General features: G+C 43.9%; 2 protein-coding genes and 2 pseudogenes across 4 annotated transcripts; 1 reads left to right on the top strand and 3 right to left on the bottom strand.

Annotated features, from left to right (window-relative positions):
* Positions 1-42,154: 42,154 nt before the first annotated feature.
* LOC148047129 (uncharacterized) lies at positions 42,155-64,224 on the bottom strand. Of its 3 annotated transcripts, XM_087708302.1 has the most exons (5): positions 64,143-64,224; positions 56,564-60,161; positions 44,567-44,655; positions 43,312-43,475; positions 42,155-42,483 (listed from the first exon to the last, which is right to left on the bottom strand). In XM_087708302.1, exons 2-4 carry the CDS (start codon positions 58,985-58,987, stop codon positions 43,313-43,315), a joined length of 2,676 nt encoding a protein of 891 aa, XP_087564428.1. In that variant the 5' UTR covers positions 58,988-60,161; positions 64,143-64,224; the 3' UTR covers positions 42,155-42,483; position 43,312. The 3 variants fall into 3 exon arrangements, 2 of the variants coding, with proteins under 2 accessions (XP_087564428.1, XP_087564429.1); XR_015695837.1 differs by lacking the exon at positions 42,155-42,483 and having other exon boundaries at positions 43,338-43,475; positions 56,803-60,161; XM_087708303.1 differs by lacking the exons at positions 42,155-42,483; positions 43,312-43,475; positions 44,567-44,655 and having other exon boundaries at positions 56,378-60,161.
* Positions 64,225-71,032: 6,808 nt separating this feature from the next.
* LOC148047128 (uncharacterized) lies at positions 71,033-73,752 on the top strand (annotated as a pseudogene).
* A 23,474-nt stretch (positions 73,753-97,226) lies between these two features.
* LOC148047127 (uncharacterized) lies at positions 97,227-100,664 on the bottom strand (annotated as a pseudogene).
* Positions 100,665-108,215: 7,551 nt separating this feature from the next.
* On the bottom strand, positions 108,216-114,614 carry LOC148047126 (uncharacterized). The gene is given in 4 exon segments (XM_087708301.1): positions 108,216-108,801; positions 108,803-109,938; positions 109,940-112,665; positions 114,429-114,614. Coding segments are annotated over 3 exon segments (2,913 nt in total). The 5' UTR covers positions 111,476-112,665; positions 114,429-114,614; the 3' UTR covers positions 108,216-108,560.
* Between the last annotated feature and the right edge of the window lie 1,492 nt (positions 114,615-116,106).

The raw sequence follows: 116,106 nt of genomic DNA, 5'->3' as shown, positions 1-116,106 counted from the left end.
GGACACCTGGACAGTTAGCTAGGGAATTATTTGCTATCTGGCCAGATAATCATTTGAACTGGGATGAGGCAGCTTCACATCACTAAGGAGGTGTCTTTTCCAGCAGGTCTCCATGGGAAACATTATGAGGGGTCCACCACCATTGCTTTACAGTGGCAGTCACAGCGCCAGCAGACACTCAGATTTCTAGTTTCTATGCCACTGCATCATGTTATGATTGATATGTAGAAGAACTATATAAATAGGCCTGAAAAGTTGGACCGTGGGTCTGGCTCTTATGTGCAATGTGCTCACAGCAGACACATGGTAATAAAACATGCATTTACTCCTAGGAGAATGCATGCACCTGCCTCCTTACAACTCGTTGAAAGGTGGCCTAGAGCAGTGTTTCTCAACCTTGGCAACTTGAAGATGTCTGGACTTCAAGTCCCAGAATTCCCCAGCCAGCGAATGCTGGCTGGGGAATTCTAGGAGTTGAAGTCCAGACATCTTCAAGTTGCCAAGGTTGAGAAACACTGGCCTAGAGAGTGCTTCACATTTGATTTGCCCAGGTCACCCATCTGAAATGGGTTAAGAGCAAGATCAATCAGAACAGAGATGAAAGGGACTCCCGGAGGTCTTCTAGTCCAACCCCTTGCTCAATGCCGTAGCAGACGGTGCCGTAGCCTCTTGCGCCCTGAGGTAATTCTAGCGGAGGCTTAGAGGTGGTGTGGGATGGGGGCACTAAGGAATAGCCTATTCTGAGTAGTAAGGATAGCACCTATGGTAATTTTAATTCTTAAAAGTCCATTCATAGGAGTAAAAATACTCTTAGGAGTAAAATGCCAGGAATGGCTGAGGTAATATCTCTGCATCTTATTTAAAGGACTCCAAAGTACCACAGTTACCTCACTGGGTCCCAGGAAAAGTGCTTTTCCTTCAGGGAAATGAGGCAAACTTCTGGGTGCTGAATTCTTTTTTTTAGCCAAGTTTTTAAGGAGTCCAATAAAATATTTGGTGGAGCCTGAGGTAATTTCAGCTGTGCCTTGTTAAAAATTAGGACCAAATCATCCACAGGTGGGGAAGAGTAAAAGAATTAGTTCAGGAGGCACAAAGCTGAGGCAGTTTTTGTAGGCAGTTAAAAAGGGCTAAACCACAGCAGGTGAATTAAGTGTTAAAATCAGCTTAAAAAGGCAAAATTGCTTCAGTCTCTGGAATAACAGCTCACTCTCTTGGGCAAAGTGAAGTTGTTGGCCCTTGAGGTAACTTTAGCCAAGGTTCAAATTTCTTCTAACAGATTAGCAGAGTTGGAAGGGACCTTGCAGGTCATCTAGTCCAACCCCCTGCTCAAGCAGGAGACCCTACATCTGCCTCTACCTAGGGTTGAACTCACAACCTCTTGATTGTGAGGCGAAAAAGAAGCAAAGCATGTAGAGGACCAGCTAAACTTCAAGTAACTAAAGGTAAAATTACTTCATGTCTATGAGTTGACCTTACTTTCTGGAAATAAAGTTAAAGGAGGGTAATTTTAGCCAAAGCTGAAGTTTTTGGAGTAAAATATTGATGGAACTGGGGTAATCACAAGCCAGGTCCTCTTAAAAGGACCAAACTACCACTAGCAAGAATTAAAAATAACTTTTAAGGGTAAAAATCCCCCAGGAGGTGACCTTGCTCTCTGGAATTAATGAATTCTTGGGACTTGAGGTATATTTTTAGTCAAGGCTCAAGTTCTTAAACTCCTGGGCCAAATAAAGTATTCTACTCTAAAGAACTGCAATTAACTACAATTACTTCAGGTCCAGGAATTGATCTTGGTTTGTGGAATAAAGTCAATTCTTGCGAATTGAGGCAATTCTAAGCCAAGACTCAAGTTCTTAAAAAAGCAGAATATTTGGGGGACTAGCATCTTCAATGAACTAAAGGCAAAAGTTAACTAAAATTGCTTGAGGTCCAGGAACTGACCCACCTTTCTTGCAGGAAGGTAAACTCCCAGGGCCTGGGGCAATTTTGGGGATGTCTTCCTGTTCTTGGAGAGAAAGAGGATCTCCAGGGCTGGAGGCCATATCTTTGGGAACAGGAGAAAAATCTGCTCTGAGGTTTATTCTCAAGGGCCCAACATTCCTATTCTTTGTATCTTGCTTTTTTCACTGATAGGATAAAAGCTCCTTTGTGAAATTGTTGAATTACTTTTCTAGTCTTTGAGCACCAGGTGGACATTTGGTGATGTTGAGTTTTTATTTATTTCAGAGGCACTCAATGAGTAAAATCAGTCAAAACTGAAGACATCAAAGGTAGGACATTGGTTTCCTTAATTATCCAGTGCTGCATTTAGCCAAGAAGCCTGGCAGGTACTATTGGCAACATGAGGTTTATTATGGCAAAAACCATATATGAATAATGCGATAAATGTCTCTAAAACGTACATTTCTAACTGACCCCCTGCCCTGACCCCCTGGAGGCCATTCAGTCCCTGAGTTTCCAGCGTCCGGCGTCCAGACTGAATGAGCCTGGTAGTGGGCCTCTGCCTGTCTCATTCAACCCCCCCTGCACACACACACTGGAGACTCACACTGAATGGCCTTCCGGGGGTCCCACTGGGTGACCTTTCCCAGTCACTGAGTGAGCAGTGAGGGCGAATCAGCCTGGAGGAGTCAAGAGCGCTCAGCTGCATTGCCTTCTCCAGTCCCTGAGGACCCCCCAGTACTCCGACTGGAAGGGAATCCTTTCGGACCACCTTCACTCCCTTAGGAAGAACGCCAGTACCAGCCAGACTTCTTAGCCCTGAAAGTAAACCTGGTGATGCATTTTAATGCGATGCCGTATACAATGCAGGACAGGATTTGTGGCTGAGGTTTGAAAGGAGTTGTCTCTGGTGCTCTCTCAGGTTGGTCTCCTTGCAGATGTTTCATTGAAGGACAAGTGAAGAGTTTGCTCTCCACTTGCATTTTAGTGGCTTGTTGTTTCAGTGTTGGTGGAAGTAGCCTTGGAGGTTCTTTGGTTGAGCTATTTATTTACTGCATGTTGATCTGACGTGGATCTTGGATCAATTTGTTTACTTTTGGACTTGTTGATTGTCTCTTGTGGAAAGATTATAGACAGTATTGCGTGATGGCTAATTTGAAAGAGTTGCTGGACTTTTAGAATTTTCCTAATGTCTTGGTATGCTGTGAGTCTCCAGACTGAAACTAGGGTTAAGTCTGTCAATATCTGGTGAAACTAGGGAGATTTCATGAGTTATTTGGATTGCTAGTTGGTCTTATCGCATATATCTTTCTACATTTCATCCTAGGTTTAATGTTATCCGTGGTTCTTAGAACCAGAAAACAGCTCAACGGCCCATTTTAAGGCTAGGCGTGGCTGTTGGCTGTTAGTAGATTTTAGAGATTTCTTGCCTGGCGTAATTTTGGCCATGGCATGGTTCTTAGAACCAGAAAACAGCTCAATAGCCCATTTTAAGGCTAGGCACGGCTGTTGGCTGATAGTAGATTTTATAGTTTACTTGCCTGGTGTAACTTTGGCCATGGCATGGTTCTTAGAACCAGAAAACAGCTCAATGGCCCATTTTAAGGCTAGGCGTGGCTGTTGGCTGTGAGTAGATTTTATAGTTTACTTGCCTGGTGTAATTTTGGCCATGACATGGTTCTTAGAACCAGAAAACAGCTCAATTGCCCATTTTAAGGCTAGGCACGGCTGTTGGCTGTGAGTAGATTTTATAGTTTACTAGCCTGGCATAATTTTGGCCATGGCATGGTTCTTAGAACCAGAAAACAGCTCAATGGCCCATTTTAAGGCTAGGTGTGGCTGTTGGCTATGAGTAGATTTTATAGTTTACTTGTCTGGTGTAACTTTGGCCATGGCATGGTTCTTAGAACCAGAAAACAGCTCAACAGCCAATTTTAAGGCTAGGTGTGGCTGTTGGCTGTGAGTAGATTTTATAGTTTACTTGCCTGGCGTAACTTTGGCCATGGCATGGTTCTTAGAACCAGAATACAGATCAATGGCCCATTTTAATGCTAGGCACGGCTGTTGGCTGTGAGTAGATTTTATAGTTTACTAGCCTGGCATAATTTTGGCCATGGCATGGTTCTTAGAACCAGGAAACAGCTCAATGGCCCATTTTAAGGTTAGGCATGGCTGTTGGCTCTGAGTAGATTTTATAATTTACTTCCTGGCATAACTTTGGCCATGGCATGGTTCTTAGAACCAGAAAACAGCTCAACAGCTCATTTTAAGGCTAGGCACGGCTGTTGGCTCTGAGTAGATTTTATAGTTTATTTGCCTGGTGTAACTTTGGCCATGGCATGGTTCTTAGAACCAGAAAACAGCTCAATGGCCCATTTTAAGGCTAGGTGTGGCTGTTGGCTGTGAGTAGATTTTATAGTTTACTTGCCTGGTGTAACTTTGGCCATGGCATGGTTCTTAGAACCAGAAAACAGCTCAACGGCCCATTTTAAGGCTACGAGTGGCTGTTGGCTCTGAGTAGATTTTATAATTTACTTCCTGGCATAACTTTGGCCATGGCATGGTTCTTAGAACCAGAAAACAGCTCAACAGCTCATTTTAAGGCTAGGCACGGCTGTTGGCTGTTAGTAGATTTTATAATTTATTTGCCTGGTGTAACTTTGGCCATGGCATGGTTCTTAGAACCAGAAAACAGCTCAACGGCCCATTTTAAGGCTAGGCATGGCTGTTGGCTGTGAGTAGATTTTAGAATTTACTAGCCTGGTGTAACTTTGGCCATGGCATGGTTCTTAGAACCAGAAAACAGCTCAACGGCCCATTTTAAGGCTAGGCACGGCTGTTGACTGTGAGTAGATTTTATAGTTTACATGCCTGGCGTAATTTTGGCCATGGCATGGTTCTTAGAACCAGAAAACAGCTCAACAGCCAATTTTAAGGCTACGAGTGGCTGTTGGCTCTGAGTAGATTTCATAGTTTATTTGCCTGGCGTAACTTTGGCCATGGCATGGTTCTTAGAACCAGAAAACAGCTCAACGGCCCATTTTAAGGCTAGGCATGGCTGTTGGCTGTGAGTAGATTTTAGAATTTACTAGCCTGGTGTAACTTTGGCCATGGCATGGTTCTTAGAACCAGAAAACAGCTCAATGGCCCATTTTAAGGCTAGGTGTGGCTGTTGGCTGTGAGTAGATTTTATAGTTTACTTGCCTGGTGTAACTTTGGCCATGGCATGGTTCTTAGAACCAGAAAACAGCTCAACGGCCCATTTTAAGGCTACGAGTGGCTGTTGGCTCTGAGTAGATTTTATAATTTACTTCCTGGCATAACTTTGGCCATGGCATGGTTCTTAGAACCAGAAAACAGCTCAACAGCTCATTTTAAGGCTAGGCACGGCTGTTGGCTGTTAGTAGATTTTATAATTTATTTGCCTGGTGTAACTTTGGCCATGGCATGGTTCTTAGAACCAGAAAACAGCTCAATGGCCCATTTTAAGGCTAGGCACGGCTGTTGGCTCTGAGTAGATTTCATAGTTTATTTGCCTGGCGTAATTTTGGCCATGGCATGGTTCTTAGAACCAGAAAACAGCTCAACGGCCCATTTTAAGGCTAGGCATGGCTGTTGGCTGTGAGTAGATTTTAGAATTTACTAGCCTGGTGTAACTTTGGCCATGGCATGGTTCTTAGAACCAGAAAACAGCTCAACGGCCCATTTTAAGGCTAGGCACGGCTGTTTTTTTTTTTTTTTTTTTTTTTAAGAGAGCTTTTTTATTTTTCTTTAAAAAAAAAACACAAACATGTCATCATTTGTCAATCATTAAGACATTGAAGTACAATTTTTTTTTGTTGTGTATACCCCTCCCTCCCTCCACCCCCCCATCCCCCCTCCTCCTTCCCCCCCCCCGACTTCCCAGAACCCGTACACGGTATGGATTTTTAACTAGCACAGTCTAAAATCTATTGAAATCTATTTCTTAGAACCAGAAAACAGCTCAACGGCCCATTTTAAGGCTAGGCATGGCTGTTGGCTGTGAGTAGATTTTAGAGATTTCGTGCCTGGTGTAATTTTGGCCATGGCATGGTTCTTAGAACCAGAAAATAGCTCAATGGCCCATTTTAAGGCTAGGCATGGCTGTTGGCTGTGAGTAGATTTTATTGTTTACTTGCCTGGCATAACTTTGGCCATGGCATGGGACCCAACCCTGACCTGGGTGACCGAGACTCTCCAGAGATGCTGCGTCTCTTGTGCCTTCGAAAGAGACGCCGCTGCAAGTGCGCAGGAGAGGGGGGGGAGCCCCTCTCCCATCTGCGCTTCCACAGCTGAAGACTTCATTCCTTGACGGAACGGACGGCCTCTCGCATCCTAAGGTAATTCCAGCGGTGACTTAGAAGTTGTATGAGGTGGGATGCTAATGAATACACTTAATTTAGCGTAGTAAGCATAGCACCAGTGGTAGTTTTAATTCTCAAATGTTTATTTTTAGGAGTAAAACTATGCTTAGTAGTAAAAAAAAAAAAAGCAGAATATTTGGGAGACTAGCATCTTCAATGAACTAAAGGCAAAAGTTAACTAAAATTGCTTCAGGTCCAGGAACTGACCCACCTTTCTTGCAGGAAGGTAAACTCCCAGGGCCTGAGGCAATTTTGGGGATATCTTCCTGTTCTTGGAGAGAAAGAGGGACTCCAGGGCTGGAGGCCATGTCTTTGGGAACAGGAGAAAAATCTGCTCTGAGGTTTATTCTCAAGGGCCCAACATTCCTATTCTTTGTATCTTGGTTTTTTCACTGATGGGAAAAAAGCTCCTTTGTGAAATTGTTGAATTACTTTTCTAGTCTTTGAGCACCAGGTGGACATTTGGTGATGTTGAGTTTTTATTTATTTCAGAGGCACTCACTGAGTAAAATCAGTCAAAACTGAAGACATCAAAGGTAGGACATTGGTTTCCTTAATTATCCAGTGCTGCATTTAGCCAAGAAGCCTGGCAGGTACTATTGGCAACATGAGGTTTGTTATGGCAAAAACCACATATGAATAATGCGATGTCTCTAAAACTTACATTTCTAACTGACCCCCTGCCCTGACCCCCTGGAGGCCATTCAGTCCCTGAGTTTCCAGCGTCCGGCGTCCAGACTGAATGAGCCTGGTAGTGGGCCTCTGCCTGTCTCATTCAACCCCCCCTGCACACACACACTGGAGACTCACACTGAATGGCCTTCCGGGGGTCCCACTGGGTGACCTTTCCCAGTCACTGAGTGAGCAGTGAGGGCGAATCAGCCTGGAGGAGTCAAGAGCGCTCAGCTGCATTGCCTCCTCCAGTCCCTGAGGACCCCCCAGTACTCCGACTGGAAGGGAATCCTTTCGGACCACCTTCACTCCCTTAGGAAGAACGCCAGTACCAGCCAGACTTCTTAGCCCTGAAAGTAAACCTGGTGATGCATTTAATGCGATGCCGTATACAATGCAGGACAGGATTTGTGGCTGAGGTTTGAAATGAGTTGTCTCTGGTGCTCTCTCAGGTTGGTCTCCTTGCAGATGTTTCATTGAAGGACAAGTGAAGTGCTAGGAGGGAAAGAGTTTGCTCTCCACTTGCATTTTAGTGGCTTGTTGTTTCAGTGTTGGTGGAAGTAGTCTTGGAGGTTCTTTGGTTGAGCTATTTATTTACTGCATGTTGATCTGATGTGAATCTTCGATCAATTTGTTTGCTTTTGGACTTGTTGATTGTCTCTTGTGGAAAGATTATAGACAGTGTTGCGTGATGGCTAATTTGAAAGAGTTGCTGGACTTTTAGATTTTAAATAATCTCTTGGCATGCTGTGAGTCTCCAGACTGAAACTATTGTTAAGTCTGTCAATATCTGGTGAAACTAGGGAGATTTCATGAGTAATTTGGATTGCTAGTTGCTCTTATCGCATATATCTTTCTACATTTCATTCCATGGTTCTTAGAAGCAGAAAACAGCTCAACGGCCCATTTTAAGGCTAGGTGTGGCTGTTGGCTGTGAGTAGATTTTATAGTTTACTTGCCTGGCGTAACTTTGGCCATGGCATGGTTCTTAGAACCAGAATACAGATCAATGGCCCATTTTAATGCTAGGCACGGCTGTTGGCTGTGAGTAGATTTTATAGTTTACTAGCCTGGCATAATTTTGGCCATGGCATGGTTCTTAGAACCAGGAAACAGCTCAATGGCCCATTTTAAGGTTAGGCATGGCTGTTGGCTGTGAGTAGATTCTATAGTTTACTAGCCTGGCATAATTTTGGCCATGGCATGGTTCTTAGAACCAGGAAACAGCTCAATGGCCGATTTTAAGGTTAGGCACGGCTGTTTGCTGTGAGTAGATTTTATAGTTTACTTGCCTGGCATAATTTTGGCCATGGCATGGTTCTTAGAACCAGAAAACAGCTCAATGGCCCATTTTAAGGCTAGGTGTGGCTGTTGGCTGTGAGTAGATTTTATAGTTTACTTGCCTGGTGTAACTTTGGCCATGGCATGGTTTTTAGAACCAGAAAACAGCTCAATGGCCCATTTTAAGGCTAGGTGTGGCTGTTGGCTGTGAGTAGATTTTATAGTATACTTGCCTGGTGTAACTTTGGCCATGGCATGGTTTTTAGAACCAGAAAACAGCTCAATGGCCCATTTTAAGGCTAGGTGTGGCTGTTGGCTGTGAGTAGATTTTATAGTTTACTTGCCTGGTGTAACTTTGGCCATGGCATGGTTTTTAGAACCAGAAAACAGCTCAATGGCCCATTTTAAGGCTAGGTGTGGCTGTCGGCTGTGAGTAGATTTTATAGTTTACTTGCCTGGTGTAACTTTGGCCATGGCATGGTTTTTAGAACCAGAAAACAGCTCAATGGCCCATTTTAAGGCTAGGTGTGGCTGTTGGCTGTGAGTAGATTTTATAGTATACTTGCCTGGTGTAACTTTGGCCATGGCATGGTTTTTAGAACCAGAAAACAGCTCAATGGCCCATTTTAAGGCTAGGTGTGGCTGTTGGCTGTGAGTAGATTTTATAGTTTACTTGCCTGGTGTAACTTTGGCCATGGCATGGTTTTTAGAACCAGAAAACAGCTCAATGGCCCATTTTAAGGCTAGGTGTGGCTGTCGGCTGTGAGTAGATTTTATAGTTTACTTGCCTGGTGTAACTTTGGCCATGGCATGGTTCTTAGAACCAGGAAACAGCTCAATGGCCCATTTTAAGGCTAGGTGTGGCTGTTGGCTGTGAGTAGATTTTATAGTTTACTTGCCTGGTGTAACTTTGGCCATGGCATGGTTCTTAGAACCAGAAAACAGCTCAATAGCCCATTTTAAGGCTAGGCACGGCTGTTGGCTGTGAGTAGATTTTATAGTTTACTTGCCTGGTGTAACTTTGGCCATGGCATGGTTCTTAGAACCAGAAAACAGCTCAATAGCCCATTTTAAGGCTAGGTGTGGCTGTTGGCTGTGTGTAGATTTTATAGGTTTCTTGCCTGGTGTAACTTTGGCCATGGCATGGTTCTTAGAACCAGAAAACAGCTCAACAGCCAATTTTAAGGCTACGAGTGGCTGTTGGCTGTGAGTAGATTTTATAGTTTACTTGCCTGGTTTAACTTTGGCCATGGCATGGTTTTTAGAACCAGAAAACAGCTCAATCACCCATTTTAAGGCTAGGTGTGGCTGTTAGCTGTTAGTAGATTTTATAGTTTATTTGCCTGGTGTAACTTTGGCCATGGCATGGTTTTTAGAACCAGAAAACAGCTCAATAGCCCATTTTAAGGCTAGGCGTGGCTGTTGGCTGTGAGTAGATTTTATAGTTTATTTGCCTGGTGTAACTTTGGCCATGGCATGGTTTTTAGAACCAGAAAACAGCTCAATAGCCCATTTTAAGGCTAGGTGTGGCTGTTGGCTGTTAGTAGATTTTATAGTTTATTTGCCTGGTGTAACTTTGGCCATGGCATGGTTTTTAGAACCAGAAAACAGCTCAATAGCCCATTTTAAGGCTAGGCGTGGCTGTTGGCTGTGAGTAGATTTTATAGTTTATTTGCCTGGTGTAACTTTGGCCATGGCATGGTTTTTAGAACCAGAAAACAGCTCAATGGTCCATTTTAAGGCTAGGCGTGGCTGTTGTCTGTGAGTAAATTTTTATAGTTTACTTGCCTGGTGTAAATTTGGCCATGGCATGGTTCTTAGAACCAGAAAACAGCTCAATAGCCCATTTTAAGGCTAGGCGTGGCTGTTGGCTGTGAGTAGATTTTATAGTTTACTTGCCTGGTGTAACTTTGGCCATGGCATGGTTCTTAGAACCAGAAAACAGCTCAATAGCCCATTTTAAGGCTAGGCGTGGCTGTTGGCTGTGAGTAGATTTTATAGTTTATTTGCCTGGTGTAACTTTGGCCATGGCATGGTTTTTAGAACCAGAAAACAGCTCAATAGCCCATTTTAAGGCTAGGTGTGGCTGTTGGCTGTTAGTAGATTTTATAGTTTATTTGCCTGGTGTAACTTTGGCCATGGCATGGTTTTTAGAACCAGAAAACAGCTCAATAGCCCATTTTAAGGCTAGGCGTGGCTGTTGGCTGTGAGTAGATTTTATAGTTTATTTGCCTGGTGTAACTTTGGCCATGGCATGGTTTTTAGAACCAGAAAACAGCTCAATGGTCCATTTTAAGGCTAGGCGTGGCTGTTGTCTGTGAGTAAATTTTTATAGTTTACTTGCCTGGTGTAAATTTGGCCATGGCATGGTTCTTAGAACCAAAAACAGCTCAATGGCCCATTTTAAGGCTAGGCGTGGCTGTTGGCTGTGAGTAGATTTTATAGTTTACTTGCCTGGTGTAACTTTGGCCATGGCATGGTTCTTAGAACCAGAAAACAGCTCAATAGCCCATTTTAAGGCTAGGTGTGGCTGTTGGCTGTGAGTAGATTTTATAGTTTACTTGCCTGGTGTAACTTTGGCCATGGCATGGTTCTTAGAACCAGAAAAAAGCTCAATAGCCCATTTTAAGGCTAGGTGTGGCTGTTGGCTGTGCGTAGATTTTATAGTTTACTTGCCTGGTGTAACTTTGGCCATGGCATGGTTTTTAGAACCAGAAAACAGCTCAATGGCCCATTTTAAGGCTAGGTGTGGCTGTTGGCTGTGAGTAGATTTTATAGTTTATTTGCCTGGTGTAACTTTGGCCATGGCATGGTTCTTAGAACCAGAAAACAGCTCAATGGCCCATTTTAAGGCTAGGCGTGGCTGTTGGCTGTGAGTAGATTTTATAGTTTATTTGCCTGGTGTAACTTTGGCCATGGCATGGTTTTTAGAACCAGAAAACAGCTCAATGGCCCATTTTAAGGCTAGGCGTGGCTGTTGGCTGTGAGTAGATTTTTATAGTTTACTTGCCTGGTGTAACTTTGGCCATGGCATGGTTCTTAGAACCAGAAAACAGCTCAATGGCCCATTTTAAGGCTAGGTGTGGCTGTTGGCTGTGAGTAGATTTTATAGTTTATTTGCCTGGTGTAACTTTGGCCATGGCATGGTTTTTAGAACCAGAAAACAGCTCAACAGCCCATTTTAAGGCTAGGTGTGGCTGTTGGCTGTGAGTAGATTTTATAGTTTATTTGCCTGGTGTAACTTTGGCCATGGCATGGTTCTTAGAACCAGAAAACAGCTCAATGGCCCATTTTAAGGCTAGGCGTGGCTGTTGGCTGTTAGTAGATTTTAGAATTTACTAGCCTGGCATAATTTTGGCCATGGCATGGTTCTTAGAACCAGAAAACAGCTCAATGGCCCATTTTAAGGCTAGGCATGGCTGTTGGCTGTGAGTAGATTTTAGAGATTTCGTGCCTGGCGTAATTTTGGCCATGGCATGGTTCTTAGAACCAGAAAACAGCTCAATGGCCCATTCTAAGGCTAGGCACGGCTGTTGGCTGTGAGTAGATTTTGTAGTTTACTTGCCTGGCGTAACTTTGGCCATGGCATGGTTCTTAGAACCATAAAACAGCTCAATGGCCCATTTTAAGGTTAGGCACGGCTGTTGGCTGTGAGTAGATTTTATAGTTTACTTGCCTGGCGTAACTTTGGCCATGGCATGGTTCTTAGAACCAAAAACAGCTCAATGGCCCATTTTAAGGCTAGGCACAGCTGTTGGCTGTGAGTAGATTTTATAGTTTACTTGCCTGGCGTAACTTTGGCCATGGCATGGGACCCAACCCTGACCTGGGTGACCGAGAGTCTCCAGAGATGCTGCGTCTCTTGTGCCTTCGAAAGAGACACCGCTGCAAGTGCGCAGGAGAGGGGGGGGAGCCCCTCTCCCATCTGCGCTTCCACAGCTGAAGACTTCATTCCTTGACGGGACGGACGGCCTCTTGCATCCTAAGGTAATTCCAGCGGTGACTTAGAAGATGTGTGAGGTGGGATGCTAATGAATACACTTAATTTAGCGTAGTAAGCATAGCACAAGTGGTAGTTTTAATTCTTAAATGTTTATTTTTAGGAGTAAAACTATGCTTAGAAGTAAAAAATAAGCAAAATATGTGGGGGAGTAGAATTTTCAATGAACTAAAGGCAAAAGTTAACTAAAATTGCTTCAGGTCCAGGAACTGACCCACCTTTCTTGCAGGAAGGTAAACTCCCAGGGCCTGGGGCAATTTTGGGGATGTCTTCCTGTTCTTGGAGAGAAAGAGGGACTCCAGGGCTGGAGGCCATGTCTTTGGGAACAGGAGAAAAATCTGCTCTGAGGTTTATTCTCAAGGGCCCAACATTCCTATTCTTTGTATCTTGCTTTTTTCACTGATAGAATAAAAGCTCCTTTGTGAAATTGTTGAATTACTTTTCTAGTCTTTGAGCACCAGGTGGACATTTGGTGATGTTGAGTTTTTATTTATTTCAGAGGCACTCAATGAGTAAAATCAGTCAAAACTGAAGACATCAAAGGTAGGACATTGGTTTCCTTAACTATCCAGTGCTGCATTTAGCCAAAAAGCCTGGCAGGTACTATTGGCAACATGAGGTTTGTTATGGCAAAAACCACCTGTGAATAATGCGATAAATGTCTCTAAAACGTACATTTCTAACTGACCCCCTGCCCTGACCCCCTGGAGGCCATTCAGTCCCTGAGTTTCCAGCGTCCGGCGTCCAGACTGAATGAGCCTGGTAGTGGGCCTCTGCCTGTCTCATTCAACCCCCCCTGCACACACACACTGGAGACTCACACTGAATGGCCTTCCGGGGGTCCCACTGGGTGACCCTTCCCAGTCCCTGAGCGAGCAGTGAGGGCGAATCAGCCTGGAGGAGTCAAGAGCGCTCAGCTGCATTGCCTCCTCCAGTCCCTGAGGACCCCCCCAGTACTCCGACTGGAAGGGAATCCTTTCGGACCACCTTCACTCCCTTAGGAAGAACGCCAGTACCAGCCAGACTTCTTAGCCCTGAAAGTAAACCTGGTGATGCATTTTAATGCGATGCCGTATGCAATGCAGGACAGGATTTGTGGCTGAGGTTTGAAAGGAGTTGTCTCTGGTGCTCTCTCAGGTTGGTCTCCTTGCAGATGTTTCATTGTAGGACAAGTGAAGAGTTTGCTCTCCACTTGCATTTTAGTGGCTTGTTGTTTCAGTGTTGGTGGAAGTAGCCTTGGAGGTTCTTTGGTTGAGCTATTTATTTACTGCATGTTGATCTGACGTGGATCTTGGATCAATTTGTTTACTTTTGGACTTGTTGATTGTCTCTTGTGGAAAGATTATAGACAGTGTTGCCTGATGGCTAATTTGAAAGAGTTGCTGGACTTTTAGAATTTTCCTAATGTCTTGGTATGCTGTGAGTCTCCAGACTGAAACTAGGGTTAAGTCTGTCAATATCTGGTGAAACTAGGGAGATTTCATGAGTTATTTGGATTGCTAGTTGGTCTTATCGCATATATCTTTCTACATTTCATCCTAGGTTTAATGTTATCCGTGGTTCTTAGAACCAGAAAACAGCTCAACGGCCCATTTTAAGGCTAGGCGTGGCTGTTGGCTGTTAGTAGATTTTAGAGATTTCTTGCCTGGCGTAACTTTGGCCATGGCATGGTTCTTAGAACCAGAAAACAGTTCAAGGGCCCATTTTAGGGCTAGGCGTGGCTGTTGGCTATTAGTAGATTTTAGAGATTTCTTGCCTGGCATAATTTTGGCCATGGCATGGTTCTTAGAACCAGAAAACAGCTCAACGGCCCATTTTAAGGCTAGGCACGGCTGTTGGCTGATAGTAGATTTTATAGTTTACTTGCCTGGTGTAACTTTGGCCATGGCATGGTTCTTAGAACAATAAAACAGCTCAATGGCCCATTTTAAGGCTAGCCATGGCTGTTGGCTGTGAGTAGATTTTAGAGATTTCTTGCCTGGTGTAACTTTGGCCATGGCATGGTTCTTAGAACCAGAAAACAGTTCCAGGGCCCATTTTAAGGCTAGGCGTGGCTGTTGACTGTGAGTAGATTTTAGAGATTTCTTGCCTGGCGTAATTTTGGCCATGGCATGGTTCTTAGAACCAGAAAACAGCTCAATGGCCCATTTTAAGGCTAGGCGTGGCTGTTGGCTGTGAGTAGATTTTATAGTTTACTTGCCTGGTGTAATTTTGGCCATGACATGGTTCTTAGAACCAGAAAACAGCTCAATTGCCCATTTTAAGGCTAGGCACGGCTGTTGGCTGTGAGTAGATTTTATAGTTTACTTCCTGGCATAACTTTGGCCATGGCATGGTTCTTAGAACCAGAAAACAGCTCAATGGCCCATTTTAGGGCTAGGTGTAGCTGTTGGCTGTGAGTAGATTTTATAGTTTACTAGCCTGGCATAATTTTGGCCATGGCATGGTTCTTAGAACCAGGAAACAGCTCAATGGCCCATTTTAAGGCTAGGCGTGGCTGTTGGCTGTGAGTAGATTTTATAGTTTACTAGCCTGGCATAATTTTGGCCATGGCATGGTTCTTAGAACCAGGAAACAGCTCAACAGCCAATTTTAAGGCTACGAGTGGCTGTTGGCTCTGAGTAGATTTTATAGTTTATTTGCCTGGCGTAACTTTGGCCATGGCATGGTTCTTAGAACCAGAAAACAGCTCAATGGCCCATTTTAAGGCTAGGTGTGGCTGTTGGCTGTGAGTAGATTTTATAGTTTACTTGCCTGGTGTAATTTTGGCCATGGCATGGTTCTTAGAACCAGAAAACAGCTCAACGGCCCATTTTAAGGCTACGAGTGGCTGTTGGCTCTGAGTAGATTTTATAATTTACTTCCTGGCATAACTTTGGCCATGGCATGGTTCTTAGAACCAGAAAACAGCTCAACAGCTCATTTTAAGGCTAGCCACGGCTGTTGGCTGTTAGTAGATTTTATAATTTATTTGCCTGGTGTAACTTTGGCCATGGCATGGTTCTTAGAACCAGAAAACAGCTCAACGGCCCATTTTAAGGCTAGGCACGGCTGTTGACTGTGAGTAGATTTTACAGTTTACATGCCTGGCGTAACTTTGGCCATGGCATGGTTCTTAGAACCAGAAAACAGCTCAATGGCCCATTTTAAGGCTAGGCATGGCTGTTGGCTGTGAGTAGATTTTATTGTTTACTTGCCTGGCATAACTTTGGCCATGGCATGGGACCCAACCCTGACCTGGGTGACCGAGACTCTCCAGAGATGCTGCGTCTCTTGTGCCTTCGAAAGAGACGCCGCTGCAAGTGCGCAGGGGAGGGGGGGAGCCCCTCTCCCATCTGCGCTTCCGCAGCTGAAGACTTCATTCCTTGACGGAACGGACGGCCTCTCGCATCCTAAGGTAATTCTAGCGGTGACTTAGAAGTTGTGTGAGGTGGGATGCTAATGAATACACTTAATTTAGCGTAGTAAGCATAGCACCAGTGGTAGTTTTAATTCTCAAATGTTTATTTTTAGGAGTAAAACTATGCTTAGTAGTAAAAAAAAAAAAAAGCAGAATATTTCGGAGACTAGCATCTTCAATGAACTAAAGGCAAAAGTTAACTAAAATTGCTTCAGGTCCAGGAACTGACCCACCTTTCTTGCAGGAAGGTAAACTCCCAGGGCCTGAGGCAATTTTGGGGATGTCTTCCTGTTCTTGGAGAGAAAGAGGATCTCCAGGGCTGGAGGCCATATCTTTGGGAACAGGAGAAAAATCTGCTCTGAGGTTTATTCTCAAGGGCCCAACATTCCTATTCTTTGTATCTTGGTTTTTTCACTGATGGGAAAAAAGCTCCTTTGTGAAATTGTTGAATTACTTTTCTAGTCTTTGAGCACCAGGTGGACATTTGGTGATGTTGAGTTTTTATTTATTTCAGAGGCACTCACTGAGTAAAATCAGTCAAAACTGAAGACATCAAAGGTAGGACATTGGTTTCCTTAATTATCCAGTGCTGCATTTAGCCAAGAAGCCTGGCAGGTACTATTGGCAACATGAGGTTTGTTATGGCAAAAACCACATATGAATAATGCGATGTCTCTAAAACTTACATTTCTAACTGACCCCCTGCCCTGACCCCCTGGAGGCCATTCAGTCCCTGAGTTTCCAGCGTCCGGCGTCCAGACTGAATGAGCCTGGTAGTGGGCCTCTGCCTGTCTCATTCAACCCCCCCTGCACACACACACTGGAGACTCACACTGAATGGCCTTCCGGGGGTCCCACTGGGTGACCTTTCCCAGTCACTGAGTGAGCAGTGAGGGCGAATCAGCCTGGAGGAGTCAAGAGCGCTCAGCTGCATTGCCTCCTCCAGTCCCTGAGGACCCCCCAGTACTCCGACTGGAAGGGAATCCTTTCGGACCACCTTCACTCCCTTAGGAAGAACGCCAGTACCAGCCAGACTTCTTAGCCCTGAAAGTAAACCTGGTGATGCATTTAATGCGATGCCGTATACAATGCAGGACAGGATTTGTGGCTGAGGTTTGAAATGAGTTGTCTCTGGTGCTCTCTCAGGTTGGTCTCCTTGCAGATGTTTCATTGAAGGACAAGTGAAGTGCTAGGAGGGAAAGAGTTTGCTCTCCACTTGCATTTTAGTGGCTTGTTGTTTCAGTGTTGGTGGAAGTAGTCTTGGAGGTTCTTTGGTTGAGCTATTTATTTACTGCATGTTGATCTGATGTGAATCTTCGATCAATTTGTTTGCTTTTGGACTTGTTGATTGTCTCTTGTGGAAAGATTATAGACAGTGTTGCGTGATGGCTAATTTGAAAGAGTTGCTGGACTTTTAGATTTTAAATAATCTCTTGGCATGCTGTGAGTCTCCAGACTGAAACTATTGTTAAGTCTGTCAATATCTGGTGAAACTAGGGAGATTTCATGAGTAATTTGGATTGCTAGTTGCTCTTATCGCATATATCTTTCTACATTTCATTCCATGGTTCTTAGAAGCAGAAAACAGCTCAACGGCCCATTTTAAGGCTAGGTGTGGCTGTTGGCTGTGAGTAGATTTTATAGTTTACTTGCCTGGCGTAACTTTGGCCATGGCATGGTTCTTAGAACCAGAATACAGATCAATGGCCCATTTTAATGCTAGGCACGGCTGTTGGCTGTGAGTAGATTTTATAGTTTACTAGCCTGGCATAATTTTGGCCATGGCATGGTTCTTAGAACCAGGAAACAGCTCAATGGCCCATTTTAAGGTTAGGCATGGCTGTTGGCTGTGAGTAGATTCTATAGTTTACTAGCCTGGCATAATTTTGGCCATGGCATGGTTCTTAGAACCAGGAAACAGCTCAATGGCCGATTTTAAGGTTAGGCACGGCTGTTGGCTGTGAGTAGATTTTATAGTTTACTTGCCTGGCATAATTTTGGCCATGGCATGGTTCTTAGAACCAGAAAACAGCTCAATGGCCCATTTTAAGGCTAGGTGTGGCTGTTGGCTGTGAGTAGATTTTATAGTTTACTTGCCTGGTGTAACTTTGGCCATGGCATGGTTTTTAGAACCAGAAAACAGCTCAATGGCCCATTTTAAGGCTAGGTGTGGCTGTTGGCTGTGAGTAGATTTTATAGTATACTTGCCTGGTGTAACTTTGGCCATGGCATGGTTTTTAGAACCAGAAAACAGCTCAATGGCCCATTTTAAGGCTAGGTGTGGCTGTTGGCTGTGAGTAGATTTTATAGTTTACTTGCCTGGTGTAACTTTGGCCATGGCATGGTTTTTAGAACCAGAAAACAGCTCAATGGCCCATTTTAAGGCTAGGTGTGGCTGTCGGCTGTGAGTAGATTTTATAGTTTACTTGCCTGGTGTAACTTTGGCCATGGCATGGTTCTTAGAACCAGGAAACAGCTCAATGGCCCATTTTAAGGCTAGGTGTGGCTGTTGGCTGTGAGTAGATTTTATAGTTTACTTGCCTGGTGTAACTTTGGCCATGGCATGGTTCTTAGAACCAGAAAACAGCTCAATAGCCCATTTTAAGGCTAGGCACGGCTGTTGGCTGTGAGTAGATTTTATAGTTTACTTGCCTGGTGTAACTTTGGCCATGGCATGGTTCTTAGAACCAGAAAACAGCTCAATAGCCCATTTTAAGGCTAGGTGTGGCTGTTGGCTGTGAGTAGATTTTATAGTTTACTTGCCTGGTTTAACTTTGGCCATGGCATGGTTTTTAGAACCAGAAAACAGCTCAATCACCCATTTTAAGGCTAGGTGTGGCTGTTAGCTGTTAGTAGATTTTATAGTTTATTTGCCTGGTGTAACTTTGGCCATGGCATGGTTTTTAGAACCAGAAAACAGCTCAATAGCCCATTTTAAGGCTAGGCGTGGCTGTTGGCTGTGAGTAGATTTTATAGTTTATTTGCCTGGTGTAACTTTGGCCATGGCATGGTTTTTAGAACCAGAAAACAGCTCAATAGCCCATTTTAAGGCTAGGTGTGGCTGTTGGCTGTTAGTAGATTTTATAGTTTATTTGCCTGGTGTAACTTTGGCCATGGCATGGTTTTTAGAACCAGAAAACAGCTCAATAGCCCATTTTAAGGCTAGGCGTGGCTGTTGGCTGTGAGTAGATTTTATAGTTTATTTGCCTGGCGTAACTTTGGCCATGGCATGGTTTTTAGAACCAGAAAATAGCTCAATGGTCCATTTTAAGGCTAGGCGTGGCTGTTGTCTGTGAGTAAATTTTTATAGTTTACTTGCCTGGTGTAAATTTGGCCATGGCATGGTTCTTAGAACCAGAAAACAGCTCAATAGCCCATTTTAAGGCTAGGCGTGGCTGTTGGCTGTGAGTAGATTTTATAGTTTACTTGCCTGGTGTAACTTTGGCCATGGCATGGTTCTTAGAACCAGAAAACAGCTCAATAGCCCATTTTAAGGCTAGGCGTGGCTGTTGGCTGTGAGTAGATTTTATAGTTTATTTGCCTGGTGTAACTTTGGCCATGGCATGGTTTTTAGAACCAGAAAACAGCTCAATAGCCCATTTTAAGGCTAGGTGTGGCTGTTGGCTGTTAGTAGATTTTATAGTTTATTTGCCTGGTGTAACTTTGGCCATGGCATGGTTTTTAGAACCAGAAAACAGCTCAATAGCCCATTTTAAGGCTAGGCGTGGCTGTTGGCTGTGAGTAGATTTTATAGTTTATTTGCCTGGTGTAACTTTGGCCATGGCATGGTTTTTAGAACCAGAAAACAGCTCAATGGTCCATTTTAAGGCTAGGCGTGGCTGTTGTCTGTGAGTAAATTTTTATAGTTTACTTGCCTGGTGTAAATTTGGCCATGGCATGGTTCTTAGAACCAAAAACAGCTCAATGGCCCATTTTAAGGCTAGGCGTGGCTGTTGGCTGTGAGTAGATTTTATAGTTTACTTGCCTGGTGTAACTTTGGCCATGGCATGGTTCTTAGAACCAGAAAACAGCTCAATAGCCCATTTTAAGGCTAGGTGTGGCTGTTGGCTGTGAGTAGATTTTATAGTTTACTTGCCTGGTGTAACTTTGGCCATGGCATGGTTCTTAGAACCAGAAAAAAGCTCAATAGCCCATTTTAAGGCTAGGTGTGGCTGTTGGCTGTGCGTAGATTTTATAGTTTACTTGCCTGGTGTAACTTTGGCCATGGCATGGTTTTTAGAACCAGAAAACAGCTCAATGGCCCATTTTAAGGCTAGGTGTGGCTGTTGGCTGTGAGTAGATTTTATAGTTTACTTGCCTGGTGTAACTTTGGCCATGGCATGGTTCTTAGAACCAGAAAACAGCTCAATAGCCCATTTTAAGGCTAGGTGTGGCTGTTGGCTGTGAGTAGATTTTATAGTTTACTTGCCTGGTGTAACTTTGGCCATGGCATGGTTCTTAGAACCAGAAAACAGCTCAATAGCCCATTTTAAGGCTAGGTGTGGCTGTTGGCTGTGCGTAGATTTTATAGTTTACTTGCCTGGTGTAACTTTGGCCATGGCATGGTTCTTAGAACCAGAAAACAGCTCAATGGCCCATTTTAAGGCTAGGTGTGGCTGTTGGCTGTGAGTAGATTTTATAGTTTACTTGCCTGGTGTAACTTTGGCCATGGCATGGTTTTTAGAACCAGAAAACAGCTCAATGGTCCATTTTAAGGCTAGGCGTGGCTGTTGTCTGTGAGTAGATTTTTATAGTTTACTTGCCTGGTGTAAATTTGGCCATGGCATGGTTCTTAGAACCAGAAAACAGCTCAATGGCCCATTTTAAGGCTAGGCGTGGCTGTTGGCTGTGAGTAGATTTTATAGTTTACTTGCCTGGCGTAACTTTGGCCATGGCATGGTTCTTAGAACCAGAAAACAGCTCACTGGCCCATTTTAAGGCTAGGCACGGCTGTTGGCTGTGAGTAGATTTTATAGTTTATTTGCCTGGTGTAACTTTGGCCATGGCATGGTTCTTAGAACCAGAAAACAGCTCAATGGCCCATTTTAAGGCTAGGCACGGCTGTTGGCTGTTAGTAGATTTTAGAATTTACTAGCCTGGCGTAATTTTGGCCATGGCATGGTTCTTAGAACCAGAAAACAGCCCAACGGCCCATTTTAAGGCTAGGCATGGCTGTTGGCTGTGAGTAGATTTTAGAGATTTCGTGCCTGACGTAATTTTGGCCATGGCATGGTTCTTAGAACCAGAAAACAGCTCACTGGCCCATTTTAAGGCTAGGCACGGCTGTTGGCTGTGAGTAGATTTTATAGTTTATTTGCCTGGTGTAACTTTGGCCATGGCATGGTTCTTAGAACCAGAAAACAGCTCAATGGCCCATTTTAAGGCTAGGCGTGGCTGTTGGCTGTGAGTAGATTTTATAGTTTATTTGCCTGGTGTAACTTTGGCCATGGCATGGTTTTTAGAACCAGAAAACAGCTCAATGGCCCATTTTAAGGCTAGGCGTGGCTGTTGGCTGTGAGTAGATTTTTATAGTTTACTTGCCTGGTGTAACTTTGGCCATGGCATGGTTCTTAGAACCAGAAAACAGCTCAATGGCCCATTTTAAGGCTAGGTGTGGCTGTTGGCTGTGAGTAGATTTTATAGTTTATTTGCCTGGTGTAACTTTGGCCATGGCATGGTTTTTAGAACCAGAAAACAGCTCAACAGCCCATTTTAAGGCTAGGTGTGGCTGTTGGCTGTGAGTAGATTTTATAGTTTATTTGCCTGGTGTAACTTTGGCCATGGCATGGTTCTTAGAACCAGAAAACAGCTCAATGGCCCATTTTAAGGCTAGGCGTGGCTGTTGGCTGTTAGTAGATTTTAGAATTTACTAGCCTGGCATAATTTTGGCCATGGCATGGTTCTTAGAACCAGAAAACAGCTCAATGGCCCATTTTAAGGCTAGGCATGGCTGTTGGCTGTGAGTAGATTTTAGAGATTTCGTGCCTGGCGTAATTTTGGCCATGGCATGGTTCTTAGAACCAGAAAACAGCTCAATGGCCCATTCTAAGGCTAGGCACGGCTGTTGGCTGTGAGTAGATTTTGTAGTTTACTTGCCTGGCGTAACTTTGGCCATGGCATGGTTCTTAGAACCATAAAACAGCTCAATGGCCCATTTTAAGGTTAGGCACGGCTGTTGGCTGTGAGTAGATTTTATAGTTTACTTGCCTGGCGTAACTTTGGCCATGGCATGGTTCTTAGAACCAAAAACAGCTCAATGGCCCATTTTAAGGCTAGGCACAGCTGTTGGCTGTGAGTAGATTTTATAGTTTACTTGCCTGGCGTAACTTTGGCCATGGCATGGGACCCAACCCTGACCTGGGTGACCGAGAGTCTCCAGAGATGCTGCGTCTCTTGTGCCTTCGAAAGAGACACCGCTGCAAGTGCGCAGGAGAGGGGGGGGAGCCCCTCTCCCATCTGCGCTTCCACAGCTGAAGACTTCATTCCTTGACGGGACGGACGGCCTCTTGCATCCTAAGGTAATTCCAGCGGTGACTTAGAAGATGTGTGAGGTGGGATGCTAATGAATACACTTAATTTAGCGTAGTAAGCATAGCACAAGTGGTAGTTTTAATTCTTAAATGTTTATTTTTAGGAGTAAAACTATGCTTAGAAGTAAAAAATAAGCAAAATATGTGGGGGAGTAGAATTTTCAATGAACTAAAGGCAAAAGTTAACTAAAATTGCTTCAGGTCCAGGAACTGACCCACCTTTCTTGCAGGAAGGTAAACTCCCAGGGCCTGGGGCAATTTTGGGGATGGCTTCCTGTTCTTGGAGAGAAAGAGGGACTCCAGGGCTGGAGGCCATGTCTTTGGGAACAGGAGAAAAATCTGCTCTGAGGTTTATTCTCAAGGGCCCAACATTCCTATTCTTTGTATCTTGCTTTTTTCACTGATAGAATAAAAGCTCCTTTGTGAAATTGTTGAATTACTTTTCTAGTCTTTGAGCACCAGGTGGACATTTGGTGATGTTGAGTTTTTATTTATTTCAGAGGCACTCAATGAGTAAAATCAGTCAAAACTGAAGACATCAAAGGTAGGACATTGGTTTCCTTAACTATCCAGTGCTGCATTTAGCCAAAAAGCCTGGCAGGTACTATTGGCAACATGAGGTTTGTTATGGCAAAAACCACCTGTGAATAATGCGATAAATGTCTCTAAAACGTACATTTCTAACTGACCCCCTGCCCTGACCCCCTGGAGGCCATTCAGTCCCTGAGTTTCCAGCGTCCGGCGTCCAGACTGAATGAGCCTGGTAGTGGGCCTCTGCCTGTCTCATTCAACCCCCCCTGCACACACACACTGGAGACTCACACTGAATGGCCTTCCGGGGGTCCCACTGGGTGACCCTTCCCAGTCCCTGAGCGAGCAGTGAGGGCGAATCAGCCTGGAGGAGTCAAGAGCGCTCAGCTGCATTGCCTCCTCCAGTCCCTGAGGACCCCCCAGTACTCCGACTGGAAGGGAATCCTTTCGGACCACCTTCACTCCCTTAGGAAGAACGCCAGTACCAGCCAGACTTCTTAGCCCTGAAAGTAAACCTGGTGATGCATTTTAATGCGATGCCGTATGCAATGCAGGACAGGATTTGTGGCTGAGGTTTGAAAGGAGTTGTCTCTGGTGCTCTCTCAGGTTGGTCTCCTTGCAGATGTTTCATTGTAGGACAAGTGAAGAGTTTGCTCTCCACTTGCATTTTAGTGGCTTGTTGTTTCAGTGTTGGTGGAAGTAGCCTTGGAGGTTCTTTGGTTGAGCTATTTATTTACTGCATGTTGATCTGACGTGGATCTTGGATCAATTTGTTTACTTTTGGACTTGTTGATTGTCTCTTGTGGAAAGATTATAGACAGTGTTGCGTGATGGCTAATTTGAAAGAGTTGCTGGACTTTTAGAATTTTCCTAATGTCTTGGTATGCTGTGAGTCTCCAGACTGAAACTAGGGTTAAGTCTGTCAATATCTGGTGAAACTAGGGAGATTTCATGAGTTATTTGGATTGCTAGTTGGTCTTATCGCATATATCTTTCTACATTTCATCCTAGGTTTAATGTTATCCGTGGTTCTTAGAACCAGAAAACAGCTCAACGGCCCATTTTAAGGCTAGGCGTGGCTGTTGGCTGTTAGTAGATTTTAGAGATTTCTTGCCTGGCGTAACTTTGGCCATGGCATGGTTCTTAGAACCAGAAAACAGTTCAAGGGCCCATTTTAGGGCTAGGCGTGGCTGTTGGCTATTAGTAGATTTTAGAGATTTCTTGCCTGGCGTAATTTTGGCCATGGCATGGTTCTTAGAACCAGAAAACAGATCAATGGCCCATTTTAAGGCTAGGTGTGGCTGTTGGCTCTGAGTAGATTTTTTTAGTTTACTTGCCTGGCATAATTTTGGCCATGGCATGGTTCTTAGAACCAGAAAACAGCTCAACGGCCCATTTTAAGGCTAGGCACGGCTGTTGGCTGATAGTAGATTTTATAGTTTACTTGCCTGGTGTAACTTTGGCCATGGCATGGTTCTTAGAACAATAAAACAGCTCAATGGCCCATTTTAAGGCTAGCCATGGCTGTTGGCTGTGAGTAGATTTTAGAGATTTCTTGCCTGGTGTAACTTTGGCCATGGCATGGTTCTTAGAACCAGAAAACAGTTCCAGGGCCCATTTTAAGGCTAGGCGTGGCTGTTGACTGTGAGTAGATTTTAGAGATTTCTTGCCTGGCGTAATTTTGGCCATGGCATGGTTCTTAGAACCAGAAAACAGCTCAATGGCCCATTTTAAGGCTAGGCACGGCTGTTGGCTGTGAGTAGATTTTATAGTTTACTTCCTGGCATAACTTTGGCCATGGCATGGTTCTTAGAACCAGAAAACAGCTCAATGGCCCATTTTAGGGCTAGGTGTAGCTGTTGGCTGTGAGTAGATTTTATAGTTTACTAGCCTGGCATAATTTTGGCCATGGCATGGTTCTTAGAACCAGGAAACAGCTCAATGGCCCATTTTAAGGCTAGGCGTGGCTGTTGGCTGTGAGTAGATTTTATAGTTTACTAGCCTGGCATAATTTTGGCCATGGCATGGTTCTTAGAACCAGGAAACAGCTCAACAGCCAATTTTAAGGCTACGAGTGGCTGTTGGCTCTGAGTAGATTTTATAGTTTATTTGCCTGGCGTAACTTTGGCCATGGCATGGTTCTTAGAACCAGAAAACAGCTCAATGGCCCATTTTAAGGCTAGGTGTGGCTGTTGGCTGTGAGTAGATTTTATAGTTTACTTGCCTGGTGTAATTTTGGCCATGGCATGGTTCTTAGAACCAGAAAACAGCTCAACGGCCCATTTTAAGGCTACGAGTGGCTGTTGGCTCTGAGTAGATTTTATAATTTACTTCCTGGCATAACTTTGGCCATGGCATGGTTCTTAGAACCAGAAAACAGCTCAACAGCTCATTTTAAGGCTAGCCACGGCTGTTGGCTGTTAGTAGATTTTATAATTTATTTGCCTGGTGTAACTTTGGCCATGGCATGGTTCTTAGAACCAGAAAACAGCTCAACGGCCCATTTTAAGGCTAGGCACGGCTGTTGACTGTGAGTAGATTTTATAGTTTACATGCCTGGCGTAACTTTGGCCATGGCATGGTTCTTAGAACCAGAAAACAGCTCAATGGCCCATTTTAAGGCTAGGCATGGCTGTTGGCTGTGAGTAGATTTTATTGTTTACTTGCCTGGCATAACTTTGGCCATGGCATGGGACCCAACCCTGACCTGGGTGACCGAGACTCTCCAGAGATGCTGCGTCTCTTGTGCCTTCGAAAGAGACGCCGCTGCAAGTGCGCAGGGGAGGGGGGGAGCCCCTCTCCCATCTGCGCTTCCGCAGCTGAAGACTTCATTCCTTGACGGAACGGACGGCCTCTCGCATCCTAAGGTAATTCTAGCGGTGACTTAGAAGTTGTGTGAGGTGGGATGCTAATGAATACACTTAATTTAGCGTAGTAAGCATAGCACCAGTGGTAGTTTTAATTCTCAAATGTTTATTTTTAGGAGTAAAACTATGCTTAGTAGTAAAAAAAAAAAAAAGCAGAATATTTCGGAGACTAGCATCTTCAATGAACTAAAGGCAAAAGTTAACTAAAATTGCTTCAGGTCCAGGAACTGACCCACCTTTCTTGCAGGAAGGTAAACTCCCAGGGCCTGAGGCAATTTTGGGGATGTCTTCCTGTTCTTGGAGAGAAAGAGGATCTCCAGGGCTGGAGGCCATATCTTTGGGAACAGGAGAAAAATCTGCTCTGAGGTTTATTCTCAAGGGCCCAACATTCCTATTCTTTGTATCTTGGTTTTTTCACTGATGGGAAAAAAGCTCCTTTGTGAAATTGTTGAATTACTTTTCTAGTCTTTGAGCACCAGGTGGACATTTGGTGATGTTGAGTTTTTATTTATTTCAGAGGCACTCACTGAGTAAAATCAGTCAAAACTGAAGACATCAAAGGTAGGACATTGGTTTCCTTAACTATCCAGTGCTGCATTTAGCCAAAAAGCCTGGCAGGTACTATTGGCAACATGAGGTTTGTTATGGCAAAAACCACATATGAATAATGCGATGTCTCTAAAACTTACATTTCTAATTGACCCCCTGCCCTGACCCCCTGGAGGCCATTCAGTCCCTGAGTTTCCAGCGTCCGGCGTCCAGACTGAATGAGCCTGGTAGTGGGCCTCTGCCTGTCTCATTCAACCCCCCCTGCACACACACACTGGAGACTCACACTGAATGGCCTTCCGGGGGTCCCACTGGGTGACCTTTCCCAGTCACTGAGCGAGCAGTGAGGGCGAATCAGCCTGGAGGAGTCAAGAGCGCTCAGCTGCATTGCCTCCTCCAGTCCCTGAGGACCCCCCAGTACTCCGACTGGAAGGGAATCCTTTCGGACCACCTTCACTCCCTTAGGAAGAACGCCAGTACCAGCCAGACTTCTTAGCCCTGAAAGTAAACCTGGTGATGCATTTAATGCGATGCCGTATACAATGCAGGACAGGATTTGTGGCTGAGGTTTGAAATGAGTTGTCTCTGGTGCTCTCTCAGGTTGGTCTCCTTGCAGATGTTTCATTGAAGGACAAGTGAAGTGCTAGGAGGGAAAGAGTTTGCTCTCCACTTGCATTTTAGTGGCTTGTTGTTTCAGTGTTGGTGGAAGTAGTCTTGGAGGTTCTTTGGTTGAGCTATTTATTTACTGCATGTTGATCTGATGTGAATCTTCGATCAATTTGTTTGCTTTTGGACTTGTTGATTGTCTCTTGTGGAAAGATTATAGACAGTGTTGCGTGATGGCTAATTTGAAAGAGTTGCTGGACTTTTAGATTTTAAATAATCTCTTGGCATGCTGTGAGTCTCCAGACTGAAACTATTGTTAAGTCTGTCAATATCTGGTGAAACTAGGGAGATTTCATGAGTAATTTGGATTGCTAGTTGCTCTTATCGCATATATCTTTCTACATTTCATTCCATGGTTCTTAGAAGCAGAAAACAGCTCAACGGCCCATTTTAAGGCTAGGTGTGGCTGTTGGCTGTGAGTAGATTTTATAGTTTACTTGCCTGGCGTAACTTTGGCCATGGCATGGTTCTTAGAACCAGAATACAGATCAATGGCCCATTTTAATGCTAGGCACGGCTGTTGGCTGTGAGTAGATTTTATAGTTTACTAGCCTGGCATAATTTTGGCCATGGCATGGTTCTTAGAACCAGGAAACAGCTCAATGGCCCATTTTAAGGTTAGGCATGGCTGTTGGCTGTGAGTAGATTCTATAGTTTACTAGCCTGGCATAATTTTGGCCATGGCATGGTTCTTAGAACCAGGAAACAGCTCAATGGCCGATTTTAAGGTTAGGCACGGCTGTTGGCTGTGAGTAGATTTTATAGTTTACTTGCCTGGCATAATTTTGGCCATGGCATGGTTCTTAGAACTAGAAAACAGCTCAATGGCCCATTTTAAGGCTAGGTGTGGCTGTTGGCTGTGAGTAGATTTTATAGTTTACTTGCCTGGTGTAACTTTGGCCATGGCATGGTTTTTAGAACCAGAAAACAGCTCAATGGCCCATTTTAAGGCTAGGTGTGGCTGTTGGCTGTGAGTAGATTTTATAGTATACTTGCCTGGTGTAACTTTGGCCATGGCATGGTTTTTAGAACCAGAAAACAGCTCAATGGCCCATTTTAAGGCTAGGTGTGGCTGTTGGCTGTGAGTAGATTTTATAGTTTACTTGCCTGGTGTAACTTTGGCCATGGCATGGTTTTTAGAACCAGAAAACAGCTCAATGGCCCATTTTAAGGCTAGGTGTGGCTGTCGGCTGTGAGTAGATTTTATAGTTTACTTGCCTGGTGTAACTTTGGCCATGGCATGGTTCTTAGAACCAGGAAACAGCTCAATGGCCCATTTTAAGGCTAGGCATGGCTGTTGGCTGTGAGTAGATTTTAGAGATTTCGTGCCTGGCGTAATTTTGGCCATGGCATGGTTCTTATAACCAGAAAACAGCTCAACGGCCCGTTTTAAGGCTAGGCATGGCTGTTGGCTGTGAGTAGATTTTAGAGATTTCGTGCCTGGCGTAATTTTGGCCATGGCATGGTTCTTAGAACCAGAAAACAGCTCAATGGCCCATTTTAAGGCTAGGCACGGCTGTTGGCTGTGAGTAGATTTTATAGTTTACTTGCCTGGTGTAACTTTGGCCATGGCATGGTTCTTAGAACAAGAAAAAAGCTCAATAGCCCATTTTAAGGCTAGGCGTGGCTGTTGGCTGTGAGTCGATTTTATAGTTTATTTGCCTGGTGTAACTTTGGCCATGGCATGGTTTTTAGAACCAGAAAACAGCTCAATGGCCCATTTTAAGGCTAGGCGTGGCTGTTGGCTGTGCGTAGATTTTATAGTTTACTTGCCTGGTGTAACTTTGGCCATGGCATGGTTCTTAGAAACAGGAAACAGCTCAATGGCCCATTTTAAGGCTAGGCGTGGCTGTTGGCTGTGAGTAGATTTTATAGTTTACTTGCCTGGTGTAACTTTGGCCATGGCATGGTTCTTAGAACCAGAAAAAAGCTCAATAGCCCATTTTAAGGCTAGGTATGGCTGTTGGCTGTGAGTAGATTTTATAGTTTACTTGCCTGGTGTAACTTTGGCCATGGCATGGTTTTTAGAACCAGAAAACAGCTCAATGGCCCATTTTAAGGCTAGGTGTGGCTGTTGGCTGTGCGTAGATTTTATAGTTTACTTGCCTGGTGTAACTTTGGCCATGGCATGGTTTTTAGAACCAGAAAACAGCTCAATGGCCCATTTTAAGGCTAGGTGTGGCTGTTGGCTGTGAGTAGATTTTATAGTTTATTTGCCTGGTGTAACTTTGGCCATGGCATGGTTTTTAGAACCAGAAAACAGCTCAATGGCCCATTTTAAGGCTAGGCGTGGCTGTTGGCTGTGAGTAGATTTTATAGTTTACTTGCCTGGTGTAACTTTGGCCATGGCATGGTTCTTAGAACAAGAAAAAAGCTCAATAGCCCATTTTAAGGCTAGGCGTGGCTGTTGGCTGTGAGTCGATTTTATAGTTTATTTGCCTGGTGTAACTTTGGCCATGGCATGGTTTTTAGAACCAGAAAACAGCTCAATGGCCCATTTTAAGGCTAGGTGTGGCTGTTGGCTGTGAGTAGATTTTATAGTTTACTTGCCTGGTGTAACTTTGCCCATGGCATGGTTTTTAGAACCAGAAAACAGCTCAATAGCCCATTTTAAGGCTAGGTGTGGCTGTTGGCTATGAGTAGATTTTATAGTTTACTTGCCTGGTGTAACTTTGGCCATGGCATGGTTCTTAGAACCAGAAAACAGCTCAATGGCCCATTTTAAGGCTAGGCACGGCTGTTGGCTGTGAGTAGATTTTATAGTTTACTTGCCTGGTGTAACTTTGGCCATGGCATGGTTTTTAGAACCAGAAAACAGCTCAATGGCCCATTTTAAGGCTAGGCATGGCTGTTGGCTGTGAGTAGATTTTATAGTTTACTTGCCTGGTGTAACTTTGGCCATGGCATGGTTCTTAGAACCAGAAAACAGCTCAATGGCCCATTTTAAGGCTAGGCACGGCTGTTGGCTGTGAGTAGATTTTATAGTTTACTTGCCTGGTGTAACTTTGGCCATGGCATGGTTCTTAGAACCAGAAAACAGCTCAATGGCCCATTTTAAGGCTAGGCACGGCTGTTGGCTGTGAGTAGATTTTATAGTTTACTTGCCTGGTGTAACTTTGGCTATGGCATGGTTTTTAGAACCAGAAAACAGCTCAATGGCCCATTTTAAGGCTAGGCACGGCTGTTGGCTGTGAGTAGATTTTATAGTTTACTTGCCTGGCGTAACTTTGGCCATGGCATGGGACCCAACCCTGACCTGGGTGACCGAGAGTCTCCAGAGATGCTGCGTCTCTTGTGCCTTCGAAAGAGACACCGCTGCAAGTGCGCAGGAGAGGGGGGGGAGCCCCTCTCCTATCTGCGCTTCCGCAGCTGAAGACTTCATTCCTTGACGGGACGGACGGCCTCTTGCATCCTAAGGTAATTCCAGCGGTGACTTAGAAGACGTGTGAAGTGGGATGCTAATGAATACACTTAATTTAACGTAGTAAGCATAGCACAAGTGGTAGTTTTAATTCTTAAATGTTTATTTTTAGGAGTAAAACTATGCTTAGAAGTAAAAAATAAGCAAAATATGTGGGGGAGTAGAATTTTCAATGAACTAAAGGCAAAAGTTAACTAAAATTGCTTCAGGTCCAGGAACTGACCCACCTTTCTTGCAGGAAGGTAAACTCCCAGGGCCTGGGGCAATTTTGGGGATGGCTTCCTGTTCTTGGAGAGAAAGAGGGACTCCAGGGCTGGAGGCCATGTCTTTGGGAACAGGAGAAAAATCTGCTCTGAGGTTTATTCTCAAGGGCCCAACATTCCTATTCTTTGTATCTTGCTTTTTTCACTGATAGAATAAAAGCTCCTTTGTGAAATTGTTGAATTACTTTTCTAGTCTTTGAGCACCAGGTGGACATTTGGTGATGTTGAGTTTTTATTTATTTCAGAGGCACTCAATGAGTAAAATCAGTCAAAACTGAAGACATCAAAGGTAGGACATTGGTTTCCTTAACTATCCAGTGCTGCATTTAGCCAAAAAGCCTGGCAGGTACTATTGGCAACATGAGGTTTGTTATGGCAAAAACCACCTGTGAATAATGCGATAAATGTCTCTAAAATGTACATTTCTAACTGACCCCCTGCCCTGACCCCCTGGAGGCCATTCAGTCCCTGAGTTTCCAGCGTCCGGCGTCCAGACTGAATGAGCCTGGTAGTGGGCCTCTGCCTGTCTCATTCAACCCCCCCTGCACACACACACTGGAGACTCACACTGAATGGCCTTCCGGGGGTCCCACTGGGTGACCCTTCCCAGTCCCTGAGCGAGCAGTGAGGGCGAATCAGCCTGGAGGAGTCAAGAGCGCTCAGCTGCATTGCCTCCTCCAGTCCCTGAGGACCCCCCAGTACTCCGACTGGAAGGGAATCCTTTCGGACCTCCTTCACTCCCTTAGGAAGAACGCCAGTACCAGCCAGACTTCTTAGCCCTGAAAGTAAACCTGGTGATGCATTTTAATGCGATGCCGTATGCAATGCAGGACAGGATTTGTGGCTGAGGTTTGAAAGGAGTTGTCTCTGGTGCTCTCTCAGCTTGGTCGCCTTGCAGATGTTTCATTGAAGGACAAGTGAAGTGCTAGGAGGGAAAGAGTTTGCTCTCCACTTGCATTTTAGTGGCTTGTTGTTTCAGTGTTGGTGGAAGTAGCCTTGGAGGTTCTTTGGTTGAGCTATTTATTTACTGCATGTTGATCTGACGTGAATCTTGGATCAATTTGTTTACTTTTGGACTTGTTGATTGTCTCTTGTGGAAAGATTATAGACAGTATTGCCTGATGGCTAATTTGAAAGAGTTGCTGGACTTTTAGAATTTTCCTAATCTCTTGGCATGCTGTGAGTCTCCAGACTGAAACTAGGGTTAAGTTTGTCAATATCTGGTGAAACTAGGGAGATTTCATGAGTTATTTGGATGGCTAGTTTTTCTTATCGCATATATCTTTCTACATTCCATCCTAGGTTTAATGTTATCCGTGGTTCTTAGAACCAGAAAACAGCTCAATGGCCCATTTTAAGGCTAGGCACGGCTGTTGACTGTTAGTAGATTTTAGAGATTTCTTGCCTGGTGTAACTTTGGCCATGGCATGGTTCTTAGAACCAGAAAACAGATCAACGGCCCATTTTAAGGCTAGGCGTGGCTGTTGACTGTGAGTAGATTTTAGAGATTTCTTGCCTGGTGTAACTTTGCCCATGGCATGGTTCTTAGAACCAGAAAACAGCTCAATGGCCCATTTTAAGGCTAGGCGTGGCTTTTGGCTGTGAGTAGATTTTATAGTTTACTTGCCTGGTGTAACTTTGGCCATGGCATGGTTCTTAGAACCAGAAAACAGCTCAATGGCCCACTTTAAGGCTAGGCGTGGCTGTTGACTGTTAGTAGATTTTAGAGTATTCTTGCCTGGCGTAACTTTGGCCATGGCATGGTTCTTAGAACCAGAAAACAGATCAATTGCCCACTTTAAGGCTAGGCGTGGCTGTTGACTGTTAGTAGATTTTAGAGATTTCTTGCCTGGTGTAACTTTAGCCATGGCATGGTTCTTAGAACCAGAAAACAGCTCAACGGTCCATTTTAAGGCTAGGCGTGGCTGTTGACTGTTAGTAGATTTTAGAGATTTCTTGCCTGGTGTAACTTGGCCATGGCATGGTTCTTAGAACCAGAAAACAGCTCAACGGTCCATTTTAAGGCTAGGCGTGGCTGTTGACTGTTAGTAGATTTTAGAGATTTCTTGCCTGGTGTAACTTTGGCCATGGCATGGTTCTTAGAACCAGAAAACAGATCAATTGCCCCTTTTAAGGCTAGGCGTGGCTGTTGACTGTGAGTAGATTTTAGAGATTTCTTGCCTGGTGTAACTTGGCCATGGCATGGTTCTTAGAACCAGAAAACAGCTCAACGGTCCATTTTAAGGCTAGGCGTGGCTGTTGACTGTTAGTAGATTTTAGAGATTTCTTGCCTGGTGTAACTTTGGCCATGGCATGGTTCTTAGAACCAGAAAACAGATCAATTGCCCCTTTTAAGGCTAGGCGTGGCTGTTGACTGTTAGTAGATTTTAGAGATTTCTTGCCTGGTGTAACTTGGCCATGGCATGGTTCTTAGAACCAGAAAACAGCTCAACGGTCCATTTTAAGGCTAGGCGTGGCTGTTGACTGTTAGTAGATTTTAGAGATTTCTTGCCTGGTGTAACTTTGCCCATGGCATGGTTCTTAGAACCAGAAAACAGCTCAATGGCCCATTTTAAGGCTAGGCGTGGCTTTTGGCTGTGAGTAGATTTTATAGTTTACTTGCCTGGTGTAACTTTGGCCATGGCATGGTTCTTAGAACCAGAAAACAGCTCAATGGCCCACTTTAAGGCTAGGCGTGGCTGTTGACTGTTAGTAGATTTTAGAGTATTCTTGCCTGGCGTAACTTTGGCCATGGCATGGTTCTTAGAACCAGAAAACAGATCAATTGCCCACTTTAAGGCTAGGCGTGGCTGTTGACTGTTAGTAGATTTTAGAGATTTCTTGCCTGGTGTAACTTTAGCCATGGCATGGTTCTTAGAACCAGAAAACAGCTCAACGGTCCATTTTAAGGCTAGGCGTGGCTGTTGACTGTTAGTAGATTTTAGAGATTTCTTGCCTGGTGTAACTTGGCCATGGCATGGTTCTTAGAACCAGAAAACAGCTCAACGGTCCATTTTAAGGCTAGGCGTGGCTGTTGACTGTTAGTAGATTTTAGAGATTTCTTGCCTGGTGTAACTTTGGCCATGGCATGGTTCTTAGAACCAGAAAACAGATCAATTGCCCCTTTTAAGGCTAGGCGTGGCTGTTGACTGTGAGTAGATTTTAGAGATTTCTTGCCTGGTGTAACTTGGCCATGGCATGGTTCTTAGAACCAGAAAACAGCTCAACGGTCCATTTTAAGGCTAGGCGTGGCTGTTGACTGTTAGTAGATTTTAGAGATTTCTTGCCTGGTGTAACTTTGGCCATGGCATGGTTCTTAGAACCAGAAAACAGATCAATTGCCCCTTTTAAGGCTAGGCGTGGCTGTTGACTGTTAGTAGATTTTAGAGATTTCTTGCCTGGTGTAACTTGGCCATGGCATGGTTCTTAGAACCAGAAAACAGCTCAACGGTCCATTTTAAGGCTAGGCGTGGCTGTTGACTGTTAGTAGATTTTAGAGATTTCTTGCCTGGTGTAACTTGGCCATGGCATGGTTCTTAGAACCAGAAAACAGACCAACGGCCCATTTTATGGCTAGGCGTGGCTGTTGGCTGATAATTAAGGGGTGTATGGGGTGTTCAGGGAGGGGTAGCACCTCTGGTGTAGGGGCATGTCGTGCCCTTTTAGGGCAGCTCTTCCACCTTTGGTCCCCACCTGTCACTCAGCTCTCACCTGTGGCTCCTAGTAGCTGTAGCATGCGCAGCGGCCACACCCCGGGCAACAGCTTCGACAGGCTGGCTAAACCAGGTTGAGAGTAGCCGCTGGGTCATTGACCTTCGGTGAAATAGGGACTTGTCTCTCCTGAAGACAGATTCTGGCAGACTGTGCGGATGAAACCTACTAGACTTGGACGAGAGTCATGAAGGCAGTCTCTGCAAGTGATGGGGTAGACTATGGTAAGACACAAAGATGCTCTGGTCAGTCCCTGCGCCCAGCCCATCTCCAAGTGTCTCTTGTCCTGCTATTGGAGCAAGATGGAATCTGGGAAGAGAGAGTGAGGCTGACTAGGCGCACCCCTCCCTCAATCTAATCCAATTCACGCTTGTCTTGAGATCCCCCCAATTCCCATGAGTAGATTTTAGAGTTTTCTTTCCAGCCCCTTGAAGGCGTGTCTCTTTTTCAAACCCCACCCCTCTGACCCTGGCACCTGGGGCTGCTGCCATCCACTGAAAAGACCGAGGAGCCATCCCTCATTGTGGGGATTGGCTGGTGTTTAGTTGACCCACACCACAAATTGGCGAAGAATATGTTTCCTTGGGTGAATTCGTCATAATCATGCGAAGGTAGGGGGGGCAGGGCACCAGTGTGTGGGGGGGTATGGAGTGCTGGCGGAGGGCCAGCTGAAAATGCCTAAGCTAGGTCAGAAGGAGCCGAGGTGGTGCAGTGGTTAGGGTGCAGTACTGCAGGCCACTTCAGCTGACTGTTATCTGCAGTTCAGCGGTTCTTATCTCACCAGCTCAAGGTCGACTCAGCCTTCCATCCTTCCGAGGTGGATGAAATGAGGACCCAGACTGTGGGGGGCGATATGCTGACTCTGTAAACCGCTTAGAGAGGGCTGAAAGCCCTATGAAGCGGTATATAAGTCTAACTGCTATTGCTACTGCTATAGCTGTGATAGGGGCTCGGCTGAAGTGAGCTCGAAAAACTGCTGCGATTAATTCTCCCATTCCACTTGCTGTATATGATGTCAAACTGAACATTAATCTGCACATTATTAGATGAGCAACTAGGAGGAGCATCTGGATGATGAATGCAAACCTACCTGAGCTGTGCAACACCCCCACCCCAATGATTCCTGAAATTGTATCGCCTGTCTTTGAGCCCACTAGAATATTCAAGCAGGGAATACTGTTGAGAAACTAATGCTGGCTCTCCCAGCGGATCCTTAGTTATCTTTTGGATGGACACTTCATAAACTATTGGCAGTGGGTCTCTGCATTTACCAATAATGATAAAATAGTCTGTCAGTAAGAATGAGGCTCTAATGGAGTTTCAGGGTAAGAAAGGTGAGGCACGCCTGATTTAGTCATCTGGGGGAGCCAGATGAAAAGCAGAGCCCAAAAAATACGATATAAAAGTGTGTGATTTTATCAAAGAAAGAACAGGCACCCGAGTTTCCTTATCTCCAGGGCAGAGTCTGGAACTGCTGAATGGAATGATTCCGGAGACCAAATTGTCAAGAAAAATTGGAATTTTTTTAAGAACCTTGACCCTATCAATGCATTGGCTAAGAGAATTGTTCTGTGCAGGTAGAAGCAGGATAATATTCCCTCTCTGAGGGGATTTTTTTGTCATTTTTTTTGTGATGTAGAGGTGCTCTTTGACAACCATAGTGGAACCTGCCCATCGTGGTCATAAGTCATAGTAGTCGTAAAACAAATCTCCCCCTTATGACTGATGATTTTACGTCTCTTTTTGCAGCAGTCATTAAGTGTAAAGTATAATTAATTTAGACACTGGATCTGAAAGTCCATTTTTGCTTCTTTGCCCCGAAAATAAGCTGATTTATTTATTCATTCATTTTTTTATACGCAGACCCAAAAGCCACAAACTGGAAGTGAGCACACCCTCAATGCTATAAAGCATATAGCTGAGATTAGCACATGCGTAGACCCCCCCCCTTCCCACAAAAGGAGGCATCAGCAGTATAGCATTTCTAGGCATCTGGTTTATTTATCGATTGGTTTTACTGCTTCTAATATACAAAGAAGGGATAAGAAAAGACAATAACCAAACATAAATTGAAGTGATAACACAAAAGCAAAACAAAACCAGAAAGAGACAGGAATTTTTTTTAAAAAAAATAGCAAAGAGCAAGTAATACCCATCAGAGCAAAAATCTCCATAGAGCAAAATTCAGGGCCATTTTTGCTATGCTTGCTGGCATTTTGCCATAAACAGGGCCAGGGGGAGGGATAGAGAGAACTGGGGAAGCTGTGCAGGTGGAGAGAAGACAGGTGTTGAGGGGGGACAGAGTGGATAATGATGCCCTGGAGCTGTGCAACTTCAACTTTTACGGCAGTGCTCCAGAAGAGATTGGAAGATCCCCCCATTGATCCTAAAACCAGAATGCAAATAAAGATCGCCAGCCAGAGCCAGAGACCTGTGGCTGCCCACGCCCAAGAATTGATAAAACCAAGTGCTGCATGAACACCTGTATAAAGGAGCCCCCGTTTGATCCCTGGTGGCGCACTGGTTAGAATGCAATGCTGCAGGTTACGTCTGCTGACTGCTGGATTGCTGGCAGTTTGGCAGTTCGAATCTCACCAGGCTCAAGGTGGACTTGGCCTTCCATCCTTCCAAGGTGGGTAAAATGGGGGGACCCAGATTGTTGGGGGCTGACTCTGTAAAACACTTAGAGAGGGCTGTAAAGCACTCTGAAGTGGTATATAAGTCTAAATGCTATTGCTAGTTTACCTGTATGATATTTTAAGCGACATTGAAACGCCTGGCTGTTCAACTGTACGCTAAACACTCCAAGTGCGAATTCCGCCAGAGCAAAATTGACCGTCTTTGGTTTTGTATCTCCCACAATGGGATAAAAATGGACCCTGAGACGGTCCAGGCAGTCCTAGAGTGGGCTCCTCCCTGCACCAAGAAACAACTCCAAAGTTTCTTGGGATTTGCAAACTTTTACTGTCAATTAGTCCCGTGATCCTTTGTTCAGGTAGCACTGTGTTATCACTAGCTTACAGAAAACAGAAGGGGAGGGAGAAGCCCAAACCCAATCAGCCACTGAAATGGACAATGGATTGCCAGGAGGCATTTGAAAAACCCAAACGCCTCTTTGTGGTGGAGCTGGTACTAAAGCGTTGAACCCTAACATCTTCTTCGTCATCCAAGCAGACACCGGGGAGATGACTCTGGACGCAGAGCTGCTGCATAAGGGACCTTGCAGTCGTGTGCCCACACTTCCAAAAAACTGAGCGAAACAGCACAGGTGGGTAGTATGAGACAAGGAACCTATGCAGTGAGTTGGGCACTACTGGCATGGAGGCATTTTCTAGAGGAGAACAAAATTCCTTTCGAGGTCTGGACACGGCATAAAGACCTAAAACTGCTTAAAAAAAGAAAAATCCCAGACAATTGTCCCCCAAGCAAGTGTGGTGGGCTCAGTACTTTAATTATTTGAATTTCACTTTACGGTACCTCCCAGGCAGTTAGAACCTCTTGGAGGATGCCCTTTCATGGCTACCCCAATAAAACAGCTCTAAAGCTGAGATTGTTGCCCATCCAAGCCATTGGCAGCACCACTCCCTACTAGAACTCAAGGACAATGCTTCCCCAAAGGTGCCAGATGATCTTGAAAATAGAGTTGAAGGAGGACAAGTGGTTCAGGGACCACCAAACAGACTATACGGTACATGAGGACTTAGCCTGGGTGGGGTGGGGTGGGCAAATTGTACGTGCCTGAAAGCCAACAAATTGTAGTGCTGGAGAAACGCCACAATTCAAAAACTGCAGGGTGATTTGGCTTTGTGAAAATCTTACATTTCATAAAGCGCCAATTCTGGGGTGGCTGTCACTAAAGAAGGACACTTATAAGGACACAGCCTTTCCCCTCATCTAGGTGGACGCTCGGCATGTTAAGGCCTCGAAGCTCCTTCATACAAGCCATAGAGAGTAACCAGGTAAACCCCAATGAACCCAATCTAATTGTTCTTTCCTTGTTTCTCTGTTTTTTTTCCCAGGACTAACGTCCATGTCAAGGGGGACCAAATGTCAGCACTGCCGTCTTCGCTAACGCTTGCTCGGGGAAGCTGTGCAGGTGGAGAGAAGACAGATGTTAGGGGGAAGGGTGAACCCTGACAGGAACCAGAGGTGCTAAGCAGCTGCCTTCCACTGCTCCAAGGATACCTGGCTTGGGAAAGAATGTGAAACCGCCTAGAATCAAAGTGGTTCTGAAAACTGCAAGCCAGGATGCTATTGGACACTGGTGTTCTGGTCAAGGGGGGAGGGCCACGAACAGGGGGGAAATCTGTAACTTTGTGCGGAAATACTCAGACTTTGCCTGACTTTTAATGCAACCTCTAATCCTTAATAAAAGAGCCCATTGCTTGATCCAAATGGAGTCAAAGATCTTTCTTTCTTAGGGACTTACCTTGGGCAGATTTGGCCATAACCCCAAATGGCAAAATATATTTTTGTAAAATAAAAAAAAAGAAGTGGGGGGGCTGTAGTGCCAGCTCTGTGAGGCAGGCCAGGCAGGGACACCAATGTCTGTCCATTAATGCCACTTTCATGATGGTTGCAACTTCAGGATCATGAAAGTCTGGCTGGGCTCCAATGTTCCCTCTAATTTTTTTTCCGTGTGAGCGGAAAAGTATAGTGTTTGAGCAGCACATTTTCATACCTGAGCACCTGGATTTTTTCCATAGATGTCACCCAAGACAACGAACTTAGTGTTATTTGAAACTCAATTCTACCATGTAAATATCCATTAAGTAACGAAATCTCCCTATACAGGTAGTCCTCAATCTACGACCATCATTGAGCCCAAAGTTTCTATTGCTAAGGGAGACATTTGTTAAGTGAGTTTTGCCCCATTTTACAACCTTTCTTGCTACAGTTAAGTGAATCACTGCGGTTAAATCAGTAACCTGGTTGTTAAGTCAGTCTGACTTTCCTACTGACTTTCCTTGGCAGATGGTTGCAAAAGGTGACCCCAGGACACTGCAACCATCATAAATATGAGGCAGTTGCCAAAGATCCAAATTTTGATCATATGACCATGGGGATGCTGCAATGATCATGTGTGAAGAACAGCTGTAATTCACTTTTTTCAGTGCTGATGTAGTTTTAGTCATTAAGTGAACTGTTGTAAGTTGAGGACTATACTTTCCCCCTTACTATCCAATAGTCTGCAGTGATATTAGCAAGTTATGAATAAATTACCAACTGATATAGATTAGCAATTGGAGCACTTAAAGAAGCAAACAAAGAGGGGAGAGGAAGGGAGGGAGGAAGGAAAGAAGGGAGAGGGAGACAGAGGGAGAGGGAGAGACAAAAAAGGAAAGAGGAGAAAGAGAAAAAGAAAGGGGAGAGGAGGGTGGGAGGATAAGAAAAAGAGGCAGAAAAAAGAAAGAGAGAGAAAGAGGAAAGGAAGAAAGAAGGAAGGAAGGAAAGAAAAAAGGAAGAAAGAAAAGAGGAGAGGAGAGAAGAGAAGGAATAGAGGCCAATAAAGCAAACAAGGAAAAGTAAGGAAAAAACTTTCACTGGAAAACACTATTTTTCCATCAGTGCAAAACTTTCCTAAACAAGGTTAATTTTCTGGATTTTGACTTTCCGGTCCAGGTGGACCAAGAAGCCTTTATTTTCTTTTTCTAAAATCAAAATCTGCAGAGCACCAGCTCAACTCCCCCTTCCTGCGAAAAAAAAGTGGCTGTGTCTTGAGGGTAGTTTTGAACCAGGTCTCTTAAATCCTAGTCCAGCGCCTTAACTATTAAGCCCCTCAAGGAATGTGTAAAATAGCCCTTCCTAGGGCTTCGTCCTGTTTTTTGTCAGAAGTAAACTCTGGTAACAAATGGGGAATTATAATAACCCCAATCAATTTTGCTTTCTGTAAACTGTGACTCAAATTATTAAAATGTCACTGCCTGTTTTATAATTTCAATAAAATTGTTAGAGACACATGATTCTTTCTAGCATGATTTCATACAAAAGCATTTTAAAGGTTTTAATGTGTTATTGAGAATAAATAAAGATTAACATTAGGCATAGAATTATAAAGTGTGAGTGGATTAAAATAGAATTTAACTATTATCACAGTCCCTTCCTACCACTGTATGGCTCCAAGGTGCTAAGGCACTCTCATGTGTAGATCCAAAATGAAAGTCTCTAAGAATATGGGTTATTGTGAGGGGTATTTTTTTCTCTTAAGTTTTTTAAAATTAAAATTTCCTAATTGGTGCATAAAATATGTTGCAAAGCAAGTCTCCAGCTTCTTCATTTCTGCATTCTGAAATATTTTTTCCTGTGTGAAAGCTATTCATAAGGTTGGTTTTATTCCTGAATATCTAGTAAATAAGCTTATATTTCTCCTATATTCTGAAGTTATACCAATCTTCTTGTGTTTTAATTTCAGACATAACATTTTTGTCTCTGATTGCATTGAAAAACAGAAGAAACAGATAATGTTAGAAAACTTGGGAGTCCCTATTCGGGCGGGGGGGGGAGACAGACGATGCCGCTGCGCCCGGGACCCCTCCTGTCCCTCGGGGCGGCGCTGATGTCTCTCTTGTGGGGCGGGGGGTTGCGGGGAGTTCCTGGAAGCAAGGAGGTGGTGGGGGGAGATAGCCAGGGTCCGCGTTTGGATCTTTCTCCCGGCCTCCAGCTCTTTCCCCAGAAGGAAACGCCTTCCTCCCTCCGCGTTACGCTGAGCCTCGTTTAAAGGCTGCGGTTTTGAGCTCAGGCAAGATGGGAACAAAGGGGGGGGGGGTTGCACAGAGCTTCTTCAGCTCTGACAGGATTGTGGGGAATGGGAGGATTTCTATGCCTTGCGGACAGCTGGGCATTTGCATCCCCCACTTCCTAACTCCTCACTGTTGCAGCCATTGCTGGTCCAACACGATTTTCCTCCCCTGGGATGGCAGCGGAGCCCCGGGCTGCTTCTTCTGCGTCCGCTGGACTGGGGCTGGGAAGGGGGCGGGAAGAGCGGCGGGGCTGGCTGTGGCCCGTGGTGGCAGGCTGGTTCACCACCTCCTCCTCCTCCAACAGGCAACAACACTGCCGGATCCAGTTGTAGCCGCCTGCAAAACGTTTCCTTTACAGAGTTTCTCTGCGCGGCAGATAGAAACTCTGCGCGGGGCTTTCTTGCAAGGTGCACGGCCGCGCAGGCGCGCACCTTAGAGGGAACAGTGCTGGGCTCCCTCCCGCCTTCCTCTTCAGCCTGGTCTGAGTCACTCTGGCTGGATTGCCCGGGCAGCAGTTCTTAATCTTCCTTCTGCCCCTTTCAGGGCAGGGCTGGAGGGCAGGACTGTTTGTGAATGGGGCCGAATCCCCCGAAAGAGCCATGGGGGGGGGGGGGAACGACCCTTCCCTGCTTGCCATTTTGGGTGCTCTCTAGGACCTCCCCCCCAATCAATCCAAAGCATCTCTGGGGCAGGAAACGGGTGCAAGACCATTCTAATTGGGGGCACATGATGCCTTTCCCTACACTTTCCCTACAGAGACTACCTGGGTTGGGTTCACAACACATTTAATCGGCTACTGCATTCCCACATTTGGGGGAATGGATGGTAAATTTGCCATAGGGGTTGAGTTCACTCTAACCAAGGTTCAAACAAGATGTGTGAATATGGACTGCTGGTCTTTAACTGATCCAGTTATAGGCATCCTAGGCTTTAGGGAATTTGGGGATTCCTTTGTCCTTTTGAAACAGTTCCATTCTCAATCCATCCACCCTGCAATTTGGGAATTATATCAAGCCATAAAAATGGGTCAGTATCCAGTATGACATGGGGATATCTTCAGGTTAAAACCCACACATCTTAAATTTGACAAGTTTGAGAAAGATTGTTCCCACACATCTGGAGGACACCAACTTAAAAAAAAAATATTTGTATCATCTACAGATCAAATTCGGAAGGCAGAAAAGTAAGCCTGCTGCATTCCTTGATCAAATGCTTTATTGAAAATGTTGCTTAATATTCTAAATTATTCTTGAGTGTCTGATTGACTGAGTGATTGATTAAAACTGGCAGACCACTCAAATTCAACAGAATTCTAAATCTACTGGCAGACTAAGAGAGATAGAAGAGGGGGATCTATGCTACTATTGATCTCTCCCCCCTTAGTATTTAATGTAAGAAAGGGTCACGTCTCCATCAATCTCCAGGGTGCGGATTTGTTTGATAGGGACATAGTGATGGGTGTAGTCGAAGAAGGGCTGGTCGTTGGCATAAAACTTGAATTCACGGTTGTCACAGTGGATTGAGAGCTGGGAAGAGAGGAAGGATGTTAACATGGCTGAACTAGCACATCTGGATCACCTACGGCCCTCCACGCAGGGGGGCACGCAATCCACACCATCCATAGCTTGCATCAAAACCAAAAAGCACCCCCTATATATAAGGGATGGGAACTTTAAGAGCGGGGTTCAGAACTGCCATACTGTTTTCTACACAACACACAAACACACGCATGCACACACACCAGCCTTCCAACTGTTCAGATTTTAAAATTGTGCTAGCTGGGAATTATGGAAGATGGAGTAGTCTGTTTTACGTAATTTGAAATCACCAGCTGGATCTTTTTCCCTACTTCTTGCTGGCAACCAGACAAGCTCTTTGCTGGAATCCAGGGGTGTCTGCATAACAGTGGTGGGTCCCAGATCTCATTGTAATCGGTACGGTGCAACAGGGCTGGGCGTTCACCACATGAATGCGTGCAAATGCGCACAACACGCACGTGCATACTTACCACCTGCAATGCTCCACAACGCCCCCGCGATGTTCCAGCTGCTCAGCAGAGCACTGCGCAGGCGCCATATGCTTCCTGCACATGTACGTAAGCCCCGAACCGCTCAAATACCGGTAAGGAGCGCAGGCAGGCGGGTGGGCCCTCCAGAGCACCGTACCGGAATGGTACCTGGTGCTCCCGGCAGGCACCGGTAAGCCCATCTCGGGGCATACCAGTCATAACCCACCCCTGCCGCATAAGGTAAAATATGGCCAATATATCGATTTCGTAGCAGTGGCAGCGATATTGACTTTTTTGACCTCATCCCTGTGGATCCCCCTCTCTGCTGGAATCAAAGCCAACTCACCTTAAAAGTCCTGTCCAGGCTGGAAAGGGTAAAAGGTCAATTTCCGTTCCTCATTTTCCCAGTCGCCATTCAAAAAACTATTACGTACTACAGCTCTCCACGGTTTCATGCGAAGTTCAACATGCAGAGCAATATCTTGGCCAGCCATAAAATTGATTTCAAACCTTGGAAAGAGAGAAAAAAGCAGGCATATTAGGCTAGGTCTTTGAAGTAAATAACAGGAAATCCGATTCCCCCCCCTGCCCCTTAATCCAACAGCAGCCTGCCAGATCCTTCCATGGATGAAGGCTAAAGCAAAAAACAACAACTCTTGTTCCTTTTTCCAAATATTATTTATTGGTGGGCTGCTGCTGAATGTGTAAGTTCCAGTTAGCATTTTAGATATTTATTTGTTCATTGCATTTACATCCTGCCACGGTTTAACCAACTCTCAGTGAGTTATAAATTAGACAAACACATATTAAGGAACCCTGATGGTGAGGTCAGAATGCAGTATTGCCCACAGCCTAGAGTTCGACTGCTCCGGGTTGACTCAGCCTTCCATCCTTCCAAGGTCAGTAAAATAAGGTCCCAGATTATTGGAGGCAATATGCTGACATTGTAAACCCCTCAGAGAATGCTGTAAATCACTATAGGGTATTGTATAAGTTTAAATGCTATTGATATTGCTAAAATAAATATATATATTCAGCAGCAGTCTAGCAGTGACTAGAATTCTTCTGATGAAGAACAGCTGATCACTGCTATATGACAATTTGGCTCCAAATCTTTCTTCAAATCCACCTCCTAACCCAGAATTCCCCAAACTCTTTCCTTGCCAAACCTTTTATCAAATTTCTGATTCCCCCACTTTGGGGGACCCTGCCTTAAGCTAACGGCCCTTGCTTCTTCTTGTGGCACTGAGTTCCACAGACTGTGTTTATACTGTGCAGAATTGTGCTTCCACTCCCCTTAATCTCCTTGTCCTCTGGGTCAAATCTGTGGATGTGTAGAGACAGGAGAGTCGGAGAAAGGAGATGAACCGGGAAAGGACTACGAGGGGTTCTAACACTGGTGCTTTGCTGTGCCAACCAGAGTCCCAGTGTCTAACTCTTGGGCAAGGTGGCAAGTTGGGCCGAAATGTGTGATGCCAGGGAGATGCCAGCAGGGTGGGACCTGTGGCTCTGACTGCAGAAAGGCAACAATGCACAATGGTTACGATTCCATTCCTCTGCCTGAATCCCCAAACGCATGTCAGAAAAATGAGTTTTGAGACCTTTTGCCGTTCTTTGGAATAGAGCCTCGCACTGTGATGGTCCTCTCAGCTCCCAGACCTCCAGGGATGTCACCTGTGTAGGGCACCGGCTGAAATAGGCAAGAATACAGGTTACACTTAACACTCTCCAATCCAACCCTGTGGCTCTCGTCCCTGCTAGTTAAAGGTCAAGGAAGTTGCAGTCCACTAGGTCTTGGGGTGCCAAAGGGGAGGCCCACCACATGGGTGGGAGGCAGCTTGCAGGATCTTGTGTCAGGTGGTTACAAGCATCTCTTCCTTTAACCAGGCAACTCAGCCATTGGCTGCGTTCAAGGGGTTTGTTTGCTCAGTAAAGCTGCCTGCAGTGGGTGGTCAAAATATTCAAGGTGGAAGCCTGGATGGAACCAACAAAGCCCAGGATATTGTCCCATGTGCAATGGACACAGAAAACAGGTGGGCTGGTGATGTTGCTGGTGGGGCTGTTGTGTTGACTTTTTGAATCACAGGCTGTGAAAGACCCTGCATCACAGAAGACTGAGTTTACAGATAAAATCATCAACCTTGGTTCTACCAGCTGGTTTCCTGGTGCAACATATAGGTCTTTCTACTCTGCCCCACGTTGACCCAACAGTAAGGTGACCAGATTTTCAGATTGCAAAAGAGGGACACCCTTGACCGGGGGGGGGGGGGGGGGGGGGCTTGATTAAAAAAATTTTTTTTGTCAAAAGGTCACCCCAGGACACTGAAACCAGCATAAATACGAATCTGTTGCCAAACAAAATTTTGATCACGTGATCATGAGGATGCTGCAACGGTCGCTAAGTGTGAAAATGGTCGCTAAGTGTGAAAATGGTCGCTAAGTGTGAAAAATGGTCATCATATTGCATCACAAAGATTTGCAAAGATCACATTTGCAAAAAGGAACATTTCTTGTAGTAAATACATTTTATAAACAATTTAAAAGTAAAATTCCCCCCAAAATAATAAAAAAGGTATTCTATAAATAAAAGAAATCCTTAAAAACCATTGTTAAGTATTACACCAGCAATAATTTATACTGTCACCATTTCAAACTATCATCAGAAATACGAATCTGTTGCCAAACATCAACATTTTGATCGCGTAACCATGAGGATGCCACAACGGTCGCTAAGTGTGAAAATGGTCGCTAAGTGTGAAAAATGGTCATCAGTCACTTTTTTCAATGCCATTGTAACTTTGGTCACTAAACAGCCATGTTCCTGACTTAACAACCACCATGATTCACTTAACGTGGCAATAAAAGGTCGCAAAATGAGGCAAAAATCATTTAACAAACGTCTCCCTTAGCAACAGAAATTGGGGGATCAATCCTGGTCGTAAGTCGAGGATTACCGGTAGCCAATTGCAAAAGGCAACTTTACTTGGAACAGGTGAGATTGTGCCCGGATCCCTTTCATGCCAACATCCCATCCTGTCCATGGGGAGAACTCCACAGGCGGACAAAAGCCCCAATCCCCTCTCAACCTCCAGCTGACTCTGCCATCCGCCATAACCACACATGCCCCTCAAAGGCAAAACTCAGGGGGCTGAATTCTACAGGGGGAGGAGTAAAGGGGGGATTTGAGGGGCAGCCCAAAGCACCATCTGTCTAAATTTGCATCAGGCAGGCAGTAACATTTTCATAGACCATGATCAGAGGAGCAGCTGATCCTATGGAGAGACTCCTCCTGCATTCAGTCCCAGGCCTACAAGTGGAAGTACCCTTCCTTCCTTCCTCCTTTCACCTTCCTTCCCTCCCTCCCTCCCTCCCTCCCTCCCTCCCTCTTTCTTCCTTCTAGCCTTCCTTCCTTTCCATTCTTTCTCCTTCCTTCCTCTTGCCTATCTGCCTTCTGTCTTTCTGCACTTTAGATCTCTCTTCCTCCTTCCTTCCTCTTTCCATCCTTTCACCCAAAATCAGGATGTTTTATTAGCATCAGCATCATTCTGCTGAAAATGCCAGATTCTGTGGTACTTCTGGATGAGATTTAGAAAATTACAGAGACATGAGGAACCATTATATAATTTCACTTGGCAAAACTCTGATTAAAATAATAGCAACAAAATGTAAGGTTTTTTAATTTTAAAACTCTAGCAAAACATAGATTTATTTCTAGTTTAGTTAATTAATGCCATTATAAACAGGAATGCAATTGATTAAATAAAAATGACTTTTTCTTTTATTAAGAATACTTATTCTACACTAAACTAGAAAATATTTCATAGGCCCTTCAACAAGTTTGTTACAAATTTTCAGGATTGCATGCATTCTTGAAACTGATACCATGTAATGTTAAAAAGCAGATCACTAACTAAGTACACTAAAAACCATGTTTAATTATTTGCTAGAGGCCAATAGCAATGATGAAGAAATTTCTCTCATCCTCAGTGACAATATTTTTAGGGCCAAAAAATAAAACTCTGTATATTGGATCTGTTGAATGGAGAAAGGCCTGCCCCCCCCTCCCCCAAATGAGACACCTTCCACGATAATAGGAGAGGAGAGCCTGGAGACAGCAATCACAAGGCAGAACGTAGCTAAGAGAACGGGGCAGCTAAGAGAACGGGGCGGGGGTTGGGAGAAGGCATGGGACTGGCTGGGGAAGGAGGGAGGGAGGGAGGGGGAGAACATGAGTGTGTGTATCCCTCCTTCCTTCAGCCCAACACTCTTGCTGGCATTCTGGCCAGACGAGAGGGACTGCAGAGGGTCTAGGGCAGCGAGTCATTCAATCAATGGGAAACTTGCCTCTTGGAAGGAATGACCCGGTTTGGCTCCCACTTTCAACAATCAAACAGAGAAGCGAAGAGGCAGGAGAGACGAAGCGAGAGCCAAGCCGAGCTAGAGTGTTGGGCTGAAGGAAGGAGGGATACACACACTCGCGTTCTCCCCCTCCCTCCCTCCCTCTCTCTCTCTCTCTCTCAAATGGCAAATCGCTGCTGGGAGCCCGGTCTCATTTGGGGGAGGGAGAGGAAGCAAGCCTTTTTCCATTTCAAGGAGCTGCCGCTCCTCCCCCCCCACCTCTTAGAAGTCCAGCCAGCTGCCCGCCAAGCTCTCCACGGAGACTCACCCAGAGTTTTCACCGCCACAGGCTCTGCTTGGGAGGACCAGGCTATGGAGGGCATAGCATGGTCATCTCAAGCGAAGCTCCACTCCCCCGCATAGCTGCATTGCCCACACGCGCGGGGATTCAAAGTATCCAGCCGGATTTCTTGAATCCCCGCGTGTCTGGGCAACGCAGCTAGGCAGGCTCTGCTTGGGAGGACCAGGCTATGGAGGGCATAGCATGGTCATCTCAAGCGAAGTTCCCCTCCCCCGCATAGCTGCATTGCCCACACGCGCGGGGATTCAAAGTATCCAGCCGGATTTCTTGAATCCCCGCGTGTGTGCGCAACGCAGCTAGGCAGGTTCTGCTTGGGAGGACCAGGCTATGGAGGGCATAGCATAGCATGGTAATCTCAAGCGAAGCTCCCCTCCCCCGCCTAGCTGCGTTGCCCACACGCGCGGGGATTCAAAGTATCCAGCCGGATTTCTTGAATCCCCGCGTGTGTGCGCAACGCAGCTAGGCAGGTTCTGCTTGGGAGGACCAGGCTATGGAGGGCATAGCATGGTCATCTCAAGCGAAGCTCCCCTCCCCCGCCTAGCTGCGTTGCCCACACGCGCGGGGATTCAAAGTATCCAGCCGGATTTCTTGAATCCCCGCGTGTGTGGGCAACGCAGCTAGGCGGGCTCTGCTTGGGAGGACCAGGCTATGGAAGGCATAGCATGGTCATCTCAAGCGAAGCTCCCCTCCCCCGCATAGCTGCATTGCCCACACGGGCGGGGATTCAAAGTATCCAGCCGGATTTCTTGAATCCCCGCGTGTGTGCGCAACGCAGCTAGGCAGGTTCTGCTTGGGAGGACCAGGCTATGGAGGGCATAGCATGGTCATCTCAAGCGAAGCTCCCCTCCCCCGCCTAGCTGCGTTGCCCACACGCGCGGGGATTCAAAGTATCCAGCCAGATTTCTTGAATCCCCGCGTGTGTGGGCAACGCAGCTAGGCGGGCTCTGCTTGGGAGGACCAGGCTATGGAAGGCATAGCATGGTCATCTCAAGCGAAGCTCCCCTCCCCCGCATAGCTGCATTGCCCACACGCGCGGGGATTCAAAGTATCCAGCCGGATTTCTTGAATCCCCGCGTGTGTGCGCAACGCAGCTAGGCAGGTTCTGCTTGGGAGGACCAGGCTATGGAGGGCATAGCACGGTCATCTCAAGCGAAGCTCCCCTCCCCCGCATAGCTGCATTGCCCACACGCGCGGGGATTCAAAGTATCCAGCCGGATTTCTTGAATCCCCGCGTGTGTGGGCAACGCAGCTAGGCGGGCTCTGCTTGGGAGGACCAGGCTATGGAAGGCATAGCATGGTCATCTCAAGCGAAGCTCCCCTCCCACACCATCCGCTCGCGGCTCTTAATACTCACCAGTCAGCGCAGCTGCAACCTCTTTCGTCTTTTGGTGAAAGGAAATGGAGACTCGCGCAGGCGTGCTGAAAATTTCCCATCCCAGCCAGCTCACTGATTGGCTGGAGTCCAGGCCAATCCAATCAGTGAGCGGGCAGGCTGGGCTGGCTTAAATTTGTAGGTAGGTAAAAAAGCACACTTTTTTTGGCGCTCGCAGCTCCCGCCCATCAGCTGCTAGCTTGCTGGGCTGGCTCATCGGTAGGATAGAGAACAAAACGATGAGCCAGCCCAGCAAGCTAGCAGCTGATGGGCGGGAGCTGCGAGCGCCAAAAAAAGCGTGCCTTTTAAAAAGGCGGGCGGGACGCGGGAAAACGCATTGAAAGGCGGGGGTGTCCCGCCAAAAGCGGGACGTCTGGTCACCTTAGGTATGCAGGAAGGCTAAGATGTAAAACAGGCAGGAATTACTTTAAGCAGTGGTTCCCAAACTTTTTCAGTCCACCGCCCCCTTGGTGCTACAAACTGATCCTCAGTGCCTCCCACCCAGTGGTGGAATTCAATTTTTTTTACTACCGGTTCTGTGGCCGTGGCTTGGTGGGCATGGCTGGGGATCATGTGACCGGGCGGTTTGTAGGACGGAAGGAAGATAGTAACAGTAAAATTCAAAACTGTAACAATTAATTGCACATTTATTCAAAATCCAATTTAAAAACCTTTTTAGTTAATGTTAATTCAACACAATTGTTGAACATGATCCAGTGATACCAAGTTCTCAAAGTCTGATAGTCATTTTTCAAGAACCTTAGTAACGTAGTAAACTCAGTAAAATTTAGTAACTACTTCACTGTTCAGTAAATTCTGTGTAATGCAGTGCATGCCTGATAATTCACATACACACTGCTGCCTTTCCCCCCCCAAAATAACAGGGTGGGGTGGGGGTAGAGAAGGAAGAAGACTTTGTTCTGTGGTATCTGCCATTTCAGAAATGCTCATTAGACTGCCCCACATGATCAGTCTTTCCGTATTCCTCAATATATTGGTGCCCAGCAGCTGGTCAAAATCCTAGTAGTACTTATGGAACTGTAGATGATACTATGGCAAGATATAAGCCTTGCAGCTCATGTATACTCACACAACATAAGAGTGATTCCATTATCCAGGTTTATCTGTGACAAAGGTCTCACTGTGCATAAATATCAAGATAGGAAGGGCACTTTATTAAAAAAAAAAACTGCAGTGTTTTGACTCCATTTGGTTATAAAACATCTTGTTTGGAATACTGGAACATTTGGACAGCATTTTCTTCTAATATGGAACGTTGTTCTATCATAATTTTGTTTTGCTTTGTTTTTTTCCTGTATATGACAATATCCAACTTTAGACAGTAATTAGACCACTTTTTAATTTACTTTTTAAATATGTTGGAAATGCTTATCCCTTTTCCACAATCTTCCCTATATTTCAGTGTTCAATTAGATTACTTTGTAACTCAAAGTTTGAGAAACCACCCCAAGTACCCTTCCTCCCGCTCCTCGCTTTTTAAGGCCACTTCTATCCTCTTTCCCCCCCTCCCTGCATGTTTACCTGTGTTGCATTTCTAAGGTGGGAGGGGTAGAGGCAGGCAAGAGTGGCGCATCCGTGTGGAGCGGGGGCAAGAGGGATTGGGGGGGTGGCTCTGTTGCACACGCACGCTGCTGCGATGCAATCCTCGCGGAGGCAGCTCACAGCACAGTCCCGGAAAGGGAGTCAGAAGTAAAGCCATTTATAAAAGCGCGAGAGAGGCAGGCGAGCGCTCTTGCGTAATGACATCGTACTCTGCTGCGTAATGCAGCACCAATTCCCAATCCCTGAAATGCAGGCCCAAGGACAGCCCTGTTCAGTCCCACACCTCTTCTCCATGCACAGCACACGTATCAGAGGAGAAATGCAGGCAAAAGGCTCTTCTCTTTCTTCTCTGCCTCACTTCCCCCCCCCCCTTGCAGCCTGACATGCTTGTATGCCTCCTGAGCGAGCGAGCGAAAAATCCTTCCAGTCTTTGGGACGTTAGACTGAATTTCACCCCTGCTGGAAGTGCTCAGATGACTGGCGGCCAACAGAGCCCTAGGCAGAATTGCGTCCTGCGAGGGGACCATCTCACGTACTCCTCTGCCACCTCCTTTGCCTCTTAGCGCCTCCCTGCTGCCCCCTTGCCTCTTAGCGCCCCCCTAAGTCATCCCACCGCCCACTTTGGGAACCATTGCTCTAAAGGGAGATGAGAAAATTCTTTCTGACTCTTGACTTGTAAACTGTGTGGCAAATGCTGTGTAAAAGCCCTTCAGTGGACGTTAGTGGGGATAAAGGCTTTGAGAGAGATTTGTTGTTGCTTACAATCCCAATGTGTTCAATTGGAAGCGTGGGCACGTCTGGTAAGGCGGCTGCAGCAGGAAAGGTAAGGAAAAACCAAAAGTGCCTTTGAGTCCAGAAGGATCTCCTTCCTTCTTTCAACCAGATGGCAAGAGAAATTCTTGAGGAGGAAATGGGGAAAACGCCAGGAACCTTCTCTCTGCAGACTTCAAGCATGCTCTGTTAGGCTTGGAGCTGTTTTACTATAGGAGAAATAGTTTGTACAGGTAGTCCTCGACTTACAACAATTGATGCCAAAATTTTTGTTAAATCAGTCACGTTTAGTGCAATTTGCTCCATTTTGTGACCTTGCCACAGTTGTTAAGTGAATAACCACAGTTGTTAAATTAGGAACACGGATGTTAAGTGAATCTAGTTTTTCCCGTTGACGTTACTTGTCAGAAGGTTGCAAGAGGTGATCACATGACCCCAGCACACAACGGTCATAAATGTGAGTCAGTTCCCAAGTGTCTGAATTTTGATCACGTGACCATGGGGATACTTGAACGGTCGTAAGTGCAAAAAAACAGTTGGAGCTCACTTTTTGTAAATTGCAGTTGTAACTGAACGGTCACTACATGAAATGTTGTAAGTCAAAGACTATCTGTACTGTGTAGAAGTAGTTTTTCTTCTGAACTTCATATATGTGTACTTTTAAATGGAGGGATTAAATATTTCCCCGCTCAGACCTTTTAAATAGTTAAATATTAGATATTTCCTAGTTCAGAAGTTTTCTTCTGCTTCAAAGTGGTATGGTTAATGGGGCTCTGTTATGGAGAAAATAAATGGTTCTGCATTTATTGGGGATAGTATTAGAATAGAATAGCATAGCATAGAATAACAGTTGGAAAGGACCCTGAAGGTCTTCTAGTCGAGCCCCCTGCTTAGGCAGGAAACCCTACACCAGATAAATGGTTATCCAACATTTTTTTTAAAGCTTCAAGTGTTGGAGCATTCACAGCTTCTAGAGGCAAGTTATTCCATTAATTGTTCATTGTTAGGAAATTTCTCCTTAGTTTTAAGTTGCTTCTCTCCTTGATGAGTTTCCACTCATTGCTTCTTGTCCTGCCCTCTGGTGCTTTGGAGAATAGCTTCACTCCCTCTTCTTAGTGGCAACCCCTGGGATATTGGAACACTGAAAAAAGCAGAAAAAATCCCCCTTTCATCTTTATTCTCTTTTGGGGCAAGAAATTTTGGATTGAATTGCGGTTGTCTAATACATCTCAAAGTTGTATTGCTTTCAGACGTGTCCCTTGACACTTCAAATACAGGTAGTCCTCGACATATGACCATATGCAGGACAGCAAAAAGAACATATATTGCCACTTGGTTGCGTCCGCTGAGTCCTGCCCAGCTTAGGATAACCCACTCCCTCCTAAATAGGAGGGATACGGGGGACCCCCTGCAGGGTAAGGCTGAGGATTATGTCCAGTTCTTAGCGGACAAAGTTGCTCGGTTTCGGTCGGACTTGGACTCCACCTTCGCAGATCCAGCCGAGACACAGGGGGATAACTTGGCAGACCATCTCTGGGTTGAGTTTCAGGATGTTGCCTCTGGGGATGTGGACAAGGCCATACGAGCTGTGAGTGCCTCCACCTGTATTCTGGACCTGTGTCCCTCCTGGCTGGTTGCCAACAGCAGTGAGGTGACACGAGGCTGGATCCAGGCGGTCGTTACCGCCTCCCTTCGGGAGGGGCACTTCCCCGCCACACTTAAAGCGGCGGTAGTGAGACCCCTCCTGAAGAAACCATCCTTGGATCCAGCCGTTTTCAACAATTACCGTCCAGTCTCCAACCTCCCCTTTGTTGGGAAGGTTGCTGAGAAGGTGGTGGCCTTCCAGCTTCAACGGTCCTTGGAGGAAGCTAGTTACCTTGACCCCTTCCAGTCCGGCTTCAGACCTGGTTACAGCACAGAAACCGCTTTGGTCGCATTGACCAATGATCTCTGGAGAGCCAGGGATGGAGGCCATGCGTCCATCCTGGTTGTCCTTGACCTCTCGGCGGCTTTCGATACCATCGACCATGGTATCCTTCTGCGACGACTGCGGGAGGTGGGGGTGGGAGGCACTGTTTTGCAGTGGTTCTCCTCCTACCTCTCGGACAGGTCACAGTCGGTGTTGGTTGGGGGGCAGAGATCGACCCCGAGGCCCCTAACATATGGGGTGCCGCAGGGTTCGGTCTTATCCCCCCTACTATTTAACATCTACATGAAACCGCTGGGCGAGATCATTCGGAGGCACGGGATAAAATACCACCAATACGCGGACGACACCCAGTTGTATCTGTCCGCCCCGTGCCAACTCAATGAAGCGGTGGACGTGATGAACCAGGGTCTGGAGGCCGTTAAGAACTGGACGAGAGCTAACAAACTGGTACTCAACCCGGACAAGACCGAGTGGCTGTTGTGCTTCCCTCCCAATAATTTGGCCAGTGTTCCATCGCTCAGGCTGGGGGGTCAAATTTTACACCCCTCATATAGGGTTCGCAACTTGGGAGTCCTCCTGGACCCACAGCTGACTTTTGACCATCACTTGTCAGCTGTGACCAGGGGGGCGTTTGCCCAGGTTTGCCTGGTGCGCCAGTTGCGACCCTACTTGAACCGGGAGGCCCTCACAACAGTCACTCGAGCCCTTGTGATCTCTAGGCTGGAATACTGCAATGTGCTCTACATGGGGCTGCCCTTAAAGAGCATCCGGCGACTTCAGCTACTCCAGAATGCGGCCGCGCGAGTGATTGTGGGCGCACCGCGGTTCGCCCACATAACACCTATCCTCCGCGAGCTGCGCTGGCTACCTGTTGATCTCCGGGTGCGCTTCAAGGTGCTACTTACCATCCATAAATCCCTCCATGGTAGTGGATCTGAGTACTTGAGAGACCGCCTCCTGCCGATTACCTCCCTTCGACCGATTAGATCGCACGGATTAGGTCTCCTCCGAGTTCCATCCGCCAGTCAGTGCCGACTGGCGACTACGCGGAGGAGAGCCTTCTCAGTAGCAGCTCTGACCCTTTGGAACGATCTCCCTGTGGAGATTCGCACCCTCACCACCGTCCAGACCTTCCGCACAGCCCTTAAGAACTGGCTATCCCGTCAGGCCTGGGGATAAGATTCTAATCCGCCCCACCCGAATGCTGAATGAAAGTTGCGTTTTATTTTTTATTTTTTATTTACACACTGTCTTATGTTTTATCTTGCACTCCCCTTCCCATGAACTGTAAGCCGCCCTGAGTCCCCTCAGGGAAAAGGGCGGCCTATAAATAACAAATAAAATTCTAAAAATTCTAAAAAATAATTCTGTCCAAAATTTCTGTTGCTAAGTGTGACTTTTGGTAAGTTGACTTTTGTGCCATTTTAGCATAGTTCTTGCTGTGGTTGCTTGAATCGCAATAGTTGTTAAGTTGGTAATAGAGTTGCTAAGCAAATCTGGCTCCCCCATTTCTTGTCCGAAGGTCACAAAAGGTGATCACATGACCCGGGGACACTGCAACCGTCATAAATATGAGTCAGTTGTCAAGGGATTGTTAATTTTGATCACGTCACCATGGGGATGCTGCAGCTCTCTTTAAGTGTGAACAATAATTCTAAATCACTTTTTTCACTGCCGTTTGTAACTTCGAACTAAACAAACGGTTGGAAGTCGAGCACTGCTTCTGAAGCAGCAATGGATTATTTGTTATTAAGGGACAATCACGACTGTTAATCATTTTATGGAAATACGTTGTAAGTTGAGGACTACCCTGTTAGAATAGGTAGACATGACAGACTCCTTTTCCTTATGGAAACCTTACAGAGAAATTTCCTGACAGGACAATTAATCAGTGGAACAACTTACCTCCAGAAGTTGTAAATGCTCCAACACTGGAAGTTTTGAAGAAGAGATTAGACAACCAGTTGTCTGAAATGGTACAGGGTTTTCAACCCGAGCAGGGGGTTGGCTCCGGAGGGTGAAAAAAGGCCCTACGACCAAACTGGAAGTCATAGTTCCTGAACTTCCAGGTTGCCCATAGGGCCGGTTTTCGCCCTCTGGAGGCTTCAGGGAAGATCCTCAAGCTTCTGGAGGGCCTCTAGGGGGTGGGGAGCCTGTTTTCACCCTCCCTAGGCTCCTAGAAAGCCTCTGGAGCCTGGGGATGGCAAAAAAACAGCACCAAAAGTGTGGGGGGGAGAGCGCTGTTCGCACACACATGCATGCTGGGGTCACATGCATAGCATGGGTGTGGGGAAGCCCATGCATGACCCCACTGCCCTCCTCCCACTTTTGATACGCAATCCAAAAAACGTTAGCCATCATTGATATATGTCCTTCCCTCGCTCCCCAATATGAGGTTCAGAGATCTTCAAAAGGTAAGGAGGAGGGTGCGAGGTCGGGTGGGGTGGGACCCTGGGGGAGAGAGTGAAGGGCCAAGGAGACCCAAGGGTTAGGAAACAAAGCAAAAGGATGTCTTGGAGGGTGGGGGGGGCTAGAGATGCCTATGGCAGGCAGGCCTAGCCCTGCGCTAGGCCTCCAAGGAGTTTTTCCCAGCTCTGAGTAGATAGTGTTCTGCTTAGCGACTCACATATTTGATTAATGGCTGCATCAGGGAGAGCAGGGGGATTCGGGTAGTTAAGGAAAGCAATTTCACTTCAGAGCCATTGCAACCTGCATCCTTAATTCAAAGCCCATAATAGTTATATCTTGAGAACTACTTATATGCGGAATTCTGGGGCTGAAAATCGGGTGAAATCAAGGTACAGTTGCGAGAAAACATGTACTGTTCGTGTAGTATTATTTTCAGCAGACTCTGTTTGTCTATTGTTGTGACTTAGGTGAAGTTCAGAGCACATTTTATGACCAATTCATGCAAAACTCCATGTAATCCCAAAGGGTTCACATACTTTTTCTTGCAACTATAGAAGACTGAAACTCCACATGTGGGAATTCCATGATCAACAGACAAAAGCTCCACCCAAAATTCCTTTTTGAGGAATTCCTCTACTTTTGGAAAAGGAAATATCCAGACGTTTTGCTGATAACCAGAAACTAGTAGTTAGTCATTTTCCTTTTCACTCCACTTACAAATTTAATCATGAGAAATGTTTGAGCAAAATGAATCAGGACAAAAGTTAAACAATCAATTTCTCACATATACTGGGAGATCACAAATGAAATTCAAGCATTCTCTAAATTCATCTAGCTTTCCTCATATGGATTACCTTGTGTGCAATAAGGGATGATTTATGCTTGAAGTAATGACCACAGACTCGACAATTCAAAGATTTCTCCACGGTGTGAGTCCTCTGGTGTGCCACCAGATTGGAATTCTGACTGAAACCTCTCCCACAATCAGGACATTCAAAGGGTTTCTCTCCTGTGTGAGTCCTCTGGTGTGTTGCCAGATTAGAATTATCACTAAAACTTTTCCCACAGATATGACATTCAAATGGTTTCTCACCTGTGTGAGTCCTCTGGTGTTTCACCAGGCTGGAATGATCACAGAAACCTTTCCTACAGGAAAGACATTCAAAGGGTTTCTCTCCTGTGTGAGTCCTCTGGTGTGTCACCAGATTAGAATTCTGACTAAAGGTTTTCCCACAAATAGGACATTCAAAGGGTTTCTCTCCTGTGTGAGTCCTCTGGTGTATCACCAGATTGGAATTTTTACTAAAGCTTTTCTCACAGAAAGGACATTCAAAGGGTTTCTCTCCTGTGTGAGTCCTCTGGTGTATCCGTAGGCTGGAACTCAGACTAAAACCTTTCCCACAATCAGGACATTCGAAGGGTTTATCTCCTGTGTGAGTCCTCTGGTGTCTCACCAGATTAGAATTATCACTAAAGCTTTTCCCACAGATATGACATTCAAATGGTTTCTCACCTGTGTGAGTCCTCTGGTGTTTCACCAGGCTGGAATGATCACAGAAACCTTTCCTACAGGAAAAACATTCAAAGGGTTTCTCTCCTGTGTGAGTCCTCTGGTGTGTCACCAGATTGGAATTCTGATTAAAGGTTTTCCCACAAATAGGACATTCAAAGGGTTTCTCTCCTGTGTGAGTCCTCTGGTGTGTCACCAGATTGGAATTTTTACTAAAGCTTTTCCCACAGATAGTACATTCAAAGGGTTTCTCTCCTGTGTGAGTCTTCTGGTGCTTCACCAGGGTGGAATTATCACTAAAGCTTTTCCCACAATCAGGACATTCGAAGGGTTTCTCTCCTGTGTGAGTCCTCTGGTGTCTCACCAGACTGGAATTCTGATTAAAGCTTTTCCCACAATCAGGACATTCAAATGTTTTCTCACCTGTGTGAGTCCTCTGGTGTTTCACCAGGCTGGAATGATCACAGAAACCTTTCCTACAGGAAAGACATTCAAAGGGTTTCTCCCCCGTGTGAGTCCTCTGGTGTGTCACCAGATTGGAATTCTGATTAAAGGTTTTCCCACAAATAGGACATTCAAAGGGTTTCTCTCCTGTGTGAGTCCTCTGGTGTGTCACCAGATTGGAATTTTTACTAAAGCTTTTCTCACAGATAGGACATTCAAAGGGTTTCTCTCCTGTGTGAGTCCTCTGGTGTGTTCGTAGGCTGGAACTCAGACTAAAACCTTTCCCACAATCAGGACATTTGAAGGGTTTCTCTCCTGTGTGAGTCCTCTGGTGTCTCACCAGATTGGAATTCTGACTAAAGCTTTTCCCACAGATAAGACATTCAATGGGTTTCTCTCCCATGTGAGTCCTCTGGTGTGTCACCAGGCAGTAATTGTCACTAAAACGTTTCCAACAAATCAGACATTCAAAGAGTTTCTCTCCTGTATGAGTCCTCTGGTGTGTCCGTAGGCTGGAACTCAGACTAAAACCTTTCCCACAATCAGGACATTCAAAGGGTTTCTCTCCTGTATGAGTCCTCTGGTGTGTCACCAGATTGGAATTCTGACTAAAGCTTTTCCCACAAATAGGACATTCAAAGGGTTTCTCTCCTGTGTGAGTCCTCTGGTGTGTCACCAGATTGGAATTATCACTAAAGCTTTTCCCACAGATAGGACATTCAAAGGGTTTCTCTCCTGTGTGAGTCATCTGGTGTGTCCGTAGGCTGGAACTCAGACTAAAACCTCTCCCACAATCAGGACATTCGAAGGGTTTCTCTCCTGTGTGAGTCCTCTGATGTCTCACCAGATTGGAATTCTGACTAAAGCTTTTCCCACAGATAGAACATTCAATGGGTTCCTCTCCCATGTGAGTCCTTTGGTGTGTCACCAGGCTGTAATTATCACTAAAACTTTTCCCACAAAGCGGACATTCAAAGGGTTTCTCTCCTGTATGAGTCCTCTGGTGTCTCACCAGATTGGAATTCCAACTGAAACGTTTCCCACAGTCAGGACATTCAAAGGGTTTCTCTCCTGTGTGAGTCCTCTGGTGTGTCACCAGATTGAAATTTTTGCTAAAGCTTTTCCCACAGATAGTACATTCAAAAGGTTTCTCTCCTGTGTGAGTCTTCTGGTGTTTCACCAGGCTGCAATTATCACTAAAGCTTTTCCCACAGTCCGGACATTCAAAGGCTTTCTCTTTTGTGTGTGTGGTCTTGTGTCTCAGGAGGTGGGAATATCTAATGAAACTTTTCCCACAATCTCCACACTTATAAGGTTTCTCCATGGAGTGAATCCTCTGATGTATTACCAGGTGGGTATTACGATTGAATCTTCTCCCACACGCAGGATATTGAATGGGTTTTTCTCCTTTATGGTTCCTCTAGTGTTTCACAAATTGGAATCATAACTGAAAGTTTCCCAACAATCAGGACATTCAAAGCATTTATCTCCTATGTGAATCTTCTGATGTATCACCAGGCTGGATTTGTGACTTTCCCATAATCAGGACATTCAAAGGGTTTTTCTTCTGTGTGAGTTGTGTCTCTTCAGATGGAAATGTCTAATGATGTTTTTCCCGCAATCTGGATACTCATACAGTTTCTCCCTGGAGTCAATCTACTGAAGTGTCACCAGACTAAAATTGTGACTAAATTTTTTTCCCAGTCATGACATTCAAAGGGTTTCACTTTTGTGGGAGTCCTTGGGTGCTTCACCAGGGTGGAATTCTCACTGAAACTTTTCCCACAGAAAGGATGTCCAAATGGTTTTATTCCTGTGTGTGCATCCTTTAGTGTCTCACATTAGAATTTCTAATGTAACTTTCTCACAATCTGCAGTCATACGTTTTCTCCCTCCTGTGAGTTATCTGATGTAGCACCATGTTGCCATGCTCACTAAAGCATTTACATTGGGAGCACTTCCCTCTTGTGTGGTGATACTTCCATGAACCACAAGGGAGCTGTTGTGACCATAGTTTTTGCCACTTTCAGGTAATTTGTATGGATTTTATCCTTTCTGCCCCCTCTAGTACATAATCAGTTGTGATTTGCAATCTGTGCTTTTCCCACAATAGGCAAATCTATGGAGCTTTCCCACAGCTGATATACTTGAGGAGGTCAAAATTATGGACAATGTCTTGTTTAGTGGTGCTTTCATTTAAGTCGTCTTCTTCCTCACAGAGAGAGGCCTTCCTCCCCACGGACTTCCACATATATCCCTCTTTTGCTGAATGATGTAAAATCTCCGTTCACCTCTCATTCAATTTATCCTTGAGTTCTCCATATTCTGCTTATTCTTTCTCAATTTTCTCTCTTTTGTCAGCTGCTGGAGGAGAAGATTTGTATGGTTTTCTGCAGGAAATGGAAAATATTTTGATTTCTGCCTTGATTTTCTTCCCTTTTCACAACTGATTGTTATTTTGCAGTTGTCCAGAGTGCTCTTATTGCCATCCTGGTCATCTGTAAGATGCAAAGAAAAGTGTAACTTTAATTGTTTATAAAATGGTTAGAGATGAGGTGAAAAAAGAAGAAGTATACACCACTTTTGTTCATGGAAGTCCTCAGCTGCAAATAAGGGCAGAAAATACTGTCTACAACCCCTCCGGTGACATCCTTGTTGTCCTCACTTAACCTCCCACAATTGGAAATGATATTTGCATCACTAAGCAGCTCAATCATTAAGCATCGTGTCACATGACAGTGCCAACTTATATCTGTTCCTCTGTAGTTGCTAAGCTAATTACTATGGGTTGTTAAAGGCAATTTCATATGACCGTGACTTGCAATTTTCTGCCAGTATATCCAGTGATTTTGCTTGTTGGAAGCTAGCTGGGAAGGTCACAATTGGGGATCATGAGTGTGGGATGCCGCCACCATCATAAATGTGCAACTATCGGCAGAACCCAAATTGGTGCAATTCCTTTTCCTGCACCTTCAAAACCAGTCACTACTTTAGTGCGGTCACGGAACAAGTGCTAGGATTACCACAAATTTTGTGGACCAGGTGCACATCTGCTTCTAGTGTGCCATAGTAACTTTGAAGGCTCAGGAAGGAAGTGGTAAGTGAGGACTACCTGTGCAACGAAGATGCCAATAGCTATTTTTTAGAAAGTGCTGGATTAAGCACAATTGAATCCGATTAATACATGGATGGGATAGGAAATACCATACTTATTGGCAAGACATGGAAGTAAAAAAACTTGTAAATTTCATTCATCTGTCATTTTCAGTACACATGTGGATTACAAACTATATCAAGAGGGGAACATCAAGATATAATGGGAGACTTGAAGAAGGCGGGGCTTAGCAGTGAGAAGACGGAGTTTCAGGCTATTCCTGAAATTCCCCTATTCCGAAGGAAATTGGACGGTCTGTTTCGGACCCAAGCTGTCCCGGAGAGACAGTGAAAGGTTGGAGGAGATCCAGTGACCCCAGAGACGTTCGCAAAGTCTCTGGGGGGCTTGGAATTTAACCTCCTTTGCCAGTTCCTTCTGGATTAGCTGTAAGCTAACCGAAACTGCAGGTTGCCCCTAAGAACGGTGTGAGTGTTTTCAACTGGTAAGCTGATTTTATTACTCAAAGAGATACGGTCCGCATAAAAATTTAAGCTAATTGAAACCAAAGAACAGAAGAATCTAGGGGCGAATTGTTTTTTTTTTTTTATGGGTTTATGGCCGGTGGTTACCCTATTTCTTTAATGTTTTAAATGCTACTTACATGGATAAAGGAAAGATTACTTCAACATCTCCTCTGACTCTCTTTAAGTGGGCTGTAAACCAATTTACTATAATTTGGCTCCTTACAATTTGACACTTTTATTGCTTGGCTGTGTTGGTCTAAGATCAGATAAGATTGCACAGCTCCCAGCTTGTTTTTACTTGCAAATACCTTAAAGCCTCTAAAGGAAGAAATATTAGCTGCGTCATAAACATGGCGTCTATGCAAGTTTCAAATGATTCATTTAAAATGATTTTCTCCGCGTTTCAAAAGTTGTCTGACACGTATGATAGATTTGAAAAAAAGCTGGACTATTTGTTGTTTTTAACATCAAAATATGAAGAAAAAAATGAGAACGTTGAATGTTTGAATGTTCCTGAAATACAAATGAAGAATGTCAGAAATGAAGTTTCTCAATTTGCTGACACGCCGGGCATCTGGTTTACTTCGGAGGGAGAAAGAGATGCAACGTTTGAAAGGGGGGCAGCCATACAGAAGATTTATTTCAAAAGACAGAGCGCAGGAGGAATGAGAAGCATTAAAGAATTTATACTTTATGAAATATCATTTGCAGAATTTCTGATACCACCACTGAGAATTAAAGACAAGCTGAAAAGTGCAACAAGCGTAGGACAACGATATTATATCAGAGGCATCTTAAGCAAAAAGGTGCGAAGATATTCCTGTTTGGACTTGCTTATAAAGACGTTTGGTGAACTTGTTCCATGAACGGCAATAGGATTAAGGAGGTTTTGTTATTGGAGAGACACAGGCTGATAGATGGAAGAATACAATTCAAAATTAGCTAAACCTAATTACTCTTATTTGTAATAGACATCGCTGAATAATTGATATTGATAGTAATGTATATAATGTGGAGTTGATATGATAAATAATAATTGGATATGAGAAGGGAAGGTTGGAAATATTTTTGGACCATATACAAAGGTTATTAATCACAATAATTATCACTATTAAAAAATAAAATAAAACTATATATACAGTTAAATGTTAACTAATATGGGGGAAATGTTACGATATACGATATAATTACATAAAGAAGGGAGAATGATTATAAACTATATGCATGGAAGATGGAATTTTTGGTATTAAATATTATGGATGTTCAGCTAAAACAGGATATGAGGATTTGATGTTAATAGAGGATTTTACAAACAAGTAAATGAAATGCTAGCATGTGGTTATGGATTAAATCTTTGGCATAGTTAAGGATGAAGGATGTTTAAATAACTGTAGTCAACTAAAAGTGGAGGTATAATGATGTCAATATGGTAAACATTTGAGTTAAGATATTTGAATTAATATGAATTAATGGAAGAGATGCACCAAAACATGTTGTACCAGCTGATATACTTTTTTATAATATATACCTGTGTTTTTCCCCCCTCTTTTTTCTTCTTTTGTTTTTCCTTTTTTTCCCCTGCCTTGTTTTTTGTTCTTTTTGTCTTCTCTATGTTTTGATTTTTTCTTTTCCCACTGGTGTGGGCATGTGGTGTTTAAGGAACAAAATAAAAACTTTTTTTTTTAATAAGAATAAAATGACAATTGTTAGTACTAGTATTATGAGAATGACTATGTTTAATGTTACTATTGTATTTTTATTAGAAGATATATTAAGAAGGAAATGTAGAGCTTTACAATGTTTTAAATGTTCGATGTATTATAACATATGGAAGAATGCTGCACAGAAATATTTGTACCCAGATGACAAACTGCTTATGGAAAGATGGAATGTTTATATTTTTTAAAATTGAAAATAAATACATAAAAATTTTAAAAAAGAGATAATAGGAGACTTTAGCTACCCTGATATCAACTGGGAGACAAAGTGTACAGCAAGCAGAAGATTGAATAGATCGTAACCAACTTAGCTGACAACTTTGTCATCCCAAAGATAGAGGAGTGAACTAGTGGAAAAACTATACTCGACCTAATTCTTACTAATAGGGAAGCGATAGAAGGAGTTGAAGTTGTCGGAATCTTGGGCGAGTGACCACGTCTTACTGGAATTCAATATAATGCAAACACAAGTAATAGAATATAACCCAACAAGTGTCTTAAACTTTAGAAGAGCTGATTTTAACAAATTCAGAGCCTAAGCAAAATTTCATGGATAAAAAAGAGAAAACAATGCAGGGAGTGTGGGAAACTAGGGGTGACATGATAGCCATCTTCCAATACTTGAGGAGTTGCCACAAAAGAGGGAGGGGTGTCATCCTATTCTCCAAAGCCCCTGGAGGCAGGACAAGGACCTGCATGGACACTCATCAAGGAGAGAAGCAGCCTAGAACTAAGGAGAAATTTCCGGACACTTCAGAAGTTGTGGATGCTCTATCACTGGTGGCTTTTAAACAGAGACGTTTGTCTGAAATGATATTGGGCCTCCTGCTTGATCAGGGCGTCGGAATAGAAGACCCGCAAGGTCCCTCCCAGCTCTGTCACAAACCCTCCAGTGATGGGACCACCCACAACCTCTGGGGGGAAACCATTCCCGAAGAATCAACCTTCACTGGAAGGAGACTTTTTCAATCTTCCCATCAGAAGGAAAATTGCAGCCACTAGTTTCACAGCGTGCAGCACCAGTGGACTTAAATTTGGGGAGGGAGGGAACCTGCAGCAGCTGCTGAGATGCTTCAGCCCAGTTGCTTCTTTGCTTCCAGGCCGTGGAGGAAACCAAACAGCCCGATTTACTCCCGGACTCACCTTCCAGCTGCTGCTTCGATCATGAGAAGAGCAAAAAAACCGCTCTTCACACCACCCTCCTCCCATGAGTGATCCGGAAGAGGAAGTTCAAAGATTTTTTTTTCAAAAGGCAACTGGACTTTCTTTCTTCCCATCGCTTTCCAACCTTTCTAGCAACACAGTACTCGATGATTTTAACTCCTTTAAGCTCAACCACAGGTATTATCCGCTTCCTAGGCTTAGGTGTTGCCTGTTTGAGCACCATCTCCAGATAGGAGGCAGAAAAAAATCATTCTCCAGTTTCTACCTAAGGCGTTTGCAACAAGTTTCCACTGATTAAATGCTATCAAGTCATTTTTTACTTCTAGCAACCGACTAATCGAGGAGAAAAGCAACCTAGAACTGAGGAGAAATTTCCTGACACTGAGAACAATGAAACAGAGGAAGGACTTGCCTCCAGAAGTTGTGTCTGCTCCACCACTGGAGGTTTTTAAGAAGAGATTGGACAACCATTTGTCTGAAATGGTATAGAAAACTGGCAGCCAATGGGACAGATGTGTCACACGTAGGCCACACCCAACGCAGCTCCGTGAAGGGGAAAAATGTGAAAGGTCATGTGACACTGCGAGTTTGATACCGGTGGTATAGAGGTTAGAAGACCTCTGTTATTCTGTATTCTGAAATAACTGAAATAAAGGACACGTGTGGGAAAGAGTGATATGGAAACCATAGCAAGCTTGCTAAAAATACATTGCAACAGGATGTAGGCATGGCTACTTTGGTACTTTCCTTACTGTGCCATATACTGTCAAACAACCAGTTCTGTGGTACTTTAATGTGTAAATTCATGGCTGAGATCATCTGCCTCTGAATCCAATCCCTAGTCCTTCCACCCTTTTCAGTTTTCCTCTCACCCAATGTTAGCAGCTTCTATGTATTGTTGCTGTGGCTGCAAAGTACTGGTACTTAAATGAACTGATTATTATCTGTTATTTTGTTACATTATCGGGTTAAAAAGCACACCCAGAGAGCTCAGTTAATTCAATGCACAGTTCCCCATACTTCTTACGGAATATTAGTTTAACCTGTGCAGACCTTCAGTAAAATGGGAAAAAGTTGCAAAAGATGAGCAAATTCTAAAATGTACAATTGTGTGCAAAACCTTCTGGTCCACATTAGGTGGTGGTTGTAGCAAGAGTGGGATGACCATGTACAGTTATATCTGACTCTCTCTCATTGGAATACAACCAGAAAATTCAGTTGCCTGCAGTATTCAAAAATTCAGAAACAGCTTTCTGAGGGTAACGTGGCAAATATTTAGTGTGACCTCCCTCCACTTTGCTCCTCTAAAACTAAATAGACTGGAACCCTGCATGCTGTCATTGCTACCACCTGTATGTGCCCTACTATTTCATGCAAAAATGGCTGTTGTCTATCTTTTATACCAGGTTTGTGCAAGACACACTTGAGCACTCAACAGTGATTGGTATTTCACTCTGCTTATTCCTTCAGTGTGATTTGCATCATTTGAATGATTGGCCTGGGACTCCTAGATAGTCTCATTAAATAACCACAACTGAGTGCAAAATGCCTGTTGCTAAAAGCGAGATTTGTTAAATGGGTTTTGCTTCATTTTAAGACTTTTCTTGCCGCAGTTATTAAATGAATCACCATAGTTGTTAAAGTTAGTAATGTGGTTATTATGCAAAAATGGCTTCCCCCGTTGACTTTGTTTGTCAGAAGATATCAAAAAGGGATTCCCATAGACCCGGGACACTGCAACCGTCATGAATATGATTCAGTGGACAAGTGGTTGAATTTTGGTCTCGTAGTGGATGCTGCAACGGTCATAAATGTGAAAAACAGCCACAAGGAACTTTTTTCAGTGCCGTTGTGGCTTCAAACAGTTACGAAACTACTGCAAAATCCTTCGGAGGACTGCTTCCCTGAGGTCGTCTCATGGTAATGTGTTTTAAGACAGGGGATCACAAGGATTATTTAGCTGCCATTGTGAAATAATTATCAACTCTGTGTTGTGGCTCAGGGACTCCTGAGTGTAGGATTCCTGCACTCTTTTGGGCGGGGGGGCTTCTTCCTTGTCTCCTATGCTTGAGCTTGACATTTTGTACAGAGACATGTTGTATGAATGTAATTCATTGACAGCTTCCCAATAAGACCAACGTTCCATATCATTCCAGTCAAAATGCCAAAGGACACAGAAATTGACAGACATAAAATCTTACTTTTGTATCACTGGCATTCTCAAAGGGAAAACAACAAACAAACATTGGATATTCAAGACATGGTATTCAAGATTGAAAATTATGGAATGGTTGTGAAAGCTTTGCTAAAACAACAAGGGGGAGGTGACCTAAGACTTTTGCACCGTACTGTGGCTTTATGGGATAAAAGAACTTGCTGAAGGTGTGCTCAATGTGGATTTTGAGCCAATCAATCAATCAATCAATCAATCAAACCAATCAGAATAGAATTAGAAGCCACATTGGAGGTCCTCTAGTCTAACCCCCTGTTCAAGCAGGAGATCCTATAACATTTCAGGCAATTGGCTATCCAGTCTTTTCTTAAAAAACTCCAGTGATGGAGGAGCACCCACAATTTCTGAAGGCTACCCATTCCATTAGTTCAAGGGTGTCAAACTGGTGGCCTGCATGTGTCACATTGAGTCCACGCCCACTCCTGCTCCATGAAGTGAAAATGCATCATCAAACGTTATGTGTTAGCAACGGAACACCACGAGTTTGATACCCGTGCACTAGGTTAGTTGTTCTCACTGTCAGGAAGTCTCTCCTTAATTCCAGGTTACTCTCTCCTTGATCAGCTTCTATTCATTGTTTCTTCTTCCGGTGCCTTCTAGGTTGACCTCCTCTATTGTTGCAACGTTCAAATACTGAAACTCGGCTATCATGTCACCCCTAGTCCTTCTTTTCTCTAGACTGGCCATACCCAATTCCTGCAACCGTTCTTCATGTTTTACTCTCCAGGTTTTTAATTATCTTAGTTTCTCATCTCTGCACTTTTTCCAAAATCTCCACATCTTTTTGTAACATGGTGACCAAAACTGCATGCAGTACTCCAGGTGTGGCCTTAATAAGGCTTTATAAAGCACTACTAATACTTCACATGAAACCCCAAAATCAAAAGTAAAACCCAAGGTTTACTTTTATACAGGAATGAAATGTTGAATCCCACTTTCCTTGACTTGGCACGATTCTTTGGCTCGTTGCATTGGGTAAAATTAACTCAAAGTTAGATTGGCCCAACACATTCAAGTTCTATCTCATCAGCAGAAAACAAAGGAATATGGGGTTACTGCTCCTGTGGAATTGGCCAAACCAATAATGCATTACCTAGAGATGTATCTCTAGCCAAAGAGGCTCTTTGCACTTTATGTTTTTGAAAAGTTTCTCCAGAAATGATGCAAATTTGCCCTGCCTGGAAACTCTGCAGGTGGAATATGGTCATCAAGAAGAGGAGTTTCAAGTAGTTCATTGAAGTGTTCATTGTTAGGAATATTGAATGAGTATGTTGTGTTTTTTCCCCTCTCCCTGTGTCAGAAAGGGAGTCAGAAGTAAAGCCATTTATAAAAGCCCGAGAGAGGCAGGCGAGTGCTCTTGTGCAGTGACATCGGACTCCAATTCCCAATCCCTGCAATGCAGGCCCAAGGACAGCCCCGTTCACTCCCGCATCTCTTCTCCATGCACAGCACACATCAGAGGAGAAATGCAGGCAAAAGGCTCTTTGCTTCTTTCTCTGCCCCCTTTGTCCCCCCCGCCCAGCCGGACATGCTCGTATGCCTCCTGACCAAGCAAGCAAGCGAAAAATCATTCCAGTCTTTGGGACGTTAGACTGAATTTCACCCTGCTGGAAGTGCTCAGATGACTGGCGGCTAACAGAGCTCCAGGCAGAATTGCGCCCTGCAAGGGGGCCATCTCCAGTACTCCTCTGCCACCTCCTTTGCCTCTTAGCGCCCCCCTGCAGCCCCCCCTTGCATCTTAGCGCCTCCCTAAGTCATCCCACCGCCCCTCAGGGGGCGGTTCTGCCCACTTTGGGAACCACTGCTCTAAAGGGAGATGAGAAAATTGAAAATGTTGAGGTGGAGATTGTAGCCCCCACTTGTGTCAATGGGCCATTAAAATGCCCAAGCTTGTCTATTCTACATAACAAAGTTCTCCCCTCTTCCGCTCCAGAATGGTGAGATTAAGGCATGATAGTATTAGCCCTTTACCCATCTCACCATAGGGCACCTGGGAAGTGGTAATGCTCAACCAAACTTGGACCTGTATGGCCCCATGGCACCAATCAGCCTGACAACCAATCAGAATACAAGCACAGATTTAAAGCTCAAAGGGGGTCTTTCACGCAACATCTTGAAGCATGTGATCACCTTTTTCTTCGTCATCTCAAGCCATGTGACCCTGTTCACCACTAAACCATCTTTCCAAGCAGCCTCCATGTTTCCAGTGTTTCTTCCCTACTTGGAACTGAACCCAGAAGGACATTTCTTCCAACAATTCTTAGTCATTTTAGGAGATATGCTGGAAGTTGAATACTGCCCTGTTAGGATCAGTGAATAAGGCAGCCACCTTCCCTTCTCCAATAACTGGGGTTCATCCCCTCTCTTTCTTCCGTTTCTCTGGCTGACTCGGGGTTGGACTTGAAGACCTCCAAGGTCCTCCCAACTCTGTTTTAAAGGGCGATCCCCTCCCCACTTCCCCTCCCTGGGCTTCGTCCCCTCCCTCTCCCCCCCCCCCCGTTTCTCTGGCTGCCTCAGGCAAAGAAGCAATGGATTCGCTGCCCAGCTCACCATCCCAGGCCGGGGGCTGGGAGGAGCAAGCAGGGGGATCCTGCTTGGATGGATGAAGGACTGGATGAAGCCCTTTAGAGAATAAGAGGAGCTGGACGGAGAGAGGAGGAGGTATAAGCGTTTCCAGGTTAGACTCTGGAAACTTTTGGCTGGGATGGTTTCGGGGATCCACGTGAGTGGCCGGGAAGGAAGGAAGCTTAGCCCGCGGGGCTGCGAGGAAAGCGGATCTTTTCCTGCGCGCATCTCTTGGAACGAGGAACAGAGCCGCGCTTCCCTGAGGGCGCCAGTTAAGAAGCTCCCTCCCTCCCTCCTTCCTTCTTCACATCTGTGGAAATGCTTGGACAGGAGACCTTCAATGCAGCTTCTTGGCTGCTGCTCAAATCGCTCCTGCAGTCACCAACTTTCTCCTTGGGGAGATTAATAAACAACAACAATAATGGATGAGCTATAAGAGCTTGCAGCTTGGGATCTGCCAATTCCTGCCTGAGGTCGTTCCGGGGAGAGAGATCCACGTGCCTGGCCGGGAAGGAAGGAAGTGTGGCTGGCGGCGATCGCGGATCCTTTCCTGTGTGCATCTCTTGGGAAGCGGAATTCGGGCGAGGAAGAGAGCCAGGTAAAAAGCTCCTTCCTTCCTTCTTTCCTTTCTTCCTTCCTGAGAAATGCTAGGACAGGAGACCCTTCAATGCAGCTCATTGGGGCGCTGCTACGATCGCTCCTGCAGTCCCCATTTTCTCCTTGGGGAGATGATGGTGATGATGATTTATTTGACTGGCCCTTCCTGATCGTTTCCCGTCACTTTTCTCTTGGACTGTTTCAGATCCAGGAGGCTTGGTGTTCAATGGCTGGGAAATCGGCGGGGAGAAAAGGGCGCGATCCTTCCCAGGAGCTGTTGTTTCGGGGAGTTGCTCTGGACGAGCCTCCTCCGGAGAGAGCATCGGGTAAAGGCTCCTTCTGATACCTTTTAATCTCTTTGTCCTCGTTTCTTTCATCCCTGAATTCGTTTTCATTGTTCAATTCATGGCTGAGAGAGCTGCCTCTGAATCCAATCCTTCCTCACCTTTCCATTTTCCCCTCCTCACCCAGGGTGAGCTTCTGTGTATTGTTGCTGTGGCTGCAAGGGACTCACATAAAGGGGTTCCCTAGTTAGCCTAGAAATAGGCTAAAATCAGCCTTCTGCACTTCATGCTCAAGAATATCCTTAGGATGCTTGATAGCAAATTATTCCTTTGCTGTTTTTTTCACTCCTAGACATTCCCATGGCCTTGTCTTCATCTCCCAGAACCTCAGGTCTTTGTAGTGGAGATTAGTCTCCAGTCCCCTAATCATCTTTGTTGCTCTTCTCTGCACTCTTTCTAGAGTCTCCACATCTTTTCTACATCGTGGTGACCAAAACTGAATGCAGTATTCCAAGTGTGGCCTTACCAAGGCCTTACAGAGTGGTATTAACACTTCACGTGATCTTGATTCTATCCCTCTGTTTATGCAGCCTAGAACTTCGTTGGCTTTTTGGCAGCTGCTGCATATTGCTGGCTCGTATTTAAATGGTAGTCCACTAGGATTCCAAGATCCCTCTCACAGTTACTACTATTGAGCAAGGTACCACGTATACTGTACCTGTGCCTTTTGTTTTTCTTGCCCAAATGTAAAACCTTACTTTTTTCACCATTGAATTTCATTTTATTACATAGTGTCCAATGTTCAAGTTTGTCAAAATCCTTCTGTATCTTAAGCCTATCTTCTGGAGTGTTGGCTATTCCTGCCAGCTTGGTGTCATCTGCAAATTTGATGAGTTCCCTATTTATCCCCTCATCCAGATCATTAATGAAGATGTTGAAGAGTACTGGGCCTAAAACAGAGCCTTGGGGTACTCCACTGCATACCTCCCTCCACATAGATGCAGTTCCATTGAGGACTACACGTTGAGTGTGGTTGGTCAGCCAGTTATGAATCTATCTGGTGGTGATGCTGTCTAACCCACATTTTTCTACTTTGTCTAGTAGTAGGTTATGGTCTACTTTATCAAACGCCTTGCTGAAGTCCAAGTAGATTAATCGACGGCATTCCTCTGGTCCACTAATTTTGTCACTTTGTCAAAGAACGCAATAAGATTAGTCTGGTATGATCTGTTTTTGACAAACCCATGTTGGCTTTTGGCTATTACTTTATTTACTTCTAGGTGTTTGCTAATTCGTTGCATGATTATCTTTTCCAAAATCTTTCCTGGTATTGATGTCAGGCTGATAGGTCTGTAGTTTCCTGGATCTATTTTTTTTTTCCTTTTTTGAAGATGGGAACCACTTGCATGTAATTCATTGAAGTGTTCATTGTTAGGAATATTCATGGAATACGTGGTATTTTTTCCTTCTCCCTGTGTCAGGAATTGGTAGCGCTTGAGGGTGTAGCTGTGTTTTTCTCCGTGGAAGAGTGGGCCTTGCTGGATTCTAAGCAAAAAGCCTTATACCAAGAGGTCATGCTGGAAACAAGAGGAACATGGCCTCCTTAGGTAAGGGATTCTCTTAAGATATTTATATTTACAGTAGTAGCCAAAGGTCAAATCTTATATCAACTTAATAACAAGCATAGGGCAATGTTTTGGGCAAATGGGAGTTTGGAAGAATATTGATAAATATTCAAATAGAGCAATGGTGCTTGATCCCCTTTACACCTAAGTTTGTCTTCACCTTTTTTTCTTTTTTCTGTTGCAAGCAGGTGATGGATGGCAGATGGCGGATTCTGGCCAAGAGGCAGTAGTAGCTTTCCCAAAAGAGAAAAAGGAAGTTGCAGAAAAGATGGATGGAAAGCAAAGTTGTGAGGAAAACCTGTTAATGGTTGAGCTGGAGAATTGCTCTGGTTTACCTTGTGCAGATACCAATGTCTTATTGAACACAGATGATTGCCAAGAAAAAGAAGTGTGTCCAAGGTGTGGGAAAACACTTCGACATGGATCGGAATTATGTGACTGTTGTGAAAGCCTTTCTGGAGAGAAACAAGATGAAAGCAGGCAGCACTCCAGAAGGAGCCTTCCTCCTCCTTTACATGAAAGAATACAAGAAGGAAGAGAAATGTACAAATGTACAGAGTGTGCAGAAGGTTTCGGTACAAGCCGCTCTCTTACATTGCATAAAAAGACTCACAAAGCAGAGGATCCACACAAATGTCTGGATTGTGGAAGGACCTTCAGGCAGAAAAATCATCTGAGTTCACACAAGAGGGTCCACGAAGAGACGAAGCAGCATCAATGGATTAATAGGGGAAAGTCCTTCGAAAGCAGAGCCTCCCTTACTTCCCACCAAAGCATCCACAAAGAGGAGAAGTTGCACAAACGCAGGGAGGGTAGAATGATGTTTACTTGGAGCAGAAAATTCCCAGAAAAAGAGCCCCACTGGGAATAAGTCATGTAAATGCCTGGAATGTGGGGAAAGCTTCCGCTCTGCAAGTGACCTCACTTACCATAATAGGATCCATACAGGGGGAAAGCCATATCATTGCACAGTGTGCGGAAAGAGCTTTGCACAAAAAGGCAACTTCAATTTACATAAGAGGATCCATACCAGAGAGAAGCTGTATAAATGCACAGAATGTGGGAAATGCTTCAGGACCTCCAGTGCCCTTACTCACCATAAGAGGATTCACACAGGGGAGAAACCATACAAATGCCTGGAGTGTGGAAAGAGCTTCAGTAAATCCAGCCACTTAACTTTCCATAGAAATATCCACAGTGGAGAGAAATCGCATCAATGTACTGAGTGTGGGAAGCGCTTCAGTCAAAGAAGTCACCGTAATAGCAATAGTTAGGCTTATATACCGCTTCATAGGGCTTTCAGCCCTCTCTAAGCGGTTTACAGAGTCAGCATATTGCCCCCAACAACAATCTGGGTCCTCATTTTACCCACCTCGGAAGGATGGAAGGCTGAGTCAACCTTGAGCCTGGTGGGATTTGAACAGCCAGACTGCTGAACTGCAGTGCTGCATTTAACCACTGCGCCACCTCGGCTCTTAATATCCATAAAAGGACCCACATGGGTGAAAAGCCTTATAAGTGCACCGAATGTGACAAATGCTTCACCAGTTTGAGGTCCCTCACTTCCCACAAAAGGCTCCACACTGGGAAGAAACCATATGAATGCCGCATGTGTGGAAAGAGCTTCAATGCAAAAAAAAGCTGTATCCTACACAGCAGAACCCACACTGAGGAGAAACCATATCAGTGCCAACAGTGTGGAAAATGCTTCAGTGATTCTGGAGAACTGACGATCCATAAAAGGATTCACACAGGGGAGAAACCCTTTAAGTGCACAGAATGCAGCATGAGTTTCAGAAGAAGTGGTTACATTTATAGCCACAAGAGGATCCACACTGGAAAGAAACCATATACATGTCACGAGTGCGGATAAAGCTTTAGACACAATAATTCACTCAGGAGCCATAGAAGGCTTCACTCGGGGAAGAAATCCTATAAATGCCTGGAGTGTGGAAAATGTTTCAGTGAGAGTGCCCAGCTTACCTCCCACAATAGGATCCACACAGGAGAGAAGCCGTTTAAATGCATCGACTGTGGAAAGAGTTTCAAAGACGGGAGAAATCTTATGCTGCATAAAGAATCCACACAGGGGAGAAGCCATATCAGTATGTAGCGTGTGGAAAGAAACTCAGAATCGGGAGTGTCTTTAAGAAGACCCACAGCATGAAAAGATGATGTAAGGCGTAAAAATCAAGCTAGGGTAGGGCAGGGGAATGTGCCTCACACGTCCCGCACCCGTTCACCTGAAAAAAGCACCTTTGGGATAAGACATTCAGACAACCTTAGGGTGCAGAAAGCTGGCTTAGACATTGTACAGGGAAGATGGTGAAATATTTCAGGAGGAAACATTGCAACTTAAGTGGTGAGGTGCAGAACTGGTGTTGACAACCATCCATATTTCCCTAATGTTGGAAGGAATCAACAGTGGATCTACAACTACACCCATGTGGAGAAAGTCACGCCAGAACAAAGAGAAATGGGATCTTCGGTAAGCACTTCGCTGGGACAAAGTGACGGAAGAGAATGAACTATTGAACCAATACAAGGCTCGAGAGTTTTGTCATAAGTAATAAGTGGAGGGATGCCACTGTGTCTGCACCACCTAACATCGGTTGTGTTTCACTGATTTCTAGTCTGAGATATGATATTATGTTTTTTTTAATTAATACCCAATGTTACACAGTAGTTAAAAGGCTACGTTTATACAGTTCAGATATAGGCTGTTTTTTGTCAGTAAATTGGACAAATTAGGGAACCAGCATTAGAATATACAGGCAACCCTTGACTTTAACTAATTCTGTTTCCGAATCCATCTGTATTAGTACATTATATATCCTCTATATGCATTAAACTTTGATCTCTTATTTGTTTAAACAAATTATCCTCAACTTGGATAAAACCAATTTTTTGATCTATTTTCCTCCTGGCCTGTAATTGCCCATACTGGAACCATGTTTGAACTACCTTCTCCTCTTTTAATACCTCTAAAGATTTTAGTTGTAGGACCCCAGTTTCCAAAATGAGAAGCTGTCTGTAGGTAGTCCTATCCTGTTTTTGTGCTATATTCATATTTTCAATTGCATGTCTAGGAATTGCCCACATGGGTATCTTTTTTTTTTTTAATTACACAGACAACAATGGGAAAAGGAGAAGAGGAAAAAAAAGGGGGGGGAACCCATCTTCACATACAATATGTCATTTGATCACAGGTGCATCCCTACTAAGTTTATACATCCCATATCTCTCTGTTGTATATTTAATAAACACCACAATAAGCTAGGGTTTTAAAAAAAGGGGGGGAGGAGGGGGAGGCCTCAAAAGACAAAAAGGACAAAAAAAAAAACCATCATCACATGCAACATGTCGTTTGGTTACGGTTGTTTTAACATCTACATCTTCAAATAGTATTTACCATCTCAGATATTTCATCTAGTGTAACTAAAGGCCTCATTTTCATTCTACAATATATATTCAGTTAACATTAGCATTATTTCCCCCCAGAAAGTATACTTCTATTCATTGTTAACCTTGCATTTCATACCTTCAAAGAGAGATCTTATTCCTTCATTGTTCAACAAAGCATCGCGTGTAGCGTGTAGCGAGAGCTCAGGGAAGGGGTGGGGGTGTGGCTATTGTTATTCGGGAGTCTTTTGTTCCTCGTAGGATCCCTGCTCCGGAGCTTGTCGGGTGTGAGTCCCTGCTGCTGAAGTTGGATCTCAAGGGTCAAGTGGGTCTGCTGTTAACGTACCTGCCTCCCAACTGCGTTGCAGCAGCCCTCCCCTCGCTCCTCGAGTCGGTAGCTGAGCTGGCAGTTGAGTTCCCCAGGCTTATGGTTCTGGGGGACTTCAACTTGCCTACACTCGGTGAACACTCTGATGGGGCGCGGGAGTTCATGGCTTCCATGACAGCCATGGGCTTGACCCAGATAATTCGGGGCCCTACCCACTCAGCGGGTCACACGCTCGACCTCGTATTTCTCTCGGAGCAGTGGAGTTGTGATCTTGGTCTGAGGGGTAATGAGATCATACCCCTGTCGTGGTCAGACCACTGTCTACTGAGGCTTGACTTCCGGAGACCAAACCCCCACTGTAGGGAGAAGGAACCGACCAAGTGGTTCCGCCCCAAGCGACTTATGGACCCCTTGAGGTTCCAGACGGAGCTTGGGGTTATTCCTGACACTCTCGCCCACAATCCGGTAGAAACTCTGGTTGCTGCCTGGCACTCGGCAGCATCGGAGTCCCTTGACCGGATTGCGCCACTACGGCCACTCCAAGGTGGTGGATCCCGGAGGCCTCCTTGGTTCACCGAGGAGCTCCGGGAGAAGAAACGCCGAAGGAGACGCCTAGAGCACCTGTGGAGGTCCGATAGATCCGAATCGAACCAAGCACTTTTAACAACCTGCACCAAGGAATACATCAGGGCACTTAGGGCAACAAAAAGAGCATACATTGCCTCCTTGGTTGCGTCCGCCGAGTCCCGTCCAGCTGCCCTGTTTAGGATAAACGGGGGACCCCTTGCAGGGTAGGGCTGAAGACTATGCCCAGTTCTTGGCGGACAAAGTTGCTCGGTTTCGGTCGGATCTGGACTCCACCCTTGCAGACCCAGCCGAGGCACGAGTGGACGACTTGGTAGACCAGCGCTGGGTTGAGTTTCAGGACGTTACCCCCGGGGACGTGGACAAGGCCATGAGGGCTGTGAGTGCCTCCACCTGTGTACTGGACCCGTGTCCCTCCTGGCTGGTAGCTAACAGCAGGGAGGTGACACGGAGCTGGATCCAAGCGGTTATTACCGCCTCGCTTCGGGAGGGGCACTTCCCCACCGCACTTAAAATGGCGGTGGTGAGACCCCTCCTGAAGAAACCATCTCTGGATCCAGCTGTACTTAACAACTATCGTCCAGTCTCCAACCTCCCCTTTATTGGGAAGGTTGTTGAGAAGGTGGTGGCCTACCAGCTTCAGCGGTCCTTGGAGGAAGCCGATTACCTGGACCCCTTCCAGTCCGGCTTCAGACCTGGTTACAGCACAGAAACCGCTTTGGTCGCATTGACCGATGATCTCTGGAGAGCCAGGGATGGAGGTCATCCCTCCATCTTGGTTCTTCTTGACCTCTCAGTGGCTTTCGATACCATCGACCATGGTATCCTTCTGCGACGACTGCGGGAGGTGGGGGTGGGAGGCACTGTTCTGCAGTGGTTCTCCTCCTACCTCTCGGACAGGTCGCAGTCGGTGTTGGTCGGGGGACAGAGATCGACCATGAGGCCCCTAACATATGGGGTGCCTCAGGGGTCGGTCCTGTCCCCCGTACTATTTAACATCTAAATGAAACCGCTGGGCGAGATCATTCGGAGGCACGGGATAAGATACCATCAATATGCGGACGATACACAGCTGTATCTGTCCGCCCCGTGCCAACTCAATGAAGCGGTGGACGTGATGAACCACGGTCTTGAGGCCGTTAGAGACTGGATGCGGGCTAACAAGCTTGTACTCAACCCAGAAAAGACCGAGTGGCTGTTGTGTTTCCCTCCCAATAATTTGGCTAGCATTCCATCACTCAGGCTGGGGGGCCAAATTTTACACCCCTCAGACAGGGTTCGCAACTTGGGAGTCCTCCTGGATCCACAGCTGACCTTTGATCACCACCTGTCGGCTGTGACCAGGGGGGCATTCGCCCAGGTTCGCCTGGTGCACCAGTTGCGACCCTACCTGAATCGGGAGGCACTCACAACAGTCACTCGCGCCCTCGTGACCTCTAAGCTGGAATACTGCAACGTGCTCTACATGAGGCTGCCCTTGAAGAGCATCCGGCGACTTCAGCTAGTCCAGAATGCGGCCGCGCGAGTGATTGTGGGTGCACCTCGGTTCACCCACATAACACCTATCCTCCGCGAGCTGCACTGGCTACCTGTTGATCTCCGTGTGCGCTTCAAGGTGCTTCTTACCACCTATAAAGCTCTCCATGGTAGTGGATCTGGGTACTTGGGAGACCGCCTCCTGCCGATTACCTCCTCGAGACCGATTAGATCTCATAGATTGGGCCTCCTCCGATGCCATCTGCCAGCCAGTGCTGGCTGGCCACTACGCGGAGGAGAGCCTTTTCAGTGGCAGCTCCGACCCTCTGGAACGAGCTCCCCATGGGGATCCGTACCCTCACCACCCTTCAGACCTTCCGCGCAGCCCTCAAGAACTGGCTATCCTGCCAGGCCTGGGGGTAGAGATTGATCTGCCCCCACCCGAATGTTGGATGAATGTTGTTTACTTTTTAATTATATGTAATGTTATATGTTATTGTCTGTATCCCCCTCCCTATGAGTTGTTAGCCGCCCTGAGTCCCCTCAGGGAAAAGGGCGGCCTATAAATAAACCAATTCAAATTCAAATTCAAATTCAAATCGCTGTCTATATATACCAGTTTTCATTTGTTCCCCTATTAGAATTACCGTATCAGCAGCGAAATATCATTATAGTAAGTTCTTAACCTTATACATTATGTCACCAGACCTTATATTAATACTTCCTTATATCATTATTGAATTATTTCACAGCATAATTATATCATCATTTACTTTTTCCAATTAAGGCATAAGTGTATCATTTTTCATTTCCAAAGTTTTTTTTTTCCCTTAGCCATTGATAAAACAAGTCCCATATCTTATAAAATTGTTCATCCTCTTGCTCTCTAATTTCAAATGTCAATTTACTCATTTCAGCACAGTCCATTATTTTTCGGATAACTTCTTCCTCTTTTGGTATTGTTTCATTTTTCCAGTTTATTGCAAATACAATTCTGGCTGCTGTTAACACATTTACAATCAGATATTTTAAGTCTTTGTTGTAGGTTTCTGGTAAGATTCCCAATAAAAAGACCTCTGGTTTAAAGTCTATTTGTTTGTGTATCATTTTCTCCAACCACATGTGGATTTGAGTCCAGTATCTTTTGGCTTCAGTGCAAGTCCACCACATGTGGTAGTATGAGCCAGGTATCTGGTGACATTTCCAACACTTTTCTGATTTATTCTTGAACATTCTTGCGATTCTGGTCGGGGGTAGGTGCCACCTGTAAAACATCTTATACAAGTTTTCTCTATATGCAGTAGACATTGTCATTTTGTAATTTTGAGACCACAATTTCTGTCAATTCTCTAAATCAATCCCATACCTAAAAAATTTTCCCCAAGCAATCATAGTTTCTTTAACTTGTTCTTCATGCAATTTAAACTCCAATAAATATCCATATAGTTTTTTAATTACTTTTTCATCAGAACCTGTTAGAATTTTGTCTAACTCAGTCATTTTGTTATAAAGACCTTTAGTTTTTCTATCTTCATAGAAGATTGTATCTGTACATATGAATACCTAGATTGTATCTGTACATATGAATACCAGTTCATTTCCATCCCTTCTTGCTTCAACTCTTGACTAGATTTGAGCTCACCCCCTGTATTCAATAATTCTGTATATCTAACTGTTTGTTCCTTTTGATATATTATCGGATACGAAAATGCTTCAATTGTTGATGTCCAGACTGGAATTTTTAAATAATGTAATCTTTTAACCTTTTCCCAATTTAACAACAACGCCTCCCTTATATAATGTCTTCTAAAATAACCATGTGGTTTAGTTCCCTTATACCATAAGAAAGCATGCCATCCCAACAGCAAATCGTGACCTTCTACGTTCAATAATCTAGAGTTTTTTAATGATATCCACTCCTTAATCCACATCAGGTTTGCTGCCTGATAGTATAGCTCCCAATCGGGTAACCCAAAACCTCCTCTTGATCTAACATCTTGTAGTAATTTAAGTTTTATTCTAGCTTTTTTCCCTTGCCAAATAAATTTCAAAACTATTTTATTTAAATCTAGAAAAAAATCCTTACCCAGTCTAATTGGGATTGTCTGAAACAGATATAGAATTCTAGGTAAAATGTTCATTTTAATTGTAGAGATTCTTCCCATCATTGATAAATGCAAGTTTTCCCATTTCTCCAAATCGATTGCTATTTGTCGTTTTAATCTGGTATAATTATCCTCTTTAAGAGTGCTACATCTAGGTGATAAATATATCCCCAAATATTTAACCTTACTTGTGTTTTGAATCTGCAACATTTCTGACAACTCTTCCTTTTGTGTAGCTGGGATATTCTTTGTCATGATCTTTGTTTTATCTTTGTTTATTTTCAAGCCTGCTACTTCTCCATATTCCTCTATTCTTTCTAAGAATTTGAGTGCGGTTTCTAATGGATCTTCAAGAATAAACACTAAGTCATCTGCGAACGCTTGCAATTTATACTCTTCTCTCTTAATTTTCATTCCTCTTATTTCTTCTTCTTCTCTAATCTTTCTATTTAAGACCTCTAGTGTTAGGACAAAGAGTAGCGGTGATAGTGGGCAGCCTTGTCTTGTACCTCTCTTTATTTCAATCGGTTCTGTTAGTTCTCCATTTACCATTATCTTTGCTGCTTGTTTCTGGTACATCGTTCGTATAGTTTGAGTGAATTTCTTGCCAAAATTCATCTGCTCCAGTTGCAAAAACATAAATTGCCAATTCACATTATCAAAGGCCTTCTGCGCATCGAGGAACATCAGTGCCAGTTGTTTTTCTGGGTGGGCCTCATAGTATTCCAAGGTATTCAAAATCATTCTCATATTGTCTTTAATTTGTCTTTTAGGTAAAAAGCCATTTTGATCTGGATGGATGAAGCCATTTAAGTATTTTTTAAGTCTCTCAGCTAGTATAGATGCAAATAGCTGGTAGTCTGAATTTAATAAGGAAATTGGTCTATAATTCTTGATTTGTGTTAAATCCGTCTCTTCCTTGGGTAGTAGTGTGATATACGCTTCTGACCATGACTTCGGCTCTCAGACATCACTTCATTCATGACTTGTAGGAGTGGGAGGGTCAATATTTCTTCAAATGTTCTGTAGAATTCCACAGGTAGGCCATCTGGTCCTGGAGCTTTCCCATTATTTTGTTTTTTAAGTGCCTCTGTTAGCTCCATCATTGTTATTTTACTTTCTAACATTGTTCTAGTTTCATCTGGTACCTGGGGGAGATTGGCATCTTGTAGATACTTTTTGACTCGTCCCTCCTCCACCTTCTCTTGTTCATAGAGTTTAACGTAGTAGTCTTGTATAATATATTTTTTTCCGGTATTTCCATACTGAATTTCTCCTTGTTTATCTCTTAGTTGAAGTATTTTCTTTGTTTCTCTCTCTTTTTTCATCTTATATGCCAACCACCTGCCTGGCTTGTTCGCATTTTCAAAATAATTCTGTTTGGCACCTCTAATTTTTTGTGCCAGTTCTTCCTTTTCTAATAGGTCCATTTTGTGTTTAATTATGCCCATTTTTATTTTAACATCTTTTTTTTGTGGTGCTCTCTGTAGATCTCTTTCAAGTATTTTATAGTCATTGTCTAGAGCTTTATGCATTTGTCTTTTCTTTGAGTTTCTCTTCCTTGTGTAGTCTATTGTCAAACCTCTGATAACAGCCTTCATTGTATCCCAGAGATTCTGCAACGACGTATCTTCTTTCCTATTTTCTTTAAGGAAAAGGACTAGCTCTTTTTCCATTTTTTGTACAAACTCTTTTTCTTTCAATATAGTGTTATTTAGTGTCCATCTAGATCTTGCCCTTTGGCCTTTCCATTTAGTTAAAATTGGATTGTGGTCCGCCCAGGTACTTGCTCCAATCTCAATTTCTTTTATGTTGGAGCTCAACTCCGCTGAGACCCATGTCATATCTATTCTAGAGAATGAAGAATGTCTATTTGAGTAGAAGGTATATTGTTCTTTTTTAGCATTTCTTTCTCTCCATATATCTTTTAGATTTAGTTCATCTGTCATCCTAAAAAAAGATTTCGGCAGAGGCTTCCTATTTAATTTTTTTGTTTTATGTGTTTTATAGTCCATATTTTGATTCACAATGCCATTAAAGTCTCCCATCATACAAATATCAGCATAGTCTAGTTCCAAAACTTTTTTGTGTGTTTTTTGTAAAATTCATCTTGTTTTTCATTGGGGGCGTAAATTCCAATTAGGAGTGTCTTTTTGGTATCCATAATTTCCACCATCAAAATTCTTCCCTCTTCCTCTGCATAGACTACTTTTGTTGGGATGTTGCCTTTAATATAAAAGACCACTCCTCTTTTCTTGCAATTTGCCAATGCTGAAAACATTTTCCCAAGCTTTGGTTGAGTTAATAAATGTTCATATTTCTTTTTAATATGTACTTCTTGCAGACAGATTATGTCAAGTTGTAATTTCTCTAATTTATGGAATACTTTCTTCCTTTTAATTGCCGAATTAAGTCCATTAATGTTAATTGTAATCATTTTTCTTTCTTCCATGTTTATACTTTATATACGGGATTTATCGCTCTAGTAGATCTAGGTTCTCGTTTTTCTTTGCGGCTTCCATTCCCTTTCTCCCCTTCTTTCTCACTTCCACCTACTGCTCCTTCTATTTTTTCGGTCGCGGTTGCAGGTGGTTCCAGTATTTGTACCACTGAATCGTCTTTCCCAGCTTTCTCAGCCATTTCTCTAAAGTATTCTTCGTAGAAAGCTTCTGCCTTCTCAGTTGTATCTATCCTGTGTCTTTGTCCTTGCCAAGTACATAGTAAACCTTCCGGTATGAGCCATCTGTAGTTAACACCTTTTTTTATCAATACTTTAGTCAGAAATTGATATTCTCTTCTCCTCTCTCTCACCTCTCTTGGAATTTGTTTGAGTACTACAATCTCCTTACCTTTATATTCTAATTTTCTATCTCTCAATTTCTGTAAGATTTGTGATTTAATTGTTTTCTTAGTAAATCTTACATGCACTTCCCTTGGAAGAGCATTTCTCATTGCATATCTTGTGTATACTCTAAAAGTCTCATCAATTGTTTCTATTATTTGGTCCTGGGACATCCCCAGAACATCTATCAAAATATTTGAAATTATCTGAACTAAGTCCTCTCCTTTTTCTTCTTCTATGTTTTGAAATCTTAAGAAAAATTCAGACCTGTCCATCTCCCATCTTAATATTCCACTGCTCTCTCTTTCTACATCACTTAGTCTGATCTCTAGCTTTTCAGTTTTCTTCTCTCCTTCTTGAATCTTATTTTCAATTTTTTGAATCCTATTTTCGTATTTCAGCATCCAGTTGTGTATACTTTCTACTTTTCCTTCCATATTATCGACTTTTTGCACTATGCTTTGGTTTTGTTGTTCCATTACTTCCATTTTTTTACAAGGGTGTCGTTTCCTGCTTGCATTTTCTGCATCATTTGTATAAGTGTTTCAAAATTGGCTTCCTTCTCTTTTTCCTGATGGGACATCGTCTGTGTTGTCCTCTGGCCTCCCGCAGGTGAGGGGGTAGGGGTTGATGTAGAGCCAGAGGCAGCTGCTTTTCTACTCATAGCCAATTAGTATTGGAGGGTGGAGGGTTATAAGTATGATGGATTAAGTACGTAAAGTACACAAAGGAGAGGGGGGAGTGATAAGAAAAGAGGGGAAAAAAGAAAGGGGAAAAAAAGGAGAAGGGAGAGAAAAGGAAAGGAAGAAAAAGGAACTTTTTTTGTTTCAGAAAAGAAAGGAATGCAGTAAGAATACAATAGAAGATATATATATAAATAAGAAAATATAGAATAGTAAAAAAGAAAAAGAGGACACCCCCCCTCCAAAAAGGGAAGAAGAGGTGCTTCAGCTACAAGTGGGAAAAAGAAAAAGCAGAAAAAATGTAAATAGTCAAGGGGTGATCCAAAGGTTAAAAAGAATAATCAAAACAGAAAAGAAAAAAAATGTAAAAGATCAAAAGGTCAATGGTGATGATCAAAAAAGAAAAAATCAATGTCGATGTCTCCACAGCAGATAGTGTGAAAATGGTGTTGGGAGATGAAAGAAAGCCAACAAGCTAAAACAAATGATTTTTTTCGGACTCTTTTTCCCCCCCCTAAAATAAGAGTCTCTCCAAGGTCACTCTCAGCTTTGCTGTTTTATCTAGCAAGTTCCCAGCTGCGTAAATACGTAAATCGAATGCATTACAGGGAGGATTTTAATAACAAAGTTCAAGTCCACAAGATGGCAGTGTTGGCTTGTAATTTGTAGTTTACAGCTTGCTTTAGTCCGTTCCGTGGCGTTTGTTAATTACTAATTGTTAAAAAAAACATCAAAAAGGCTAAAAGGCAACAAAGAAAAAAAAAACCCAGATCTTCAAAGCACTTTAAGTTTAAAATTTAGTGCCCCATTAGATTCAAAGTTAAAGGTATCGACAACAAAAAGGAAGAACACAAGGAGCCGATTTAAATTACAAGAAAATCCAGCCCGGCTTCCAAAGATTAAAAAAAAAGAACAAAAAAATAAACTTCCAAATGGCAAACATTTATCGCCGCCGCTTTTCTCACTAATCAGCCTTATTTTAAACTAAGTTTCCAAATTTAGAATGTTCTTTCCAACAAGAAAAAAGGATTTAAAACTCACACCAAACGACATGTTCATATCCACTCGCTCTCTCTGGGCTTTTGCAGTTGTAGTCAGCATCGAGCTGATCCGGAAGTCACTGGATTAGGAAGGCTTTCCTTAGGTTCCCAGAGATTTTGCGAACATCTCTGGGACCACTGGAGTTCCCCCCACGTCACTGTCTCTACGGGACAGCTTAGATTCAAACGAATCGTCCAAAAAAACCCCCGGTATAGATGGTCTTTCAGGAACTGCCTGAAAGTCCGTCTTCTCACTGCTAAGCCCCGCCTTCTTCCCCCCGCCCACATGGGTATCTTGTCATTTATATTGGTATTTTTTCCAGACCCGCAGTAAAGCATTTCTTAAAATATGACTTTTAAAATTCTTATCCAATTTTTTGTTGAATAACAGATAAGCATGCCAACCATATACCAGATCATGTCCCTCGATATTCAGTATTCTATCATTAGTTAAATGAGTCCAATCACTAATTACAGATAGCGCCACTGCATCATAATATAGTTTTAGGTTAGGTAATTTCAAGCCTCCTCTCTCGCGTACATCTTGCATTATTTTCATCTTTACCCTCGGCTTCTTTCTTGCCCATACAAATTTGTTGATACCTTTCTGCCATTCTAAAAGATTCGCATCTTTTTTAAGTATATGTAACATTTGGAAGAGAAATAAAATTTTTGGTAAGATGTTCATTTTCACTGCCGCTATCCTACCCAGCAAAGATAAGTGCAATTTCGCCCATTTTTTCATCTCTATCTGTATACTATGCCAAAGTGGTTCATAATTATGCTTATATAATTTCCCATTTGAGGTTAAAATATTAACCCCAAGATATTTGACTTTTTTGACTACCTCACATCCTAGCATCCCTCCTAGTTCTTCCTTTTGTTTAGTATTCATATTTATAGTTAATATTTTTGTTTTTCCTAAATTTATTTTAAAACCAGACACTTGACTAATCGTATTCATTAAAACCATACTGGATTCCTGCGGTTGTTCCAATATTATGACCAAATCATCCGCAAAAGCGCGGACTCTGTATTCTTGCTGCCTAATCTTGATCCCTTTTAGACCACCCAAGCCCCGTATTTTATTCAACAATACTTCCAAAATTATAATAAACAATAGTGGGGACAAAGGACAGCCCTGTCTTGTACCTTTTCCAATTTGAAAAGGGTCTGTCAAGCTTCCATTGACTATGATTTGTGCTGTTTGCTGTTGGTATATTGCTTTAATTGACTGTAAAAAATTATCTCCTATCTGCATTTTTTGCAATATCTTCAGCAGAAATTGCCAGTTAACTCGATCAAAGGCCTTCTCAGCATCCAAAAATATGAACGCAGCAGGAATTTGGTTTCTTTCCCAAATATTCTAATGCATTAATAATTAATCTAATATTACTTTTCATCTGTCTCCCCTGTATAAAACCTGTTTGGTCGGTGTATCAATTGTTGAATAACCAGCATTAACCTATTTAATATTTAAATATACTAATATTACTAATATTTACTAATATTTTAGTAAAAAATTTATAATCTACATTAAGTAATGAGATAAGTCTATACTTTTTTGGTTGGGTAGTATCTTGATCTTCTTTGGGTATCAAAGATATAAACTCCGTCTTCCAAGATGGAGGCACCTTATCTTCCGTTTGAATCTCGTTAAATAATTCTCTAAGAGGTTCTACCATTTCTAACTGTAAGTTTTTATAGTAAACCGCTGTCAAACCATCTGTACCTGGTGCTTTCCCTAACTTTAGTTGCTTAATTACCTGCAAAATTTCCCCTGAGGTTATTGGTTGGTTCAATTTTTGCCTGTGCTTTTCTCTAACTGAGGGTATTTTCTCTTTATCTAAGTATTTGTCTATATCTAAACCATTAATTTTATCCCTTTTATACAATTCTGTAAAAAATTCCTGAAATGCCTTTTGAATCTCCTGTTGAAACACCTCCTTCCCTCTATAAATCAGTTTAGTTACATTTCGAGTTTTCCTTTTTTTCCTAATCTGATACGCTAATCATCTGCCAGGTTTGTTTGCGTTACAGAAAGTATTGTGTTTTGCATATAATAAACTAGTGGCTACGTGGTCAGAGATCACATGTCAAATTGAGATTTTAATATGGTAATTGCTTCCTTAACCTTTGTATCGCCTGGATTCATTGTTAACTCCAACTCTTTCCTCTTAATTTCCTCTTCCAATTCTGTTCGTTTTAGCCCTTGTTTATGTCTATGTATTTTATTTATATTCATCAGCACTCCTCTCATATACGCTTTGCTTGCATCCCATACAAATTCCATAGGTGTACCCTTATTCATATTCAAAACAAAATATTCAGATAACAATTTTTTACAATCATTAATGTACTTTTCATATCTGAATAAGTTTTTATTCAATCTCCAAGACCTTCTTGCCTGCACTGCCCTTCCCAATTCCATCCAAACTGGGTTATGATCCGAAAGGACCTTAGCTGCAATCTTTGTCCTCTTCACCCTAGAAAGCAAATCATTAGTGATTAGTATAAAATCAATCCTTGAAAAGGATTGATGTCTATCAGAAAAGAAGGTGAAGTCGTATTCCTCTGCGTTTCTTTCTCACCAAATATCTCTCAATTCAAAGTCGTCCATCATGTCAAAAAAAGGTTTGGGTAGCTTAGCTCGCATTTTAATATTTGGGAAAGATGTCTTCTTATTTCTTTTAGTGTCTATCACACCGTTCCAATCACCCAGTAGTATACAAGAGCTATAGTCCCACTGTACTAATTTAGCATGAAGATTTCTATAGAATCCGTCTTGCTGTTGATTAGGAGCATAAATTCCCAAGAGTAATGTCTTTTTCCCTTCAAAGATTAGATCTAGCGCGATATATCTTCCAAAGGGATCTGCTTCAATTAGTTCAGCTTTGATGTCTTTTCTTAAGTATACAACTATGCCATTTTTATTTTCCATAGCAGCTTCTGCAGCCTCCTCCATTTTAGTCCTTTCCCCGGTTACTCCATGGGATAGTCATGCATATTTTCATCAGAATAAAAAAGCTCTTATGAAACAATTTTCCCTTTCAGCTCAGGAGGCATCAGCCATTATTCAACAATGTCCTTACCTGTAGCCTCCAAGCACATGCAGTTCCCCAAGGTGTCAACCCTCGGGGGACACAAAGTTGTCAATTGTGGCAAATGGACATGCCTCAATATTTGCCATTTGCCCCTTGGAAATATTTACATGTTTCCATTGACACCCATTCAGTCTTTATTATGGCCACCCCCCCAACAGAGTGAGGCCACCAAACATGTTATTAATCATTGTATTTGGACTTTCTGTATTTTGGGTAACCCAACAGAGTTGAAAACTGATAATGGCCCGGCTTACACTAGTTCCGCCTTTGCGGCGTTTTTCCATCGCTGGTCCATTATCCATAAATTTGGTATTCCTTATAACTCCACTGGTCAAGCCATTGTGGAACGAGCTAATCAAACTTTGAAAACTGCTCTTGCTGCACACTCCAAAAATAAAGCGGAAAATAACCCCGGCTTACCTGGAATACAAAATGTTTTAAATCTTACTCTTTACACTCTCAACTTTCTTAATGTTACCGGCACCCCAGGTCTCACGGCCGCCAGCAGGCATTTTTCTGCTTCTCCCGCAGACTCTCCACGTCCACAAGTGTACTACTGGCATCTGCCGGACCCGTCCTGGAAAGGCCCTGCCTCCCTCATTACTTGGGGCCATGGTTACGCCGCAGTTGAAGACCATGGTGAAATTATCTGGACACCTGCTCGCTGTGTTCAGCCTTACATGGTGCCTGCTGATGCTCCCTTGGTGTAGTACACATGACTTGGGGCCTTGGGGTCCCAATTCTTATTTACAGGACTTGAAGAAGGTTTCACACCTTTTTAATTTAACTAATTGTTGGATTTGCTTACATATCCCAGCTGATAGCAAAGGTGGCATGGTGTTACACGCTATTCCGTTTAATGAAACAGGATGGAAACAAGTTACCTGGCCTAGAACGCAAAGTTTGCTCGACATCACATATGCTGTAGCCACCCGCGTGCAGGAACCTGCTCATTACTGTTTTTCCAGCACAGGCCGATGGACGAATGCAACATATCTTGGCCCCTACACTAATTGTCAGACTCTGATTCCATGGAATGGATTGGCTACTTGTTGTAATGCCATTAATACAACAGCGCCAGATGGAGTCAATAAATACTGGGCTTGCAATCAAATGCAGGCCATGGTACACTTTGCCAACTCCTCGAAAAAAGAAACATAAGACATACCTAATATGTGGCTTATATGTGGTAGAAGGGCTTACCGACAGACTCCAAGAAATTGGTAAGGCGTATGTACGTTGGGATTGTTGGCCCTGGCTATATATGCTATGAAAGAATTACCTAGTGGAAGAATTTGAAATAAACGAGACACCTTCTCCGAATCCCCCCTGAAGTTGGGAGGCTCATCCTGGACTCAATTTTCTAGAGGTGTTCTCCCTCCACTAGGTGTTGCAATGAATTATAGAGATTTGCATTTGTTAAATAATTGGACTGTTGTTATGTTTAATGAAACTATTACTGCTCTAAAATTAGTTAATCAGGAACTGGGGAAATACGTAGTGTAACATTGCAGAATCGTTTTGCTTTGGATATTATTTTGGCTGCAAAAGGTGGTGTTTGTGCTTTGATTCATTCACATTGTTGCATGTACATTCATGATAATCAACCTAATATTTCTGCCACAGTGGAAGAAATTGAGTCCTTGATACGTAACAACCCCCTGCATAGTGATGGTTCTGGTACCATCAACTTATGGGGGGCTCTGTGGTCATGGCTACCGGCTCCTGGCTGAGGTCACTGATTCCTGTGATAATAACCATCATTGTATTGCTGGTGTTACTTTGTTGTTGTATTCAATGCCTCCCATCCCTGCTACAAACATGCAAAACTCTCCTTCCCTCTAATAGGGCGGACGCTCTGGCCATGGAAACTGAGGTCCGTCTGAACATAGAGGAGGTCTCTGTTGATAATATAAAAAAGGAGATGTGAGAATAATTGCAGAGAAATGCTCCCACAGGATGTGCCATAGTGTACATGAAACAATGAAAGCGCATGGGAATGTGGAAAACAGGATAAATGACTCATAAAAGTAACTGGTCACAGGCAAGCTCTGGCCCTAAGTGATAACATTGTATGCTAATGAGTGTAATAAGAATAAAAGGGAGTTTCGGACTCTGTTCTGAGCTCTCATCCCGAGACATCTTGCCTGCGTGTCTTATTCCTCATGAGACCACCACACCCAAAATTATCGGTCGAGGCCTAGTTTATGGGTCTCCAAACCTGGGAAATTCTGGACTTCAATTCCCAGAATTCCTCTTACCATGCTGGCTAGGGGATTCCAGGAATTGAAGTCTACAAGTCTTAAAGTTGCCAAGTTTGAAGTGTCCTGGCTTAGACATGTGGAATTATAGTTTGTAGTTGTTTCTAGTGCTTTCCTACTGTAAAGTCTTTTAATGTTCAACACCGTGGAAATGGAGAAAGAATTATGGTGAATAGTTCCTTGCTTTAAAATCTCAAAAGGGGGAAGTTGGCGAAGAGGCCTAAGATTCCTTGGAAAAGGCCAGATGCACAATAGATCTTTGTAATGTAATGTTTGTAATGTTTAACATTTATAGGCCGCCCTTTTCCCTGAGGGGACTCAGGGCGGCTTACATAAAATAAGGAAGGGGGAGTACAAACAATAAACATGAAACAATACATAAGAATAAAATGGTACACAACATTCATTCATCATTCGGGTGGGGACAGATTGTGGTCTTTATCCCCAGGCCTGACGGGATAGCCAGGTCTTAAGGGCTGTGCGGAAGGTCTGGACGGTGGTGAGGGTACGAATCTCCACGGGGAGCTCGTTCCAAAGGGTCGGAGCTACTACTGAAAAGGCTCTCCTCCGTGTAGTTGCCAGTCGACACTGACTGGCAGTTGGAATTCGGAGGAGGCCTAATCTATGCGATCTTATTGGTCGCAAGGAGGTAATTGGCAGGAGGCGGTCTCTCAAGTACGCAGATCCACTACCATGGAGGGCTTTATGAGTGGTAAGTAGCACCTTGAAGCGCACCCGGAGATCAACAGGTAGCCAGCGCAGCTCGCGGAGGATAGGTGTTATGTGGGCGAACCGAGGTGCACCCACAATCACTCGCGCGGCCGCATTCTGGACTAGCTGAAGTCGCCGGATGCTCTTCAAGGGCAGCCCCATGTAGAGCACGTTGCAGTATTCCAGCCTAGAGGTCACAAGGGCTCGAGTGACTGTTGTGAGAGCCTCCCGGTTCAGGTAGGGTCGCAACTGGCGTACCAGGCAAACCTGGGCAAATGCCCCCCTGGTCACAGCCGTCAGATGCTGGTCGAAAGTCAGCTGTGAATCCAGGAGGACTCCCAAGTTGCGAACCCTCTCTGAGGGGTATAAAATTTGACCCCCCAGCCTGAGCGATGGAACACTGATCGAATTATTAGGAGGAAAACACAACAGCCACTCGGTCTTCTCCGGGTTGAGTACAAGCTTGTTAGCCCTCATCCAGTCCCTAACGGCTTCAAGACCCCGGTTCATCACGTCCACCGCGTCATTGAGTTGGCACGGGGCGGACAGATACAACTGAGTATCGTCCGCGTATTGATGGTATCTTATCCCGTGCCTCCGAATGATCTCGCCCAGCGGTTTCATGTAGATATTAAATAGTAGGGGGGATAAGACCGAACCCTGCGGCACCCCATATGTTAGGGGCCTAGGGGTCGATCTCTGCCCCCCAACTAACACCAACTGTGACCTGTCCGAGAGGTAGGAGGAGAACCACCGCAAAACAGTGCCTCCCACCCCCACCTCCTGCAGTCGTCGCAGAAGGATACCATGGTCGATGGTATCGAAAGCCGCCGAGAGGTCAAGGAGAACCAGGATGGAGGCATGGCCTCCATCTCTGGCTCTCCAGAGATCATCGGTCAATGCGACCAAAGCGGTTTCTGTGCTGTAACCAGGTCTGAAGCCCGACTGGAAGGGGTCAAGATAACTGGCTTCCTCCAAGGACCGTTGAAGCTGGAAGGCCACCACGTTCTCGACAACCTCCCCCACAAAGGGGAGTTTGGAGACTGGACAATAATTGTTAAGAACAGCTGGATCCAAAGATGGCTTCTTCAGGAGGGGTCTCACCACCGCCGCTTTGAGTGCGGCGGGGAAGTGCCCCTCCCGAAGAGAAGTGGTAGCAACCGCCTGGATCCAGCCTCGTGTCACCTCACTGCTGTTGGCAACCAGCCAGGAGGGACACGGGTCCAGTACACAGGTGGAGGCACTCACAGCTCTCATGGCCTTGTCCACGTCCCCAGGGGCAACGTCCTGAAACTCAACCCAGGAATGGTCTACTAATTCGTCCTCTGCGCCTCGGCTGGAACTGCAGAGGTGGAGTCCAAATCCGACCGAAACCGAGCAACTTTGTCCGTTAAGAATTGGGCATAATCCTCAGCTCTATCCTGCAAGGGTTCCCCCGTATCCCTCCTATTTAGGAGGGAACGGGTTATCCTAAACAGGGCGGCTGGGCGGGACTCAGCGGACGCAACCAAGGTGGCAATATGAGATCTTTTTGCTGCCCTAAGTGCCCTGATGTACTCCTTGGTGCAAGTTGTTAGGAGTGCTCGGTTCGATTCGGATTTATCGGACCTCCATAGGTGCTCTAGGCGTCTCCTCCGGCGCTTCTTCTCCCGGAGCTTCTCGGTGAACCAAGGAGGCCTCCGGGATCCGCCACCTCGGAGGGGCCGTAGTGGCGCAATCCGGTCAAGGGTCTCCGATGCTGCCGAGTGCCAGGCAGCAACCAGAGTCTCCACTGGACTGTGGCCGAGAGTATCAGGAATAACCCCAAGCTCCGTCTGGAACCTCAGGGGGTCCATAAGTCGCCTGGGGCGGAAACACTTGGTCGGTTCCTCCTCCCTACAGTGGGGGTTTGGTCTCCGAAAGTCAAGCCTCAGTAGGCAGTGGTCTGACTACGACAGGGGTATGATCTCATTACCCCTCAGACCAAGATCATAAGTCCACTGCTCCGAGAGGAATACGAGGTCGAGCATGTGACCCGCTGAGTGTGTTGGGCCCCGGATTACCTGGGTCAAGCCCATGGCCGTCATGGAGGCCATGAACTCCTGCGCCCCATCAGAGTGTTCACCGAGCGAAGGCAGATTGAAGTCCCCCAAGACCATGAGCCTGGGGAACTCAATTGCTAGCTCGGCTACTGACTCGAGGAGCGAGGGGAGGGCTGCTGCAACGCTGTTGGGAGGCAGGTACGTTAACAGCAGACCCACTTGACCCTTGAGGTCCAACTTCACCAGTAGGGACTCACACCCGACAAGCTCCGGAGCAGGGATCCTACGAGGTGCTAGAGACTCCCGGATAACAATAGCCACACCCCCACCCCTTCCCTGGGCTCTCGGCTGATGCAGCACCTGAAATCCTTCTGGGCACATCTCTACGAGGGGGACTCCTCCCTCCGGGCCCAGCCAGGTTTCAGTAATACATGCCAGGTCTGCCCTCTCGTCTAAAATTAAGTCCCGGACGAGGGGAGCCTTGTGAACTACAGACCTGGCATTTAGCAACAACAGCCTGAGACCAGGGTCCTGATTACTCGCGCCATCTGGCCTCGGAGTGGGACTCATAGGGCCGGAAGGAGGGATCTCTGTGACGTAGCGAACCCTCCTTCCCCGGTAATGGCCAGCCCTAAAGTCCCCGCCATATCTGCCCCTCCCTGTTACGACCGTGATGCTCCGACCCACTCCTGTGGCCATGGCTCCCTCAACCACCCCTATTGCTCCCGCATCCCCCAACAGGCCCTCCAAATCAAACATACTCATTCATCCACTCAAGCAGTCCCCACGTAATATTTAAAACACATAAAAAATACAATGATAATAGAATAATAAAAAGTGGGCTCATTCATTCAGCACAGGCAAGCTTCATAACTCATCATACCAGGTAAAAATTGCGCAATTGTGCGAGTTAGTGAAGGCTTATATGAAGGATCTTAAAATCTTGGCCTTCTCGTTTACAAAGTCCAAAAGGAGTCCAATAAAAAGTGTATATGGACCAAAAATGTATATGGTCCAGAAAGAAAGAAATCTTTGACAATTGGAAGGCCAGAGTCTAAACAGGAGCAGTGAATCTTGGTCCTTTTTTGACTTGTGCTCTTCAACCCCCAGAATTCCTTAGCTCGCCATGCTTAAAAACCAGGTTCCTTTACTTGGAGAATTCTGGGAGTTGAAGTCCACGTGTCTTAAAGTTGCCAAGTTTGGCGGTCCTTGGCCTAAATTTATGGAATTATGGTCTGTTGTTATTTATAGTGCCTTCCTGCTGCAAAGTCTTTAGGTGTCCAATAAATTGAAAAGGGAGAAAGAATTATGGTCAATATTTCCTTGGTCTTCAAGAAAAGCATTATAAGCGTTACGAGACCCCTGAATCTTCTAAATAAAAAGTTAAAAACTCAAAATGTACTATGGGAGAAGGCAAAAGGCACAAATAGGAGAGTTTTGAAGACCTCAAAAAAGAAGTAGTATGCTGGAAATAGGAAGTATATTGAAAGCTATGCTATATTACTGCTGAAGTTACATTTAGAAAAATTTAGAAAACTGATGAGGTTTCTCTGTGTACACGTTAGGATAAATAGCTTGGCTGAGTGTGGGAATCAAGGCTGTCGCCTTAAAGCTAGGCAGCATAGCTAAGGAAATAAAGGATAATAAAATTGTCTGAATTATAACCTTAGTGAAAAGTTGCCATAGCCATGTTGAAGACAGCCCTGAGATAATCAAGATAATATTTGGAATTCATCCTGAGTGTCTACATGAAAAAACAGTTCTGTCTTCTGAACCGTTAAGATAAACACGCAGAATTAAAAAGCCTTGCACCAAAGATATCCTTTTGCCCTCACGATCATAAAATGCAGTCTAGCGTAGCAAGATCCAGTTACTCCCAACATGCTTGTGCTGAGTTATAACTTTTTGTTACTCCCTGCTGTGAACCACTTCTTATCTCCTGTCCAAGGCCAGTCAACTGAAAACCTTTGTTTTCCTTCCTGCCTCCCTTAGTCAGGATGTTAATTTATAGAATACTGTGAACTCTTCTTTTTGATTGATTGTGCCAAATGTTGATTACATATGTGCCTTTGATGTGATAACGATGTAATTAGCTTTGCCTAATAAAAAGGCTCTCTGAAAGAGCAGAGTTAAGCCATTTTCACCCAAGATCAGCCTCGTGTCATCCTTTAGTGTGATCTTTAGCATTAAGTCATGAAAGTGCTTCATTTAGTTGGGGAGACCTCTGCTTTTCAGCAGACGCTGTCTCTTCAGCTGAGCTCTATATATACTGGTATGCAGGAAGGCCAAGATGTTAGTGTAAAACAGGCAGGATTTACTCTAAAGCAGTGGTTCTCAAACTTTTTCAGTCCACCGCCCCCTTGGTGCTACAAACTGATCCTCAGTGCCTCCCACACAGTGGTGGAATTCAATCTTTTTTTACTACCGGTTCTGTGGGCGTGGCTTGGTGGGCATAGCTGGGGATCATGTGACCGGGTGGTTTGCATGACGGAAGGAAGATAGTAACAGTAAAATTCAAAACTGTAACAATTAATTGCACATTTATTCAAAATCCAATTTAAAAACCTTTTTAGTTAATGTTAATTCAACACAATTGTTGAACATGATCCAGTGATACCAGGTTCTCAAAGTCTGATAGTCATTTTTCAAGAACCTTAGTAACGTAGTAAACTCAGTAAAATTTAGTAACTACTTCACTGTTTAGTCAATTCTGTGTAATACAGTGCATGCCTGATCATTCACACACACACTGCTGCCTTTTGTTCCCCCCCCCCCAAATAACAGGGTGGGGTGGGGGTAGAGAAGGAAGAAGACTTTGTTCTGTGGTATCTGCCATTTCAGAAATGCTCATTAGACTGCCCCACGTGATCAGTCTTTCCGTATTCCTCAATATATTGGTGCCCAGCAGCTGGTCAAAATCCTAGTAGTACTTATGGAGCTGTAGATGATACTATGGCAAAATACAAGTCTTGCAGCTCATGTATACTTACACAACATAAGAGTGATGCCATTGTTCAGCCGTGATACAAGATGGCGATTTTATAGCGTTTGTGACTGATATGTGACTACTTAACTGGCTCCACTCTCCTGAAGACCTCTCATCATTAACTATTAAAAGCCTATAAATAACCCTTTGAAATTTGAGGGGAGCGAAAACCCTGTTTATTTGTTTATTTCCAATTTTTATTTATAATGGCGCCCAGATCAAAACAGGCAAAGCGCTCTCTTACGAAGGAGTTTAAAGAATCTGCTATAAAATCGCTGCCCTTGCCTCCTACGCCATCTGTTGGAGATTTGTTAACACAGGAATCTCTTTTTCAAACACTTAAGGATTTCAGACAGGAAATTAAGGAATTTGTACTGGATTTATATGACAAACTTGAGGCCAAAATTGCCCAAATAAAGGTGGATATGACTGGAGTTATGTTGGTTATGACAGATTATATTGCTGAAATGGAGGACAAATTGGAAATTTTGGAAGAGGCTAACCTTAATCTGACTTCTAATATCCAGACGCTACAAGAAATTGGAAATGTTCAAAAACAACTTGTTATGATAAATTATAATAGGAAAGCGTTTGCAATAAGAGTTAGAGGACTGCGCGAAAAGGAACAAGAGAATTTAAAACAGACTTTTGCTGAAGCTTTTAGTCGTTCGGTGGGAAGTCCGGGACTTAATTTTGATTGGCAGATTCAAAAAATTTATCGCCAGAATTTGCGTGTAGCAGAACAGCGACAGCTCCCGAGGGACATAATTATATACTTTTCCACAAAAGAATCCAGAAATGCGATTATACAAAAGTTTTACAATAATAGGCTACGAATCGATGGACAGGATTTGACTGTTTTTAAAGAAATTCCATTTCAGATGTTGAAAGCAAGGAGAGACTATACTTTTTTAACTCAAGAACTTAGAAGCTCCCAGATACAGTATAAATGGGAAGCGCCAGAAGGTATTACAGTTACATTTGAGAATCAAAGATATTGTCTCAATTCTGTTCCGGAAGCTCGAGATTTTTATTATAAGACTCTGAAGGTGGGACTTCCTGATTCACCCGGAAACGTGGAAAGACAAGGAGGAGAGGACAAGCAGCGGACCATCTAACTACAAGACGGAGGGCGTTGTTCTCCCCCTCTCGGAGAGGCAGAAGAACTTTGCGATCTTTGTTTGGTATAGAGGGGTGGAGCTGGATATTGATGAAATATTGGGACTGAACGAGGCGGTTTGGATTCTGGACACACATTTTATGGGACCTATATGCTTGAACTCTAATCTAAATTGCCCAGGACTTTAAAGTGAAGAGAGTTGTGCCAGGTCCCCGGGTGTGGGACCTGGGAAGTCGGAGGGGATTAGGGAGGGGGGTTCATTGGGGTGGGGGGTGGAAATACAATTTCAATATATAGAATAAGAAGAATGCACTTGTATACTGTTGTTCCTTATCTTTTCTTTTTATTTTTCTCTTTTTTTTCCTTTTCTTTCCTTTTTTCTTTTTAGCTCAATTTTAGTAGTTAAGAATTGAATAGATTAATGAATAGAGAAATGCACCAAAGTGAGAAGTAGAGGGAAAGAAGAGGGAGAAGTAAGGAGGGAGGAAGAGGGGAATGTAAGGAGAGTGAGAGGGGAAGGTAAGGAGGGTGAGGAAGGGGAGAAAGGAAGGTAGGAGGGGAAAAGGAAGTAGGTGGGGTGATAGTTAGAGGGGAGAAATGAAAGTTGGAGGGGGAGAAGAAGGGGTGTATGGAGGATGAAAGTGCCAGGTTGGTTTTATACGCTGGACGATGAGTTGTGTTTAAGGTTTTTTTTTATGTCTTTTTTATTGCAAATACTCAGTATATAGGTGATTGTATAAAATTGAAAAATGAAAATGAATAAAATATTTGAAATGAAAAAAAAAAGAGTGATGCCATTATCCACGTTTATCTGTGACAAAGGTCTCACTGTGCATAAATATCAAGATAGGAAGGGCACTTTATTAAAAAAAAACTGCAGTGTTTTGACTCCATTTGGTTATAAAACATCTTGTTTGGCATACTGGAACATTTGGACAGCATTTTCTTCTAATATGGGATGTTCTATCATAATTTTGTTTTGCTTTGTTTTTTACTGTATGTGACAATAACCAACTTTAGACCACTTTTTTATTTACTTTTTTTTAAACTGTATATGTTGGAAATGCTTATTTCTCTTCCACAATCTCCCCTATATTTCAGCATTCAATTAGATTACTTTGCAACTGAAAGTTTGAGAAACCATCCCAAGTACCCTTCCTCCCGCTCCAGAAACTAGTAGTTAGCCATTTTTCATTTTCCTTTTCACGCCACTTACAAATGTAATCATGAGAAATGTTTGAGCAAAATTAATCAGGCCAAAATTCAAACAATCAATTTCTCATGTATACTGGGAGATCACAAATGAAATTCAAGCATTCTCTAAACTCATCTATCTTTCCTCATATGAATTACCTTGTGTGTAATAAGGGATGATTTATGCTTCAAGTAATGATCGCAGACTCGACAATTCAAAGATTTCTACATGGTGTGAGTCCTCTGGTGTGCCACCAGGTTGAAATTCTGACTGAAACCTCCCCCACAATTAGGACATTCAAATGGTTTCTAACCTGTGTGAGTCCTCTGGTGTGTCTATAGGCTGGAACTCAGACTAAAACCTTTCCCACAATCAGGACATTTGAAGGGTTTCTCTCCTGTGTGAGTCCTGGTGTCTAACTAGATTAGAATTATCACTAAAGCTTTTCCCACAGATATGACATTCAAATGGTTTCTCACCTTTGTGAGTCCTCTGGTGTTTCACCAGGCTGGAATGATCACAGAAACCTTTCCTACAGGAAAGACATTCAAAGGGTTTCTAACCTGTGTGAGTCCTTTGGTGTGCCACCAGATTGGAATTCTGACTAAAACTTTTCCCACAAATAGGACATTCAAAGGGTTTCTCTCCTGTGTGAGTCCTCTGGTGTGTCACCAGATTGGAATTCTGACTAAAGCTTTTCCCACAGATAGTACATTCAAAGGGTTTCTCTCCTGTGTGAGTCCTCTGGTGTTTCCGTAGGCTGATACTCTGACTAAAACCTTTTCCACAATCAGGACATTTGAAGGGTTTCTCTCCGGTGTGAGTCCTCTGGTGTTTCACAAGACTGGAATTATCACTAAAGCTTTTCCCACAGATAGGAGATTCAATGAGTTTCTCTCCTGTGTGAGTCCTCTGGTGTCTCACCAGGTTGGAATGAACACAGAAACATTTCCTACAGGAAAGACATTCAAAGGGTTTCTCTCCTGTGTGAGTCCTCTGGTGTGTCCGTAGGCTGGAACTGTGACTAAAACCTTTTCCACAATCAGGACATTTGAAGGGTTTCTCTCCGGTGTGAGTCCTCTGGTGTATCACCAGATTGGAATTGTGATTAAAGGTTTTCCCACAGATAGGACATTCAAAGGGTTTCTCTCCTGTGTGAGTCCTCTGGTGTATCACCAGATTGGAATTCTGATTAAAGGTTTTCCCACAGATAGGACATTCAAAGGGTTTCTCTCCTGTGTGAGTCCTCTGGTGTATCACCAGATTGGAATTCTGATTAAAGGTTTTCCCACAGATAGGACATTCAAAGGGCTTCTCTCCTGTGTGAGTAATCTGGTGTGTCCGTAGGCTGAAACTCTCACTAAAACCTTTTCCACAATCAGGACATTTGAAGGGTTTCTCTCCTGTGTGAGTCCTCTGGTGTCTCACCAGACCCAAATTTTTAATAAAGCTTTTCCCACAGATAGGACATTCAAAGGGTTTCTCTCCTGTGTGAGTCCTCTGGTGTATCACCAGATTGGAATTCCGATTAAAGGTTTTCCCACAGATAGGACATTCAAAGGGCTTCTCTCCTGTGTGAGTCCTCTGATGTGTCACCAGATTGCCATTCTGATTAAAGGTTTTCCCACAGATAGGACATTCAAAGGGTTTCTCTCCTGTGTGAGTCCTCTGGTGTGTTCGTAGGCTGAAACTCAGACTAAAACCTTTTCCACAATCAGGACATTTGAAGGGTTTCTCTCCTGTGTGAGTAATCTGGTGTGTCACCAGATGGGAATTCTGACTAAAGCTTTTCCCACAGATAAGACATTTAACGGGTTTCTCTCCTGTGTGAGTCCTCTGGTGTTTCCGTAGGCTGGAACTCTGACTAAAACCTTTTCCACAATCAGGACATTTGAAGGGTTTCTCTCCGGTGTGAGTCCTCTGGTGCGTAACAAGACTGGAATTATCACTAAAGCTTTTCCCACAGATAGGACATTCAAAGGGTTTCTCTGCTGTGTGAGTCCTCTGGTGTCTCACCAGAAGGGAATTCTGTTTAAAGGTTTTCCCACAAATAGGACATTCAAAGGGTTTCTCTCCTGTATGAGTCCTCTGGTGTCTCACCAGAATGGAATTCTGTTTAAAGGTTTTCCCACAAATAGGACATTCAAAGGGTTTCTCTCTTGTATGAGTCCTCTGGTGTCTCACCAGGTTACAATTATCACTAAAGTTTTTCCCACAGATATGACATTCAAATGGTTTCTCTCCTGTGTGAGTAACCTGGTGTCTCACCAGATGGGAATTCCAACTGAAACGTTTCCCACAGTCAGAACATTCAAAGGGTTTCCTACCTGTGTGAGTCCTCTGATGTGTCACCAGATTGGAATTCTGATTAAAGGTTTTCCCACAGATAAGACATTCAAAGGGCTTCTCTCCTGTGTGAGTCATCTGGTGTTTCCGTAGGCTGAAACTCTCACTAAAGCTTTTCCCACAGTCCGGACATTCAAAGAGTTTCTCTTCTGTGTGTGTGGTCTTGTGTCTCAGGAGGTGGGAATTTCTAATGAAACTTTTCCCACAATCTCCACACTTATAAGGTTTCTCCATGGAGTGAATCCTCTGATGTATTTTCAAGTACGATTGAAATTTCTCCCAGAGTCAGGACATTGAATGGGTTTTTCTCCTTTATGGTTCCTCTAGTATTTCACAAATTGGAATCATAACTGAAAGTTTTCCAACAATCAGGACATTCAAAGCATTTATCTCCTATGTGAGTCTTCTGATGTATCACCAGGCTGGAATTGTGACTTTCCCATAATCAGGACATTCAAAGGGTTTTTCTTCTGTGAGAGTTGTCTGGTGTCTCTTCAGATGGAAATTTCTAATGTTGTTTTTCCCACAATCTGGATACTCATACAGTTTCTCCCTGGAGTCAATCTACTGATGTGTCACCAGACTAAAATTGTGACTAAATTTTTCCCCACAATCATGACATTCAAATGGTTTCACTTTTGTGGTCTTGGGTGCTTCACTAGGGTGGAATTCTCACTGAAACTTTTCCCACAGAAAGGATGTCCAAATGGTTTTATTCCTGTGTGTGTATCCTTTAGTGTCTCAAGACCTGAGAATTTCTAATGTAACTTTCTCACAATCTGCAGTCATACGTTTTCTCCCTCCTGTGAGTTATCTAATGTAGCACCATGTTGCCATGCTCACTAAAACATTTACATTGGGAGCACTTCCCTCTTGTGTGGTGATACTTCCATGAACCACAAAGGAGCTGTTGTGACCATAGTTTTTGCCACATTCAGGTAATTTGTATGGATTTTCTCCTTTCTGGCCCCACTAGTACATAATCAGTTGTGATTTGCAATCTGTACTTTTCCCACAATAGGCAAATATATGGAGCTTTTTCACAGCTGATATACTTGGGGAGGTCAAAATTATGGACAATGTCTTGTTTAGTGGTGCTTTCATTTAAGTCGTCTTCTTCCTCACAGAGAGAGGCCTGCATTACTGTCTCTCTTCCTCCCCACGGACTTCCACATATATGCCTCTTTTGCTGAATGATATAAAATCTACGTTCACCTCTCATTCAATTTATCCTTGAGTTCTCCATAATCTGCTTATTCTTTCTCAATTTTCTCTCTTTTGTCAGCTGCTGGAGGAAGAGCAGATTTGTATGGTTTTCTGCAGGAAATGGAAAATATTTTGATTTCTGCCTTGATTTTCTTCCCTTTTCACCACTGATTGTTATTTACAGTTGTCCAGAGTGCTCTTATTGCCATCCTGGTCATCTGTAAGATGCAAAGAAAAGTGTAACTTTACTTGTTTATAAAATGGTTAGAGATGAGGTGAAAAAAGAAGTATACACCACTTTTGTTCATGGAAGTCCTCAGCTGCAAATAAGGGCAGAAAATACTGTCTGCAACCCCTCTGGTGATATCCTTGTTCAAGTAGTCCTCACTTAACTTCCTGCAATTGGAACTGATATTTGCGTCACTAAGCAGCTCAATCATAAAGCATCTTGTCACATGACAGTGCCAACTTATATCTGCTCCTCTGTAGTTGCTAAGCTAATTACTGTGGGTTGTTAAAGGGAATTTCGTATGACTGTGACTTGCAATTTCCTGCCAGTATATCCACTGATTTTGCTTGTCAGAAGCTAGCTGGGAAGGTCACAACTGGGGATCATGAGTGTGGGATGCCGCCGCCATCATAAATGTGCAACTATCGGCAGAACCCAAATTGGTGCAATTCCTTCTCCTGCACCTTCAAAACCAGAGTCACTACTAAAGTGCGGTCACGGAACAAGTGCTAGGATTACCACAAATTTTGTGGACCAGGTGCACATCTGCTTCTAGTGTGTAACTTTGAAGGCTCAGGAAGGAAGTGGTAAGTGAGGACTACCTGTGCAACAAAGATGCCAATACCTATTTTCTAGAAAGTGCTGGATTAAGCACAATTGAATCCGACTAATACATGGATGGAACAGGAAATATCATACTTATTGGCAAGACCTGGAAGTTAAAAAACTTGTAAATTTTATTCATCTGTCATTTTCAATACACATGTGGATTACAAACTATATCAAGAGGGCAACATCAAGATATAATGGAAGACTTTAGCTACCCTGATATCAACTGGGAGACAAAGTGTACAGCAAGCAGAAGATTGAATAGATTCGAAACCAACTTAGCTGACAACTTTGTCATCCCAAAGATAGAGGAGTGAACTAGTGGAAAAACTATACTCGACCTAATTCTTACTAATAGGGAAGCGATAGAAGGAGTTGAAGTTGTCGGAATCTTGGGTGAGTGACCACGTCTTACTGGAATTCAATATAATGCAAACACAAGCAATAGAATATAACCCAACAAGTGTCTTAAACTTTAGAAGAGCTGATTTTAACAAATTCAGAGCCTAAGCAAAATTTCATGGATCAAAAAGAGAAAATAATGCAAGGACTGTGGGAAACTAGGGGTGACATGATAGCCATCTTCCAATACTTGAGGAGTTGCCACAAAAGAGGGAGGGGTGTCATCCTATTCTCCAAAGCCCCTGGAGGCAGGACAAGGACCTGCATGGACACTCATCAAGGAGAGAAGCAGCCTAGAACTAAGGAGAAATTTCCTGGCACTAAGAACAGTGAACCAGTGGAAGGTTTCCCTTCAGAAGTTGTGGACGCTCCATCATTGGTGGCTTTTAAACAGAGACGTTTGTCTGAAATGATATTGGGCCTCCTGCTTGATCAGGGCGTCGGAATAGAAGACCTGCAAGGTCCCTCCCAGCTCTGTCACAAACCCTCCAGTGATGGGAGCACCCACAACCTCTGGGGGGAAACCATTCCCGAAGAATCAACCTTCACTGGAAGGAGACTTTTACAATCTTCCCATCAGAAGGAAAATTGCAGCCACCAGTTTCACAGCGTGCAGCACCAGTGGACTTAAATTTGGGGAGGAAGGGAAGGAACCTGCAGCAGCAGCTGAGATGCTTCAGCCCAGTTGCTTCTTTGCTTCCAGGCCGTGGAGGAAACCAAACAGCCCGACTTACTCCCGGACTCACCTTCCAGCTGCTGCTTCGATCATGAGAAGAGCAAAAAAAACCGCTCTGCACACCACTCTCCTCCCATGAGTGATCCGGAAGAGGAAGTTCAGCTGTCCCAAAGGTGCTTTTTTCAAAAGGCAACTGGACTTTCTTTCTTCTACGCTTCCCGTCGCTTTCCAACCTTTCTAGCAACAGAGTACTCGATGGTTTTAACTCCTTTAAGCTCAACCACAGGTATTATCCGCTTTCTAGGCATAGTGTTGCCTGTTTGAGCACCATCTTCAGATAGGAGGCAGAAAAAAAATCCTTCTCCAGTTTCTACTTAAGGTGTTTGCACTGAAATAAAGGACACGTGTGGGAAAGGGTGATATGGAAACTATAGCAAGCTTGCTAAAAATTCATTGCAACAGGATGTAGGCATGGCTACCTTGGTATTTTCCTTATTGTGTCATATACTGTCAAACAACCAGCTGTGTTTCCTGCTTGGGTGACTAGGTAAAATATAGAAGCGTGCTGAAAAAAATATACAGGCTCTTTCCCAGCCTTTGTCCAAATCCGAATACAGGTATTCCTTGATTTCCCACCGCACTGAATCTTCTAAATAAAAAGTTAGAAACTCAAAATGTACTATGGGAGAAGGCAAAAGGCACGAATAGGAGAGTTTTGAAGACCTCAAAAAAGAAGTAGTATGCTGGAAATAGGAAGTATATTGAAAGCTATGCTATATTACTGCTGAAGTTACATTTAGAAAAATTTAGAAAACTGATGGAAGTTTCTCTGTGTACACGTTAGGATAAATAGCTTGGCTGAGCTCTGTATTACACATACTGGTATGCAGGAAGGCTAAGATGTAAAACAGGCAGGAATTACTTTAAGCAGTGGTTCCCAAACTTTTTCAGTCCACCGCCCCCTTGGTGCTACAAACTGATCCTCAGTGCCTCCCACCCAGTGGTGGAATTCAATCTTTTTTTACTACCGGTTCTGTGGGCGTGGCTTGGTGGGCATGGCTGGGGATCATGTGACCGGGCAGTTTGTAGGACGGAAGGAAGATAGTAACAGTAAAATTCAAAACTGTAACAATTAATTGCACATTTATTCAAAATCCAATTTAAAAACCTTTTTAGTTAATGTTAATTCAACACAATTGTTGAACATGATCCAGTGATACCAGGTTCTCAAAGTCTGATAGTCATTTTTCAAGAACCTTAGTAACGTAGTAAACTCAGTAAAATTTAGTAACTACTTCACTGTTCAGTAAATTCTGTGTAATACAGTGCATGTCTGATCATTTACACACACACTGCTGCCTTTTGTTTTTTTTCCAAAATAACAGGGTGGGGTGGGGGTAGAGAAGGAAGAAGACTTTGTTCTGTGGTATCTGCCATTTCAGAAATGCTCATTAGACTGCCCCACGTGATCAGTCTTTCCGTATTCCTCAATATATTGGTGCCCAGCAGCTGGTCAAAATCCTAGTAGTACTTATGGAGCTGTAGATGATACTATGGCAAAATACAAGTCTTGCAGCTCATGTATACTCATACAACCTAAGAGTGATGCCATTATCCAGGTTTATCTGTGACAAAGGTCTCACTGTGCATAAATATCAAGATAGGAAGGGCACTTTATTAAAAAAAACTGCAGCATTTTGACTCCATTTGGTTATAAAACATCTTGTTTGGCATACTGGGAACATTTGGACAGCATTTTCTTCTAATATGGGATGTTGTTCTATCATAATTTTGTTTTGCTTTGTTTTTTCCTGTATGTGACAATAACCAACTTTAGACCACTTTTTTATTTACTTTTTTAAAAACTGTATATGTTGGAAATGCTTATTCCTCTTCCACAATCTCCCCTATATTTCAGCGTTCAATTAGATTACTTTGCAACTGAAAGTTTGAGAAACCATCCCAAGTACCCTTCCTCCCACTTCTAGCTTTTTAAGGCCACCTCTACGAATGGAGCAAGGAGGCAGAGGGGGGCTAGCCTCTCTCCCCCCCACCGCATGTTTACCTTTATTGCATTTCTAAGGTGGGAGGGGTAGAGGCAGGCGAGAGTGATGCATCCGTGTGGAGCGAGTGCAAGAGGGATTGGGGGAGGGGTTGGCTCTGTTGCACATGCGCACTGCGATGCAATGCAATCATCGCGGAGGCGGCTCACAACACAGTCCCGGAAGGGGAGTCAGAAGTAAAGCCATTTATAAAAGTGCGAGAGAGGCAGGCGAGCGCTCTTGCGTAATGACATCGGACTCTGCTGCGTAATGCAGCACCAATTCCCAATCTCTGAAATGCAGGCCCAAGGACAGCCCTGTTCAGTCCCACATCTCTTCTCCATGCACAGCACACGCAGAGTCGTATCAGAGGAGAAATGCAGGCAAAAGGCTCTTCTCTTTTTTCTCTGCCTCACTTCCCCCCCCCCTTGCAGCCTGACATGCTTGTATGCCTCCTGAGCGAGCGAGCGAAAAATCCTTCCAGTCTTTGGGACGTTAGACTGAATTTCACCCCTGCTGGAAGTGCCCAGATGACTGGCGGCCAACAGAGCCCCAGGCAGAATTGCGCCCTGCGAGGGGGCCATTTCCAGCACCCCGCTGCCACCTCCTTTGCCTCTTAGCGCCCCCCTTGCATCTTAGTGCCCCCCCTGCTGCCCCCTTGCCTCTTAGCATCCCCCTAAGTCATCCCACCGCCCCTCAGGGGACGGTACCACCCCCTTTGGGAACCACTGCTCTAAAGGGAGATGAGAAAATTCTTTCTGACTCTGACTTGTAAACTGTGTGGCAAATGCTGTGTAAAACCCCCAGTGGACGTTGGTCTAATACAAAGACTTTGAGAGAGATTTCGTGTTACTTTTTCTACACAATAAAGTTGTTGCTTATAATCCCAATGTGTGAGGCGTGGGCACGCCTGGTAAGGCGGCTGCAGCCGGAAAGGTAAGGAAAAACCAAAAGTGCCTTTGAGTCCAGAAGGATCTCCTTCCTTCTTTCAACACGAAGGCAAGAAAAATTCTTGAGGAGGAAATGGGGAATACGCCTGGAACCTTCTTTCTGCAGACTTCAAGCATGCTCTGTTAGGCTTGGAACTGTTTTACTATAGGAGAAATAGTTTGTACAGGTAGTCCTCAACTTACAACGATTGAGGCCAAAATTTTTGTTAAGTCAGTCACATTTAGGGCAATTTGCTCCATTTTGTGACCTTGCCACAGTTAAGTGAATAACCACAATTGTTAAATTAGCAACATGGGTGAATCTAGTTTTTCCCGTTGACGTTACTTGTCAGAAGGTCACAAGAGGTGATATTAAATATTTCCTAGTTCAGAAGTTTTCTTCTGCTTCAAAGTGGTATGGTTAATGGGGGGCAATGTTCCCTCTAATTTTTTTTCAGTGTGAGCGGAAAAGTATAGTGTTTGAGCGGCACAGTTTCATGCCTGAGCACCTAAGAGAGCCACAGTTTGAACTGCTGTCACGTCTGCTGGACATTTGCGCAACATTCCAAGCGTCAAGCGCCGATTGCTAGCGAGGTTTCAGCCTGATGAATGCCAGGCATGAAAAGTGCCACTCAAAGACTATACTTTTCCGCTCACCCTGAAAAAAAAAAGGCTCTCTGCTCAGCTTTTAGATTGTTAGACTGGCTAGAGAGAGACATGGCACCAACAGGGTCCTGGGTCCTGGCATTTTGCAGGCAACCTGTCCTCTCACATTCCTTTGGAATGCAACCCATCACATGTGAATTAGATTTTGCCAATTATCCTATTAAAAGATAACGCTATTATTCTAAAATACGACTAACTCGATATTAAAAACTGTAAATATGTAATGCTGATAAATAATAGCAGTAATTGTTATTTAGTATGATTAAAATCAGTATTGATATATCAATATAATATCTATCGAAATTGACAATATACACTAAAATAACAATACAAATATATAATGTGGAATATAAATGTAATAAATATAATATATAAATGCAACATAAATGTAATAAAATAATTTATCATGAAACTCTCCCCCTTTAAAGTAGTAAGATCAATTAAATAGTCTAGCAAGTTTGGACAATATGCTATATGTTATGTTACTTAAAAATATATATACCTCAGAATCAGATACAACATCCACATCATTTCCAACTGAGTCAATAAAATCATATGCCATGCCAAAACTATTTTAAATAAAGATATGAAATTAATCAAGTATTGCATTTATTTTTCAAAATGAATGTACAATTTTTTTATTATTTAAGTTTTGTACCCTATATTTTCTAACTAACGTTAACTTTAAAAAGACGTTACATCAGACTACAATACAAGTAATTAAATGAAGACTAAAATAAGTGTTTTGGCATATTGAGCTTTTTATATTTCTTTCTTATATTGCTTCCTTAGTTGAGAACTTGCTCCTCAGCTTACTTACGCATTAACTGTTTGTTGCTTTTATGGTTTATTCATTCACTGCTCCATCTTCAGTTTTTTTCACAGGGGGCAGGGCTTCCTTCCTCCCTCCCTCCCTCCCTTCCTTCCCTCCCTCCCTCCCTCCACTCCTTTGGCCACCAATTTTGATCCAATTCTCTCTCTCACTCTCTCTCTCTCTCTCTCACACACACACACACACACACATACACACACACACGTTCTTTGGGGGGGGGTTGAATTACTCCGCCTCACTGCGCAAAGTCGGCTCAGCATGTGTTCGTCCCCCACTTACGCCGAATCAAATCCGCGGCCGGCGGAACCAGGGGGTTGCATTTCAAAGCCGCCAGTCCTCTTGCTTCTTCTCTTTCACCAGCAAAGCTCCCGCTGGCTTCCCGGCCCATGGCAGTGGTGCCTCTCCCTCCACGCAGAGCACCTGAGCTGGCTCCCGCGTTATCCCTCCCCCTTCCTCCTCTGCCGTGCTTTTGAGGCCGCGGGAGATAGTAGGAAAGCGGCGGAGGTGGAGGCAACAAAGGAAACAAAGCAAAAGGATGTCGTGGAGGGTGGGGGTGGCCTAGAGATTCCTACGGCAGGCAGGCCTAGCCCTGCGCTAGGTCTCCAAGGAGTTCTGCTTAGTGACTCAAACATTTGATTAATGGCTGCATCAGGGAGAGCAGGGGGATTCGGGTAGTTAAGGAAAGCAATTTCACTTAAGAGCCATTGCAACCTGCAACCTTAATTCAAGGCACATAAGAGTTATATCTCGAGAACTACTTTTATGCGGGCTGTGGAATTCTGGGGCTGAAAATCGGGTGAAATCAAGGTAGAAGACTGAAACTCCACATGTGGAAATTCCATAATCAGCAGACAAAAGCTCCACCCACAATTCCATTTTGAGGAATTCCTCTACTTTTAGAAAAGGAAATATCCAAAAGTTTTGCTGATAACCAGAAACTAGTAGTTAGCCATTTTTCCTTTTCCTTTTAACTCCACTTACAAATTTAATCATGAGAAATGTTTGAGCAAAATTAATCAGGCCAAAATTCAAACAATCAATTTCTCATGTATACTGGGAGATCACAAATGAAATTCAAGTATTCTCTAAACTCATCTATCTTTCCTCATATGAATTACCTTGTGTGCAATAAGGGATGATTTATGCTTGAAGTAATGATCCCAGACTCGACAATTCAAAGATTTCTACACGGTGCGAGTCCTCTGGTGTGCCACCAGGTTGAAATTCTGACTGAAATCTCCCCCACAATTAGGACATTCAAATAGTTTCTAACCTGTGTGAGTCCTCTGGTGTTTCATCAGGCTGGAATGATCACAGAATCCTTTCCTACAGGAAAGACATTAAAAGGGTTCTCTCCTGTGTGAGTCCTCTGGTGTCTCGCCAGATTGCAATTCTGATTAAAGCTTTTCCCACAATAAGGACATTCGAAGAGTTTCTCTCCTGTGTGAGTCCTCTGGTGTGTCCATAGGCTGGAACTCAGACTAAAACCTTTCCCACAATCAGGACATTTGAAGGGTTTCTCTCCTGTGTGAGTCCTGGTGTCTCACTAGATTAGAATTATCACTAAAGCTTTTCCCACAGATATGACATTCAAATGGTTTCTCACCTGTGTGAGTCCTCTGGTGTTTCACCAGGCTGGAATGATCACAGAAACCTTTCCTACAGGAAAGACATTCAAAGGGTTTCTCTCCTGTGTAAGTCCTCTGGTGTCTCACCAGATCGGAATTTGTAATAAAGCTTTCCCCACAGATCGGACATTCAAAGGGTTTCTCTCCTGTGTGAGTCCTCTGGTGTGTCTGTACGCTGGAACTGTGACTAAAACCTTTTCCACAATCAGGACATTTGAAGGGTTTCTCTCCTGTATGAGTCCTCTGGTGTGTCACCAGATTGAAATTCTGACTAAAGGTTTTCCCACAAATAGGACATTCAAAGGGTTTCTCTCCTGTGTGAGTCCTCTGGTGTATCCGTAGGCTGGAACTCTGACTAAAACCTTTTCCACAATCAGGACATTTGGAGGGTTTCTCTCCTGTATGAGTCCTCTGGTGTGTCACCAGGTTACAATGATCACTAAAGTTTTTCCCACAGATATGACATTAAAATGGTTTCTCACCTGTGTGAGTCCTCTGGTGTCTCACCAGATTGACATTCTGATTAAAGCTTTTCCCACAGATAAGACATTTAACGGGTTTCTCTCCTGTGTGAGTCCTCTGGTGTTTCCGTAGGATGAAACTCTCACTAAAACATTTCCCACAATCAGGACATTTGAAGGGTTTTTCTCCTGTGTGAGTCCTCTGGTGTCTCACCAGATCCAAATTTTTAATAAAGCTTTCCCCACAGATAGGACATTCAAAGGGTTTCTCTCCTGTGTGAGTCCTCTGATGTGTCACCAGATTGGAATTATGATTAAAGCCTTTCCCACAGATAGGACATTCAAAGGGCTTCTCTCCTGTGTGAGTCCTCTGGTGTGTCCGTAGGCTGGAACTCAGACTAAAACCTTTTCCACAATCAGGACATTTGAAGGGTTTCTCTTCTGTGTGAGTCCTCTGGTGTCTCACCAGAATGGAATTCTGTTTAAAGGTTTTCCCACAAATAGGACATTCAAAGGGTTTCTCTCCTGTGTGAGTCCTCTGATGTGTCACCAGATTGGAATTATCACTAAAGTTTTTCCCAAAAGATAGAACATTCAAAAGGTTTCTCACCTGTGTGAGTCCTCTGATGTGTCACCAGATTGGAATTCTGATTAAAGGTTTTCCCACAGATAGGACATTCAAAGGGTTTCTCTCCCGTGTGAGTCCTCTGATGTGTCACCAGATTGACATTCTGATTAAAGCTTTTCCCACAGATATGACATTCAAAGGGTTTCTCTCCTGTGTGAGTCCTCTGATGTGTCACCAGATTGGAATTCTGATTAAAGGTTTTCCCACAGATAGGACATTCAAAGGGCTTCTCTCCTGTGTGAGTCCTCTGGTGTTTCCGTAGGCTGAAACTCTCACTAAAACCTTTTCCACGATCAGGACATTTGAAGGGTTTCTCTCCGGTGTGAGTCCTCTGGTGTGTCACAAGACTGGAATTATCACTAAAGCTTTTCCCACAGATAGGACATTTGAAGGGTTTCTCTCCTGTGTGAGTCCTCTGGTGTCTCACCAGAATGGAATTCTGATTAAAGCTTTTCCCACAGATAGGACATTCAAAGGGCTTCTCTCCTGTGTGAGTCCTCTGATGTGTCACCAGATTGGAATTATGATTAAAGCTTTTCCCACAGATAGGACATTCAAAGGGTTTCTCTCCTGTGTGAGTCCTCTGGTGTGGTCGTAGGCTGGAACTCAGACTAAAACCTTTTCCACAATCAGGACATTTGAAGGGTTTCTCTCCAGTGTGAGTCCTCTGGTGTGTCACAAGACTGGAATTATCACTAAAGCTTTTCCCACAGATAGGACATTTGAAGGGTTTCTCTTCTGTGTGAGTCCTCTGGTGTCTCACCAGAATGGAATTCTGATTAAAGCTTTTCCCACAGATAGGACATTCAAAGGGCTTCTCTCCTGTGTGAGTCCTCTGATGTGTCACCAGATTGGAATTATGATTAAAGCTTTTCCCACAGATAGGACATTCAAAGGGTTTCTCTCCTGTGTGAGTCCTCTGGTGTGGTCGTAGGCTGGAACTCAGACTAAAACCTTTTCCACAATCAGGACATTTGAAGGGTTTCTCTCCGGTGTGAGTCCTCTGGTGTGCCACAAGACTGGAATTATCACTAAAGCTTTTCCCACAGATAGGACATTTGAAGGGTTTCTCTCCTGTGTGAGTCCTCTGGTGTGTCACCAGGCTGTAATTAAAACTAAAACCTTTCCCACAAATAGGACATTCAAAGGGTTTCTCTCCTGTGTGAGTCCTCTGGTGTCTCACCAGATTGACATTCTGATTAAAGCTTTTCCCACAGATATGACATTCAAAGGGTTTCTCTCCTGTGTGAGTCCTCTGATGTGTCACCAGATTGAAATTCTGATTAAAGGTTTTCCCACAGATAGGACATTCAAAGGGCTTCTCTCCTGTGTGAGTCATCTGGTGTTTCCGTAGCCTGAAACTCTCACTAAATCTTTTCCCACAGTCCGGACATTGAAAGAGTTTCTCTTCTGTGTGTGTGGTCTTGTGTCTCAGGAGGTGGGAATTTCTAATGAAACTTTTCCCACAATCTCCACACTTATAAGGTTTCTCCATGGAGTGAATCCTTTGATGTATTTTCAAGTACGATTGAAATATCTCCCAGAGTCAGGACATTGAATGGGTTTTTTCTTCTTTATGGTTCCTCTAGTATTTCACAAATTGGAATCATAACTGAAAGTTTTCCAACAATCAGGACATTCAAAGCATTTATCTCCTATGTGAGTCTTCTGATGTATCACCAGGCTGGAATTGTGACTTTCCCATAATCAGGACATTCAAAGGGTTTTTCTTCTGTGAGAGTTGTCTGGTGTCTCTTCAGATGGAAATTTCTAATGTTGTTTTTCCCACAATCTGGATACTCATACAGTTTCTCCCTGGAGTCAATCTACTGATGTGTCACCAGACTAAAATTGTAACTAAATTTTTCCCCACAATCATGACATTCAAATGGTTTCACTTTTGTGGTCTTGGGTGCTTCACTAGGGTGGAATTCTCACTGAAACTTTTCCCACAGAAAGGATGTCCAAATGGTTTTATTCCTGTGTGTGTATCCTTTAGTGTCTCAAGACCTGAGAATTTCTAATGTAACTTTCTCACAATCTGCAGTCATACGTTTTCTCCCTCCTGTGAGTTATCTAATGTAGCACCATGTTGCCATGCTCACTAAAACATTTACATTGGGAGCACTTCCTTCTTGTGTGGTGATATTTCCATGAACCACAAGGGAGCTGTTGTGACCATAGTTTTTGCCACATTCAGGTAATTTGTATGGATTTTCTCCTTTCTGGCCCATCTAGTACATAATCAGTTGTGATTTGCAATCTGTGCTTTTCCCACAATAGGCAAATCTATGGAGCTTTTTCAAAGCTGATATATTTGAGGAGGTCAAAATTATGGACAATGTCTTGTTTAGTGGTGCTTCATTTAAGTCATCTTCTTCCTCACAGACAGAGGCCTGCATTACTGTCTGCCTTCCTCCCCACGGACTTCCACATATATCCCTCTTTTGCTGAATGATATAAAATCTACATTCACCTCTCATTCAATTTATCCTTTAATTCTGCATGATCTGCTTATTCTTTCTCAATTTTCTCTCTTTTGTTAGCTGCTGGAGGAAGAGCAGATTTGTATGGTTTTCTGCAGGAAATGGAAAATATTTTGATTTCTGGCTTGATTTTCTTCCCTTATCAACACTGATCGTTATTTACACTTGTCCAGAGTGCTCTTATTGCCATCCTGGTCATCTGTAAGATGCAAAGAAAAGTGTAACTTTGTTTATAAAATGGTTAGAGATGAGGTGAAAAAAGAAGTATACACCACTTTTGTTCATGGAAGTCCTCAGCTGCAAATAAGGGCAGAAAATACTGTCTACAACCCCTCTTGTGACATCCTTGTTCAAGTAGTCCTCACTTAACCTCCCGCAATTGGAACTGATATTTGCGTCACTAAGCAGCTCAATCATTAAGCATCTTGTCACATGACAGTGCCAACTTATATCTGTTCCTCTGTAGTTGCTAAGCTAATTACAGTGGGTTGTTAAATGCAATTTCATATGATTGTGACTTGCAATTTCCTGCCAGTATATCCACTGATTTTGCTTGTCAGAAGCTAGCTGGGAAGGTCACAACTGGGGATCATGAGTGTGGGATGCCGCCGCCATCATAAATGTGCAACTATCGGCAGAACCCAAATTGGTGCAATTCCTTTTCCTGCACCTTCAAAACCAGAGTCACTACTAAAGTGCGGTCACGGAACAAGTGCTAGGATTACCACCAATTTTGTGGACCAGGTGCACATCTGCTTCTAGTGTGTAACTTTGAAGGCTCAGGAAGGAAGTGGTAAGTGAGGACTACCTGTGCAACGAAGATGCCAATAGCTATTTTTTAGAAAGTGCTGGATTAAGCACAATTGAATCCGATTAATACATGGATGGGACAGGAAATACCATACTTATTGGCAAGACATGGAAGTTAAAAAACTTGTAAATGTTATTCATCTCTCATTCTCAATACATATGTGGATTACAAACTATATCAAGAGGGCAACATCAAGATATAATGGAAGACTTTAGCTACCCTGATATCAACTGGGAGACAAAGTGTACAGCAAGCAGAAGATTGAATAGATCGTAACCAACTTAGCTGACAACTTTATCATCCCAAAGATAGAGGAGTGAACTAGTGGAAAAACTATACTCGACCTAATTCTTACTAATAGGGAAGCGATAGAAGGAGTTGAAGTTGTCGGAATCTTGGGCGAGTGACCACGTCTTACTGGAATTCAATATAATGCAAACACAAGTAATAGAATATAACCCAACAAGTGTCTTAAACTTTAGAAGAGCTGATTTTAACAAATTCAGAGCCTAAGCAAAATTTCATGGATCAAAAAGAGAAAATAATGCAAGGACTGTGGGAAACTAGGGGTGACATGATAGCCATCTTCCAATACTTGAGGAGTTGCCACAAAAGAGGGAGGGGTGTCATCCTATTCTCCAAAGCCCCTGGAGGCAGGACAAGGACCTGCATGGACACTCATCAAGGAGAGAAGCAGCCTAGAACTAAGGAGAAATTTCCTGACACTAAGAACAGTGAACCAGTGGAAGGTTTCCCTTCAGAAGTTGTGGACGCTCCATCATTGGTGGCTTTTAAACAGAGACGTTTGTCTGAAATGATATTGGGCCTCCTGCTTGATCAGGGCGTCGGAATAGAAGACCCGCAAGGTCCCTCCCAGCTCTGTCACAAACCCTCCAGTGATGGGAGCACCCACAACCTCTGGGGGGAAGCCATTCCCGAAGAATCAACCTTCACTGGAAGGAGACTTTTTCAATCTTCCCATCAGAAGGAAAATTGCAGCCACCAGTTTCACAGCGTGCAGCACCAGTGGACTTAAATTTGGGGAGGAAGGGAAGGAACCTGCAGCAGCAGCTGAGATGCTTCAGCCCAGTTGCTTCTTTGCTTCCAGGCCGTGGAGGAAACCAAACAGCCCGACTTACTCCCGGACTCACCTTCCAGCTGCTGCTTCGATCATGAGAAGAGCAAAAAAACCGCTCTTCACACCACTTTCCTCCCATGAGTGATCCGGAAGAGGAAGTTCAGCTGTCCCAAAGGTGCTTTTTTCAAAAGGCAACTGGACTTTCTTTCTTCTACGCTTCCCGTCGCTTTCCAACCTTTCTAGCAACACAGTACTCGATGGTTTTAACCCCTTTAAGCTCAACCACAGGTATTATCCGCTTTCTACGCACAGGTGTTGCCTGATTGAGCACCATCTTCAGATAGGAGGCAGAAAAAAAATCCTTCTCCAGTTTCTACTTAAGGTGTTTGCACTGAAATAAAGGACACGTGTGGGAAAGGGTGAGATGGAAACCATAGCAAGCTTGCTAAAAATTCATTGCAACAGGATGTAGGCATGGCTACCTTGGTATTTTCCTTACTGTGTCATATACTGTCAAACAACCAGCTGTGTTTCCTGCTTGGGTGACTAGGTAAAATATAGAAGCGTGCTGAAAAAAATATACAGGCTCTTTCCCAGTCTTTGTCCAAATCTGAATACAGGTATTCCTTGATTTCCCACCGCACTTGAGCCCAAAATTTCTGTGGCTAAGCGAGACAGTTGCTGAGTGAGTTTTGCCCGCTTTTATGACGTTTCTTGCCCCAGTTGTAAGTCAACCTCGGCAGTTGTTGCGTTAGTAACATGGTGGTTCAGTGAATCTGTCTTCTCTATTGGCTTCGCTTGTCAGATGTGACAAGGGAAAAACCTGGTTATGAGCAGAGCTGTACTTAATAACAATTGGACAGACAGCACACCACAAAAAGTCTCACTCTAGGACTCTGATGTTTATTAGAATTTAGAGCATAATAAACATAAAGCTCTTACATGAATCACATTGCAATGAGGGTCAATCAGTCAAGGAGATGGCTTGAGACTGATGGGACACCTCCCATTCTTCACTCTTGCCTTGTGGACTTTTAAGTCCACAAAGGCACATGACTTTCAGGATTCTGACACCTGGTCATAAGCAACAGGGCAGTTGCTCATTCCTTCAGCCTAAACGTCACAACATTAACTATTTTTGTATATGTGACCAACCTATGTTTTCCCCAGGATCTTAGCCCACCACCAACCACTATATTGCCAGCTACCCTGCTTCCAAAACACATTGGATTGTGAGCTGCCCTGAGTCCCCCCAGGGAAAAGGGCGGCATACAAATAAACAAATACCAAATACCAAATTTTCAACATGCAAAGTGTAATTTCTACATACTCGGGAGACAGAAGTCCATCACACACAAGTCCACCACTGACTTTTCATATGTTAATGCTGATTTGTGTGCTGGGTCTGCAATCCCCAAAACATTCATAAATACAGCCATTTCTTGATTATAACCTATGATACGTGTTAAAGCAGGTTTTAATATTATTAACATTATAAAAAAAGATGTTGAGACTCTAAAAAGAGTGCAGAGGAGAGCAACCAGGATGATTAGGGGACTGGGAATTAAAACATATGAAGAACGGTTGCAGGAACTGGGCATGGCTAGTCTAGTGAAGAGAAGGACCACAGAGAGGAAGGGGGTCAAGCTGTTTTCCAATCTACCGGAAGGTCAGAAAAGGAGCAATGGATGGAAACTGAACAAGGAGAGATTCAACCTAGAAACAAGGAGAACTTTTTTGACAGTGAGAAC

Source organism: Thamnophis sirtalis, unplaced genomic scaffold (genome assembly GCF_051295495.1).
Source record: "Thamnophis sirtalis isolate CommonGarterSnake01/CBP01778 unplaced genomic scaffold, rThaSir2_p1.2 scaffold_3, whole genome shotgun sequence".
NCBI classification, from domain to species: domain Eukaryota; kingdom Metazoa; phylum Chordata; class Lepidosauria; order Squamata; family Natricidae; genus Thamnophis; species Thamnophis sirtalis.
This window is presented reverse-complemented; position numbering and strand designations above follow the sequence as displayed.

Bases quoted from the DNA above. Each gene is read 5' to 3' on its own strand.
- LOC148047129 (XM_087708302.1), bottom strand. From the start codon at position 58,987: ATGGAGAAACCTTATAAGTGTGGAGATTGTGGGAAAAGTTTCATTAGA. The intron at 44,656-56,563 runs GTAATCCATATG...TGCCTATTTCAG, and splicing joins CATCCCTTATTGCACACAAG to CCGGTGCCCTACACAGGTGA. The intron at 43,476-44,566 runs GTCTCAAAACTC...TCTCTTTCCAAG, and splicing joins ATTCCAAAGAACGGCAAAAG to GTTTGAAATCAATTTTATGG.